The 120,828-nt window shown below is 40.1% G+C and overlaps 3 protein-coding genes and 2 long non-coding RNA genes across 9 annotated transcripts; 3 read left to right on the top strand and 2 right to left on the bottom strand.

Moving 5' to 3' along the window:
* The first annotated feature begins 39,790 nt into the window (after positions 1-39,790).
* Positions 39,791-40,251, top strand: LOC108033588 (uncharacterized). Its single transcript, XR_001768683.3, has 2 exons — positions 39,791-39,904; positions 39,960-40,251. It is a non-coding gene; the product is annotated as an uncharacterized LOC108033588 (long non-coding RNA).
* Positions 40,252-40,298: 47 nt separating this feature from the next.
* Positions 40,299-40,807, top strand: LOC127010702 (uncharacterized). Its single transcript, XR_007763467.1, has 2 exons — positions 40,299-40,393; positions 40,507-40,807. It is a non-coding gene; the product is annotated as an uncharacterized LOC127010702 (long non-coding RNA).
* A 5,446-nt stretch (positions 40,808-46,253) lies between these two features.
* LOC108033669 (fasciclin-3) lies at positions 46,254-120,140 on the bottom strand. 5 transcript variants are annotated; one of them, XM_017108111.3, is made up of 7 exons: positions 119,484-120,138; positions 56,275-56,592; positions 55,634-55,975; positions 54,745-55,179; positions 52,312-52,342; positions 48,297-48,606; positions 46,254-47,413 (listed from the first exon to the last, which is right to left on the bottom strand). In XM_017108111.3, the coding sequence occupies exons 1-7, from the start codon at positions 119,524-119,526 to the stop codon at positions 47,237-47,239; spliced, it is 1,656 nt and encodes a 551-aa protein (XP_016963600.1). In that variant the 5' UTR covers positions 119,527-120,138; the 3' UTR covers positions 46,254-47,236. The 5 variants fall into 5 exon arrangements, with proteins under 5 accessions (XP_016963600.1, XP_016963603.1, XP_016963601.1 ...); XM_017108112.3 differs by lacking the exon at positions 46,254-47,413 and adding an exon at positions 47,532-47,591; XM_017108114.3 differs by lacking the exon at positions 48,297-48,606 and having other exon boundaries at positions 119,484-120,136.
* Positions 59,888-61,226, bottom strand: LOC108033671 (myeloblastin). Its single transcript, XM_017108115.3, has 3 exons — positions 60,940-61,226; positions 60,611-60,884; positions 59,888-60,551 (listed from the first exon to the last, which is right to left on the bottom strand). The coding sequence occupies exons 1-3, from the start codon at positions 61,158-61,160 to the stop codon at positions 60,123-60,125; spliced, it is 924 nt and encodes a 307-aa protein (XP_016963604.1). The 5' UTR covers positions 61,161-61,226; the 3' UTR covers positions 59,888-60,122.
* LOC108033668 (accessory gland protein Acp36DE) lies at positions 80,929-83,294 on the top strand. Its single transcript, XM_017108109.3, has one exon. The coding sequence runs from the start codon at positions 80,957-80,959 to the stop codon at positions 83,096-83,098; it is 2,142 nt and encodes a 713-aa protein (XP_016963598.2). The 5' UTR covers positions 80,929-80,956; the 3' UTR covers positions 83,099-83,294.
* Positions 120,141-120,828: the final 688 nt, after the last annotated feature.

Genomic DNA, 120,828 nt, shown 5'->3' with positions numbered 1-120,828 from the left:
CGCATTTAATGCACGCCTGAAAACCACTTATTTCACTTCAATAGACGCGTTGAATAGTCAGGTGCTCAGTTCCACGTATTTCATAGTTGCGATAACTTTTTTGCACTTGCTCACTTTTCCATTTTCACATTTCCACTCGCAATTGTCTCGCCCTCTCAGTTCTAACCCCCAATCGCTCTTTCTGCCATTCTGACTCCTGCCATATTTTAACTTTAATTTCCGTTTTATTTTTTTTGCCCGCATCGAGCCTCCCATTCGTTTGCGATTCCAATATCCTTTTTTATATTTGCTGTACCTATACATACATATATATTTCCTTTTTTGCGAGTCCCTAATGCCAGGGCCAGAACAAAACACTTTCACTGCCTCCTCCACCGGCGGTCCTACCATCTTTTTTCCTGTTGTGTAGCTGGGCTTTCTGTTGTTGGCGACTCGGTGTATCGTAAATAAAAACGTTAAATGTTTTTTTAACGTGCGCCACTTAACACTCGGTGCAATTTAAAGGCAATTGGGCACACCAGAGAAACAGCAACAGCATCAACAACGCGACCGAGCAACAATGGCCACAAAAAGTCAAGCAGTGCACATACAATATCTCTTTATATAAAATGTGTACGATACATATATGTCTATGTCAGGGGATTCCCTCGAATAATGGGTGTATTTGCTGTCGGGGAAGCCGAGCAACAGGCGGGGAAATACTTGATACGTTGCTAAAATATTGTGTTCCAAGCCGGTTTAAAATTAAAAAGTTAATATTTTAAAAACCTATATGATTTATGTACCTCCACAGGTATACAAAATAGATCAGAATTATTAAAATAATTCATATTTCCACCCCTTTTAAGAGGTCCTTCCAATTCTGTTTACAGGATATCCCCGTTTCCTAACTTCCACAATCTTCCTTTTTTGTCATTTGGCTTTTTATTATTATTATTTTGACATTTTGTTAGCTGGCTCGTAATTTAATATAGATTTTTCCCAGAACCCAAACCACATCCTTCGCCGGCTCAACTGGCACTCGCTCATTTTTTATGTTTCAAACAATAAATTGTCAATTGATTTCTGGTCTCCTATTTATGAGACTGCCATATATTTCTAGACTTTTCGTTTCTTTTCCTTTGGCTTCGGTGGAAATGAAAAATCGTTGTTCGCGCAAAGGAGCTTTCCTCTGGCCTTCTAGCAACATCATGTTTCTTGTGTCGCTTGATTCCTTGTCAAACAAATCGTAAAAAACACGCATTTCGTTTTATTTTCATACAAATAATCAAATGGCGCTGGCTTTTACTTCAATTACGTCGGAGAGCTTGGCGCCGCAATGTGCCGATGTGAAAATTAAAATTTATTTTTTATGTGTTTTTGCTCTTGAAAAATATCAAAGTGAAACGAGAATGGCGCTACAGCTTCCTGCGGGGCACATGCAGAACCTATAAATAAATATGATAATATATAAAAACACACATATTCGCCCCCGCCATTGTTGAGTGTTTATTTTGTGATTGATAAAAAAATTCGAGCAGTCGAAATTATTTGACTGCTGTTGCTTTTGTTACTTTGCGAGCACTCGATGGGTGTTATTATTTTTATTGCCAATGACAGCTGCGGGTTTTTATTATGCCGATGCCATTACCCCTTCCCACCCCTTCAGAGCTCCCTGTACCTCACGTGGCCTTGGGCCCTGTCCGCTTTTCCCTTTGACCATGGGAAATGTAGCATGTGTCCTCCGTTGAGCAAGGCAGAAATGAGAAAAAAGCTGGAAAATCATATTTATATGCATATGAAAATGAAGCCTTTACTTGTAATCGAATGTGCACGGGTGGGAGGAACGAAATTTTAATCATCGCAGCCGGAGTTTAAACTTAAAGTGGTACAGATTATAATATTTTAATATTGCTTACATTCTTCAAAGGGCGCTTAGCAAGCGCGATTTGCCGTTAATTTTAATAATGCTTTAATTAAAACCGTACTATACTGTACTAAGGGTAGTAACATAATTCCATTAAAAAGGCCTCTTAACAAACAGTATCGTATCTTTAGTAATTTCCGCCACTCCTTGTTAATTTTCCCCTGATCAATTGCATTTATCGCTCGCAACTTCCATATTTGCTTTATTCATTCCCGGCTCGGTCAACTGCGAAGGCAAATAAGGAAAGAGAAAGAAATGAACTCATTTGTTGGCCCAATTGCCAAATGGAACCAATTCATTCCCATCGACGAGGGGCGAGAGGACGGGGAAAGCAGTGGGGAACAGGTGAGCCTTTCTCCCTTCGCATCAATACAATTAAATTTCCACGCTGCTTGATTTTGAACGCTTGACGCATTTTAATTATTTTCAATGGGAATGCTTTATGAAATTCGAGAGGGGCGTCGACCCAATTGCTCAACATTGATGGCTCCTGATGCTTTTCCTCCACTTCCCCCCCCCCCCCCCCATTTTTACCATGCATTCTGCCAGGGCCCAAGTTCCATCCTGGCTGGAATCCGAATCCTTTGGCGCTGCCTTCCTGTGTGTGTGGCAACCGGAAGTGCAGCAAAGACAGTGGAAGCGAATCGAAAATGAATGTCATTCATTCGAGTCCTGCATTTCGTGCATGCAATTAAGTCGCCGCCACCCACTCTTACATGCCGGCGGACAGTGGGCGGGGAGCCGGGCAGGTGGGGCTCGGTCGGGTTAATTACAATCTACATTGTTTATCGGTCCTGAAACGCCCAACCACTTCCCCTATCGAGTTCCTTGGCCGCTTCAAAGGACCTTTAAGCATTTAACTCATCGCTTGCTTTCCAGTGCACTGCTTAATTACACGAACGCTTCTTTTTTAATATTTCACTTTTAATTGTTTGCGGTTAATTAATAATTCAGCAAATTCACTGCAGAAGTTTTTTACCCGCTCCTTTATCCCTTGTGTGTGCACTTTTAATGGACCAGACTTGCTAATGGGCCAAGGCTTTTATAGGTTCGCTTCGCATTCTCGCCCCCAACTCGCCGCCCGCCTTTGTATTGAAGTCTAGTCTGAGGTCTGGACCCGGACCTGGACATCATCTGCATAATTCTTCATTAACGCGAACTTAATGCGTTTATGGTTAACGCAGACAGCGAAATGATGTTTCATAATTCAATTATCGTGGGGCATGTTGGTTGGACGCCGCCTGGTTGCTGGATTGCTGCGGGAAAACTGAGCCGAGGGGCGATGGAACCCTGCGGTCACGGTTCTTAAAGGCGAAAGTGTTTGGGATCGGCAGCCGTGGGCTGGTAATTGAAAAAGTTGCAACTGATTGAGTTACAATAAGGTAAGTGGGCTGGAGCCTTTAATTAGATTTTTTGGTACTTTGTTACGATATCAAAAGTATTTTTAGGAAAAAACATAATAAATACTTATAAAATAAGTAATTTCAGCAATCACAGCTTAAAAAACGGGTAATGTTTCAATAATTTCAAGCGTTTTTAATAGAAGATATAATAATAGATATAATAATAAAAAAACTCAATAATAATTGAGTTTACATTTGATACATTTTTGTATGGATTTGTGGTTCATAACCAAGTGCCTCCCTTAATAAATTCAACTTACCATCACTTAAAAACACCCAACCGCCGACTATCTCACTTAGGGGGAAATCCCCAAATGGCCTGATAAGAATTTCATTTCCTGCGCTATTCACACCCGTCCGCCGTTAATACCCTGGCCACTGCCCATAAAAATTGATACGCACAATCAGAAACCCTTTTCCAGAGGCGACCTTTTCCTGGGAGGGCCAGCTTTAAGGCCCAACATAAACAAGTCAGTCAAATAAAACATTTTGTTTTTAATAAAAAGCCAAACAAACAGAAAGAAGAGAACCATAAATGGATCAAAGTAAAAATTGGCCCAAATATATGGTGCACATATGTGCGAGGGGAGTGTGTGCGTGAGCTTAACCCAAATTATCCATAGCCCGAGGCCTGAACACCGACTTTCACTTACGATTGCGTATACGCAGTGTTGCCTTAGAAGAGGGAAACAAAAATAGCAGGAATCATGACATGTTTGGGACTGGCCTCGAAATCATTTATTGCTGTCCACTTGCTTTTTTTTTGATATTTTTTCTGTTGTTATTATCTCATGAATGCTAAATGCCCTGAGCGTCTGTGGGGAAAATTATGATGGAGGCACATGCGAGGAAGCCTTTATGCCTCAAGTTATGATTACGCAGGCAGAAATTTCCACAAAGTTTAAAATAGGAAAATTGTAAAAAGTAAAAGTTTTATACCTTATAGTGTAGTGAACTTAAAAATAAAAAAGTTCTGTATAATTGAATAAAATTTAGTAAATTCTATTAAAGTTTCCTGGTTAAGTACCCTCGATATATAGCTTTATAGATTTTCCTTACCCCATTTTAAGTAACTTTTATTTGTACCTGCTTTCCCTTTTTTTGGCAGTGTCAAATTATAAAGTACAATGTACATATGCAAAAGAGTCTGCCGTGATATCTCCTACAATTTATCATACTGCAAAGTGAGTTGTGCGTGTTCTGCAGGACTCCTTCGGCCCGCTTTCTCTCACTGCGTGCGGGGGGCTTTCCGGTACGAGACATTATCCACCATCATTATCGTCGCCGACATCATCATCGTGATGGCAGCCACTTGGATATCTTGCGGCTTAGCCTGACCCATTATCCCACTTATGCACATTGAAGGCATTCAGTCAGCCAGTCAGTCAGTCAGCCGCCTGGTCCTTGCGATTCCCTCGGCTTCATGCTGGGCTTCCCAGCCAGCGCTCGTTTTTGAGTAGCGCACGAGTTGAGCGCAGATCCTGCGGGGTCCTGCGTACAGAGAGAAAAATAAGAGATGATATTGAGCCGGCCAATTAATGATTGAAGTCATATTCTCTCACAAACAAGCGATTACCTACTGAGCCATATACCCTTGTCTAAAAGCCAGTTTACTATAGAATGGCATTATAAAGAGAGCTAATTTCTAACTTACCATGTGTCATTTAATTTTTTATACTTTTATTGACTATTAAATACTCACCACATTTTTCCGCGTGCGTCTGTGTCTGTGTGGTCTTTCCGTGTCATTGTAATGGCGGCACATCCGTTGCAAGTAAATGCCATTTGTCGAAATAAATTTCCGTTTTATTTAAATCCACGCATAGCTGGACGAGGGGCGCAGGGCGGAAGGGGTGGACATGGGGATGGGGATGGGGATGGGGTTAGTGGTGGCTAGCAGGACCCCACATGTGGCCAAAATACACGCACACAGGCAGGCAGACAAAACGGGGCTTAAGTGTATATTTTATTATTATTTGGACTGCTTGATGACATTTGTCGTTGTACGGCCAAAGACCGGATGTCCTTCTGTGCAGGCGCTACCTCGCTCTAAACTCCCGCCCACACACCTCCCTCCCCACCCCCTGGCTCGGCCCCATCCGCCCCTCTTTTCACCCCCCAGAAAACGTCCTTTGTGCGTGTTGGCTTTTGATTGCCGCATTGCGTATGTTCATTTGTATTTTGTATCGCCCTCTATCTAACTATCTATCTATCCATCTGACTCACTCTGCGTTTTCCCCCACATCCTTTTCCATTTATTCTCTCCAGTCCCCTCTTCTAGGGCCTCTGCACTGGGAAACCCTTTATAACACTACTTTCATTTAATTTTTATTAACTTTCAACTTTCTTTTTGATAGAATCAAGTAAACATATAAAAATTATTTTTAATGCACGAATTAGATTTCGTAAATTATGCTTTAAAAACATTAAATAATTTGATATAATCCATGTATGCCCATTTTAATCGGATTGTAAAATATTATTATTAAAGGTATTTTTATGATAAAAGGAATGATATGATATTTCTCTTATTAATTATTGTTTTAAATAGTTTTTTTCTGTGTACAACAACTTTTGCCTGCGTCCTGTTTGGCTTTTCGTCAGCTACAAACCATTCGGCAGCGTTAAATGTTTGCCCAAAGCCCAAAGACCCTTTCGGTTTAAGCTCCTTCTAGAGCGCCCATAATTTAATATGAATAACCCTTTGTCATCGTTTGGGGTTTCTTCGTTTATTTTGTTTCTTCCATGTAATTTATTGGACATCTACTTAGTAGTTTGCGTGTCATCTCTAATTAAAAAATTAGAGGAAAAAGCTAATTAAAGCGAAAAAATTAATAAGTTGTATATAGCTTAGAGGTATAAAATTGAAAAAAACAGTTTTTAAGATTACAAATCAAATTCTTGTTAAGGAAAAGTAATGAAAATTGTTTAACTGTTGTAGATAGGTTTCAGATTTTCAGTTCCTTTCTAAAAGCCTTTAATGATATTTCAAGGCACTTGTTAAAGCCTTTAATGGTAGTTAAAAGCACCTTTAATGTAGCTTAAACTGTAGATGGTACAGCTGGTGGAGAGGCCAAGCCTGTTTACACACGCAGCGCATTTTCATTACCAAAATCCACGGGACTCGGTGCCTGCTCCTAAACCCGCTCCTTTGAGCGGAATTCGCCACCGTAGCCCCCGCCGCCTGATTTTCCGGTTTTCAACATATTCATTTGCATATATGGAAATGACAAAAACATGGCCGAAAAATTGAATTGAACTTGTGTCCGAGCGTGTCCCATGTCCGGGACAATGTCCATGTCAGTCAGTCGGTCACCCGGCGGGTGTCCTTTTTGGACTGTCCCCTCTTCCCGCCCAGCATTATGTCGGTTTTGTTTTATGGCCCTGCCTGGAGGTCACCCCCGATTCCCTGCATCCGACCAAACACTTTTGCTTTATCGATGCTGCCGCCCGATGACGATGATGATGATGGAAGCCGAGAACTGAAACCTGGAACTCGAGACCCTTCCCCACACTTACATTAAAAGCTTCGTTATTATTGTGATATGATGCATGCCCAGGCGGGGGTGGGCAGAAGCCCTTCCAACCCACTAAGTTGTGTGCGTCAAGCTACATTTGCCTCGAAACTTGTTCGGCCTGTCCCCTTGGAATGTTTCAAATTTTAATGAGCGGCACATTTAGTTTTAATGTCTTGCGAACATGTGTTCATTAATGTCTAACGGTGACCTCAACCCGAAACCCTAATTCGTATCTAAGTTTGCTTAAAGCTTGTGCCAAATCTTTCTACTCATATTTAGCTCTAGCGATTGACATACCAGAACTTAGGCTTAGCTCCCATTTGAAACGTTTCTTAAAGTTCGGTTGCCAAGTATTTCTATTAAATACAATTTTCCTTGCTCCTTTTTTTTGGCACACACTTAAAATAATGAGCGCTTAATTTGGCACAAATTCAGCTGCAGGAATTGAAACTTTTTTCTCGGCTGAGGCCAACGCAATCATTACGCTCGATTAGATCGCCGATTCGTGGGGCTGCCTTTGCTCTGGCTGAGTTTGGTGATTGATTCGAAATTGGTTGGCGCTGATTTCACACAATCTATCTCAACCTTCTATGAACGTTTAACGTTAAATGGCAGGGCCCTTCGCCCACCGACTCACATTGTTGGAAAATAATTACGAAAAAGCATCGGCTTCGGCGGGATTAAAAATAGGCGATGTTTAATTGGGCGTATTTGATTTGCGGCCTTGATTGTCATAAAAGGCAACGCCACAGTCGTGTGTGAAGTGGGGGTTGAAATTCTTGATTAAGTAATGGAAAGGTTATGTGTGTGATAGAAATGAAATCGTTAAAGGTTGAAGATACTGACAAATCAAGCTCATTTGGGGGAGCCATTCCAAGGCTTCAACATATTTGATCCATTTCAATGCAACTCTTGCTCCTCTGAGATCGATTGTAGACTGAACTAAAAAACTGATTGTGAAACTGAACCATTTTTTTTACTTTGCCATATATCTATCCAAGCACTTTAGCTGTTTCTCAGGATGCTAAGAAAATTGCAAAACTCGCAATAGTTCATTTTACAACTTCTTTCAATTGCAGTTTAGGTCTCTGAGCACCGAAAGTTGACAAAGACCATAAAGTGGAAAATAATTGAATAAGTTCAGCGAAATACAATAAAAGCCAGTAGCCTTTGAGGTCGTGCGCAAAACCCGCAAAGCGATTAAACCCATTTGCTCGGAGACTTCTTGCCCTATCGCTGTCATCTGTCATGGCCAACAAAAGACGAAGTAAAAAGCGAGAGTCCTATGTGCAGTCACTCAAATATGCAAATTAGCTTCTTGGAACTTCGGCTCAAACCTGGCCTAGCTTTCATCGCTTTGTGTCCCCCAAAGTATTTGGGTTAATGAATAGACAAACTTTCGACAACCTCAATGTGCCAAAGTTTTGCTCCCAGTCCTCCAGCGACAACTGCACACGGAATCTTAGAGTTGCACTGGAAAAAACTCTTCAATCCTTCAGTTATGTTACCTTTAAAATATAAATGTAAAAACTTGATACACATCATATATAATTTAATTGCATACAAGCAATTGTATGTGATATGTTAAATGAATATAGCATACTCATTGTTTAAGCAAAGATAAATAAATAGGATTTTATATTCTGCAAACAAAATTTAGATCACCATAAACCTTGTTTTAATTGGACTGAAGTCCCCATAAAATGGAAAGGCTTGCACTGTTTTTTTCTCCGTGTGCTCATGTGGAAAGGCAAATGCAATTCGAGAGCAGGAGGATAAGGTTGGGCTAAAAGGATATCTGAAGGTGGACTTGGACTGCTTGTCGTGGCATTATCAAGTGAAATATGTGGAAAGCAGAGGAAACGAGCCAAGGAAAAAGGAAAAAATCTTGGGGCAAACTTGTGTTTGACTTGCAGCTTCCTGGGCTTACCCACCGCCGCACCCGCCTGCCTGCCACGAACTTTTGAATATTTCATCATTTTTCGGTTGCAAGGTAGCGTCTCTAAGCCTATTAAGGACATCAAACAAACATTTTGCAAAATTAAATGGCCATGCAAGCCAAGCACATGTGCGCCCTGCTCCTTTGGCTCGCTCCCCGTCTTTTGTGTAACTTTGCACAAAATATTTTAGATATTATGTCACACTTAAGGGAGGGCGTGTGTAGGTCGTCGCCCATTTATGACCGCACACGAGAGTCCTTGCTAAAAGGATTCCATCGGCCCCACGACTCGGTTCGCAGCGCCAAAGAAAATGCAAAACATTCTCAGATATTTATGAGCTATTAACACTTGGGCAAATCTTCCAAGGAATTTCCCAGCGAGAATGTTTGGCCTACTCGCATGGAAATCTTGCGGTCATTTTAAATTTATTTATTGTGCCTTCTTGGCTTTTCCGGTTATTTCGCTTTTAATGGCAGCTGACTTGTTGTGGTTTGTCAGTTGGCTTGTAAAACACTGAAAGCGGTTTCCGCCCCATCCCCCAGCCCTGTTCATTAATATGCAGTTAAATCATAAGCATATATTTTTCACTGAGCTGAGCGTGGGTTGCCCTGCATTTCATCTAAGCAACTTCGATTGTGGTGAGGTTTGGCAAAACTGGCAAAATATTAATGAGTTGAGAAATATTTGTAAGCCGGCTAGTTAATAGCTCAGGGTTTTATGGTGAACACACAGAGCTATTAAGTTAATAGATTTTGTGGGAATTAAATTGCAAGTTTTAAGACTGTTTGCTTGAAAGATGTAACCTAGAAGCTTGAGGCCTGGCAATATCAAATATATAATATTGCTTAAGCCTTGCCAAACTTGAAATATTAATTTACATCCCAAACTAATTTTTTCAATTTAATTCCACAAATTTTGGCAAGCCCAAAACTTTCACCCATAACAGTTTATCAGGACACTCTCTCTGCTCCCTAGACCAAAAACAGATATCCGTGTGGGCGCAGAAGTGGGCGGAAAACTGAGGCAGCAACTAAAAAGCGTTGGCTGAAAATTGCGGTCAATGAACACATATGTATGTGGCACAAAACCACTGGGCAACAACAGAAAAAAAACAAAAGTCATTGCAGCTATCGCGACAAAAGGCAGCAGGAAAAAAGTCCTGGACAGGACCTTTGCCTAAAATGCTGTTTATCTTGTCGGCCCATGAATGCGACGGCGATGGGGTGTGCGAGGGAGACGGCCGGCACCTACAGCTGGTGCCAAGAATTTTCCCAGCGCTGGGAAAAGCGGGCAAAGCGGGAGAGCGCTTGCAGGTTCCCTGGCGTCGCCCGTGCTAACGATGGAAAATATAAAGCAGAAAATGAAGTAGCCAGCCAACAGGAACCCGGTCCCCCTTTCGCGGCGCATGCAAACATTGTGTGACAGCAGAAGGACAGTGGGCGGGGAAAGTCGGCAGGGGAGGGAGCCGGCGAAAGAATAGACCAAAGCCAAAAAGAAAGTTGAGCGAACATTTTTGTGGTCGAGCAAATTTTTGGGCTTCGATGATGAAATTTGGCTGCCAAATAGGTTACAAGCAATTTCTACTTGGGGGTCGAGTTTATGGAGTTTCGCTCCGCTTCGAATTTGTTGTTCTGGTATTTTTGGCCAGCGATTTGCTCCTTCTCTCCTTTCGGCCTCCTTGGGTTTTATATATTTTTTGTTGGCCAGTAAATGAAACGGAAATATGTTTCGTAGGCCCAGTGCACATGGCAAACAAACAACTTCGCCGAATGGGAATCTTGGGCGGGTGAAATTCTCGTTCTCGCCGCTTGCCAAAATTCTTGGGAAAGTCTTTAAGACTTGGGTGCCTGGAAAATGCCAGGAGCCGTAGCCAAAAACTGTGTCGGTAAGCGGCTTAGCGAAATCATCTCTGAACTGATGAAGGTAAATCAACGGAAATTCCAGGAGAGTATGTTCTGACTTGGGCGAGACTTGAACTTTAAGATGGAGCAGAATTTATGGGATTGAATAGTAGGGGTAACAAATTACGAAGCATTTGTTTTTATAGTATATAAAAAGGGGAAGTTGTATACTAGTTGTATACTAATGGTAATATACGAGTATAAACTAATATTTATATTTTATATATTTTATTTATTATATATTATATTTATATATATTATTTTATTATACATATTATTTTTACTAAAAAAAGATTAAAAAATACCTTATTAATTAATTTAACTAAACAGTCTCAAAGTGCTCCACTTCACTTCAGCATTACAAATTCGAAAATTTTATTATGATATTTCTTTAATGTTTAAGTTAGGGTATCTCAACGCGGAACATACCAAATATTCACAAAATTTGCGTTTTCAGAAATTTATAATTTCTATTAGCAGAAAGTTTTTGCAGCTCGTAAAAATGTCCCCACCGCTGACGTTTGGCTGACTGCACTTAGTCTAATTTAACCACTAAACAAACACAAAAAACAGACACAGGAATGTGTATACAAACACGAAAATAGTTATGGACCAGACAAACACACTCTGTCAGTCATTTGGCAGGCCTGGCCAACCATTGTCACAACATTTGCGCAATGCTCTCTCGCTTTTCCGCTTTCCCACCTTTTTCCCCACCTCTGGTTGTTTGATCAATTCTCCTCCAATGGTGATTCAAAGTCAGGACGGCAAAACCGAAATTACCGCAAAATGTTTACATTCGTATAAAATTTCATTTGATTTCCCCCGAAGGAGGCAGCGGTGGTTATGCAAAATCATTGGCCGATTATTTCTCAGGAAATTAAAAACCACAAATCTAAAATGTTTGAAATTTCCGGTGCAACAATTAATTCATTAATGAACAGGACGAGTAAAAAATACAAAATGTACGTGGGCACGACAGATGAAAACGGAAGTGAAATCGGGCAAAATGTATAAAATGTATATATTAAATGTATCTGGCTTATAAAATGCATCATCCGATAAAGCGGGAGCCGCGGTAAAGGCACTTGAACATTTGCACAAATTTTGTCGTTTTCGATCTGGTGTCGCTGTTGCATTATTAATTGAAACATTGTTGCACATGGAGAATTCATCCGGACACGTATTGATGCAGTCTTAAATGATGTTCCCATGCCGATTAACCTTTTTTTTCGACATTTGATTAAGCCAAAATGTTGTGCAGTTTAGCATTTCAAACGCCAGGTTGATCACGTTTTTGTTGTACAATATTTATTTGGTGCCTGCTTTTTCGTCATATGCCATATTGTTTATCAGGACAATTCCACATGTCCGTTGGACAATGGTCTCCTCTCTGAATATGCATTGAAATGTTTACGCTTCAATTGGCATTGGTTTGACAAATAAAAAATTAATTGCCCATTAATGCACCGTACGATGGCGGAATATAAAAGCAATATGCTGTGAAATGAAAGAATAAATACACAAAAAAGCACACACACGGCGATTGGGAGTGCCACAGTCATACTTATCGGTTTATCTGGATCTCTCGCAATAATCAATAGAATTGTCCCATAATCAAAGCTGTGTTAATTGCTCCATTCATTGTCAATATGTTATTAATTAATTAAATATTATTTCAAGCCGTGTTTTTTATTTGTTTACTTCAATGGATGTAAAATTATTTTCATTGATCAAAATCAATTAAACATTATTAAACAAACTGGGAGGGGCCGAGGTGCGCGTATGGGAAATATAATTGCGGTTTTCAATGCACATTTAATTGACAATGTAATCAAAGTGTTGATACCGCAGCGAAGGTGTGCTTTTAAATGGAAAATAAATAATGGGCTTAAGGGAAGGAGGGGAAAGAAGTTAAAACAAAAGTGTTTAACTGGGCTTTAATTATCTTCTGGAGGATTACATTTGCAGGCAGGGCAATTCAAAAAGAAGCGTAAACAAATAAAACATTTTTTAAGTGTTTGAAAATTTGAGGGCATTATTGAAAAGTCATGGTTTAGTCTCCATCGAACCCGGAAAAATGTTTTCAAAAGAATTCGTGTTGCTACCTCTCCGAATGCCCTATAAAATCGCCACTTCATACCGCACCTACACGAACCCATTCATTCTGCTACCAAATTCAATTCTCCCAAACTCAATTCGGGCCAAGAAAAGCAACAAATTTCTCAACAAAAAGCCCTCATTCGTACCGAATAACCCTGGAAGTGTCCACCGGCCAGAAAGGAGATGCCAGGCATAGTAAGCCCTGAGTTTTATACGCTGACGTTTGATTATCGACACGGTTCTGGGATTGTTGCTTACCAGGAAAAAGCGCTACCATGTGGCCCGGGCGAAACAACAAATGCCCAACTAAAGGAAATCCCAAGATGCCAAACATTCGCTATTGTGCAGGCCAGGCCCGACAAAAAAATCCCAAGGAGGGGAAAAGAAAATATGTTGAGATGCCGGGAACTAGTGATTGTGTAGACCGAGCTGGTGGCCGTTTTGCTTGACAGTCATTTCCAATAACTTCATTTTTCCGACGCTGAGCAGAGATTGTGTTGCAGATTGCAACGCCACAAGAAAACCGAGGGAAAATTCTAATGTTTTATGGAATCCTTTATGAAAAATGTAGAGCATAATTAGGTTTTGCAGAGGAAAAGGAATTTATATTAGTCCGCTAAGAAATTACCCAGTTTGGTAGAAGGGTTATACATATTTTTCAACTAATATATTTTATATAAAACATAAATTTGGTGCAGTGTACAGGCACACTGTCACGAGAATGCCACAAGAGCAGAAAAGAAACCACAACCAACAAAAAGCATTGCATTGATAAGGCCGAAATCAGGTCACAAATGTGAATCGTATACGTAATATGAAAAGTATTTCGCTCCGTTCGTGTATGTTTTCTGTTTTCTGAGTGGGTTGCAAAATGCTCGTTCTTCTGCAGCTTGTTTGTCTCTGTTTGTATCTGAAGCTTGCAGCTCAAACTGTCAAAAAAGGGTTGGCCCCGACGGGGTTTTTGTGTGGAAAAGGAACTTTGTGCCGCCTGCAAAATGGGTTTCCAGTCGCTGCGGTGGCTGCTTTTGATTTTCTAATTAAATGCTGTAAAATTGGGTGAACATTTTAAACACACACTTCACGTGGTTGCCACATGTTTAGGGTCCTTTTAATTGGATTTTTAACCATACTTTAGGTACTTTATTTGTCAGAATAGTATGCCTTTGACCTAGCCCTTTTGTACTTTATTTTTAGCAACTATTCAATGAGGTCTAAAAAGGAAAAAAATTAAATTTAGGCCATTTTCCTTTAATTTACTTTACTATTTTATTTATATAAAAAAAAGTTTGTAGTAATTTGATCAACTTGTCATCCAAAAATGTCAACCACTTTTCCATCTCCGTCTGCTAAGTTATCAAATAGATCGAACTGTTTTTTGTTTTGGTCAAATTGAAAGCCTGAAGAAGTCATGACAAATGCATAAAAATGGCTAAGAGCGAAACGTGAACCGCCCCCCAAAAACTGTGGGGATAATATTGCGAAATATCCTGCCTCCCGGTTTTCCGCCTTCTGTATAGTAAATTCATTTTTGGTTCATGTTTGCATATCTCACGCCAAAAATATTCTTCATTGACATGCATTTTGGCTTACTCACAAAAGCTGCCTGGGATCCTGTTGTCGATTTTCCCCAGCTTGTCCTCCGCCCTGCGCCCCCGAAAGCCAAACAATATTCTGACATTCAATTCGACATTTGTTTTTCGGGCTGTGCAGTTGTTGCAATTCTAAGCGCAGACGCCACCGGATGTTGCATGCCAATTTCATCTGGAGTGTGCACGAGTATTTGTGTTTGTTGTTTATCGCATGCGTCGGCGGGATGTTTGTGGGGCGAATGTGAATGGCTGTGCACCCTCTCCATACGTACAGCTGCTCTGAGGACGTTTCAGATAATTTATTTTGGCATCGGCGGCTGCTTCTTGTATTTATGGGATTTGCGTGTGAAATTTTCGGTGGACTTCCTCGCTGCGCCGGAATATAAAATTCGAAAAAGCGAAAAGAGCAATCAGAAAGAGTAAATAAATATAGAAAAGTTGGCCACAGCAAAATGCAGGATTTTTATAATTTTAACCTAAAGCTAAGAACATATTTTGTAAATAATTTAAGTATTGAAAAAATTGCGTGTACTTGATTTTAATATATTTAATGATGATAATATCTAATGATGTTTTTACCACCAATTTATATTCAAATTATAAAACTTCCTTTTCTGTTTTAGAAAATATATTTTTAAGGTTTTTTTTTTTTTGCGAAAAGTCGTTTACGGCGGCTTTTAAACTAGAATTTGTCCCCATTTTCCTCTTTTTTATCCGTCTGCCTCTCAAGGTTAAGCGAATTCCGTTTTATTTTATTTCGGCAATTTACAGAAGAAGCTGACTGGATTACAAAACATTTCCACGAGGACGAAGCGTACCCCTTGGGGATGGTAAAGGAGTTGAGCCAGGTGTGTTTAGAAGTAATGTGAAGGGTGTGGAAAAAGTGTACAAATTTATATAGGTGTGTATTGGTTGGCTTTGAGTGAAGCGGAAATTGATAGGTCTAAGTGAGTTAAGTTCATCACAAGTGAGAAATTTTGCAATGTATACTAATTTTAAAGAGAAATTCCAAGAAAGCAGATGAATTTAATTCTAGCTCTTTCAGTTCATTTATTTATAAGTATATGAAACACTCCCCTGCTTGGCACTGCAAATCGATGAACCTCTCACCTTTGGGTGACCCAACAGGAATCCATCTTCCAAGGATTTTACCCATTTCATTCCCCCGTTGCACTGACTTTTCCTTCTTTGCTTTTTTCCCGCTTTTCTCATTCAATTGCAAATCACGCAACATTGTAAACATTTGTAAAACTGCTTTAAAAAGGTGGAGAGGAAAAACAAGAAGTTAAAGAAAACATGGGGGGAAGAAAACCTTTTACATATTTTTTCCTTTTTGCCAAAGAAAGGAATTTTCTCTTTTGCCAGTTGAATGATGACACATCAATCACGGAGCTGCGCGTTTGTCATTGGACCAAAATACGCACTGTCAAATTTACTCGGTGCCACGCCCCCTTTAAGTTGGACAATTTTTCGTTTTTTCTTACAATTTTCATTTTGTATATGTTTGTATATTTTCTTTCAAAATGGATCGCAAGTATTCATTTACCTGCAACACTTTTTAATGACAACGACGCCACCAACAACACGTGAATGTGTTGCTTGTTGCTCGGATGCGACATAAAGATTGATTAGTTTTCTTTCCTTGGCAAAAGTTTTTCCCGCGAAGAAAACAGAAAATTATGCTCCCGCATGATGAAAGAGTTCTGTGTGCTTGTGAAAATAATATTTTTCCCTATCGTTTACATAAATTTGTGTCAGTCCGAAGAGCTAAAATAGTCGAATAAATTGTGTTTAATAACACTGCGAAGTAGTTCCTTGAACGAGGGAACTGGAAAAGCGTTTTATCATCATCTAATTGTTTGAGCTCAGCAGGGAAAGTTAATGACTTTCGAGTGTTCCTTTGGCTAAATGAAACATTTGTTGCTCGGGTCTGTTAAATGTGTTACAAGTAATTCCAGTCCACCGTTTGCCGGGATATTTAATAAACCGTCAGCAGTTCTCCGGTAGTAATGGCACTCACATTTGTGCCACACTTATTAAGTTGTCCTTAAGTTTGGTCCATAAAGTAGGTCGTCCTGTTCGGGGTAAGCATTGTGCACCCACTTTTTGAGCAACACAGTTTTGGGTATAGTATACTTGTATATTAAAAATAATTCATTTAATAAGTTTGATTATTCGAGGCCGTTGATAATTTTGGGAAAACCATTTTAAAACCAGTACATAATTTTAATACTACTATATCCTCCTTTACACATGCATTTTATTTAAATGACTTCCTGTTTTTTTAAACTACACAATTAAAAAGCATTCAATTTGTAGTACATTATTTACCCTATTTATATTAATATAATTTCCCAGATGCAGACTTGCTAACTATTCTGCAGTTATGGTAATTGAGCTCATAATAAACCGTGTTTATATGACAAACTCATGTAAAACGGCTTTGTAAATACATTATTTCCACGAACTCTTCGGTGCACTGCGATGGGATAATTAATTTATTTACTCATACAAATGAACTGGCCAAACTCTCCCTAAACCATTCACCTCTCCGCAGTTTTGCCTCACTTTGGTTTAGTTTTGCCAAAGTTGTTCCAAGCTGTGTGTGTGCGGACTAACAAAATTAATTAATAAATCGAATCTAATGCCCGTACAAATTGAATCACATCGATTGCATTTACAAGTGCGCCATGTGCAGCTCTTGAGGGCAAATTTTTAGCAGGGGAAAAAAGCGAAGGAAAAATGGTCGAATGCTTTACGCTCGAATGAGTTACAAACAATGGAAACACCCGGGGAGAAAGGAAATTTATGTTGATAGGGGAACACTTCCTTCATTTCCCCAACCCTCAGTAAAATTAAAACTCGCGCGAAAACATTTTATGGTCAGTCATAAAAAACAGGAGCAAAGCAAGGGAGCGCAGGGAAGTTGCACTATGGAGCTGGCTAATTTGCTCATCGCTTCGGCGTCAAATCAAAGAAACATTTTCGTTGGATTTCTGGCTTGTTTTTATTGCAACATTTCCCAAGAACGCGACTCTGGGGGACCTCGCAGGGGCTGGCCGAATACGTGATGGGTCTTTGGCATACGAAATCAATTTCCTGCTGGTGCTATATAGCTCCAGCCACCGTTCCCAAATCGATTTGAGTTTGGTTAACCTGGCAAAGTTTTTGTTTTGCTGCCACGAAAAAAAGATGGCAAGGCAAAAACTTTTCACGATTTGAAACAAACAAATTTTAACAGGATTATCGTAGGTGTGCCGGGAATAAAACGTGGGGACACGGCCAGCAATTGCGCCCAATGCCATAAAAAAGAGGAGATACAAAAAAAACCGTGCAGAATCAAGTAGCGAAAATAGGACTACCAAATACTGTAGGTCGAGAAAATAAGATCCAAAAATAAGAAACAAAAGCTAATCCAAAAATTAATATGCTTGCTCTGAAATATGTACCTTAACACAACACAGAAACAAAACTAAACCTTAAATTTTCGTAAAAATTCTTCTTTGTAAAGTAATATTTTTCTTACTATTCAAGCTAATGATAATTACTTAAGTGTATACCCAAATCAAATCAAACCTTCAAGAACCCTCTCATACACCCCACCATCAAGTGTGTAAGGGATACTGGGTAATAAAAGAAGCAAACTTTTCGGCGCTTCTGTTGGTTGCCTTCGCTTCCTGTGCCCCTTTACACGCTCAAATAAATCAAAAATATATTTATATGTATTGTGTATCCATTGTTGTTGCATTTGGGGGCAACCACTTGTGCGGCTTATTTGTTACATAATCAAATCGAGAGCTCGAGAGGAGGAGGAGAGACCGCAAGCACAAATAATATTACGCATACGCCACGTTGCTCTTGTTGCTGTTGACCGAACTCATTTGTTTGGCTTTTGCAAAAGGGTTTTACTTTTGTTTGCATTTACTCGGCATTTGTTGCCGCCCCAATTGTTGTCGTTGCTCCTGCCATAGTTGTTGCTTTTGGGGTATCTGTGTCAGGGCTGGTCAACAATTAGGCAGGCTCTACTGTCGGCCGATGGCTGATGGCTGGGAAAATATCAACATGAATACAAAACGAGCAAATTAGTAGCGTTTTCTTGGTCTGTCATCGTCGTCATCATCATTGTTTTCATTTGCCTTTTGGGGTTAGCTTGTACAACTTAATTTTCCGTTCACTGAGTGCTGAAAAGAAAGAAAAGGGAGAAAAAACAAGCCGCAAAAGAAAAGAAACCAAACCAGGACACACTAATAATAGGTGGCGAGGTTTTTCTTAGCATACTTTTTCGGGCTATTTTTATTTTAGCCAATAGTTGGCAATTATTAGAAATTTTAGTGATTTGAGTATTTGCTTCAAAAAATATTTTACAAATATTGAAAACTATTTTAATAATATACTAAAGTCTACCTCTAATGTTTGCTACCAACATTGTTGGTCTCTAGATAGTGTATTTATTGATTCTACTCTCAAAAAACCTAAATTTCCCTTTTATTTTCGTCATTGTTTGTTATTGTGTCAATCATGATGGTGTATGCATTCAACTATAATCGACCTACTTGTTGGATTAAGAATAAACGAAGGAACTAGCTTAGAAAGCTACAAAGGAGAGCAAGGCCAAAGGTTTTTGCTGTGAAGTCATTCAGACAGCTGGGGAAAAAGTCACTTCTTAAATAGCCCAATCAAAGGACTTTTCTGTTTGGCAAACTTTTGAGTTTAAGCCTTATCGCATCGAATGTTTTATGGGGCATAAACAGTTTAATCAAGCCAGGGCCACATGCCCCTTTGTTGGCCATTTATGAATGTCCAGGCCAGATTCCGTTTTGCAGTTTGCCGTTATGGCTCATGAATATTAAAATATGTCTCTGACCTTTTGTCCTCTCAACCGAACAGACGCAGACTACATATTTTGTGTGCATTTGAAGAGTTTGGCAGCAGGAAAATAAACTTGTATTTCAGAATGCAATTAAAATGTTCGCCCCGTTTTTCGGAGGAGCCAATGAACTTCGCACTTTTTTGCCAAAAAAAAAAAAAACGGAAAAGCAGAAACCAAAACTCTTAGGGATGAGGAATGTTGTTTTCCGCCTGTTGTTGATTTATGAGAGTTTTCCCTTGGCTTTGGAAAATTAAGTAATATAGACACACACCCGCACACAGCGCAATATGCAGCGTAAAAATTCCATAAACACATAAAACTGACAGGGCTAAAGGGGATTCGAGTGGTAAATGGTGGGTGGCAACTGCACTTTGCACGTCTTATAAGCTGAAAATTATGAAAAGCCGCTTTTCGGCGAGGGGCGGTAGGCGAGCACTTCTCGGCTGTTTCTGAAAAATTACGGAGCACAGACAGGGACTGCAGAATGTATATACGTACAGCAGCGTTTTCTTCATGAATATCGGATGGTCAGTGGGTGGGGATGGGTCCTGCAAGGGGCGTGAGGCCAAAGGACAGTTGTGGAAGGCTTAAGTTGCCGCGGCAACTGAAATGAGCAGTAGAGGAGATAAAAGGTTGCGCAAAATATACACACAAAAATAATTAATCGCATTTTTTAAAAATGTTCAAAGTTAAAAAAGAATTTATGAAAAAAATTAATGAAATTACTCAGAAGAGCTGAAGGCCACGGCTGCTAGAGCTCTTACTTTAGGGAAGCATACAGTTTTTACTTTAAGCTAGCTTTATATAAATAGATAATAAAATAAGCTCTAAATCTAAATCATTTTTTTTTACTATACAAAAACGAATTTGTAATTTATAATTTGTAATATTTTTATACAAATGTTTGGATAAGCCAAACAACTTACCATTTATTACCCTCTTTTATTTAAATCAACGAATATTTTATAAATTGATTACTAAAAGTGCTATAAATAGCAGTAGTAGTATACATATTTTTCTCCGAGTCACAAGCAGTAAACCTTCGTAATTCCAATTTATAACAACCTTGTATTTATTTTTCCCTGTGCATAATTCCACGATTCAAGTCCGCTGGCTGATGGCTAGGAAATGAGAGGTAGTCTCCTCCAGTCGGAGTCTGGAGGCCATGCGGTCGGCATAATAAATAATGACCGGCATTCCTTTGTTGTAATTGAAAATGTTGGTCATTCCGAGATGGGGCAGCCGTGGAGATGGAGCCATAGACCCGAGTTCGCAGTCCATAGTCCGTAGTCCTGAGCCCAGGAGCTCAGCGCGAGCCTTAAAGCAAAAATGATTGCCATACTTTGGTGCAGTTTGGTCCTGGGCAATGCAGTCTCTGATGGGGCGGGGTGTTTGATAGGGAGGAGCCGGTGGGCGGAGGCAGTCCTTCACGTACTTTTTGAAAATTCAAAACAGGCGCTAGCCGTGTTGGCATTAGCCGGGCAACTGAAGCGACTGGGCGCTGCTGCCAATGACGCTGATTGGTGGCTTAAATGGTTGCGAGGGAGAAAAAAGTTAGAAAAGGGAACTTCACTCGAAAAAAAAAGTGAAAAATTAGGAATGCGCTGGTATTTGGTAATGAAGTATGTTATCCGAAAACATAGTTGAAAAATATTATGTATCTTTTCTACTCTGAAAATGGGTTGGACTTATAATTCTAATAAAATTGCTTCAATAATAAAAACATGTTCGTTAATAACTTTAATTTTCTTTCTATTAAAAGTACTTTTAAATGAAAAAGCATACCATTTCTGTAGCCTATTTAATTATGGGCATTTAAATTTAATTAAGAGTTATTGAAAAGTTATTATTTTGTATGTACAAAATTATAAGTATTTTGTTCTTTTAAAAGTATTTATTTTATTAAAATTTCCTAAAAATTAAATGAAAGTTTTATATTCACAACATTTCTAAAAAGCCTATTAATTTTCTAAGGCTTTTCTAAATTTCTCTCAGTGGACGACAGTAAAGGGGCGTGGCATAGCCTCAGGATCACGCATAATTATGCAAGCGCGCTGTCGTCGCGCATTAAAAATGAGCCTGTCCGGCAACACTTGTTTGCAGCCTGAAATTGATATTGGTTTCGTTGTCCGGCGGGGGAATGGAGTTCCGGATTACTAACTTTGACAGGATGAGGGAACGGGAACTGACGAAGGGAGAGTACTCGCCTTGGGCTCCCCACTTTTGCAGTGATAGACTGGAAAGCTGAAAAGTTATCGGTTACCCATTGCAGTCTGATGAATAGTTTTTGCTTTTATGTGAAATAAAAATTAGAAATAATAAATTGAAAATGAAAAATCTTATTAATATATTTATTCACAGATTTTTCTTAAAAAATCCAAACCTTACATACTAACAAGAGTAATCCAGTCAGTGAAAATTCGCAGCAAATCATTTTATATCATTCCTAACCCATACCTTAAATGCCTACTGAACGAAGGCCGATCAAATACGACTTAGCTTAACATTTTGACTTTCAATTAAATAAATTCCCTAAATTATTAAATATTCATTCGCTAAAGTGGACGATTCTTCTGTTGATTTGCACCTATCACCGGCAAGTGTTTCTCGAAAACGCTGCCGCGATGATTGATCGAAATTTGCTACCTGCCGACGCGTGGATATTTGCACAGCTTCGAGAGTCCTCCTTTGTCCACTCCAGACTTTCGCCTCAACGAGCAATTCAATCTTAGACATTCTTTGCATAGCTCCTTGAAAATCAAATAAACCTTTGGCTAATTGTGTTTGTAATCAACCAAATGACAGACATTTGGCTTTTACGAGCCAAGTGAGCTTGAGATCCAGACTCCAGAGCAAATACCGGTTCGAAGGTACATAACCTTCTTCCCAACTGATGGCTGCCACGCCCCCAGCTTCACCTTGCCTCCCAACCTTGCTCAGCGTGTAATTAATGACGTTGAGAAACAAAAAATAAAAGAAAAAGGAAAATTTACATCCCACAGCAAAGTCAACAAAACAAAGGAAAAATTTTTGGTTTCCCTGTTCGCCACCCAAGCATTTTCCTCCCGATTTTCCTCGGTCGCTTTGTCATCATTTCATTACCGTGCAGAAAGTTGTCGCTGGCCTCTTCCTACTTTTTTGATAATTTGTCTTCCAGGTGCGCCTTGAAATTTGTCAACAATTTGGCCAACGAAACTTGTGATTCTTTTTCCTTTTGACCATCTCCGCCAACAAAGTGGCATCTATTAGTGTAAAAATAGTCAACAGACTTGGGGGAAAGTGGAACTTCTGGCGGACAAATGAGCCACAGCCAGCAGATGTCTGGTGACTCAGCAGCTGTTCTAATGGGGAAATAGTCGAGGCGCGGAGAAACACTATCATTAATTTTGCGATTTTGGGGCGGAAAAAAAATTTAAATTAAAACTGATAGCACCAAGAACTTAATTTAAAGTCAGTTTTTATTTGATCCAACAACGTTGATAGTTTAAACACTGACACAAACACAGTAGTTCCAAACTTCGATTTATTGTTATATTTTATTATTATCTAAATTTCTCACCGCTATTTTAAATAGTAAAATAAGCATTAAAAAACTCATCCCTTACAAGTTTCTCGCTCTGTGTTGCCCAAAAGCTGCTGCCAAAGAAAAAGGCCTGAAAAATTATTGGCATTTTAAATCAGAGTTTTGCAAGGAGTATTGCTTTGAGCTTGATTGCCAAGAGCTTGGGTTTCTCCATCCGCCCCTCTGAGACACTTGACAAAGCTGTTGGCCACCTCTGTAATACCGTCAATTTATGGCTCAGACGTAAAGACAAGGACACAAGGCCGTCGGGCACGTCGCCTTTCCCCCTTGGCCAACATTAAATTATAACTGAAATCATTTTGGTGACCATAAATAGGAATGGTTTTTGTATGGCCAGTAAAGGATTTTCCACTAATAAACCAAGTTGAAAGATGTGACCCCAAGGTATGGAACTAATGGGGGGAGCAATAAAGGCTTTCACAGATGGTTGCTTAGGTTCGATACTTTGTTTGCTTTTTATTAAAGTATTATGTGCGAGGTGCCTTTTCAAGCAAAAGTGCAGTGAATAAAAGGCTGAAAAGTATTTAACACAATTATACAATGCAGATTTGTAATATTTTGCTATTAATTTGCATATGTACATTTGATAACCACAATTTGCATGTGTCATTACACCGAGTTGTGTATCTTTTAATACAGTGGATTTTTTTGTTTTGCCACTAAAAATGCATCTTTTTTGCGGCCTATTGAAATTGCAAATGGTTTTTTGCTTGGTACCATAATGTTGAATAGATTTAATTAAATGCACATTTAAAATGATGCTTATTACTGGACAACGATTTGTTTTAGCCAAGCCCTTCGGTTTGTGTTTAATGCAGCGCGAAATGTATTAGGACACTCACATTTGTGTTTTAAAATAATGAACTCTATAACTTATATTCAGGATCTGCATATTTTTTGTCGTGAATAAGAAACTGCAATTAAATCAATGTTAATGTATTACGTTGCTGGATGGCAAAATGTATAAATAACGACTTTCCAGAGTCTTTTTCTGATTGTGATGGTTTTCATTATCTGAATTCATCATCATTTCACTCATTTCCCCTGCTTTCACTTAAACAATCGATTTTCTCGTCGACAGCCAGAAGGACTTGTTGAATCTGCATCCTTGATTCATCTACGTTTTCCTCTTTTTTGGGAGACAGAAAAAATTGTGTCAATTTCCTGTCTGGGAGATAAACATATTTGGGGAAATTCTCTGCCTTTCCACGGCTCACAATTCGCCTAATTGAAGTCTTTTCACGCAGCCCACACACACGTACGGGAAGGGGGCGGTGGGTGGAAAATGGGCGGATTCTTCATCATTATCTGCAATGAGGAAAGGAAGCGACTGGGGCAAAAAGTAATATTTGCAGCTGATGTAGATAAATGCGTAGACTTCGTGTTTCAATTAAAGTGATTGAAGTGAGCCAACGTGTGTGCCTGTCGCCCTCTCTTTCCAGCCATTTCTTCCAGCCTTCTCGCTCTACCTACCTGTCTGTATCTTTCATCTGCCCCTCAAAATGTTTTAGCTGACAAAAAGTTAGTCCGCCATTTCAATGCCATTTAAACTTTACCCAGCAGCTGCTGCTCCTCCAGCTTTCCTGGCTGATGCAAATTAATAAGCCAAGTTCTTAGCCAGATCAATCTAAATTTGCAGTAGTGGTAGTGCCATGCAAAACTTGTGTCAAGCTAAGCGAACTCGAGCATAACAATCCATCAATGGTCTAAAACCGAATCGTAATATCTTTTCTATGAAGTTTTCGTCGTCTGGGCCATCTGAGTGTGCTTGGAAAGTTTCCTTCTACAGGGCTGGCTCTGTCTTATCGCAATTGTTAAGCGGAACATTTGTGCTTAGCGAAAGTTTGCTTTGTGTCTCATTGATTGTCATTGGGGTCAATGCGGGTTCGGCTAATGGAACGCCAAAAAAAATGTGTTTGCTATACATGGGTTTTCAATTAGGGAACCACAAAAGTGTCAAAGAAATGTCACTTCACCAAATTATTACCGAGCTCGCTTTTAATTTGAGTTAGTCAAATATTGTGTACAATTATTTTATTTGCAAAAAATAATTTATTAGAAACTGATTGTAAGTCCTACAATGTATCATTCCTACTTAAAAAATATTTTGTTAGCAATACATTTTTAGCTTAAAAAACCTTTATTATTTATAACTTATACATTAAATATATATATAAAAAATATGATACTTGTATATAGATTTGTGTAATACTCCCTAATAAAGGCATTGATATATCATAATAATTTATAAATGCAATTTGTATATTATATTTAAGTAATAACTAACTATCCCTTTCTTGACACTGCAAAATATTATAGTATAATATTAGGTTATTGTGGCTAAATGTGTTTACTCTTATATGCAATTAAACTATCTGCTTTGTGCTGTACACATTTTTCCACCTTTTCTATCAGCATTTATATTAAAAGCGAAGTTTTTCCCAGTGAAATAGTTTGCGGAATACCTGCCATTCAGTCGCCCGCCTCGCCAGCTCCGCCCCCGCTCATTTGCGCCGGGAAAGTCATTTTTATCTGGCATTGCAAACATTTGCATGCGAAATGCATCTAAAATTTTCCAGCTACCTGCCGCGCGCACTCCATCTTCGGCCGGCTTTCAACTTTCAACCTTGCGCCCGGGTCCCTGGGTCTTGGAGCGTTGTCTGCTCCATTGCAGTCGTCGTCGTTGTCATTATTACCCTGCTGCTGTCATCATGCATCAAGTGTCGTTGTCACTCTCTGGCTCCCACTATGCCAGCCACCTCCCCGCCCCCGGTTATAAATGAGCCGGCGCTTTTCCTCCAGTATTTTCAGTTTTCACAGAATTTGTGTTTTTATTCTTGTTTTTATTTATTTTTTCACAGTAGCGCTGCGCTCGAGAAACTTTGCACATAATAATAAAATGGATGTTGGCTGTTTCGGAGTCGCTCGCGCCTTGGCTTATGCAATAGAAAGTGTAACAGCAGTGTCCAAGTGTGGCTATATTTTGCCTATGATCTTGTGTCCAATATTTTCTAAAAGCTACTGAAATCTCGACCTCAGTCTGAGAGATGTAGAATTTTTGTATCTAATTTTATTTTGATTTTATTATTATTTTTCACAAACAGTGTAATAACCTCTAACGAATTCGCTTCATTTTTAGTCCCAATTGACCTTCCTCCGAAGTTTTTGTCTTTTGCGAGGATAGTTCTTCATTAGAATTTTTAGGACATAGATATTCGACTGTATCTGTGTTCTGGTCGCAGCTGTTGTTGCTCTGATAAGCAAGCCGCGTGTTTAGGTCGCTGCTGTTACTTTTGCCGCCTCGCTCTGTTTTGTTGCCCTTCCAATGTTGTTGTCGCCTGTCAGTGTTTTAGGGCTTTAAAACTGTTTTTGGCCGAGGCTGTCGGGGGACGGCAAAAGTGGCAGGTGAAGTACGTGAGTTGTGTTGGCAAAAAGCAGCGCCAAAGCTGATGAAATGTTGGCCAAATGGATTATAAATTCAGACGAAAGAGATTGCCTCGTATCTTAATATTTTTTTTGTCGCCAAAAGCAAATACATTTTCCTTGGAAGCTTAAGCAAAATAAAATGTGAAAGCCCGAGCGAGATTTGACACTTGTTTATCAGTTCACGCTTTCTGTTCCTCTTATGTATATATTTCTAGCTATAACATTGTCTATTTTAAAACAAGTACCTTTCCAAAAAAGTAAAAAATTCCCGACGTGAGTACGAATGTTCGCATCTTAAGCTTGCATCTCATTGTGTTGAGTTGCAGCTCCAATTCAAAGCAAACATGCAAATTGCCAACTGGCTAAGGCATCTCAAAGCAGCTAACCGAAGTCTAAAACTGCATCTACGTATCTCGGCTGGGCAAAGTGGAGAGATTCTGCTTTGTCTCGGCTGCTGCGAAAGTTAAATTGGGCAAAGCGTTTTAATTTCTCTAACTGACGGGCAGCTAAACAATTTGCACAGCACTCAAAGGCTGATCCCGATGTCTGTTAATACCCCCTCTTCCCACCCAGCATTTAGCCCCTTTTTTGCGAACCCGCCACCTCCTCTTTTAGCCGGTATTTGCTGAAGGCCTCTGCTTTTCACACAAACATTTGCTTTGTGTCACATTTTTTCCCCTTCTCAACACTTTTACCACTCTTTTTCGACGTCTCCCACCTGCTGCAAAATTGCTGGCAACAATTTTTGTGTTCAAATAGTTTGCCTCGGGGCAATTGCTCGTTGGCTGGCCCCGGCAAGCCAGCAAACCACCCAAGGACCGCCCACTCAACCACCATCCACTCAGCCGACCAGCCATCCATCTCCTATTTTCCAACCTCTTTTCTGTCTGCTGCTTGGCACATTTACCTTTTTAAATTGAAAATAAATTAGAATCTGGCTACGTATTTCGCACCGATTTGTGTTGTTAAGTGATAACAGCTAACACACACAGGCCGATGTGTGCTCGAGTGTGTGCGTCCGTCTACACGTGGCACGCAGCATGGGAGAAAGCAGTGGGAAATGGAGAAATGTGCCTGCGGGACAGCAACATGTGTTGTGTCACATTTCTATTTATGACGAGCGAGGGATGCACCGCGCAGAACTGAAGATTGATCAATTTTAAAATATTTCAACGCAGGCTAGACTGCAAATGGTTTGCCATTATTAATACACCCATTTATTTAACAATTCTTTAATTACAAGTCGGGAAAATCTTTAAAAAGTTGTATGTATTATTTGGTTTACTTTAAAATATTTTACTTATGAAGTGCGAAGGATGCACCTTGCAAAACTGAAGAGATCGATCAATTTTATAATATTTAAACGCAAACTAGACTATGGAAATGGGGTGCTGTCATTAATATGCCCATTTATTTAAAAATTATTTTATCACAAGTAGAGAACATTTTTAAAAACGTATGTGGTGTTCTTTAAAATATATTAAAAAATTTTAGATACGTATATTTTGTACATATTTGTTTACTTTATCAACCCAACCTGGGCTTAAGTAAGTATACCTATTTACTAACTTACACATTTAGTAAAAGTAAAAAAATTCTAAAAAGTTTCTATTAAACTTCCAATAATTTTGTTTTGTTATCCAACCTCAGCTCTATATATTTTTTTACCAATATAAATTGCAACCCCATTTTCCTCGCAGTGCAAACCAGGAGCCTAAGTGAGAAGGGTGGGAACCTTTTCGCTCATTGAGTTCTGGACTCTGAACACAATTTTTGCATGTGAAAAGAAAATGGGCTATGAAAAGCAGGCAGAAAAAACATTGGTGATGGAGTTGCTGAAGAATTCTAAAAGCGAACGACTGAAATGCGAGATGTAGCGAAAGGGGCGAGCAGGGGGCGAAATATGAAATGTTCATTACAGTTGACAAATATTTGCGCTGGCTGTTTGTTGGTTTTTGATTTTTCTGCATTTTATGCCCAGATCGCATTCTATTTTCCTCTTCCATGGCTCGGGGCACTATGTAGGTTGACTTGCGCCCGAAATCCCCTCCCGGCTTTGATTCACTCCCGCTCTATATAGGGGCGCAATTCTTCTGTGCTGTGTTTGAGCTCTTGCATGTTTGATTAAACGCATTTGTTGCTTTTCGACGCGCATTTGTTGGCCGGTTGTTTATGGAGGGACGGCACAGCCCTGCTTTATTTTAATTGAAAGTGCTGAATGGGTCGTGCTCTAGTTGCCAGTTAGTTGCTATAGATTTTGTTGTACAAATATCCAATATTTATTTACCCTAGGTGTAAGAATCCTACGCCTACGTGGCTTTGTGCTAAATTATTTTTACGAATGGTCCCACAAACCGGTGAAAATAGTTTGTTTCTACAGTTGTGGCGGTGAATACATACAATTCCACACTTAAAGGCATTTATTTTCTAGTATAATTTAAAATATTATTTAGATCACTGAAAGCGATAATCCGAAAATCTTCATAAATTAAGGAGTTAGATTTTCCCCCGCCAAGTTTAATCTTTCGAGCTGAAATTAACTCATCAAACTTTTGTGACTGTCAAACTTGGCCTCAAAAAATAATAGCAACTGTTGAACGCAAAACTACTAAATCCAGCCACCCGGAAACGCCTCTAAAACTCCCTGGAAAATGGCTCGAACATTAAATTGCAGAGTGACTTGGGGAAAACTTTGCTGTTTATTCTCGTGCCGTCGAATTGCCGGGACAGCTTTAACCCATGGTGGCGATTGTATATTGTGGAAAATGTACAAGTAATTTTTAATAGACTTGCGACGCTTGGACGCATAATGCAGCCAACTTTTTGGGGCACACGAGAGGTACGAGCTTGAACTTTTTAATACAACTTCAAAGTTGCATTTGCATGACTTAGGCCAAAGTTTTGTTAGACGCCCGAAACCCCCTTAACCCCCTGCTGCCCCCCGCGGCGTTGACGATCTCTGGCAGTTGTTCGACTCGGGCAAATAAACAATTTTTCAATGAAGAAAATTCTCTCTGCCAAAAATGCAAAACTCTTTATAAATATTCAAATTCCTGTGCAGCAGGAGTCATCTCGAACTTCCCTGTTATAAACTTTATTTATGCACAGTGGTGATCAACAAAGTAGTTTTGGGGAGCAGATTGGTGATATTGATTATTATTTATATTTTATTTTATATTTTTATTGTTACTAACACATTATTTATTTATGTGTATATATTTATAATTAGTTTATAAAGGAAATGTGGATGGGCAAATTTAGGATGAACCTATTAAAAAAGTATTTTAGAATATTTTGTGTATAAATTGTATTTTTAAGATGTAAACACTCATTTTGTTGTGACCACCACTGTTTATATGCATTTCGCAGGACTTGCGATGTTTATTTTAATTCTCGCTCCCTTTCTTCGGTCTGCTTGAAGTAGGAATTATTATATAAAAATAACCAACGGAGGGAAAGGAGTGAACTTCTGGCAAAAGTTTTTCTTGGCAATTGAAAAGCCAACTTCAATGGCATTCCCATACGACTGTGTGCGTGTGTTATTTCTGTGCTAGCTGCAAGTGCTGTGCAAATATCTTTTTGTGTCACGTCTGGAAGCCAGTTAAGAGGCTGAGGTCAATGGGAAGTCGAAGGCGATGACAGGTGCAACGAAGGCAGGTGAAATTCCAGGCGAAAATTTCATCTTTGCATTCTGCTGGCAATAATGTTGCACATTATCTCGGAAATTTCTTTCATTTGTGTTAAATTGTTGGCTTTAGTCAGTGATTTATTTTCTATTTGCCACTTCGGGTCAGTTTATTGCAATTCGGGTTATTCTGTGGCTTCTATGTGTGTTTTGTGAAATATTAAAAAGGAATAATAAAGTCAAATCATATTTTGGACGGTGCTAACTTTACCTTATTGAGAATATTACCCCAATGTTAGATTTCTCATTTTTCATTGCTTAAATTCAAATCGGATCGCTTGCCCCTAAGCCCACCTGCTGGAACTGTGCGCCACGCCTCGCTGCGGTTGCCCCGCCAAAATCTGGGCCTCCATTATCAGCCCCACCCCGCCACAGCAGCACTTACAACATGTGGCCATGTGGAGTGAATTGGTGGGGCAACCACCTGTCGCGAGCGGAACCCCAATAAATAAGTCCCAGACAGTTGGCGAGAGTGAATGAGAGGCAGATGGACGGGGGACTCGAGGCTGGCACATTTTAATAACTTTTTGACGCCCTCTTCTAACGCACGAGCAACCCCCTCCCCCACTGCCTGCCACGCCCCCGCCCTCGTCCGTAGGCGCGCTTCTTGTTATTGAAGTCGTAAATAAAAAGGTTGCCGCCCGGGCGAGCTCGAATGTATGCTACATTAAATTGCGGTTGGCGTGTAAATAAGATTTCGTGTTAAGTTGCACGAAAGATGCCGCTCGAATTTAATTAAAAACCGTGTGAAGTCGCAGACATGACGGGTGAATTATACGCCTGTACTCAAAATATAGCCCTCAAAGTATTGCATTTCTATCATCGCAAAATGTGTATTTTTGTCCCTTTAAAAATACATCTTTAGCAATAGTTTTTCAAACACCTTCTTCATTAATAAATTTCTGAGAAATAAATTGAAGAAGTATTTAATTTATTTAAATATAATTGATTGATGCCGCCTAAGGTTCCTGGCACTTTTAAATCAACTTGAGCCTTCAATTCGTTTCATTGATTTCATTTGCCTGGCCAATCCCTTTAAGTTATTTATTTAATTTAGATCTGGGCTACAACTTTTGTTGACTCTCCCCCTGCAAGTTTCTGTGACTGCAGTAAGCCGTTTTCCCAAATTAATTTATAAGGCCTGTGCGCAAGGACACTTTGCGACGACGAGCTGCACAATTGGCTTAAATTGTTCATGAAATGCAATGAAACGAAGTAAGAAAAAGTCATTTTAATGTTGCGGCATTGCGGCGCGGCGCGGTGGCAAGAGGGTGCGAAACGGGTCAAGGATGCGCCGAGAAAGGCCAACGCCGGTTGACAGGGCTCGGCTTTGGTTTTCCACCCATTTTCCATTTGCCACTGCCATTTCCCACCCACCCACTCGCTATGCGGCCTCTGTGGATTTGCAATTAATGTTGCCTTCAACTTTAGCCCTCGCCTCATCGACCTTTGCGCCTCCTTTTGCAGTTGCCACGCCCACATTGTAAATTTGCTTAAATGAAAGTGCGAGCGCGAATTTAATTAGAATCTGCTCCTTGGGTTTTGGCCTGGCTATCTTGCGGATCTGTTTCACTCGGCCCGGCCCGCTGAGACCTTGCTTTTCCCTCTTTTTTCAATTACTTGAATTTTCCACTTTGCCCAGCTACACGTGATGCTAATTTTTGTTGTTGCCGCCGCTGCAAGTGAAGTTAATGTAAACTTAACCAAATTAGTTGAATCAACTAAGCGGAGGGAGCGGGAACGTTTAAGGCGGTTTAAGCTAAGAGGGTTTGCCTTTGCTTTTAAGCTTCTATTAGGGCCAGGAAAGTGGCACGGTTTTCCGAAGACAAGTTATTTAATGGTCGCAATGGCTTACAACTAAAAGGTTTATTCTGTAATTGTTTACTTAATGTTGCTGCACTTTATTTCACTTACGACACAACAGTTTAAATTAAAATATTAACTCGAATGTGAACGTTTTGAAAATAACTTTATACTTTACATGTGCACTTTGTACCCCGAATTTCACAGGATAAGAAATATGTAGACTAAGTTATCTCATTGCATGGAATAACATTTATTATTTATGTTCATCTAAAAAAAGATTTCATCCCAATATGTGTTGTAAATACATTCATATTTTGGCTAATGGTTTGCTTTTATAAGCCGGAAAATCGCTCGTTCTGATTGATAAATGTATCATGTAATCCCTTCCTGTTTTTGATAAACTCTGTCAATGTTCTTTGCTTTTCCTTTTCTGCGGCCGATGTACAACAATATTCGCACAACCAGGGCCAGTGTAGAACTGTTTCAAACGTTCCTGGTCGACAATTGAATAATATATGCTATAATAATAAAAACTAACACTAGCAGGACGACAAACGACAACCGAAGGCAGAAAACACAGAAGACGGAATAACATGAAACATAAATAAAATAGCGAAACGCTGGCAAAAAAACCGGGAAAGAATTTGCAAAAAAATATTTACAATGTTTATTGTTGTGCTTCGTGGAGCGCAAATACATTTCCCATGCAAATATCCAATGCGATTCCGCATGCAGCTCCGTAAATGCGAGAGTGTGTCACATGCGTTGAGAACAGGAGTGAAAGTGGGAATGCAACACGATTTACATGGTCACTGGGAATTTAAGCACACATTCTAGCCGAAATCGAAATGGGGAATTATGGCAGGAGCTCGGGGAATGGTAAGTCCTGGCCTCCAGCTCCTTTGACAATTTTGCGTGTGGCTGGCTTCGGCTGTGGCTAATTGCTGCCATTCAGCTGGCCTGGTTCGACAAACATCCTTGCCAGGATCCCTGCCCGCCTTGACTCATCTCACTTTCCAACTCACTCAGTGTTAGTTCAGTGCACGTGTTGAACCCGTCCCGTGCACTCGAGAAAATTGGGAAGGCCCAGATTTGGCACTTCAAATTAATCTTAAAAATAACAAGCACTAAATATATATTTTTAATTCTGTCTACATTTAATGTATACTTCAAAGAGATAGTAATAACTAGCATATTCATATAAAAAGGCATATCCATTTATGAATTTAAATTCATGAGATGGCTTGAGTCAGCATATAGAAATTAAAGTTTCAAACTAATGATACAAATACAATTTTTTGGCATGGTTTTTCCTCGGAGTGTATCTCGGAAGTGGTACGCATAACCAGAACTAGATCTCGAACCCGAACGAGGCCCTTCACCGCCTTTTTCAACCCAGCACCCCCGCTCGCAGTCACAAGTTGTTAAAAACTAATCAATCTTTCAAACTTGACTAAAGGTTTTGCCTTCGCTTTGACTGACTTTGACACGCCACGCCCACCAGCTATGCCGCCCAGCCCCCAGCCCCCCAGCCGCCCCTTTCACCCTTTACCCTGTGTGCGTATCTGCAAAATGTGGATGTGTGAATTTGTGTTTGAGTTGTTTCAGTTTTTCACGCCAGTCGCTGCCTTCTGGTTTCTATTTTAGTTCTTTTTTCGATCCGGAAAATCCAGTAGTAGTTGGCCTTAAATCAAATTCAGTTGGGGCGCAGAAAAAACTGGGGACTTTCCCCTCTGAGTGTCAGTTGAGCTTTATGGAATGTTGCCATTGACACTTCAGCGATGCCCCCGCACTCGAGCACTTCCCACATCCGTGGACTTGCTTCGATTAGCCATCGATTGCCACAACCAATTTGTGGCTGAGTTTTCTGAAGGTTGCCACTCGATTGTGGTTGGGTTCCCTTTCGCTCCGTGGGTTGATTGATGTGGCGTGGCATGCTCACCTGTCGCTCCCAAGTGGCTGGAAGTAGTCGGGGCTTGGATCTAATTGCCGAAAGAGTTGCAAGGTTCTTTTATTTTTAAATACGTTAATTTATTTTAAGCACATAAAAGGTGTTAGCCGTATATTTTGCTCTATTTTGCAAAATCGTTGAAAATCACTTAAACATTTTTTAGATGCTTTCTTTTCCATTAAAAATACCTACTAAAATCCCAGTGGTGTGCCAAATGTTTATTTCGCAACCTTTTCTTGCGATAATCACTTACCTCCCGGAGTGAAAATGCCAAACTGCACTTTGTTTCCAGCTGCGTTGCATTTCCCAGGAAATAGGATATTATTTCTGCCATAAACATCAAATTTTATGAGCGCAAGATGCACTTGAAAACAATAGATTAGTCAAAAATGAAAAGAAATCAAACGTGCAGCTTAACAAACTTTATCCGTTGAGGGAGCATATTAAACATTTTCCCATAAATACTTAAGTGCCTCCAGTTGATCCCTCGGCTCGGATCAAGCGCATTTTTTTGGCGAGTTTCACATTGCAATTGGCAACTGCCTTGGCTTTGGCCTGGTGCACCAAATTGCTCAGTGAGCTGCTAAACATGCCAAACAATGCTGAGAGTTGCAAATTGAATAGATATGATGCTGCTCGAAGCTGTCTGCAAACACGTGTATCCGTTAAGCTAAGGAAAATTCAATAAAACAAGCTGGTATTTCCTTAAAAGTACTGAATAATATATTATCATTAGTCAAGAAATTGTTCTTCTACTTTAAATATTTTAGCATAAGTAAATCTGAGGAAAAAATCAATAAAACAATCTAATATTTCCTAAAATGTATTGAAAAATACATTCGCTTTTATTTTGAACTTAGCCTTCTCAAAAATTGTTTTGCCATTTGAAAGTACACATTTTTCTGTACGTTTTTAGCTATAGACAGGAATAATAATATTTCAAGAACCATGTTTGTTTGCTAGTTGTTCCACTACTGTTGTGACCTCGTATCGTATGTAGTTCATTCTTATTCGATGCTTATGTGCAGATAAAGAAATCTGGCAACAACACAGCGAAATCGTTGCCAAAGCCGCGATTGTCAGATTTTTTTGGGACTGAGCTGCTGTCTGTTTCTCGGTTTGCAACCAGAGCGCTGTGCATATCCTTGAAATAACAAGTTTAAAGGCATGCGCCATCCCCAATGCCAGGATAACTGGATTCCCACTTTGGCGCCATGAATCGGTTGATCGAGGTGGGGGCAGTGGGGGAATTCGGCCGGGGGTGTGAAGGTGGTCTGCTGATTGAGGGATTGAGCGTAAAAATCGAAAACAGCGGCGGCAATTTTCACGGTTTTCACGCATGCCGCTTTTGCTTTCCCCTCTCAAATACCCTTAAACCTGGCACTAACGCTTTAGTGAAAATGTATCTAACTTTCCAGAATTGGTAGTCGACCAGGATTCAAGTGCTTCAGCGGAAGCCGTCATTTGGCACTTATATGTTAATAGGTTGAAAACTGGTTTAAGGATAGGACTTCAAAGGGAAATGCTTTTTAAATAAATTCAAAAATTAGGTTTTGATCATGCGTTTTATTCAAACTTTCATTTTTTTCAAATCACTGATACTTTAAAATAGCTTCAGGATACTTTCAAAGTTTAAAGCGGTTCGTGAGCTTTAAAGAAAATATCTTTTGCAGATTAAGTGCTGTATGTTTTTCATTATTTTTGTATAATTCAAGTTTCCAATCAATTGATTTGACCAGAGCAAACAGAGTGCGTAGTTTTTTTGCTCGCATCCTGAAACTTTAGTCCTTGTTTTCATTTATTTTGCTTCATCGCTTTGCGGAGGGTGGCTGGGAGGCGGGTGGGAAAACAAAAATTACATTTCGTTACCGTTCGCTCCTCAATGGTTTCTGGGTTGGTTTCGCTCCGTTTTCGGGCCTGGGTGGTGGTGTGGATTGCGATGTGCGGTATTCGAATATTGACAGACAATATTTTTGTGCGACTCGGAAAAAGCGTGGCATATTTTTTTGGGCCCGCCACTATCTGCGCGAGAGAGGATGATGCACGTTGTAAAACTACAGTCAGCGTTGGAGGAGCATGAAATCAATTTGATGCACGCTGCTTGGTTAAGCGTTTTCAATGCAATTTTTATTGGCAACTGTTTCGCCGGTTGGCTCTTCATCTCTTCCTCTGGTGCCTGCATTTTATACTCCGCCCCCCCGGGCCTGCGAGCCCCCACGTTTTCCGACCCCTGACACCCATGGCATACCCTCAGATGTTCCCGGCAAATGAAATAAAATCAAAGTATCGCTGCAATTGCGTCAATTGTGCGAGTGTGTGGCCCTGCACCGAAACTAATAATTTTTTACTGCCACCATTTTATTCAGATATCGAATAAAAATTCTTGTTCATGTTGGTGTAATTAAGAAAACGTATCTTAAAGGAGTGCCAAGGTGGCATACTTGAAAAATTTGATTATCTAAGTAGGAAAACATTCCTATGAAACATTACTTTTCGAGAACGAGAGAACTCGTAGGAGCACGCCTATATATTCAAATATAAAAAAGCAAATTTATATAGCTTTCATCTGCCAACAAACCCATAAGTTAACGAAAAGTGTTTAAACTCATTAAATATAAATTTTAGTATCTTTTCTGGTAATTAAAAGTTTGTTAGACTTTTGGGATTGTTATTTTCAACAGTACACTGTTGTACACTTTTGTTTAAAAACTTCAATGAAACCGAGCACTTTAGCAGTCCGAACCGATGCCAATTTCGGCCTTTTCTTTCCGTGTGGCTTGAGCTTGCTCTCAGCCGCATTTCGTCTTGCCGGGAATGTCCTGTCCCCTGGTCCTGAAATCGTTACCCTTTCCCCCCACCCCTGCCCCGAACTATAGCCGACTTGCAGCGACTTAATTTCAAAAGCTGTTACGGCAATCAACGCAGCTGCCTGGAGTAATAGGAGGGTGGAGGGGCCAGTAGCCCGGGGGTTTGACTGCCAGTAAGAGCCAGATAGATGGGCTTTCAATAAGCGTAAAGCTTTAAGTTGCCAGCGACTGGGTCCTTTATTGATCGCATTCCGTTTAATTGGAACATTTTATTAGTCCTTTTACAGTCCATCGATTTACGGAGTAGAAAGCGCACACAGAACTGAGGAACTTGAGGCTGTCTAATAAATATTCTGGCTTAATGAACTCAATTGCAAGCATTTTTCCCGTACTTTGTAGACTTTAAAGTGCCGATAACCTCTTTTACATCCGTGCAATCCATTTCGAAAGTTGCAACAACTTATAAACGAATTTTCGTAGCCAATAGTTGAGGTCGAAAGGCATCCATCACCGAAAAAGCCAAGACAAGCCACCTTTGACACGTCTCTGTGTGTCTCTCTCACCATGGCTATCACCCTCTCTTTTGCACTTTGTCAGTTGACAATTTTCAAATCAAGCAATTGCGCTTTTGAGTAAAATATGTAACAGGGTATAACACCCAGAAGAGTTCGGATCCGGAGCGCATTCAGCCAACCGCAACCGCAACAAAGATTACCTGGCCACCCACTGGCACTCCCCCTGTCGCACACCACCCACTGGCACTCCCCTTCGACGGCCCACCCACTCTGCAACCCCGATTTACCCTCGGTCCCACGTCTGGTTAAGGTCAAATGACAGTTGTAGTTGGTTGAGGTTGTTGGCTGCTACTGCCGTTCGCCTTTCGCCAGGTGTAAATTATAACGCGCATTGTGAGGCTGCCAGTAGCAGATCCAATTCTCTGCCAATCTGCACTGGAGGAAATAGTATTTATTTATACATCAACCACTTGATTTTAGCAAACTTAAAAACAATAAACTAAAAGGGCTCTTGTTGTTTGTTTTGAGTATTAATTCGAATATATGTAGGAAATTTTTTGAAAAAACAAATCAAAAGAAATAGTTTACTCTTGATTTCTTTCAGTGTAAAGCTCTCCTCAGAGCTGTCTTGCCACGCCCCGTCGCATTGGAACCGCCCCTGTTGTTTGGCCAGGTAAAAAGCCATCCGAACGTCACAAAAAATGACACTTAGCGCGCCATGATGCTGATTTATGGCTTAGGCAATGAGAATTTATTGACTTGGCAGCGGGTCAACGTCGACATTTGCCCTTTCGCCCCCTGAATTTTCCGCCTGGCCTCACCTCACCACCTGCCCATATCCAGGATATGCGTTATAATGCAGACAAATCCTTAAATCATCAGCAGCTTTAAGGGTCTAAGACGTCCCGAAAATTGATTTGGATGCCAGAAAACCAGTTTCGCAGCCAAAAAAAAGAAATAAAGAAAAACCAATTGCCCGACGAAAACTTTCGTTCAAAACTTTCGAAAGTCGCTGCACAAAATGGCAAATTTTGCTATTTATATTTATTCGCCGAGGCAAAAGAAGAGGAAACTGGAATGGAAATGATTTGCGAGAACATTTTACTGGCCTGTCTATCTGCCCTTTTCCCCAGATGTTTTCCATTTCTCCTTTCCCTGGCGGCACTTTCGCCGATCGAAACGTGACAAAATTAAACCAATAAAATGGCTGCAGCCAGGGAACTGAGCGACAGTATATGAACCTGGATGCCGAATTGAATGGCGATGAAAGGAGTTACTCAGAAAGTACTCCTACCTTTTAGTAAGGTAAACTAAAATCCCTTCATGGAAACCAAGCAACAGGTGAATAGTAAATAGTGTACTAGGAGTTCATAAAAAACTCTGACATTTGTAATTTATATATTCCCGCAGGCACTATTGATTATTCACACTACACAGTGCTAAAACTAAAAATCATTTGAAATATTAAATAACCTTAAGTCTTTTTGTGTAGCAACTAAATCCTAAATCATTGGGCATTTCGAATCTATTATGGTCTGCAAAGGAAAACACGTGTAATAAATGTTACACAAAAATAACATAATTTATAGTTAAAAAATTCAATAAACTTCCAAAGGTATAGTTTTTAAAGAACTACATCTTTGAAATGTCCAACTCTTTAATATACTTAATTTGACAGTGTAGTCTAGCAATAGTAAATATTCTCACAGGCACCAAACAAATCACAATTATTTATGGATTTTACGCATATGTGCATTTCCTTCAGAAGACAACCATTCAGTTGTCTTACTTCAGTCGAGAGCGATAAACATGAAATTCATTTGTTCGCCTACATTCTGATTCCTCTTTTTGCTTCGGTCGTGGGGATTGGTAAGTTTAAAATTCAAAACCAAAATTAATGATTTTTAATTTAAAATTTTTAGTGGTGAATATCTGTCGTTATCCATCAAAGACAGGGCCTTGCCTAGCAATTTTGCATAGATTCACTTACAGTCGATTTCTGAGAAGGTGCGTTCCATTTGCATATGGTGGCTGTGGTGGCAACGCAAACAATTTCGTTTCTTTACAAGCCTGTCAAGCCGCATGCGAACTAAAATAAGTCTTTCTGATTAAATTGAAATTTTCGCCAAAATATAGAATATTTGGATTATATTATTCGTTATCAAATTTAAATATAAAAGGAAAAAGAAACATATGTTGCTGCGTTTGAAGTTTATTTTAGTCACTTTGGAAATATATATAATTCACAATTAGACCTCGGCTAGGCAGAGACTCGGTATCAAAATCATTTATATGTACACAAATGATTTATTCACGGGTATTACGAAATTGAGGGACATAAGTTTCCAATCCGAGTCCTTAGCATTCAGTTGTCGCACTTCAGTCGAAAGCGATAAACATGAAGTTCAATTACGTACGTTTTTTAGCGGAGGATATCTGCAGTCTTCCAATAGTTATAGGACATTGCAGAGCGGGGCTTAATAGATTTGCGTAAATTCCTAGTAAAAAAGAGTGCATTCAATTTGTGTATGGTGGCTGTGAGGGCAACGCAAATAAATTCAAGTCCAAAGAAGCGTATAAGCAGCATGCAAAAGAAAATAGGTCTATTTATTTTATGCATTATCAAATTCAAATATAAGGGCAAAGAACTTTTTCATTGCGTTTGGAGTTACTTAAAAACAAACTGAATATAATCAAGTGTATTTAACAACTCTGTACCAGTATAAATTATTCACACATAGGCCGAACCAAAATGAATTAGTTTCGCATATTATGGTACGTGGGTTCCCATTTCGGGTCTGAAGCATTTAGTTATAACACTTTTTTCGAAAGCGAAAAACATGAATTTTATTTTTGCTGCTTACATCCTGATTTCTATTTCTAGTTTGGACGTGGTGAAATGTAAGTACAAAAACTGACGTCAAGTTAAAGGCATTTTCAAATCAAACATTTTCAGCGGAGGGAACCTGCAGTCTTCCAGCGATGACTGGGCCTTGCAAAGCAATGTTCCACAGATTCGCTTTCAGAGTCAGTGCCAAAAGGTGCGTTCCATTTATATATGGTGGCTGTGGTGGCAACGAAAACAATTTCGATTCTATCCAAGCGTGTGAAGCCGCATGTAAAAAAAGAAGTCTACCTGGGTAAACATTTAACTTACAAGTTTTACTTTACATTTGTCAATCTAAATTACCATTTAGCTTTAAGAATTCCATTACCATAACCAATATAATTACGATAATATCTCCAAACAGTTTTTTTTATATTATTGGGTTAGTTATAAGTAGACCGACAAATAGTTGACATTCTGGTTTTAAAAGAAGCTGACTATGAAAATTCTTTTCACTTGCATACTGTTTTTAATACCGGCTTGTTTGGAAGGGCAACGAAATCGTGAGTTTCACAATTTTTTAAAGTGTTGGTGTCCAAGCAAGTGCTTAGCATTTGTATTCGAATTGTTTATTCCATATTTAATGAAAAAAAAATACATTTTCTTTATCTACTAGGAGTCTGCTTAGAGCCGATAGTTAAGGGCTTTTGTGTTGGTCGTGAAACAAGATATGGTTACAACTACAAAGACAACAAGTGCTACCGCTTTAATTACAGTGGATGTGGTCAAAACGGAAATAATTTTAAGCAGTACAAGGAATGCTTGAAGATGTGCAAAAAGTAGTCACTCTAAATATTATTTGAATAAGTTAAGGTCGAAATATAAAGTAAAACTTAACATATTTAAAGAATGTTATAATGGGTTTACTTCCTTAGTACGAAGATGATAATTATAATGAATAATATTAAAATACCTAACCTAAATAGTTTAATTAGACCTACTTCGTAAGACATTGCTAAAATGTGTCATGTCCTCTAGAAAAAACAAGGATACTTTTGGTAATTTTACGATTCCCTTAAGTTTAAACATTGTATATCAAGCCATAACATATGCTCTTAAAAGTGTACGAAATATGTAGGTTGGGGTCTGGTGCTTAGCTTGAAAGATTTCTTCTCGAGAGGCAAACTTAACCTAGAGAAATACCTATCTTTAAGGAATTTGTGCTAGTGTTTTTTGACCAGTGCCCTTCCTCAGCTGAGAGGAATGGACCATCAGCCGTCAGCCTTCGCCTTGGCACACATTTTGGGCTCTCGCCCCTCATTGTTTGCCTGGGCGGCCGTGTGTATGATGTGGAAATTAAATACTTTGCTTGAAATGCCACACTGACGACTGCCGAGCGGTGGGCGGTCGATGGGGGCGTGGCGGGGGAAGGGAGGCGGTGGGCGTGCCGAGTGACAGTGGGACAGAAGGAGGGAGGGCCCATGACAAGGCAGCGAGGCAGCGAGGCAGCGAGGCAGCAACTTGTTAGCGAAGCTCCCTCCGCGCCATTTTGCTTTCCTTTTCGCTTTCACTCTCGCTTAAATTGTGCAACATTTCCGAGATGCCTTTCTTCCTCTCGAGCTGTTGTTGAGTAATTAAAATGCAAAGCAAAGTGCAGCAATTTGAGCCTAATTATAATGGCAGCATAAAAGTTGCGGGCGAACGGGGGCCGCCGGGGCGGAGGAAATCAGCAAACAGAATTGTTTAACCGACATGCCCCGACAATGTCTTGCCGCATTTCAGTTTTGTGTGTGAGACAGCAGAACATTTTCAATTTCCGCGCTCAAAGCCGCAGCGTTGGGAGCCTTTTGAAAATTGAATGTCACTGAAAGCGGCCACAGCAAGGGGGGCAGAAGCATTTGACCCACTCGGAACCCTAGTTTCAGCTGCTCTAGATTTGTGGCCCGCTTTCCTGGAGTTGGCCGAGTTCATTATAAATACTTTTTGTGTCAACCGCAAAAATGTTGAAAATATTCCATGCACTTGACTAGCACTCGACATTTGCATAGATGTAATGAAAAACATGCATAATATTCGCAAAGAATCGCCCAAAAACCACAAATATGCGGTGGCCCTATGAGGGTCAAACATTTTTGGGCATAAATATTTAATGTGCCGTGAAATGAGTAGGCGAAAGCAGGGAAAAGGGTTTTCCGAATGGCCAACCAAGTGTCAGTTGAGTTGAACGACGACCTAGCACTAGGCGCAGTAAAGGGGATCCCTTTTTTATCTATAAGTTTAGAACCTAAAGATATTTGGTCACTTCAATCATAAAATATATTAAAAATATTAATATTAAATATACTTAACAGCAGAAGGTAAAATGATGCCTACTGACGAAAACTAATTTACTTAATAAACAAATTTAAGAAAACTACTTAATACTTTTTAACATTTGATAAAATACCCAACTCTCATCTCTGTCTTGTATTATTTACCTTTCCATCGCTCTCAGCAAATTGACAGCCTCCCTGAGGCTGATAAAAAATTCAAGGGTGTATGTGTACAAATAAAAAAGTACTTTCTCCCCCTAAAATATTAATATGCAATAAAAATATTCCCAGGAATCGGCAAGCACTCAAATTCGCACCTTCGGCAGGCGGCGAGTTCTTCAATCAAATTCGTCTCTCGCAGTCTCACCTGGCCGCGTCGAGGGCCAAAAAGCCAGAGTTTATTTGATACTTTCCCAACAACTCTGTTGTTTCCCTTTTTATTCGCAAATATTTACGTGTATATTTGGGTAATACATTCGCACTGACCGAACTTGCCTGAAAAGTTCAACTTGTTGCGCAGTTGGTGGGTGACTTTTCTTCGGGATTTTTTTTGGCTGCCAAGCAGTAATTAATTGTGTCCGGCTGCCAGGCACTTTTTCTTTTATTTTGCTTTTATTGAAGCCACAATTTTCCAGAGACGGGGGGCGGGCGGAAAATAAACAGCTCGAATTATAATTAAGTATGCGCCCTGCTGGCCTGCTGCCCCGCTGCCCTTTCGGAGGCAGCAGAACAGAAGTTTGTTGATTTTCCGCATTTTTTACGATATCCATTTTCTGTTCGCCTTTCATTTCAAGTTGGTTAATTTACGCATTTTTATGGCAATCAAGCGTGGCTGCAGGAGGACGGCCAGCAATGGGACCTAAAAGTTTTGATAATTTGCATGGGCTTGTGGCGAAGGGTTAAACATAAAGGTTAAATATACTCGGTTGTATCTCATATCTGCATCTGGGGGAAGGGACTGCCAAGTCAGACCTGTTGCTGGCGGATAAATGGCCGCCAGTGCAAGTTGTGAAGGACGCGGCCGAAAGCTCGCCGACGTCTCAGGTGAGCGACTCCTTGGAATTGCACTTCCCCAGCTCGAAATCTCTTTGACTCGAAGCCCAAATGTGGGAGTTGCTCTTAGCAAAGCTGCACGGCACCTAAGAGACTGTCCGACTTCGTGTGCCTGCCACAGTAATTGTCACAATTGTCCAAGGGGCTTGGTTTTTTTATTTCTATTTACCCACAACCTCGGCACCTACTTTGGCTCTCTTAAAAGCTCGGCTGCTAAGAGAACTTATCCGGGGAGCTTAGCCTCCACAATTTCTCTTAGAGCTGCTCTTAAGCTCTCTCTTTATTCAGCGAAGAGAAAGCTGTTGTGGACTCCAAGCTGCTGATAAGGATTTACGGGAACAGCTGTTTCGCGAAAGCTTTGCACGTTAACTGCACCTTTTCTGTGTGTTGGTTGAATCGCATTGAACGGACGAAAAGTGGCACAAAAGATTGAACTACAAAATGAGATAATGACGAATTGGGTCAACTTTCGCTTAGAATTGGTTTTCCTGTTTGGTGACATTCAACATTTTTAAGAAAAATAGTTTATTAATAGTTTATTCAATATTCTAAAAAAATATGTTACAAAAAATATTTTATTAAAAATTATAATTAAAAAAGTTGAGTCAAGTTTTATTAAGGATGGGGCTTAGTTTGATTAGATGTTGTTATTACAAATTGTGCAAAATTAAAGGAAATAATTATGTGATTTTTAAACGTTTATTAAAAAAATCGTTTTTTTTTAATGTTAAAGTTTTATTAGGAATGAGGGTTAGTTAGGTTTGTTAATAATAATAACAATAAAATATAATCTTGTAAATATTTATTTACCTATATATATTTTTTCTGGCTTAAAGTCGAATTACCAATTACCTGTAAGCAACTTTATCAGTTTTATATACTGCCGCAACTTTATCATACCATGTTTTTAGTTGCTTTTTTTTCTTATTATTCTTTTAAAATGGTAACTAAAGTATTAATTTTGTAATACCTTACAATTTCCTAAATATAAGTGCCCTTGATGATTTCCCCACCGTTTACAACTGACTGGCAGAACAAAAGTATAATCCAAGAAAAACTGCGAGTGTTGGATTAACCACTTTTATGTTGTGTATTTCAGGGATTGTGTTGGTTCCTCTGCTGTCCTCAGTGCCCCGGCTTCGCAGGACTCTTGATTTTGGATTTTTGCTTGGCTTCTGTTTGACTTTGGCCGCCTTCTGTACTTTCTTCCGCCTCCCGGGTTCTGTGTACTTGTCTAACGACTGTTGTTGTTGGCTCTATTGTTTCCGAGTGCAAAAACTTTTCACCAGTTGTGGAGCCGAAATCGTATGCAGATTGAGGGGAACTGCAATTTGAAGCGCCCGAGTCCTCGGCTGAAGGAGTTATCCGCATTTGATTAGTTAGTGGACATAAACTGGCGTTGCATGCATATTTATGGGCGGTCGTAGGTTCGCTGGTAATTGAATCAATGCCTGCAACATTGTTTATTAATATGCAATTAGAGCTGGGGCACGTGGAACGCAATTCGATCCTGGTTTCTAGTCAGCCGATTCAAAATGGCAAACTAATTAGGCGAAATTAATGCGTCGCGGATTCCTGAGCCTGATTACATAATTAACAATATGCCTTGTGGCGGGGATGCAGATTATAGGGTTTCGGGTAGCCAAGAGGGAGGGATCGGGAATTGAATTAAAAAGGAAACTGGAGCATCGATTGTAAGGAAGCGAACGGGTCATTTCAATTAAAGGTTTCAAATCACAGTGGTTAAATAGAAAATTTAAAAAAAACTGAAAAACGAAAAAGATATTCGTATTAGTAGTATTTTTCCTTGGACAAGGTCCATTTCGTATCCCGATTTGGCCGAAAAAAAATTATTTTCTTAGTCATAGTATTTAAAAACTAAAAAAGAAGAGAGAAGAAAATCGTAGTCTCTAGCTGTATCCTTTAAACTTTTTTTGAACACCTAAAAAATAACATTTTTTAAAATGTGTGAAAACGGCATTTTTGGGAATCATGACATAAAAAACGAGCCAAGGTCATTTAGGTCATTTTTTACCTCTTAATTATTTATTTTTTATAGCTACTTTGCATATTTTTTCTGGGCGTAGCTTACTGCTTGCTCACGCCCTTATGAAATATTTAGAATTGTAATTCCAAGCCTAGCTTTTTCCGGTAAAATCAAATTATGCACGCCCAAAGGGAGATTCAGTCTACTCTTCTCCTTGCCCGCCCCAATTTATTTTACAGTGCCCCATTTCACATTTCACTGAGAGTGCATTGTACTAGCCTTGAAAGTTCCATTTTATTCGCTCCCCCTGAAGTCAATTTCAATGTACTGCCTGCGGCATGGAACAAAGGAGGAAAACTGCAAAATTGTATTTTACTTTTAAGCTGTCGCGTGGACCCTGCAAAAAAGAGGAAGGAACGGCCCCCAGAATGGCGAAATAAAATATACGAGATCCGCTCTGTTTTTGTCTAATGTAAAATGCGACGCTTCGGGTAACGCGCAGATTTTGAGCTTTATAAATTGAAATGTCAGAAAAAGTTGAGGGAGCCGCAGTACCGAGCAGTTGACTGACTGAGTGACTGACTGACAGGCAGCCACAGCCAGATACCGAAATCTGCCAGCAGACAGAGCCAAGTCAACTGCAAGACTCTGCCATATTTTACTATTATTATTTCTCCTTTTTTCGGCATTAGCCGAAATAAATAAATGGCAATGCGGCTGTGAATAATGCGACATGATTAGCCCTCCTGCTGTTGCAGATCGGATCAGAAGTGCGCTATTATTTAGTGTAATCGGCGTTGTTGTGTTGGGCTCTTCGGTGCCTGAAAGGCCAAACAAAGATGCCGACAGCCTCAACTGCAATTTCAAGTTCCCTGCCGCAAATTTGACATCCCATTTGACAAGGTATATGTTAACACAGCCCTTTGCATTTGGCTGGCGGCTAGACATTACGGGGCAGCTAATTAGACAATTCATTCAAAATTAATTTCTATTGAGGAAATACTCACCTAAATACTTACCTATTGTATCCAGGTTTTTGACTAATTATTGAAATGCTGATAATACACCCACTTTATATGGTAAAGAATTTTATTCAAAAATGTTTCTGGTTCAGCTTACCTTTATACAAATTATATAACTTACAAAGTATAAGAATCAATCATCATCATGAAAGTACATCGTAATTAATTTATGCACTTAACTTAGTCAATTATCAATTAATTCGTAATGGTGTAAATAGTTTAAATAATAACATTAATTGTCAGTTGTGTGGAAAATGGATGGATATCGTTGAGAGACAAAACGAAATTAATTATGATAAAATACTTTCAGTTGCAAGAGATGTTCGATGAGTTTTTTCATATTTAACTTTTGAATATTGCTGTTTAAATGCTTTTTCTGGCTGCCTAAATCGTTACAGTCCCTAATTTTGCTTATCCAAAACGGCGGTGAGTACAAAAATTGCGTTAAAATAATTTAAGGTTCGTCTAAAAAGGTTTACGTAAATTTTGCATAATGTTTCATATTTCTTGTGTGGCTTCTTGTCTTAAATTTACATTTAGCTTAAATGCGAGACATTTATGTAAATAATTGAGATTTTCAAATGCTTTTTTCTCTTGCCTATGTTTATGTAAATTTTATTTATATATATCGTTTTGTTTTGCAAATATTATTTTAGCTTTTTTAGGTTTTTTCTTTTTATCTTGTTGTAAATTTGATTTAATGTGTGGACTGGGGCAGGAGGGGTACATATTGAGGGGGCGTGTCTTGCGTCAAGATTTCTGTGCGGAGATTTAAGTTTATTTTGTAAAAGTTATGTTTTCGCTTTTATGTTCTTAGTTTCACATTTCATTAGATTTTAGTACACACATTCAAGAAGTTTTTGAAAAACCACTCAAGACATTTTATTCTGTTTTGCATTCTTAATATCATTGTAAAGTTTATGTTTATGCTGCACTGGGTCTCCTGCTTACATAGCTGCTTCCTAATTTTGTGCAATCGTTTTTATGTTTCGTTTGTGTCAGCCTCCCAGGGTTTTATTTTGATGGGCTAGATTATTTCTTGTCCTTCTGCACGTAGACTATTTCGGCGTACTCCGTCGTTCGATTAGCCCCAACTCCAGAGCCTTCGGGTGTTGCTGCTGTTGTTTTGGTTGCCGCTGGTGTTGCTGCTGCTGTTGTCTCATTGGCTGGTTTTAGTACAAGTTCAGCATAGACGAGTTGTTTGTCTTGCTGTGTTTGTGGGAAAGTAGATAGCAAACGTTTTTATAAGTAATTTTCTAATTCAGCAAATTAAGCATAGAGAAATTTAATAGGTAGGTTTTTTAGGGGAATATTAATACCTTTTTTAAGCACTTAGCTTTCTTTACTTAAATGTCCACACTGGTGAGGTGCTCTGCCAAACTATAGCCTTTATTTGCGTATATATACAAAAGTTATACAACAACGGATTTTATTTTGCATGCGGTTTGGTTTTTAACGGAAAGAGCAGAAAATGGCAAAGAAAATATGTAGAAAATTTGTGATAACAGCAAAAGGGAAATTATAAAAGAAATAATTTAATTGTATGCTGGAAGCTTGCGTCTAAGTACATAGTAACTATGCTAAGCTTAAAGGAAAATACAGCTCGCACTCAAACACACGCACACAGTTTATATTCAGGATGAAAAAAATGTGTCAACTATATGAAACCCATATTATTATTTTAATCAGTTTTTTTAAGTTCCTATTAATTTATTATTTCATTTATTTTTATTATTTTTATTAATTTATTACTTGAACACGTTTAAAAAATCTAAATTTTTTTTAATGAAATATTGCATGAAAAATTAACACTATCCAATTCAAATGGAAAACAAATTCAGTATGAAACTGCCCTTGTAAGTATGCAATGGTAATTTTCTTAGCTTTTTCTTTAAAGACTTGAATACTTTGCTTAACATTTGTATCTTAAATAAAAATGTTTTATCAATTTTTAATGCATGGAAATAAACATTTTTTTAGTAAAAAAAATATCGATTGTCTGAATATTTTAGAGATATATTTTCTGTGTGCTCAGACGAAAACAGAGAAGATGGAAAGAGAATGGGACGAGGTGTGGGACATTGTTCTATACCTTTGGCTCATTGTCATTGCCATCGATGGCATTCACGGCTGCTGGACTCTCTGGTTCACCCTCCTCCACAATATTCAATGACTCCTGGTTGTCCTTGTGCTTCTTCGCATCCTTTTCGTTGAAGCGCTTTAAAATGGCCACGGCAAAGGCTGGCAGTCTCTTGGCCTTCTTCTGCTGCTGCTGCTGTTGCTGGGGATTCTCCTGTTCGTTAACGGCTGCCTCCTCCTCGGCCGACACGCCCACTCCGCCCATCGTGGTCGTGGCCGTGGCCGTTGAAGTGGCTTTTATATCGGCGCTTTCCGTGTCGCTGCTGCTTGTCGGTTGGGAAATTGTTGGGAGGTTTTGGATGGGTTCATGATTTTGATTTTGTATGAAAGTTGCTGCTGTTTGCTATTTTTTGGTCTATTTTTCTACTTATTACTGTGTCAAAATAATTGCTGCTGTGCGAATTTTCTCCCCCAAAAACAGGGTAACAAAAGACGGCCATAATGGTGTTCGGGGTTAGTCGTGTGGTTAGAAGTCCTTTCTTGGCATCTATTGCTCTCTTTGGGAAGTCCTATCTGGCAGTTGTTAGTGGGCTTACGCATTTGTGTTTTGGTAATTGCATAATTGTTATTATTGTTCGTGTGCGGCACCATTTAAACCATTAAAACGAATAGTGTTAGGTAAAGCAAATATTCAAGAGGGCCCTCATGTAATCTCTTTATATTTAAGTTCTTTTATTTAATATTTGGCCTCTTTAAGATTATTTTGATTATTTATTCTATAAATGTATTAGTTAAAAACTTACATAAATTAAAAAATTATACATTAACTGAAAATTAACAGGAGCTGTCCTGTAAATGTTATAGCTTCTTTTGCAATTCCTTTTTAATCAACCGAATTGATGGAAAAGGTGTTATTTCATTTAAATTCATATGCCCTGTGCCCCACCTAATGTCCAATAGTCTATGCCATATGGAATATTTAATTCGCTTTTGACCTTAATGGACTCTTTACCCAGTTCCACCCCCATTTTAACCTTCGTTTGACGTGGGCTGACCGAGTAAATTGCTTTCGCTCGGCTGAAATGAGTTTCATCTATATTCTATAAATATTTTTGGCTCATTTGAATGTCTGCCTGCTGTCTGGGCTAGCTCAACAAGTATCCGTTGGATACATTTTCCTAACAGTTTGTGCCGTGTCTATATGTTCGTGCTTGTATTTGTATTAGTTTCTGGAGTGGCGTGTTAGTCTCTCGTATATATGAAATGTTTTTTGCATGAAACGTTGATTTCGTATTTTAATGATATTGCTTTCAGGCTTCCATTCTATTCAAAACTCGGCTTTCACACACGCACACATGTTCAGGCACTCGCAAAATAAATAAATCCATAAAAGGAAACTCAACTCTGTTTTAACAATATTTATTGTTGTTAATTAATCATTAAACATAGGTATTGTAAAAAATATTGAAGGAAAAAACATGTATCAAAAGTTCCTATCGTTTCGGTTTTAATTACTAGGTTTTAATTTTAATCATCGAAATAAGAGTAAGTTTCTTTTCGCTCTTAAAGTACAGTGTGTGCGGCTTAAGTTGAACACTTTGATGATGACCTTGTTCTACAGTGACTACAATAATTATTTTTGTATATCAAAGAATGGTTGCTTCATGCTTGCCATGCAAACTCTTTCGATTTATGTATTCGATAAAAACTTAATTTCATGCCAGCTTTAAATTCTATGAAATAAATAAGTTTGTGTATTTATTTATAGGTTTTGATGTTTTTGTTTCTGTTTTGTAGAAGAAGCAACGTTTATGAGTTAATACAAGCTTAGAGCCTAGTTTGGAGTCAGTTTTGCAACGGGTTCACCTAGTTTTTAAGAGTCCCTATCTTGAGAATTATCTGGCGACTTAAAATCTTCTCAGAATCATTTAAGTTAAGAAAGTGAGCTCACTGCTTTTAGTTATTAAATTTATAAATATTCTGACATATATTTAAAGTTTTGTAGTTATAAATCCCACAAGGAATTATCTCAAGTTCAGGACTCGAAGCCAACATTTTCAAAGCATACTTTTGGGTGCTTTTCAAGTAAAAGTGCAGTGAAATTTTAAATATGCTTCTACCGGTATTTAGTCTATGTTTATCAGGGTTCTCAAGAGAAAGGCACTCTAATATATATAAAAAACGAAGGTGCAGCAAACAGAGTTCACTTAGGGCCCCTAAAACTGCTCCATCCCTAATCCTGCTGCGCGTTTCCTGTACCCAAAAAGAAGAAATAAATAAATATGAATGCCACACGCGCACACACACACGTGCACACTCTCAGATTTCCGTTTCCTGTGGCAACTTTGGCGTCGTCGGAGTTGTCGTCGTCGTATTTGCGGTGGCAATGGGACTCGTGGTATTTGCCTCTCCGTTTTGGGGCCTCTGGGGCTTGGGGGGAGTGGCCGGGCCCGGGGCCGTGGACTTGCCCCTTCCCGAGAGTAGCATCGCCTGCTTTTCGATCAGCTCGCGCTGATCCTTGGGCAGCCAGCGCGAGAAGCGCGACTCGGGAATGCCCAGCTGATTGCCCTTCTGCAGGAGGTCAGCATGCTCACTGCCGTCTTCCTTGTCGCTCGCCGAGCTGCGGGAATTGCGGCCTGCCGCCTGACTCATCAGAATGCTCTTCAGGGGTCTTGTGGTGGGGTTATAGACACTGCTCTCGCGGTCCGTGCCATATTCGAAGCTGTCGTCCTCGTCGTGATGGCGTCTTTCGACCGACATGCGATCCTGGCCGTTTCCATTGGCCTCGCGCACCTTGCTGGCGCCCAACAAGGTAATGCCATTGGGGGTCTCCAAGAGGGCCACGTTCTGACCGTGGCTTTGCTGGGCTCCCAACTCCAGCTGCTTGTCGATCTGACTGTTTACGGGTTTTTGTTATATGTAGTTTTAGGTGATTTCAAATATTTTAGGTATTTGAAAATGTTACAACAAGGTTTTCGAAATGGAAATTGGTTTTTAAATTTGGTAAGGAATTTTTTGGTTCGAATGAGAGATTTGTTGCAGAATTTGTTACATTTTTTGGTTTCATGGCACGTTTTATTCAGTGGTTTCGTTGGTTTGTTGGCGTGGGAGGTTGTCCATATGAAAGTAGCAGAAGAAGAAGACAAAACATAGCAAGAAGATTGTTTTCGTTTCTTTTTGTGGTTGAGGTTGTTTTTTCGCTATTTTTGTATTATTTTTGTGATGCATTAGCAAAGTGGCTCTAACACTATGGACTTTTTTCTATGCATTTGTTTGCTGATAGTTCTTGGTTTTTGTTGGATGACTGGGACAGCGACATTTTGACATTTTTAGTAAATGCGTGAGACAGAGCAAGAGAGCTGTATGATGTTCAGAGGGTAGGAGAGAGACAGAGCTAGACAGACACTGCTTCTATTGGCTTTCTGGTGGGCGGGCGAGCGGGCAAGTGGGCGTGACAGAGCGACTAGCGAGCGTTTTAGTGGGAAAGTTCAAGAGTGTGTTTAAAATGTGTGTGTGTACAGAGTGTGTGTGACAGCGTGACAACTATTCTGAACTGATTTTGCTTTTATGGAATTAAATTTAGAATTTCACTTTTCAGACTTTTCAAATACAAGGCGAAACACGAGACTTTAGCAATGTTTGGCGTGGCTTGTGTATGCGTGTGCTTAAGTTAGGGTTTTTCTATAAATGAGCTATGAACTAACCTAGGATGACAATGAGCTGCTTCTATAGCTAGAGATGGTGGCTTTTGTGGCATACGGTTAGTGTAAGTACGAATATTAGGGCCACTCAAGAGACACATGCAAGTAGACAAACAAACACACATCCGAACTACGCAACAATTAATGAATGGATACAGATAAATGGCTTTGAAAGTTAAACAAGTAAGCAAACCAGATACCGTCGACGGGTTAGTTGTGGATCCACGGAAGCAATTTATGTGTGTATGGCCTGGCCCCGTATTTTTTGCACTTTTCTGATCTTATTTTGACATTTGTTAGGCTGATGAGAGAGTTCACTGTACTTACGTTTCGTTTGTGGGCGTCTTGATGGATTTGCCTGTGTGGAGAAAATTAAAAAATCATTTTTAACATATTTACAATATTCGCCGAATAGGTTGCATACTGAATAATAATGGTTTTCATGATTAATGATATACGATAAGGGTTCCCCTCCTAGCATCATCAGCTACATTTCTGCCACATCAAACACAACCAGCTTGTAACTATACAAATTTGTATTTTCATGTTTCGTTTATTTTTTCGTTTTACTAAAATTACAAAAGAACAGAAAAACACAAGAAGCGGATAACTAATTAAAATAAATCATAGGCATGTTTAATTTCCTAATTTGTTATGCTTGCCAAGTTGAACTGATTGATTGGCCAATCGACGCAAAATAATAATTAGAAAATGCAAAATGCTGGCAGCTCTTATAGCTTAAATAAATACATGGATGAAAATCAATATTGTGGACAAAGTATAATACAATAAATTGGACATGGTTGATTTATTACTTTAATTTTGTATAGGTATACATATACTTATGTTTTGTTTTGGGTGAGTTCGAGAGCATAAGAGGAAATTTAAGGCTGGCGAGATTCGCGATTTACGAAAATTGGTCACTTAAAAATACTTGGCCTAAGGTAAGGTGTTGCTTTTCGTTCGTTTATAGTAAAATATATTTAATTATTTTTTTGTGCGCATTTTGAGACTTTTCCATTGAATTACTTTTATGAGAGAGCAAATATTTGAGAGCAAACGTATGGTAAGGAGATATGTTATGTTATTCGTTTGTTTCTTTTCCCTCCTGCTTTCAGCAGAAGGGGGCACACAGCTAACTGGCCAAGAGCCACGCCCACTTGCCGGGCATCGCGGTGGGCGAAGGGGCTCAAACGGAGGTGTTCGGCGGCTTGGGAGCCTCGAGGCCATTTAAACTGTGCTGGCTGCCATTGCCAGCGGCTATGACCGCTGCCGCCGTGGCCGCCGCACTCCTCTTCAGGTCCGCCTTCTTTTGCGCCTCCAGCTTATCGGTGACGGGGGGCGTGGCCTCCTCCGACTGCTGGGTGGTATCGATATGCTCATCGCCATTATCGCGACCATCCAGCTCCTCGTCGTCGTTGAACTCGGGGTGGATCTGGGCCTCCGAATCGGGACCGATGTCCGTGTTTAGAGTGGCGCCTGTAAAAACGACAACAACAAGACTAACATTTAGCTTCGTGGGCAGAGACAGAGGGAGAGAGAGAAGAGCAGACAGAGAGAGAAGATTTCGTTCTTGAAGATACCAAAATTCCATATTAAAGTTGAGGTTAGTCCATTTACCAAAAAGCTTATAAGGCAGAAGTACAGAAAGCATAGAGAAACAGAGAAATACAATTGTTCTTGAATTTTGGAATATTTTACATTTAAAGCAAATAACAGGCTTATAAATATATTTTGGAATTTTGTTTTTAAATTTTTAGTGACCAATTTTTGTTTTCAATGTTAGCTCATCTTGTTGTTGTCATTTGTAGACAATTTTACTCAGAGAGTTTTACAGAGTTGTTAATCTTAGGTAGCTAGAAAGTAATTAATTCAGTTGGGCTGGATTTACTTAACTATTAATTTGAAAAACGTATGTTTTTTATATTTTATTTATTTTGAATTCACCTACAGCTAACAATTTTTTAAACCCAATTTTGATTTTTTTATACAATTCTTTTGGCCACTCTTTAGTGGCCTACAAATTATGGTTAGAAATATTACATTTTTAAGCAAAATATAATTTTCCACAACTACTCTTTTCCATATAACAACTAAAAATACAAATACTTGTTATGCTCTCATTATAGGAGAAATTATTTTTTTAACCTGAGTTAACTTTAACATTTTCAATTTTAAATTTCACACTCTCACAATTGTACATTTTTCATGTCTTCTTTCACACATGTGCTCCATATTTTCATTTTTCGCCCATGCCCACATACTTTTGAAGAATATTTTTTCCACAAGAACTCTGCCTGGCAAAGTCAAGTGAATTTTTTTTAATTAGATGAGTTTGCTAGGGCTGCGTTCATCCGCCCGTCTGGATGCTCCTTCTGCTAGGTTAACGCTAATTAAAATTTAAAAGCCGCACAATGTGTCGAAAGTTAGCAACGGCTTGTGGCAACACGGCCAGCCCCACCCACAGGACTCCCGAAAAACCGGAGTACATACATGTATGCATATGAATCGCAGGATGAGTGGTGGAGCTTGGGAAAATGGGTGCTGAAGGTGAGGAGTTTGGGTGGTGGGGGAACCTAGAGCCAGAATTTATTGTTAGCTTAGCTGATGATGAGACAATAGTGGCAGTGGATGATCATAATGATGCTGATGCTGTTGTTGTTGATGTGGCTGAGAGGCTAATGACGATGTTTCACCCACAAAATAAGCAAAAATGTGTGTGTGGAAAATCAAAAAGGAAAAAAAGGCTTTCCAACTTACCGCCAAAACACCACCGGCCAGTGGCTCGTGCAAACACAATTAGCAGAACGACCAGGACCAGAACGGCAACGGCCACCACAATGCCAACAATTGCGGCCACATCCAGGCTGCTGCTGGGCGGTTTGCTCGACGAGCTGATGCGCACCTGGTAGTCCGTCAAGCCCAGCTCGTTGCTGGCCCTCAGATTGTAGGTTTTCGTGGTGTCCTCCAGAGTCAGACCGGCGATGGCCAGAGTCACGTTGTACTCGTCGTTGCCCATGTACTGGGGCTCGTAGGCCGAGTAGCGTCCGTCGGTGCGGCCCTGGCCCACAATTGCTCCATCGATGGTCCACTCGATCTTGGGCTGCGGACTGGCGCGGATGGTGATGTTCACGATGGCAGTGTGCTCCAGGTAAAGTCCGTACACAGCGGCATCCGGCTGGTGGACGGGGGCGTCTGAGGGGATATGTATAAGGTTTTAGTCTAATTTTTGGTTATGACACAATTAATAAATAAGTATATTTAAAAAAAAGAAAGTATAATAAGCTAGTCATTGAACCGCCGAAAATGAAATCTTCGAGCTTCCTGCTTTAAGTATATGTAAGTATCTTTAACTTTAAAAGGTCGTTTGTTAAATCATGAACAAGACTTATACAAGACCATAAAAAATACATTAAAAATTATTTTAGACAAATGTATTTTGAGCAAGTTCTTAAAGGTTAATCTTGAACTTGTGTCATAAATAAATTAAACTTTCATTAAAATTAATAAATATAACATAACATATAATTCAACTTTGTTTTCCCCTTTTTCTAGCTGAGCTTGTTTTAGCCCCCTACTTCATGACCTATTTAAGTTCCACTTTCGTGGAACTACCCGGAAAAGACTGTAGTTAGTGTGCAGCACTCACATCGGACGTTGATGATGTAGGCAGCTTCCTGGGGGGGAATGCTCTCGCGATCAGTTTGGTGGTGCGAGCGGCAGACCAGCTTCCGGTTGCTGTCCTCTGCCGACAGGTGCCATTGGATTTCCTGCACCGAGGTCGAGAGTTCCACGTTGTCGCTGGTCGAGGACATGATCTCCAGGGGAGTGGTGCGCTTGTTGGCCGGCATGCTGTCGATGTACCACGAGATGTTCGCCGGCGGACGACCATCGCGAACGCTGCAGCGGGCCCTGAACTCGGTTCCCTCGTTGAAGTAGCCCTCGCGGTTTGGCTTCGACAACAGCTCGATGATGGGCTGCTGGGGACGCACTGAAAAGTTCGGCAAATAAATCATTAAATTTGGTAAATAAGGTGGGCAGTGAGGGTAATTTTTGGTATTTTGAGAAGAGATTATAGATCGATAAAAAAATAAATGCACTAAATAATTGGATTATTTTTTTTTATATTATTAAAATAATACTACTATATTACAATAAATTTTTTCTCTTTAACCAGACAAGCTAAAAAAAATTGTTATTAAATATTTTAAAATATCTTTGTTTAATTTCAGCTTGCAAGAAACGAGTAATCTTAGAGTAGTGAGTGATTTGTAGTCTTTGGATACTTACTTGCCACCACCAGGTCGATGGTGCCCGTGAGCTCCTCCCCCTCGACGCCCAGACTGCACTTGACCTGGCCGTTGTTGCTGGCCTTGACCCTCTCGATGCTGACGCCGCACTGTCCGGCCGTGAGACCCGCTCCGTGGTACGTGAAGCCGGGGGTCTTGTTCCACTCCGGTGACAGGTTGAGGACCTTCTGCTCCCCGGGGATCTCAATGCGGCAGTAGTTGATGGCCTTTCCGTAGCGGCAGAGCAGTTCGGTGCGATCATTCTGGTTGAGGAGCGCTGTGTTGGGTTCCACATTCACCTGGGCCCAGGCGAGCGCATCTGAAAGATAAATGCAAACAAAAAAGGCGATTATGTTGGGGCTGTTGTGCAATTCGCTTAAGTATCTGGTATCTAGTTTCTGGTATCGCATAACCCGAGGCATTGTCTTTAGCCAGAGAAACAAGCAAAAATAATAAACGGCACGTTCCATGCAACAGCACTCGACACGCTGTCCTAATGTCTTGGCAATCAGGCAAATGACTGTTGCATTTAGCGACAGACACCTGCAACTTTGCATCTTTAAGATACGCATCGCATGCCCAGAGATCCCAGCTTGTTTTTTTCCATTTGCCATTGCAAACAATGCGGCTGCATTTTCTCATTAAGTTTCAATTAAGTTATTCGTTCGTTTTTTCTCGGTTTTGTGTGGAAATGTTTTCCCACTCCCATCGCCACAGTTGAAAAAGTTTTTGCGAAAAGTTCTCTCAACTGCAGTTGCTTGCTATTCTGTTTTTTTTTTTAGCATTTTCTATTTGCCAATTAAGACATTTGAGTAATTTTCTAAGTTGTGCATTAAACGTTTGAGCAAAAGAGGAGCTTCCACTTGCTTGTATGTTTGTTTGCCTGACTTCGGTTTTGTCGGTTAGACGGGGCAAATATGCCGGAGAAGACCAATTTCTAATGAAATTCTGACTGTGGATTATTTGAATTCTGGCAAATAATTAGGATTAAATTTCGGTTAAATTGTGTGCTGGTACTACAACTTCAAGGTTACATTTAAAGTAGGTATCGCAGCATTTCGATAAATGTTTAAATGTAAAAAAGATACGACTTTTTCAAATAAAAATCTATTTTAAAATGGCAATTTACGCAATAAATATGTTAGAAATAGCAATGTATTTTTAGACATTAAACTGCAATATTAAATCGTGAAATTTGATATAGGGGAATGTTTAGACTCTTTTGAGGTTTGATATCCTGATCTGAATTTTCCCGTCTAATGCCAGATAGCGATTTCGAAAATTGCCGACTAATTTCTGTAAATGAAAACCGCAAAATGGCCCATTTTGGCCAAAATATGAGAGGCGGCAGCACAGAAAACAGCTGCAATCCTAAAACCGATGGGAACACGAGGTGAAAATGGGGGAAGCTGCAGGGGAACCTCAATATGCAGCTGGCCAGAAGTGAATTGATTTCTCCGCTCGACTCCGTTGCGCCTTTTGGCTTTCGGATGACTGACGACTGGCTGGGTAAAGTTTTGTTTGGTCAGCCGGAAACGTGCGGAAAATCAACAGCATTTGCATTCGACTTTAAAAATCGGGTCAGCCAGCTGGCCGGGTAATGTGAAACTTTTCGACCGCCCCACGAGATGTCGTTTAACTTTTGACAATTGAATTGTGAGTGATTTCTTTTTTTTGCGCTGTAAGCAGACTCCTTTTTCTGCTTGTGATATTTTTATGTGACGCCCCCGCAGTCTTTTTGTTTCAGTTTTTTATTCACACTGGAATTTGTAGACCCTATAAAACCACTTAGGGTTCTGAAAGGGCCGCCTGAAATCCCTCCGAGAACTTTTGCTGCAACTTGGATTTTCAGAGTCCAGAGTCAGCAAAAATCGTTTCACACTTTCGCCCGCAAATAAAAACGGGGATTGCAACAAACTGTGGCTCGAGTTCCGAAAAAATGGAGCAAAAAGAGTGGGGAAAACGTGGAAGTTGAAGTTGGACAATGTCACATTCACAGCTATGAAAACAAACGCCGGAATTCGAGACGTTGCATCGACTAGAGATGAGTTCGTGATTTAACACGGATAGGAAATTGTATTAAAGACTTAGAAAATTACATTTTATACAAATTTTAATGTTTTTTAATGAGCTTGTATTTACGAAAACATATTTGTCATAATTCCACAAAAAAATATTATTATATTTGTAAGAGTTTTGCTGGTTAAAGTTTATGAAATGCTTTTTGTGCGACCTTACGCGCTCACCTCTACCCTCGACATACGCTCCATATCCATGAGCTTATTCACAGCACAAATCTATTTTTTATCCATTCCCCCTGCTGCTGGTGATATTTATTTATTTAGCCTTTTTTCGCCGGCAACATTTTCGGTGGACCATTGGCGTCCTCTGGGTTGGATTCACAGATCCCAACTGGAAGCTCCTTCTCCGTTGTGCCCCATGTTTTATTTGATGCCATGTCTGCAGTTTTCAGAGCAACGTTTGTCCAGTTCAGTGGTCTTGCCTCAACGGAAACGTTGCCCCAACTTTAAGTGATTTTGTGTTGTTGCTGGTCCATGTGTGTGGCCATAGAAATCATTTCACTTCACTTTTCCCCTCTATAAATTGTACAAATAGATTTAATTTAATGCCCTCACTCCTCCCAATAAAAATCAACTTTGGTCTGGCAGTCCATATCGATGCATCGCCCCAGCCCCCTGTTGTGGCTATTGTTTCCTATATTTTGGCCACGTTAGCGTCTTTTGGTTGGAACGTGATTTAACTTGAATTTGAGGCTCGGATGCTCTAATTTTTCAACCACAGTTTTAGTTGGGTATAGTGTAAAGTTAAGGAAGGCACAGTGGAATACAAGATCTTTAAATAAATTTTATAAATCCAATAATAACAGTTTTTTAAAAGCTAAAAAAGGTAGAAGTGTGTTTGCTTATAATCTAATACCAAATTAAAAATCAAGGTAGATTTTTATAGATTTCATTTTATTTTCCCTAAGAAATTTCCCACTCTATCCCATTATTTCAATCAACATTTTGTTGATTTCAAAAGAGAGAACAGAGGCAAATCCAGCACAGATGTCTGGGCTGCTGTCTACCACAAATTGGTATGCATTTTCAGCACTAAAAAGGAAAATCAAATGCTGTGCGCTCGATTACACGAACGATTGTGTATGCATTCGGCGAGCTTATCATCCAGGCCATTATATATCGCTTGGCTGGTAATTTTCAATTTATCAGCATCGATTTATCAGCTTTTGTGATACGAGTACCAGCTACCTGCACTGGGGCAATTGCAGAGCAACAAAAAAGATAATTACTACTGATTTATGGCTGGCTTTCCATCCGACGACTGACAGCGAGTCTTGAACCCGAAGTCAATGGGAGTTGGGCAACAAGAGTTCAGCGCCAAACTTGTTATTGCTAACTTCTGGCTTTTCTTTTTCGGCCAGCATTATCGCGTGTGTGTGCAATTTCTTTTTACCTTTACGGGTTGGTTTTTATCCGACGTTTCGTGGCCATTAATAATGATTGGTTGTTACATCAAATTGCCGTGTCGCGGCCTTTTACTTTTTCTTGACCAATTTTCTATTTATTATTGAGATTATTTACGGCCTTTATCAATCATGTTTTATGTTCAAAATTTATTAAGTTTTTTCGGCAGTTTGTTTTCTCTGTGATTAATGCATAAGTGCAAAAGTGTTAGGCAGCAACCGAAAATGTTATTGTTGAGTTGAATGGAAAGTGTGGTTTTTTTTCAGGGGGAAAAGTGAACGTGACATTTGCCACACGTGGCACACAGGTGCATAGCAGGCGAAAGTTTCCAAGGGTTTTCCTCAATTTTTCATTAATCGCAGGCTTAGAGGCTGGTAATTTTTCCTTTTTCGAGAGACTTTGATATCCACTGGCTGCCGCAGGTGAAAGTTGCCCAAAAACAGATGAGAAAAGCGGAGGAAAATATCCATTTATAATGTGGCCGCAGCTCCACTCCCTGAGATATCATTTTCCGCATCCAGCTGGTGTAGAAAGACACGTCGCTGAAGAAAACCGGATCCGGACTCGAGCAATTAACGGCGCCCAGGGCAATCCCATAGAGCTGGCCATCGCAGAATAGTGGACCACCGAAATCGGTGGTGCAAACAAGGTGTTCCAAAGACTTGACACAAATCAGATCTGCATTGTCCTCCACAGTCTCCCTCAGATCTTTCTTGGCATTCAGACACTCCGCAAATGGTCGCAGTTCCACATTAACAAATAACATATTATGAAATGATCCAAATCTCTGTCTCTAAGGAGGTATTTTCGTTTCATAGTTCATAAGTCCCCGGCTATTTGATAGATACCCACTCGTATGCCAAAGTTTCCTCCAACGGTCTTGCAGTCATTGCCCACCTCCAGAGATGCATTTCCAATGACAGCTCTTGCCAGATGATAGCCATCAAATTTGATAGTCCTCTTCAGCTTGATAACTGCTATGTCATCTTGCTTGTTTCTACTATAATAAGGATGGATAGCCATGCTCTGAATCTCAACCAGAAACTCCTCTGGCTCTGGGCTTTTGAAGACAGCCGCGCAGAGGGCCACCACAATCCGCTTTGGGTTCATCATCATACCTTTTTTACTAGTTAAGGGCACCGAAATAAGGTTATACTGTAGGTATTTATTGGTGTACCCACTCTGTGATGCAATGTGCTGAGGTAAGCACATGACGACTGGTTAGGATCACTCCAGTACAGAAGTGATTGTCTCCAGGAATGTGAATATACTTGCGGGTCCGCAACGAAACTAGATACGAACTAAGATGGCTATAAGCTGGTTCCGGATACTGATCACTTGTGGTTATATTTTCAAGCAAAACCAGTGGAACTTGCAACAGCAAAAAGGAGAAGAGCCACATTTATGAAATTAGTTTTTGTTAAAACAGAAATGACAGACAACTCGGAGATTCTTAGTCAAACATGATACTTAGTTTATTTTCCAAATAACTTACTCACAAGCTCGTTAAAAGCGAGTTGTGACTTATTAATTCGAATATGCATAAAATAATACTTGTTAATGCTTAGGAAATTACATTGCAAATCATATCCAATTCCGGATTTCTGCTCCCACTCAATCAATAAAATAGATGCGTACATTTAGTTCGTTGGGAGCTGCTAAGTTTTCACTTTCCAATCGTCAGCATGGAATTTGCATTATTTATGCCCCAATTTAAGTTTCCCTTTACAAGGCAAACATTCCACATTTGTTTTCTCAATTACAGACGCTCGGGCATTTAAACGGCAGAGATTTATTTGAGTCCTGCCACAGAGGACAACAAAGTGAGACAACTTCCACATCCCCAGCAGACATTCCCATCTGTCAGTTAATTAATGCGAACGAGACAATGAGGTTCCCTGGTCCAAGCCATTTGCAACTTGCATTTGGCACTCCACTTTTCGATGAGCTTATGTGCGTCTTATTGTAATTACCCGACAATGAAGTCAAGTGGCGTTGGCAAGACGGGGCAGAATGCTAGCATATTTGAGGGGACCCCCTGAATGCCGAATGCTTATTAAAGTCCGAGAAATATTATCATAATTAATGCCCCGACCAGAAGTGCAAAACGGACCGCAAAACTTTGTCCACGTCTCCAGCTGGAAATTTATGCTAAGTTCTGGATTATTATACAATGGCATGGACCACAGATTGTGTACATGCGATTGTATCGAACACTAAGGTGGAGAGCGTTAAAGTTGGCACTGGACATGTGATAAATATTGCGGTCCATACTTCTCATAAATTCAACAGCACCATTACAAAACTGCAGCCAGCAATTTATATAATTCGCCAGCGTTGTGCAACATGTTACTGGCCAAATTAATATGCGGCCGTCTGCTTGTGCAACTCGCTTTCTGGCCTTAACCCTTTAAGGAGCTTATACAAATTGTGACGATGACAGCGTCTGCCAAACTGGCGAGGACAGGAATAACATATTCCAGACCAGACGAAGGTTGCCTAATTTAATGCATAAAACGCACACGCAAGCAACAGACGTGGCTGAAAAGCTCATGAGGGGTGGGAAAGGAGTACTACCCTGTAAGATAAGTTCAAATATATTTTTGGAAATTTATAAATCAAAGTTTAAAGTAAAAAATCAACTCCACGGCGACCATTTCTTAGGATAATTAATACTACCCCACGAAGGTTATTTTAGGTTTTTTATTTGTATAACTTAATTTTGTTAACCGACGCTGCAAATGGGTTTAAAAAAATATTAAAAAAAATGTTGTCAAGCGTTTTAAAATTTATATATATTTTTTTTGACAAGAATAGGTTGTTTAAAATAATTCTTGGGCGAAGTGAACCGAAATTCGAGCGCACCTCGTAAGCACCTCCTAGAACATTAAGTTAACCCACACAGACGCCCCACAGCGAAGCCGCCTTTAAACCATCTAGAGACGAGGGAAACAGCAGGATCCCCAGCCAAGCGGAGTATAAATTAACATAATTTTCATATACACGCGCCAAAAGCTGCAACCACACCTAAACCTAGCCGAAGGATCCAGGATCCACGCCCAACGCCCCGTTGAATTATACAAAAAGTGATGGGGAAAAAATAAAGAAAAGGAAAACCTTAAGACATATGAATTTCATAAGTAAAGTGAAAAAATATCAAAGAAAGTGTGTGAGTGTGTTTTGGGGAGGATGAGACAATGACAGGGTCCCACCCAAATGACAGTTATTAATATAAACGCAAAAAACTGTCTCGAAATTGTTGCTGCCTACTTTTTACAAGGATAAATACTGGAAGGCCGCCAAGTGTCGCCAGTGATTTGCGAGACATTTATCAAACCGCCGAGAAATTATGCAGACAGCCTGAAATTTCGCCCAGCCAAAGGTAGATAAAGTCAACTGAAATGCCATAAACATAGAGCTAGACGTCGCCGGTGCTCATAAAAAGTGTCTGCGAGTGGGTTTTAATTGTTTTTCCTTTCGCTGACATTTTCACAGGATGTTAGGGCAGGGCGAACCTGTCTCGAGCCACAAAATAAATTGATTTGTGGTCTTGGCCTCATAATTTATGGGCTTTCCTGGGGGGAAAGCGAGTAGAATGGTGAATGCGAAATTTGACAAATGGCGGGAAATCAGAAAATGGCAGCCCTCGCCCCCAAAAAACAGAAAAGTTCTCCTTGTAAATGCTAACGAAACTGACATTAATTTTATGTTGCTGGCAAGCAAAATCAATTAATTATTCCTGTTGTCAATTGTGCTGAGAAGGAATACCTACAGATATATACTATTGATTTGTATTGGTGTTGACATATCCTTGGGGGAATGTCTGACTGTTTTGGTCTGTTCTTAACGGGCGACTTGAATTTGTGGGTAATTAAAGGCACGACTTTGCGATTGGGAGAATAAAATAGAATAGAGAACAAATATTTTTCAAAGTAAGTAAATCCAAATGTTGCTATAAAAATTTTTATTTACTTTCTCCTTTTTTGAAAAGGTTTATTTATTTGCTTTAAATCTGTTTTAAATGCTTACAAAATTCTATTCAGTTCTTTAATGCGGAAAAAGTACAAATCCATCAACCTGCTTGATCATATTTTGCCACATCCATCACCTAACGCTTGATTGCCCATACAATTAACGCGGTCAAATTTTATGTGGCATTTTTTCTGTTTAAAGTTGAACTTTTTATCTTGACGTAAAGCTCCATATGCGCGTCACAGTTTAATTGCATAATTAATATGCAAAACTAATTTGTATGCTAAGTACGTTATTATTTATATTTGCAATTTCTTTTTCATTTATTTGCGCAAGAGCACATAAAAGAAATTGCTTGGCCATGAGTAAGAGCTTAACGGTTATGTTTTAACGGTTGGCTGGCCCATATGTGTCTTTGAACCCTCGTCGGGCTTTAAGTTTTCAAAGTTTATGTGCAAAACAAATGTGTTTCTCTTTGGGTTTACTTTTCGCACTGATCTGCTGACGGATGTGGCGATACAGAATGAGTCAGTCTTTTTCGACTGACCCAAAATTCTGGAAAGAGAGGGGCTTTTCTTTTTTTGCTAATTGCTTGTCAACGTTTTTGGCACGTTTGAAATGGTTTGCTAATTAAAGCATAAAATATTATGCTGACAATGGCAGAGTGCTGAACTTTGCGGCTAAAATAAAAGTTTGCCTAAACTTTGACAAGATCAACTTTTTGCCCCGCCTTCTGTTTGCCTTTCGTCTTTAATTTAATTGCCCTGTGTGCATTTCTTGGCCACTTGAAGAGACTTTGAAAACAGTTTGGCAACTAAGCGCTTTCCACAAAATACAAAATCAACAACGCCAGCTGAATGCAACATTTGTCGGCGTCCCTGACTCGGTTTTCATTCACATGCAAATGTGTGAGAGATAAGTGGGAAACATGTTTTTCCCAGACCAACAAAACCCAAGCCCCAAGGCTGAGAGTTGTCCAATGCATCGGCAGTGCAGTATTAGAAGACGTGGCTTGTCTTCATCCAAGGTTAGCCACTTCAGCTCCCAGACTTTTCAATCGCCTTTAACTGCCGATTAACTTGGCTTTAAATATTCACACACCTACAAACGGCTGGGGAAACCTCATTTATTAAATACTTTTTATCTGCCGCTTAACGGATACATTTTAAATGACAGACGCACAAAAAATGGCACCTTCTGGTAATTCAAGTTTATTAATAATATTTTCATATTAACTCTGCAAATATTGTAACAAAAAATAATATATATTTAATGCAGGCCTGCTGTATTATTAATATGCATTGGCAGACTGGCCGGACCTACGGTATGAATTATATGCCACTTGCATTTATAATTCATAAGCTGTGTTGACATAATCTAACCAAATAAAATGGCCAGACATATCTTTCGCTGAGCATGGATAACGCTCTGAGTTAGAAGAATACAACATTTTAAAATTAATAAATATAGGTTATTACTTTACAGTTTTCAAAAACTTCAACAAAAAAAAAAAACTAATTTAAGCTCCTCAAATATTTATTCATCCTCCGAAATATTTATTATTTATAGAAAACTTTGGAATTAAAATTTTAAAGATTAATTTCGGGAGAAGCTTTGTCTAAAAATTCTAAATACTTTTTTTGGAAAACCTCCAAGTTATTTTACCTGGATTATTTATCACAGAAATATTCAAGGAGGTGGAACCTTTCGCTGGGTCGGTAATTAAAATCTTATCTCTCTGCCGGTCTCCAGAGGGGTCACTCATTCGCCAGAAAGCTGAGGTGACGACAAATGTGTGCGATGCCCTGGGGCTGACAGGGGTTAAAGTGCGATACCTTGGGCCGGGGTTAAGTTTTGCCTCGCTGCGCCCATTTAACCTCTGGGTTTGTGTGTGGCCACGGGCAAACATAATTGAAATCATAAATAACGAATTATGTTGTGAAAGTTGAGCCGGGGATATCAGCAGCAGAAGCAGCAAGAGCAGCCACAGAATGAGGCAAGGTTTGTTTAGTCAACTTTTTCTCCTACAGCTTCAGTTTCACACTTTTTGCATAATTATGACATGCCCGGGAAGCGTCTACAGAGGTGGGAGTTTAAGTTGTCCGAGTTGCTGGCTAATTATGCAAGCCCAGCGCAAGCCGAAAGATTTATTATGATGGAATAACTTTTTAATGCAACCGGGAAGGGGCGAAGATGGGCGCTCAGGATTTGCCAGGTGGATCTCTAATTAAAAGCTCCGGTGTTTTAAAAAATTTTATGATTTTGTTTGACATGCCTCAAGGCCAATTTCCCGCTGTCTGCCTGTATACGTGGGTGCTCGTCCTGTTTTAGTTAAGAGGCTGAGTGATAAATGCGAGGGGAATAAAGTTTATTTTTTAACACCGCCGGCAAGGCAAAGTGTTTTTAATTAATGACGTTGGTGCTTCCTGCGTTTGCAGCCCATTGAATGTCAATAAAAGTGCATTAAATTGCAATTATGCTGCTGCTTTTGCTGACAACACACCCGAGAAGTATTGAAAATTGAGCATTCAACAGTCTGATAAATGGCTGTGGTTATTTCGTCAGCCGGCCTACTGGGCGTATGCTTGCTGTTTGCTCTTACAAAACCTTTTTGCTCGCCTCCTTTTCTGTTTACAATTTTTTTTTTAATTAAAGCAAAGTCAACTTTCAGTTGTCCGAGGGAGGGACAACCACAAAGTGCAAAAGTGCATTAAAAATGCGTGTTATATTGGCTTCATGTGTTGTCCAAGTGGTTAATATGGCAGCTTGACTTAAACACTTTTTTCGTCTTTTTGTCTCTTTTGTCTTCCAGTTAAATGCAGTTCTGTAAACTTTACTGAATGTTTTCTCTTCTCAATTGGTAGAAAAAATGATTGTTTACCGAAATTTTCAAAGGGAGGCTATTATACTGGATCTTAAAAAATATATTTACAAATTTTAGTCCCTTGATTAACTGGAAAATCAGGTCTTCCAATCATGACTTCCATTTGCCAGCTTCTGCCCATTAAATATTCCTCTCGTCTTGGCCCACGTTTAGAAGATAATTAATTGCAGAACATTTGTTGATGTTCGCTCTGCCAAAAACTTGTTTCATGTCTTTCAGCCCGTTTCCGTTTCCGATTCCCAGAACTTACTGCAGATTTCCTTTGGCAACACGCTGAACACGTCTGCGCTGGGAAAATGAAAAGTGGCTGGCAGTTGTGAAGTAAACCGAATTACTAAATATCTCCACCGGCTATAAGGGATTGCCGGGAATGCATACCTGAGAGAGCCCGCAGATTGCCGAGCCCGAAATTGCTATGAAGTCCTGCTTATTTACGTTGATTTCGAGCGGAAAACGTTTGTCGCCAAATTTCATTTCAGCTCGCTTCAATTCGATTCGATTGACATTAATTAATGATTGTTTCCAGTCGCCTTCGCTTACAGCTAGAGCATTGATTTACGTTGTCATCGATTCCCCTGGTCGCCTTATTATTATGCTGGCACAGCGACAATTCTCCGACCGCCGACCAGCAGAATGAGTGGAGACCGCCATCCCATCGCCATGGACGACGGGAATTGCTGGGACGGGTGTTAATGATGATGAGCTACTCCAGGTCCCTGTCGATTTAACACTCAAAAAAAAAATGCTGCTAGCTTTGTGTACGTTTTTGTGAAAAAATATACTACAAAAATATACCTCAGAGCTCCAGATATAAAATCTATGAACACTTTTTTAAATCATTTTAGAATTGTTACAACATTTGTTTACCTATCTTTTGTAAATATCTACTTCAACGCCTGGTTCAAAAATATAGCAACTAGCATATACTACTAATATTTAAGAAATTCTGAAAAAATAGTAATTTTTCCGAGTGCATATCTCTGCTCTTGTTGCCTTAATACCCCATTCTGGCAAATCTCAATTGTGGTACGGCTTCGTGCCAAGTTTCGGTAATTATAGTGCAAGCCAGTACCAGTTTGGACTTAGCATCCCGACAGGGAAGCAATATTTAATTATGGTTTGGGTCCGGAGTTGAGGTCGAGGCTATGGAAACGCTTCCGATTCCGATTCCGATTCCGATTCGGTCTTTTGTGGCCTCTGCCACCGGCTGTGAGTGGGTGTCTGGCAGTTTATCAATCAAATGGCAATTTGGTGATTAGCATTTAACCATAGCTACTTCCATTAGCCAAAACACCAGACAATTGAAAAGTCAGCACTGGCAATTCGACTAAAAGCCTGCGAACTATTAATCTCCTAATAGCCAGGGACCTGCGAGGGCATTAAGAATTGAAAGCAGGTCGCCCGAGATTTTTATATAGAGTTTATCGCTTCGATTAGCTAATCGGATCGGGTGGGAAACAAACAATGTGCTGGTATATTGTTTGCATATTTCATGACCTTTGACAACAATCAACCAGGAGTGGAAAATCCCCGAAAGGGGGATTTGCTTACCCATTTGGGGGAGGGGGAAAAGCTTTCAGCTATCACCGAGCAAATCCTTGTGGATTTTCCAGGACTTTACTGACTTGCATTTCTATGCAGGGCATGCCACTCTTCGAAAGGGAAATGGAGCCGTAATAAATGTCAGTTCTTCCCAGGGAATACCCCGACTTTATGGCGGTTGAGGTGAGGGTAAATCTTGGCGAATAATGCGATACCTTACTCAAGAATTAACGCTAAAGCTCTGCAGTGTCTCTATACACCTCATATTATATTCAAGTTATAAAATAAGAAATTTATACATTAAATTTTAAATACATTTCAATTTGATTAAACAAAAGTCCTTCCATCCCTTCCCACACCCAGACTAAGATATAAACACTTCACACTGCGTTGAATTTTCCCTGCATTGCTCTTTCCCCCTGATCGGATGCAAGACGCCCTAGAAAATTTGCATAATTTTAAATTAAACAGTTCACGAAAAAAATGAAGTTTTCATTTAGCAATTGCAGCGCAAGGCATTTGATTTTTAAATGAAGACAGCCAGCTGCGCACACAAGTGTTCAGGGGTGTGTCCATTCAATTTTAAGGGGGTTCCCGGATAGGGGATTGAAAAGGGCCAGTGGCCGGGGGTAGTTCACCCTAATTATGCCAGAGTGTGTAAAGTCAGGCGGCAGAAATTCGAGCGCTCCGAATTATGTCATCAGGGAAAGCGGAAAATGAACAAAGCAAAAAAAAAGGAGCAGAAATCCATTCTCTCAGTCTTTTGTGATTAGCTTGGTCATTTGGAAATTGAGACGTCAAGAGGGCCTCGGGCTTCTTGCCCGGATTGTATCGGGGGTTTTCGGCTACTTACGGGTTGGATTTAACAGCCACAACAATGGCAGGGAAAAGTTTTCCTCTTCTCCACGTTACCTGGGGCGAAATAGCTGGAAAAGTGTCAGCTGTTGTGGCGGGCGAAGGAAAAAACAGAGAAAATGCAAACAGGTGCTGTCTGCATCCAACTTTGAAACAATCTGCCAGCTTTCCCACTCCGCTCCGTTGAAATTGCATTTTAGCTAATGTTTGTCTGGGCCTGCACTTTGCGCTCGGTTTCAATTACATTTCCACAATGACAGCTAATGACTTTAAATAGTTTGCTAGTGGGGCAGTACAAAATTTGAACATTTGCGCGGCCTCTTTTGGCTTTTGTTGAAAATTTGGAAATTCGATTAAAGGCTTGGGCCGGAAAGTGGGCGGCATTAGAATAAGCCCACAATAGGGGATAAATTTAGTGAAGTGTTAATGAGATTAGTTTCTTGTGAATGCGAATTGCGACTAAATTTTCTGGGTCTTTGTTTATAGCTTAATTATGTAGGTACATTATGCAATAATTGTTTTGATGCATGACTGAGCGATCAAATAACGTAATTTAAATGAATTGGGGGAAAGGAGTAATGTGGCTGATAGCCAGAAATTTGTATTAGCGCTTTTAAATTGAACAGAACAGAAATAGTATGCGCTACAACCTCCAATACGAACTAATTAGTGATTTTGGTTGCTATTATTAGCAACGAAACAAATGTATATTTTTATTAGATCCGGTATTTGTGAAATTGAAAAAGATAAGGGTGCTCTACTTTTTGCAATACTATAGACAGCGCTAAGCCCTCAAGTGACCCTTAAGTGACCTCATAAGCCCGGGCCCACCCTGCCAATTGAGCTGTCAATTATCGCCTCGAACAACCCAATTCCGATTCATTGAACAGCGAATACAAAAAATAACAATAATAACAGTCAAGCTGAGTTTGCTAATCCCACCTAACGAGAGGATCGGAGGGTAGAAAATCCCACTTGGAAGCCAGCCGAAAAAGAGGATTATACGGGGACTTGCTACCTGAATTACGAAACTGACCGAAAAAACCATCGCATACCGAATTCGAGATCATTGTCTGGGGTTTTCCGGAGATCCCGACTTTCTATGAATGAAATGCGTAGAGCACCACAATGGGACATATGTAACTGCCAGTTTCGAAAGCATTGTGCAATACGCATGATAAATGTCCCTAAAGCGAGTGTGAGGAATAATTCCGGCTAATGGTCATTGTTATATGCAGGCTACTGCTCCGGCGTTCATTTGTCTATTTGAAATGCGGATTTAGAATGTGCCATGCGTCCCTCCATTCGCTTCCTGTTCCATATAAACTCCTCACTCTCGCCCTGCCGTCCTTGATTTATTATTAAATCCGTACATGGTTATTAGTTTTTCTTTTCCTTCTTGCAGAGGTAATAATTTTCCAAACTCTACGTATGCACCCCTGCGGTCCTTTTGGCATAGGAAATAAAAAGGAACCCCCTGTTCTCAACGCCGTTTCGGCGCTAAATTTGATTTATATACATTTGATTGTATATATTTGTTGCCGCCTCCTGGCTACCCTTAGCGTCCTTCCTATCCCTCCCTGTTTTCCCCCTTTCGGGTGTTTTTCGCTAATGAATTCAAATGTGTGCGTAATTGAGTTATTAAAATTTCAGTGAGCACGCAGTAAGACCCACTGGGTTGGCATTTGAAAAAAATACACATACGCGCATTCAAGGAATTTCAATTTGGAAATACTTTAGAGGCGTTCAAGTAAGGATTTTCGCTAGATTTACAATAGCAAATGTTGTAGCTTAATTTATGACCGAGTCCAATGCAATTTATCTTTTTGAAATGGTTTCGGTACCGCATGGAAATAAAGGGTGGATTGGTGCATAGGAATAGAACAGGTAGAGAAATATTTTAATCTCAAATGTATGGTTCCGGGAGACATTTAAAATAAATAAAGTATGTTATTACACAACGTGTTAATAGTTAATAACTTGAATCAGACGATGTCAATTTAAACCAACCTTTGCAACAAAAGAGTATTTTAACGAAATCTAGACCCTCAACTATTTTAGCCACTACTCGTTGCAATATATCAAGTACAATTTTATTGAATTTACGTAGAAGTGCAATTTGGCCGTTTTCAAACCAAAAGCACGCCAATTGTCACAGCAATCATTCACCTTTTTACCTCTTGCTGCCCCACTGAATAATTCGCAGCCAATAATTCCCCTTAAATACGGTCGCTTAAATTATAGATCAGTCGATGAGCTCTTCAGGAAAAAATAAGCCTGTGCCGAACAAAACCAAACCGAACTAGCCGAATGTGAAAAATGTTTCGTTAGCTCCACAAATATGTGAAAATGACTTTTCATTTTTTTGCGCGCCCACATTTTCGCATTGGTAGTATATTTGGGGTAAATTGTTCGGGTTTTTCCTTTATGACTCCTGTTGTTGTGCATCAATTGGCGCCACAAATTTTGTGCTGTTTTTTCCCCTCCGTTCCGTTTTTTGTCGTTGTTTTTTTTTGAAAATTTTTTATGGGCCATTTAAAGAGCGCCATGGGAATTCTCGGGGGCTTTGAGATCCAGTCGGATTATTCACTGTGCGAACGTGGGCTGGCAAACAAATATTAACCTCTTTTTTGCACACATGCACATGTATTATTCAGTCCCACTCCCAGAGATCGGCAAATATTATATTTGGGAATTGAGCGGGGTTAAATCTATATAATAATTTGGCGCGCTCTTGATTTTCACGGCACTTCTAATTCTCGAGTGCGGAATAAAAAGGGGTTGCCGCCGGCGTAGAGTAAAACCCATAATTTGGCTTAATAGTTTTTGCAATTACCCGAAAGGGTTCCGGAAAATAACCCTCCCAGGGCCGGCCGGAAGTGCCGCTGGAGAGCCGTGGAAGTGGAGTGGCTAAACAGGATGAGGAAGTGAAGGAAGTGGCAGTGGAAACAGCCTGTTTATGCGTGAAATTCGCCAGGCGTCAGGACATTTGTCAAGCAGGGGGTTCCGAGGGGGGTAACTACTTCGAAGGGCAGGAATCCGTCGAGCCCCTGTCAATTATGAATTTATTATGGTCCACGATTGCCTCTGTCTGTGTTGTTTGGGTAATTACCGTCAGGAGTGTAATTTCAGCGTTTGACAGTAAAGGAGAGTCAGCCAGCAGCTGGCAAAATAAAATGATTGAATGGTTCACGAAATAGGGAATGTGGAAATTGATCAAGGTAAATACAAACAAATCGGAGTCGACAGATAATAAGGGAAGCTATACAAGACTCTTTAGTAGGTTTGGAAAGTGTGTATACATGGTAAGACTCACTCAGCTTATCATTTGATACCTTAATGGATTGCACTACCAAAGGTGTAAGACCCAGCAAAAAATATTTAAGAAACATGACAACCACTTCTTTTCTAGGCTTCCACCGAGTGTCTTATTCTTGTGGCACTGCCTCTCTGCTAGTTTCATATTTTTCAACTGCCTTTTACCCACACAGTTTTTCACCGAGTTGAAGTGATTTTCCAGCCGCTCCAGCCACACCTTCGTTGTGCACAAAAACCAAAAATGGTACTCATATTTAGTAAACGTTTATCTTGTTCATTGATTTTCCTTTCCACATAGAACACCCTTGAAACTGGAGTTTTTCCCCACTCTTTGCTCTGGTTTATTGTGGACTGTTTGAAGAGCCTCTCCAGCGCCTCTTCTGGCCTCCCTTTTCTACCCTTTCCACACTTCAATTTATGTAGATTTAAAGTGGCAAACTGTATTTGCATTTTAACTTTTTTGTATGGAAGAGCATAAACCACAAGAGTCCCTTTGTGAATGTGTGTGCTGCCGTCGCTACGGCTTCAGAGGGTTAAGGGGCCAGGGCACTTGCTGATTGCTTATTAATTGAACAAATTCATTAATGCCTGCCCTTCTGCGGCACTCATGGTTGGACCTTTTGAGTGGTTTTTTAGTGTTTGAAATGCAACATTGTACTCACGAAACTTCTTAGAAGTTTTGCCCCGACCAAAGAGTTTGACTGGCGTGTAACATTACCTGAAAGTAAACAAGAAGAAAGGGAAATTAGTTTAGTACTAGGTATACATTAGGGGAAAAGTGAATTACAATGAGTAGAGATAAATACAAAGCTGGCAAAAACGTGGCTAGACTCGGACCAAAGACGTAAGGATAAACTCGCAAAACCCACATAGCCGCATATGCACAAGCGCACCGATGGGTCATACATCTCGGCTTATTACATTAATTACTGTGGGGCCGAAACATTTTTGCCCACCTCCCTCCAACGAAAACTTTTGCGGCTTAAGGGAGATATAGAGATACTGCCGCCATATCTCCACTTTTTTCGGGTTTGTTTTGGGTTAATGGCTGCCAGGGGAATCGCGTGCAGCAATACAATTTCATGGAGTTACAGAGTCAGAAACAGGAAAAGAGATCTGCCTGCTAGTGCATAAACAGTCGCGTAAATAGTGCAAAAAATATTCTATGCTTTTAATTTTATTTTATGGCAAAACAAACTAAATAAAATAAAGGCAATGCGCGACACTTTTGGCGGCTGTATGCAAAGCCAACGCCACTGCGGAATTTTTATAGCCCTTCCCTCGCCACAGCGAGCACACCTTATATACACAGGGCTTTAAAGTGCCATCATGAAATATTTCATATGCAAAAAGTAAGGAAAACAGAAAGAGGTGTATGCAACAAAGGCAGGTGCTGGGAAGTGGGAATGCCAACAATGCCACAAACCGTGGCCCAAATGCAGCACCACAGTCAAACTACTCATGTCTGCTTTTCCTGCCGCCGTTTTCGGGTTGATTTTCATTACAAATTACGTTTATTTACAATTGAAGCCAAAAACTGGGCAAACGAAGACCGCAAATATTTTCACAAAATATGAGAGTATTTTCCACGAATTTATTTTACACATTTTGCACTACCAAATTAATGAAGTCACAGTTAGATGATATTTTTGCGCCCGGCCACAGGCTTTCAGCTCTAAAATTTAAGCTCACACAGGTGAGTATTTGGAATTGTTGCGGCCGGAACATTCAAATCAGTTCGGATAGTTTGATTGCCAGCTAAAGCGAATGGAATTTTAAACTGCTATTGGGCGGCGGTTGACAGCATGCCCAGCGGGGGTGGCCGGGCGTGAGATAGAATTTGGAGACCCGGCGTGCTTTTGTTTTTGATTGAAGAGTTGGGCTCGGGCAATTGGTTCGCAAATTTTAACAAGCTCCCAACCGCATTAAGTGATTTAAGCCAATTCAGTATGCTTTTAAAATATTTGTATAAGTAATTTGCCATTATTAACATGTTTTTTTACATTTCAACAAACGGTTTTATTTGTCAATGTCAATGAAATACAAAATACATTTGCCAGATTCTGAGAAAATAATATGCCCCACCAAGCCAGCATCGGTATCTGAGCGATTCATTGTCCTCAGCTTATGTGTTTCTAACCCACATCACTGGTGCTCTGAGCCACCCCGTCTAAGCCACCATTTTTAAAATCCACAAAGTAAAGCTAGGTTTTTGTTTGGTTCTGGTTTACCTTTTTTTGCGGAAAATGGTGCTGTGCAGCCAATAAATTTCCATTTTGTGTTTGTGTGTCGGGGCGCGTCGAATAAATCAAAAATGGTCGCCGCCCCGCCGTGTGAGAGAAATGTGTGACCTATGACCTCAATGCAAATGGAACGCAAAAATATGCCAAGCATTTACCCGAAACATGCTGTAGCACGAACAATTTTAGAGATATGTATTTTATATCCCCCTTTTGAGAGCGACTATTTCAACCCCTATGCAGGAAAAATTTAATTTCCACTGCTGAACGTTTTTCCCTCCATTTGCCCTTTTTTATTTGATAAGGTGGAGATACGGCAAGTTTCTAACCCCGGGGTTGATGTTCACCTCAAGCTGATGTTTACTGTGCTGCCATTTTTTGCCGCCATCGCACGATGTCGCTATGGGTTTATTAAATTTCGCTAGCTCTAATGAAATTTTCGCTTACCAAATTGCGTTTACTTTTACCGTCGAGGGCCGCAGAAACCTGTGATGGTTATTGGGTTTCCTGCGGCTTTTCGGGGTGAACAATCTGCCGCTATCTACCCCACTTCCTCATCACATCCATCAACATCATCATCGCAGAAAGCAAACATCATCGGGCTTAGAGATCCCAATAGCTTCGGTTGCCATTGGCTGCAGTTCGCAAAAAGTTGTCAACATTTTCAGGGGTGGTTTCCACCCCGGCAAGTGTTTCTAAGCCGAATGTTGCAGCGACATCAATGTTGCAGCAACTTTGGTGCAATCGTTTCAGTTGGGGGAAGGGATTTATCTAACGAAGGGTTGCGCTCAACCAAAGCCTTTAAGATTTTATGAAAAATTAAATTTGGTTTTTTAAATTACAAATTACCTTCAGGCTTTGTTTATAGATCAATTAGATCAGAATCTTAAAGTCTGATTATGGCATATTCAAGTTTTAGTCAAAAATAAAGAGGGGAAATAAAGCTAAAATGACAGTTCAGTAAAGTTCGTTAGTTTTCTGCACTAGAGGCGCATAAATCTCTTATTTCGCCCAAGCTAACTTTAGTAATTTTTCAAGTAAAACAAGTGCCCAGAACCTGAGACAGGTGATGAAAGTGTCCTTAAGTGTCACCTGAATTTTCATGGGGTTCTACTGAAGGGAGTGGGGTCGGGGTCAGAAGGGGCTGCCACAGGTGTTGCGAAACTTTTCTAGTTGGCCTCTTGCTTAATTTAATTAGAGACGCAGAACTTTAAAATCTTCTGTCACCTCGAAATTGGCCGCTCAGATGCGTGTGTGTGCACTTTGCACATGCAGAATTCACCCTTTCTCCAGCCCCTTTCCCTGCTCCGGATTTTGTCACTCAACTAAAATTAGTTTACATTTTGTTGCTGTCTTGGCATTTTCATGGGGAAATATTTTTACAAGTTTCTTGGTCTAAGTGAATTAAGGTGGCAACAACTTAGACTGAATTGTCTTTCAAAAGTCTTAAGCTTAAGCTGTGTTTTCACCTAGTTGCTCTCTTTATTTATGATAAAACTGGAAACAAAATTAGTTAAAATTACAAAAGAAATTTGAAATTGGTAGCATAAACATTTTACCTAGACTATGTTGCCAGAGAAAATATAGGTTTTAGTTGGTTTTGCATGTAAGTTTAAATATATACATTTATTTACTATCGGTTTGTTAACCAAATCAACGTTAATAGCTTGTGCAAATATAGTTTACTGCAAAATGTGGCCCACAAAAGTCTCCGGCAATTAACAATCATTCAAGAAAATTACTTCTCTCTTTATTAAGTTACCTAATGGCTTATCAAAATGACAACAAACACGCAGCGACAGTTATTAAAATTAAATTTTCAATTGTCTGCGTTTAATGGGAACTCATTTGTAAGAACAACACGTGCATATCTCTCCTAACACAAAGCCCGAGCCAACTCATTTTCCTCGAGGCCATCATACTTGCCCCCGACCACACTTTAAGATTTGGCAATTTATGCTTTGATTTAATTAAATCGCAAATTTAAATTCACATGCTACATTTGGCGAATGTTGATTACATTTTTGGGGCCTCTCTATAAGTCATAAAGGGTTGTAGTTTGTCGTTGTGGGTATGCAAATTTTATGGCCAACATGTGTGACGAAAGTTTTGTGTGTAGGCATTTTGCATTTGAATTAGTCCCATAAACCAGTAAACTAATTTCATTTACTTTTGCCCACAATTTGCTTTATAATTGTCATTTTCTGTTATTGTCAGAAAACTTTGTGGTGATATTTGTCAAAATTTGTTTTGACTATTTTGCGGAATGCGAAAACAGACAAAGGGATTTTGCGTTAAATAATTTAAATGATTTTCAGGAAGTGAGTTAGCCTACTATAAAATATAACGAAAATAAGCCTAAGCTGATTTAGATTTGAGAATTTATTGTGTTTATTTATTTGCTTCATCATGTGGTAACGTATGCCTAAAAAACACTACAAATTAAATCAACTTTATTTTATTTACTTGTTACACCTGCGGTTAAAATATAAACAAGATGGGTTCTCAATTTCTTAAATCAAAAAACAATTAAAAAAGCTTTTCCATATTAAGGGGCCGCAAACAACAATTTTAAGAGGACAAAGTGAAGAATTATTTTCGCCTTCGCTTAATGCTGCCGTGTAATTTTCACAAGCAGCACACATTTTCGTTTTTCATTTATTTTTCGGTGCTCGATGGCGAATGCATTTAATAAAATATTTTCCATGCTGTCCAGGGCCTTGTAGTCCTCGTGTCATTCAGAGCTTTTCCCCCGGTAGGGGAAAGCCCTTTTCCCGCCGCCTTTTGTTGTGCGTAAATTTATCGATATGAGTACGCAGTGTGTGAGGGCGGGCCATTCGTTTTGGTAGTAAATATTAAGCCTCGCTGAATGCAGTTGAAATGGGGAGACGGGGCTCCGAAATCCCCAATAAAAAGCGAATTTTCTACTCGTTTGCATTACGAGTGGGTCCCTGCATGTGTAAGACCGAAGTTAACATTATTTTTACCCAGTAATTCTTAAATAACAAGGCCGTCGAACGGCTTAAAGCCGCTTGCCAAGTTGCCAAGTGCGTGCGCGGGTACCCCGAATAAAAAATAGCAAAAGAGTTGATTCGCATCGAGTGGAAATTTGCATATTTGCGAAGGAGCATTGAACCCGTGTCGGAGTCGCTGGATGGGTGGGTGGTTGGTCCGCTTTTTAGTTTCAGTACTCCGAGTAGTTTCTCCGCACTGGGCCCGCCATGTAATCGTCATCGCTGTCGTTTTGGGTGGAGCGAACACGTCTCAAATGACGCCCCCGCCCGCTTTGTTTGCCCAACTGATGGACAAGTGTCATGAACATCGAGAATGAGGGATTGGCCATCGCCATCGCTCCACCGTCCTACACATGATTACTTTTTCTACTTTTCCCTTTAGGTGCGTCGTCGTGGCTCTAAATTTGATTAATTCAAGAGGCATTCGACTGGGTTGTTCGAACTTGTAACGTGAGACCTTAGAAATTTTCTAAGTACGGTCAGGAACAACATTCTTGCGGAGTTGTCTATTTCTGTATTATTGCCCATACCTATGCTTAGAAATAGAACATTATATTTAGTTATTTATGTTACTATCCAATGAATTAATTACCCATATTAAAGGCTTACTGCATTTTGACCCATTGCCTTTTGCTTTTCCACGTAATGCTAAACCTTGTAAATGTTTTAAATGCCAAAGGCGGTAGAGGGAATTTTTGAAAAATTCTGCCAGCTAATGAAAACCTCAAGCTGTGCGCTCGGACCGTAGAAAATCAGACATTGGCGCAACGGGAGATGAATTGATTTTAAATCAATATTGACAGATGACACTGGCAACAGCAAAAGCAGCAGCAGCAGCATTTAAGGCACAAAATGGTTAGCAAAATCCGACGGTCGAGAGGGTGGTGCAGGAAAATGGGGAGGGAAAATGCCAAGGGGAGAGTGTGTGCAATGTTGCAACATGTTATATCGCTTCAGCTCAAGTGGAAGCACCGTCAGGAAAAAATTTAGCTGCTGGCTCAGCTGGAGACCTGCGATTAGGGAGAGGCGGCAGTCCTGCAGATAAGCTGTCAACATGACTATTTAGCAGAACTATCTATATATTTATGCCTACATATACGAAGTTGGATCCGAGATGGGGAATTCGAGATGACTTTGTGTGGGAAACAGCACTAATGGCCATATATGTACCTAAAGTGGCAACAACAGTGCGCCAGAAGGTAGTTGCATCTTGACATGTGACCTTTCTGAGCTTTTTAGATAATTTGAAACATGATAATCTGGTGAAATAGAGCAGACTTATTTTGTTATTTATTTGTTTCTGTTAACTTTAGCTTTGGAAATGCAACGTAAAGATGTAAGAAAAAACATCATTTATTAAGCCAAACAATCTAAATCACAGATATTAGTGCATTTTCCGAATTATATCATAAGTTACCTAATCATTTCATTTTCAATAGCATTGGATTAGGCCTTTGAGTGCTTATCTGTACAATTATAATTGCAAATGGGAGATAGCTGTCTCTAGTCAGTAATCTCATTAGGAAATTCGGTCCACATGCCCCGCAGTAGTCCAGCTTCCCCTTTCTTTGCCAGCGCACCATTCCAAAATTTCCCGTGTCACCCCCGGAGACCTTCCAACCGCAATTTCCACTCATTTTCCGAGCAGAGCCGACAACAATCAGCTGCTTAACCGCAAGACCCGCATGACAACGTAACCCATAACCATAAACCTTGGGCCCGGCTACCTACAAAGGACACACATAGAAATAGAAGTCAAATGCAATGGTCCTCTGTAAAGGAACTGTCACCAACAATTGCAAGTTAATAAATGTCAGAAGTGACAGTCTCTTGAATGTCTTAATTGAATGCTCTACCGCAATCTAGATCTGGCAGCAACTAACTCCCTATTATTATCCCACCCTGTCAACAGTATTTTGTTTTAGATGGGACCGTTGATAGGGGCTGATTAGCAGCTGGTGGAGGGCTTGCTCCATTATATGGGTTCTTCTGTCCAATTAAATGAAACTATGTCAAGGCTCACAGACGGGAAAAGAAAGAGTGAGAGTCCGCAATAGGTGTGAAAATTGCATAATGTTGCGGGAAACCCAGAGAGTTTTCCACACTTAAGCTTTGCTGAAAACTGTTGCATAATTTCAATTGCCACCTGCCGAGCTTCATGCCGAAAACAGTCGTCTTTTTTCCCCCACTGTTTTGCTTTTCCTTTACCGTGAGAGAGTATCTCAGCAATTTGGAAAATTGTATCTGCCCGATAAGATGAAGGCGAAGCCAAAAGTAAAGAGACTTTTGCTATTTGCACTTTTTCTTTCTCCTACTGTCTCCCAAGCTGGCTTTTCATTTTGCTGTGGTCTCTTTTGGGAAACGCCTCCTTCCTGGCCAGACTTTTGTAATGAAGCGTTGAAGTTGCTGTTGACTATGGTGTTGCCGCTGCCGTTGTTGCTGTTGCTGTTGCGAGTTGTAAGCTGCTGCTGTAGTTGTTGCCAGTGCTTCCGTGTGGCTGAGTTGACTGCAGATGGCCCCTTGGGTTCGCTGTCAGTACGAAATGCCATCGCATAATCACAATAGACTAACGCCCCGCAGGCAATCTCTTTAAGTCTCGGCAAAAAACTGACTTTTGTCAGCGCCAAAATAGTTTTCCCCCACCCCACGCAGGCTAAAAACAATCAAGCTGAAAACTTTGCTTCTCTCACATTACACAAACAGGTTCGGAAAATATATATTGAGTCAGCCGTTTGAAGAGACTGCGTTTCATTTTCAGCCGCGAGTCCATATATTTCATGTTTCACGTTTATTTCTTTCATCCCTTTTATTAATCAATATATGTTTTTTCATGCAGTTTTCCCCATTCAAGTTGCAAAATGTTGTAAAGTTGTTGCATCGTTGAATGCTTTCAATTTAATTAAGTTTTTTCAACAAGTTCTGAACCGTTTTACATTTTATTTCATTTTATCCTTTTTTCAAGATGTACTCTGGGCACGATGGTTAATGGGCTTGGTGGTATGTAAAATGTGAATTAAGTTACTTGCAACTTTATCAAATTGGCTGAAATGAAACTGTTATGTAAGCGAACCCATTTAACCACTTTAGCTGAATAAATTAAGCCGTATAAGGCAAGTAATAGTTCTGGTTTCGCTTGGCGAAATACCATGCAATCCATTTAATGTATTTTTTCCAGAACATTCCAATCAAAAATCAAGGTTTTTCGGACTACTTATAACCTTTTGTGATGTAAGTCAAAATAATCTATTTATCTTCGGTTAGAAAATCCACTTCAAGTATGGATTATTTCATTTCACGCTGTTGCAGTGAGAGGCTCTATAAAAGCGAAAATTTTGGTATGGCATTCGCTTTCTTGAAAGAACCCAGCTTCAAGATGTGGATCTTGGCGTATCAACAGGTGGCTGCACTATTCCTCCTTGGATCCCTGGTGCCCAGCGAATCCTTTTTCTGCCCGAATTGCCTCCAGCAAAAATATTTGAGCTTACGCCAACGGCTCAAGGACGCTGGACAGCCAAGTCAAATAGTTCAGCCTGTGTTGGTCCAAAATACCCAACCCCTTTTTGTCCTTAAGCCAATGGTTTCGGACCAAATCTCAACTTCACAATTGGACCATCAAATTAACTCACAGGTTAATTTAGATTTATCCCGACTGAGCGAATCACTCAAAAATAATGGTCGTATAGTCCTTCTACCTCCTGGTTTAAAACACTTGCCGAAAGTGACAACGACACAAACGCAGGAGAAACTGCAACTGCTGCAGCAACGGCAACAAATAGATCTTCAGCTGAAACTCATTCGAAAGATGCAAAAGAATTTGTTAAAAGTCGAAGACGCGTCCCAGTCACAGACTCAATCGCAGAATCAGACAGGATCAGGATCACAATCTCAGACGCAGACGCAGACCCAGAAGCAGGCCCAATCTAGGCAACAAATAAGGGTGCTGCAATGGCAACTGAAAAAAGTAGAGTCCCAGTTAAGGGTCCTGCGAAAGTTGCTGCAGCAAAAGTTGGAGACAACAACTGACTCCACGTCGACTTCGCATTCAGAGTCACAAACTAAGCAACTACTGCTGCAGTGGCAAATTCTTCGAAACTTGCAAATTATTCGACGCTTGCAGGAGAAACTGTCAGCGGATCAGAAAGGAAACCTGGTGATTTTACCTATATTTCCTTTTCCACCATCACCGGGTCCTGTCCAGCCGCCTTCAGCACCTCCTGATCAGAATACAATTGAGCGAATACAATTGGAGAAGGAGCTAAAGATATTGCGAGAGTTGAGGGATAAACAGAAGAGGGAAGAAGAGGAAGCGGCGATTATACGGAAAAACCAAATACATATTAGAAACAAGCAGATTGAAGAACTGTGGCAATTGCACCTGCGGAAGCAACAAGAGGAACATGAGGAGATCAAAAAACAACTTCTTGAGCAACATTTCCGAGTACAACAACTGTTGTTTAATGGTATAAAATTGCAGGAAATTCAAAAGTTGTCGGAAGAGCAAGCCAAGCAGCGTTTGATCGATCTTAAAAATTGGCAGTTGAAGTTAGAATCTGATAGCTCAAGCTTGGAAAAGAATTCAAGCTCAACTGTGACTACAAACACAACGCAAACCCATGTCTCCTCAAAAAATAGTTCAAGCATACTTATTGAGGGCACTGAATCTACGCGTCATGAAGTTACGAAAGAGTCCGAATCGAAGACAAGCGAATTGGGGCAGCTTGGTAGCTCATCCTCAAACAATGTTGAGGGTTTGGAATCTGTAAATTCGAATCTTCAAGAAGGGCAGAGGCAAAGCCAATTGGAGCAGTTCCAGGGTCAAATCATACAAGGTTCTGGATCTCAGAATGCCAATCTTCAAAAGCAGTTGCAGCTTATAAACTCACAGGGTTCTGGATCTCAAAGTGCCATTCTTCAAAAGCAGTTGCAGCTTATAAACTCACAAGGTTCTGGATCTCAGAATGCCAATCTTCAAAAGCAGTTGCAGCTTATAAACTCTCAAGGTTCTGGATCTCAAAGTACCAATCTTCAAAAGCAGTTGCAGCTTATAAAGTCTCAAGGTTCTGGGTCAAACAGTGTCAATCTTCAAAAGCAGTTGCAGCTCATAAACTCTCAAGGTTCTGGATCTCAAAGTACCAATCTTCAAAAGCAGTTGCAGCTTATAAACGCACAAGGTTCTGGATCACAAAGTGCCAATCTTCAGCAGCTTCAGTTACAAAAAATTAACTTAGGCTCACAGTCCAGTTCAAACCAAATCGCCCAAAGTCAGTTGCAGAATCTACAGAATGGGGCCGCACTGGATGGATCTCAGCAGCTGCAGGCGCAGGACGTGCTACTAGGTAATGGCCAGAGCTCTGGCTTAGTGGAGCATTCCAAGGTATCGCAGGCACAGTCCCAGTCCCACTCATCGTCTTCTTCATCATCGTCGCATTTGGAGTCCCAGGGCCAATTGCAATCGGTCAAACATGACGAGCACTTCGTTCCATCCGACCACGATCTATTGACGGTTTTATTATAAAGTGACCACAGAACTACAACATTGTAATCACACATTCACTTCAACTCTTCCCAAGCGTTGACCAAAATGTCAAAATTAGATTTTTATCAATTAGCAATTAAAACAAAAGTGTTCTAAATTTCACATTATTTTAGTTGTAATTCATAAAGATGTTTATTTTAACAGAAACTGTGAATAAAAGTGAATATTGTAAAAACATTGTGCTTTCGGTGGGCGGCAATTGCATACTATTATTTTTGCAACAATAACCCACTCTTTAGTTTCTTGGAAAATTATTGAGAGATGAAAAATAGCCCCCTATATTAAATTTCTAATTATATTGGGAAAATACTTTAGATTATATTTGTTCTTCAATTAACCGGCAATAGGAATGAATCTGGTACTTCCACTGTCTCAGGTCAGTCAAAGAAACAAATTACAGGGTTGTCTTTTCGATAATTTTATTAACTTGTAGCCTAATCCTAACCCTCTTCTGGTATCCAACCCTTGCAGATCAACTTATAACTTCATCCCCATACAACCCTCGACAAAGGGCAGCTGGCGATACTTGTTAACTCGCAAATGCCCATCAAATGTTGATTTAGCCACGGTCTTCTCACTCAGGCGTAGATAATGCTGCGAGCAAACATCTATAGGTAATTTAACAAGCCACGAGAGATGGCTATATCCAGTCGAAGGGGGAGGTACAAAGTATCATCCTGTCCCGAGTGCAGGCAGAAATTAACATATGTCTGAGCTGGGACACGCGATTCCGGAGAGCTGCAAAAACTGGTTTCCCACATTCGCTTCGCTTCACTTTTGTGAAATGTTTGTGCAAAGTATTTAGTGCAGCAATTGAGATGGAAATAAAAAGTACAAAAGGAAAACACAAGACAGCTTGTGCCTTAATTTTACGCCAGAGTGGGCAGGAATAAATTTCCCTACCCGAACTTTAGACTTCGAACAGATCTGGTCCAGGGCCAATTAAAATTGGGTGCGGAAAGTAATGCGTATTTGATATTGTCTCTTTTAAGCAGTTGTTTTGTATTTGGGGGATTGCGAGTCAATTAAAATTGGTTGACAGTTTCCCCAAGTTGCCGGCGGGGTAAGTCTCCAGAGCTTTGTGAGAAAAGGGTTCTCTAAATTAAACTTTTCTCCATCACTTCTTTTTCTCCTCCGTTTTTTTTTTTAGATTTTGTTATTTGGCAAATAAATAAAATGTTGTGAAAGTTTGGCTATTTGAGTTGTGTTGTCATGGGAGAGCTGGCCAGGGGGCCAGGGGCCAGGGGGTTACTGACCGTGGCAAAAGTTTTTCAGCATTAAGCCGGGCATAATTAAAATTTTCGTACTGTAAGCCCCCGGGCGGATTATGGCCAAGTTTTTCCTGGGCCAGAACTTGCTATTGGCTTTGTTTGCCCCGCTGATTGATGGTAAATAAGTCGGCCTTCCGCCAACCCCTTTTGGGGAAGTGAATTTGAAATTCAATTGAAGGAGCAGCTTTAAAGATTACATTGTTGCTAAGTAAAATCCAACCGGCGACTAATCGAATTTACGAGTCGCCCTTCTCCGACTTTTATTAGCCCATTGAGTATTTTCTTTTTTTCACGATTTTCCTTTTGTTTCGCCTTTTTAGCTTCGTTTTACGGCAAATTTCATTTCAATAAAAGTCGCATTAATTTCATTTATTTGCTGTAATTTTTTTGCCATCGCCCTCACCATTTTTATGCAATCTGCTTCGCTTCGCCCTTTTTGTGCACCTGGCTCACCTGATCGAGCTGTCCATCAAATGGCCCGCCCGCTTGTCCCCGCTTTATCACTCTGCCGCATCGTCCATTTCAATTAACTCTCAAGGATTATTTTATTATGTCAATCAATTTCCGTAACTAAAAAGTCACCAATAAACGAGTGACTGAGCCACCGATTCCCTTGGCCAGGGCTCATCCACGTTTAGTGTTTAATTTCCAACACACCACTTTTTTATTATTTTTATCCAGGGCGCTCTGCTTTTTCCCTGTTCTTTGCCAGTCACCTTTTAATTATGGGATCCTGCAGTTGAAGTGGTATTTAATTAAAACTTGAGTTTAATCGATGCAACTTTATTGAATCATGTTCAGCAGTGAAAGGAAGTCTGACCCTAACTTCGTTGATTATTCGCTTCATTAGGATGGCTTTTATGCAGTTGAAATTTGTTTAAAGAAAGGATAAACTTCGGTAGAAAGTATTTTAGGGGTAGGTAAATGATTTATGAAACAAGAAAAAGCAAGTCTCATAACAAAAATAATTAAACCAAAGAAAACATATGCTTCATAAGCTGTAAAGTCAGACGAATATTGTGCCTCTCGGTTTATTAATATTTAACCCCGATCTCAGCTCAGCTTTTACTTTGAAAGCGTTTCCCAGCAAGTTGTCTCGAAAATGCACATAATATTTTTAGTTCTTGTAAGCCAGAGAAAGTAATTGCCAGCTTAGCCTTCCCCTCTCGGCGTTTCCCGCAATGGCAAATCAAAACATTTTCCAGTTTGGAAAACAAAATCAAATCTTCGGTCATGAATCATTGAACAGACTAAACGAGAAGAGGGGATAGCACTCAACCAATTATACACTTGTGGGCGGTTGTGTAGGCGTATTTTCCTGTCGATTTGATTGTGCACATGGTTGTTGAGTCTGAATGTTTGTAGCTTGATCTATAGCTATGGGCATATGTTAAGCGCACAGGGAAGACGACAGCCACAAGAAATTGTTACGACCAACAATGAAATGACTCAAAAGCCAATTAAAGATAACAAGGGGCAACAAAAACTTTGCCCACAAAAAATGCATTAGCATAACCAAACAAAGTTGGGAAAAGAGAAAAGCTCGGAAAACGCGGCACAGGGATTTAGTCTAAGACCTGTGACTAACCGCATAACGGGAAATAAATGTTGCATAAAGAACAAACAATTGCTGACTGCAATCAATCAACGGAGTTAAACGTTTCCGAGAACAGCCCAACTTGGTTCTTGAGTGACGAATAAACTGCACAAAACTCTGGCCTCACTTCCCGCTCCTCGGGGCCCGGAATCAACCCGGAAGGAAGTACTACGAGCTGCAGGAGTTAAAACCTACAAGGCCTACATGGCTACCATAGCTCGCAAGACATGAAACGGGTTGAGCCAGCACTGAGCTTATAGGATGTGTTCTCTAATTTAATGAAATTCAAATATGATTGAAAAACTAAATATGGAAAAAATACCCTCTTTTCAACAGTAGAGATATTAAGAATATAAAAGAATATATAAATAAAATTTTGGTTTTAATATTTTCTATGCCACATTTACTTGGGTCAAATATTTAAATTCTTTTTTAAACAATAAGAAACCCTCATAAAAAGAGATACAAATTTTGCATAGCCACACAAATCACTGGATTATTAATATTTTTCGTTTTTAATTTAAGGTGTCCAAAACTATGCAACAATATTCTTAAAATTTGAAAGTTTATTTAGAAAATCGAATTCTAAATGCTTAACATTTGTGTGGCGCTATACATATGAGCGCAGAGTATTGTTGAACAATTCAAAACATTGGAGAGGGACTGTAGTATATTTTTCCAGTGTAAGAAGTGAGGGCGTGCACATAAGAAGGCAGCAAAAGCATTCGCAATGAAGAGCATGTTTGCGGCCATTGTGAGGAGTGGAATGGAATGAATTGGAGTGGGCTGAGCCGCACCAGAGGGCCAGAGGGGTGAACCATGGTTGTTCCTTGGGTGTGCAAATAAGGGGGGCTGGCTAAAAGAGTGCGGCCTAAGCCGACAAGTCTGACCGCAGGCATTCGAAACTTGCCGGAATGCAAAGGAGGCAGCTTTGGCATTGAAAGAGCATTTGAATGCGGTCGACAAAAAATAGGGTTTGGGCTCGGAAGCGGGAAGCAAACAAAGCAGGGCGATGGTGGAGAAAAAAGAAATGCCAAGTGCATGAAAATGAAAATGAAAGATGAATAGAAAGGGGGCGAGCTGGAGATATACATATATTTTCAGCTTTAATCGAGCGTATTGGTAGATGTGGGTGCCCAAAGGAAGCTACGATTTCTTTCAAGAATTATTGACTCTCGGCCAACACTAGCCATCACGAGTGTTGTAAAAATCAACCAGCATCGATGGAAAAAAAGAAAGAAGAGAAAAATCTAAAAAACCCTGCATCGGCTTGGAAAGAAATTCATGTCTGTCAGAACAGAGATAGAAGATCACCGGATAACCTGAGAATGTTTGAACGACAAAGGCAATAGTAGGTAGGCTGCAAGGGGAAAAACTTTGTACTATTGTAGGGGCCAACTATTGTTAGAAATCTCTTGGAAATCTTTCGACATATGCCATGCCTCCAGCTGGAGTGCTTCATTTGAATGTATGCGGCTTGAGTTATTCAAAGCTGGCCACTTGAAAATCAAATAAAAAACCGGGGGACCAGGGAAAACAGAACTGAAAACATAAGATTTCCAGAAGCTGATTGCCAGCAAAGGGTGGAATGAACATAAAGGGTTCCTTAAAGAGGTTCGCCATAGGAGTTGGAACCCTACGAGCGGCCCCATAAACAGATCGTTAAACGTTCGGGGCAAATTGCTGGCACACGCAAACTGGCACGCCCAAACCGGTTGCGAGGAGGCAGATACATCAAGATGACAACCATGGCGGGGAGAAGCTAATGCTGCAACTTGCAACAGCGACAACGAATGCCTCACAAAACAATGCGAAGGGCCCCCGTCCGCCCAACCTCTTCTGACCACGCCCCCTAATGGACTGGCCATAAAAAGCTCATCAACGTCATCTTCTCCATTGTCCCCAGCTCCATCCCTGAAAAACCCACAAATGTTGCACAATGTGCAGCAGCAGCAACAACAGCATCTGAAATTTGATAAAAATTACACAGCAAAAGGTAAAGAAAGAAAAAGTAAAGTACAAGCGAGACACAAAACAATTTTGAAGAGCCAACGATTATTTAAAGTGAAGCCAGGCAACAAATGATAATGGTAGCCACCCAACAACGTCCAACAAATAGCCGTAAGATACGCCCGGCAAAAGTCATGCAGCCAAAGGAGAATTTAATAATAGTAGGTAGAGGTACAAGCGCACAAATGCCACTTTGTAAATATATTTTCTATACAAAAACCTTGAACAATCGCCTGGTGTTGTTGCTGTGGCAGTCGATGTTGCATGCTGCTCGTGGCAAATGCTTCCTGCAACAGCAGCGGTGCAATAGACGCATGGAATGTGCGGTTACTCTATTTCATTAAAGGCATTTTGGTTGCGATTGTACGCATACGGGTTGTACTTCCTATTAAAGTCATAAGGCTTCAAAATAGAATACTCCTTTAACATTGAATTCGAGTCTTGGCTTGAATAAATACATCAATTTATAGTTTTTTGATAGTTGAAAAATATTTTGGTATGGTATAATTAAATAAATCAGTTCAATAATAATTTCATTTTATCACGCACATTTTTGTCTCGAAAAACTGACCCCTTTGTAGAGTATATTTGTTTTTAATTCACCAACATCGTAAAAAATTCCATTAAGTTTTATAACAACACCTTGAAATGTGTTCCGTTTCCATGACATTTTCGAGTGCTCCAATCTTTTTTACTACTTGCTTAACTATCACTTGTAGTGTTATCGTTTTTATCGCTGGCTATTTCAACTTCATGCAATCAACACCATTTTTTGGTGCTATTAAAATCAACATTTTGTGAAAATAGCTAAAGTCTAACATTTAAGAGAAAGGCGCCTCAACATGTGTTCCATAAATCAAATAAAGTCCAGAACCAGGATCGGGGATTGCATGTTGCGGAGCCACAAAACAAAACGGGAAAAATATTTAACTAATTAGAGCCATAAATCTGGACGAAATATGGCCTACCCAAAAATGAGCATTAATAACTCAATCGTAGGGCCGAACCGCTGTTGTGAATAGGCCAAATCAAAGCTACGAACTTGCATTGTCCAAGTGTCAATTTTTGGCAGCAGGGGGGAGGAGTCAGGAGGCAGTGGCAGACAAAAAGAAGGCGCGTCCCGAACGTCCGATGGATATATGTTTGTATGGGGAGACTGTGACCCAAATTGCACAAACTGATGGACAAGACATTTATGACACTGCGCCTGCCTTTGGGGTTATCGTTATGGTTATGGTTATGGCCCCGGTACACGGAACCCCCTTGGAAAATCCGACAGACAAATGGCAAACTCATGGCAGACACTCTGGGCGAAACATTTGCATGTTTAACTTGGCACACAATGGCGACTCCGATTGCAAACCCAAAGCCAAACCCGAATCCAAACCGGGCTGAACCTCTGCTCTCCGTTGAAAGTCATGGTCTGCATTCGAAAAAGAAAACCAGAAAGCCGGCCAAGTAAACAAAAGGGGCACAGAAAACTGCAGTCGATGCACGTGCATAACATATATTTAAATTTGAAAGTTTTTCTCTTTCGGGCGAAAAAATATAAATAAATTATTACAGACAGTCAATGCATTTCTCGTTGTTACCCTTTCCCCTCTTATACCATTTTACTTTTCATATTAATTTACGAGTTTATTGCTAAAGACATCATTAAAGTGAAAGTCAATTTGCCAGCGATTGTTGTTTTCAGCTTCTAATATTTCCGAAGCTGAGTTTAATTTATGACCCCATATTTTTCTTTCTGATTTTTTCCTTTCATTATTTGCTTGCCGTTTTATTAAAGTGCGTGTCTAGCCGAAAGTAAGCAACGCTAATTAATGACTTGGGCGCCGCTTCTTCATAAATGTGAGGGAGTTAAATTAAATAATTTTTCTTCGGGTTTTTATGGTGCACTTTTTCGGTACTTTACTTGGCTGCGGTAATTTATCATTGCATAACTGACAGTTTGGATGGGTTTGCTTTAATAAAAAAAATCTCCAAAAACTCCTTTTTCGTTGCCCAAAAGGTGGCTATCTTTTTACGACACTTAAATATTGAGTTAAATGATTTTGGTGACATATAAAATAGAAATTTAATACTTTGCATCTCCACCACTCACTGCCTTTCTAAGGTTTTCAAAATGGGGCAATTCACATTTCATTAATTCCCCTAACAAACACCAAACTAGAAAAGGAAAATGTTCATTTGCTTTCGCCCGGGAAACCCCCGAAACTTTAATTACGCTAAGCGAGTGTTTGCTGTGGGGGAAAACTGTCTGTCGGTGAGTTTGGGAAAAAAGGAAAATGCAAACAAAGAGTGTTTGACCGCGAATCGTCGGGCTGAGCACTTCCACTAAACTTGTTTCAAACAAAGAGCGTTAAACGCTTTAGCGCGGATATTGGGACAGATACGGGGAAATGGAATGTAAAAATGTTTAGAAAATACAAAATTGAACCAACGACAGGCGACAGTTGGAAAACGCGCTCTGGAATCCAATAAACTGCAATTGTGTGTGGGTGGATGGGGCTAAAAGAGTTAGGAGGTTGGGCAAAAGACGAGGAAGGTTGCCGGGAAAGTGGCTGAGTGCCAACGCAGGCTCAGTTTAAGTGGTCGGGCCAGGACAGAGGTTGCAGTTAAAAAAAATACTAAAATTATTGCAAAAATATACAAAACAGAAAAAACCAGGGTTAAGTTATTTAAGCTCATCTTGAAATATTGTAGGTACTTTAATAATTAAAAAAAATCATTTCTTTTAATTAGGTTTTTCATTTTGGACCGCTTGAGTTGTATTTGTAACATATTTAAATTATCCCCGAAATAATGAAATTTCAACTAGTTGAAAGATAAGCAGGTCAAACCAAAATATACAATAATTTTCTTTGCAGTGGACTGGCTCGGTGAGGAAAATTCTGTCAGCGGATGGCAGTTAACTTGGTCAAGTGAGGAGCATCGCAGCCGCTGGAATGTGAAAGCCATCGCCGTCATCATTGCCACAATCATAGTCACAGTCGCTGGGGTTTTGAGTTTGGAGTGTGGAGTGTGCAGCTTGGAGTGCGGAATCGGAGTTCGGGGCTCGTGAAGAGTCGAGAATGCGTGTTGGACCAGTTGGCACGTTTCTGTGTCAGGAACGCTATTTTTACGGTCAAGCATGACCGAAGAAAGAGACAGCACCGGAGACACTCTAATTTCATTTGGACCTGAAAACTTACTTTCTGGTTACCATTTTTATGGCTCCCATTCTTGGCCTCATTTTAATTGCAAACACCAGACAGAGGTGGAGGGAGAAGCGAGGAAAATTGGTTTGCCGGGGAGGGGGCGATGGAAATCCATGCACAGAGACTGCACTTTGTATGCAATCCGGCGTCTGAGAATGGTTTTCTATTTTTGGCTCGGCGCCTCCTCTTGCTTTGCTTGTAATTCGCTTAACGCCGCTAGGTGGCGCTGCTGATGGCCCCTGTTGACCCAATTGTCCAGAAATGGCCTGCAGCTGACTGGGGATCCCCTCGATTTTTTCCACTTTATCCCGCACTTTTCCTCTGCTCGCCGCTTTAATTGTCGGCGCGAAGATTTTTCTTTGTTTTTCGCTTTTCACTTTTACGCTGCCCGGCAGCAAAGTGCCGCCGCACCTCACTATCCCCCCACATTTCTTCTTTTGCATTTTTGATTTCTGCTTCCGCAGATTCTACACTTTTCCGTCTCGGCTCACCGGAGTTGGAGTTGAAGTTGCAATCGAGCAAATGTTTGACTTAAATGTGTAGATTGGATCGCTTTTAACCCACTCGAAAGGAATCGTTTAGCTGGTGCTGGTGGAGCAAATTTACCTGCAACGAAAGAAAATTGATATTGGATATTAATATAATGGTTTTCATTATTATCAATGTATTTATTAAATTATAAAATTAAGCATTAAATAGCTATGAGAGGGCCTGTAATTGTTAAAAAACCTAAAATATCTTGATGCTTTTTTGTACGATAAGCATTAAGCTGAATATTCCTCTAAAGGCTGCGTCATGCGCTGTCCGTACACTTAAAGTAATTCCTTTAGTTCATGCGTTATTCACTTCTTGTCAGACACACACACCCATACTGCAAATAAGATGAAGAAGCCATAGCTCCTTGGGCCAGAAGCAAAAACAAAAGAAACTTCCCATGTCAAAGCAAGTTATTTTTCTATGCAGAGATGCCGCAGGCTCCTCCGAGAACATTTATTTACTTAATATTGTGTGCATTACACATACGCCCCATTAGACAGCTCGCAAGAGACAAGAGCAACAACGTAAACGGCAGACACATAATAAACAGAGTTTGTTATTGTTTTCCTGTAGTTACATTTTTTTGTTTTATTATTTTGCTTCGCCGGGGGAAGGGCGAGAGAGCAGCCACAGGTGGTTAATATGGTAACTTTCACACTTAGCGCTTTCCAGCGTTTTCCAACCCATTACACCCCACAATTTCAGCTTCGCGCTGCTGTTTGTTATGCTATAATTTACATACATTATGCATGTTCTGGCTGCTCGCATCTGTATCTCAGGTACATTGAACCTGCAATGATTGCAGGCCGAAAAAAGGGAGCCAAATGGTGAGTGCCAGCAACCAGGTGCTGCAAGAGGCGCCCGGGGAAGTGTTGGTTCTGGGGTTTTACAAGCAAAAATAATCAAAAGTTCTTCGGCAGCAGCAGATACAGCAACTGTTGCTAGTTTCCGGCTTCCCGTACCGATGACAAATTTTTGCCAGCCATTCAAACATTTTTTTGCCACCCGTTTTTTTGTTTCTGTTTATTTTTGCCATTTTTGCGCACTGAGTGTGCGGGATTTTAGATTGGCGGTTGAACTTTGGCTTCGACTGTTTGCAAAGTTTGTTTTTTTGCAACGAAAAAGTTTTGCATTCTCTGGGGGAAATGCTGGTCTTTTTTAAGGTCTATGAAGGGTTTTCTTTTGCCAGATATTTATTAATTATTAATTTTTTTAGGTTGCGGCATGAAAAGAATTCGATAAATATTTAAAGTTTTTTTTTTGATCATGACTAAAAATACTGGATAATCATAATTAAAAATACTGGATTCGCTAGGAATGTGAGATATAATTTAATAAATTGTGTTTAAAGGCATCATCAATTTAAATTATGCCTACTTCAAATTTCAAAGCTATACCAACTGTTTCCCATCAATTTCGAACTACGAACAGTTGCCCACTTTTGCATGGCACAGTGATATCTTCACTGCCAACTTAGCCACTCACTTAACCCGTCTTTCCTTCCTCTCAGCACTTTGCCAACTCCCACGCACATGCTCACAGTCCCCAAAAGCATACAAATTATTTAGGCAATTTGCAGGGCCCCACACAGTCCGTCCCCGAAGCACAGCTCAATTGCGAAGTTATTCACATCTCCGGCAGTCAGCACTGGGGATCTACTTTAAATAATGAAGCTATTTTCGCGTTCAATTCCCATACGCAGCCAATCACTTCGCTGGGCGAACAAAAGGGCCGGAGCCGAACAATGCCAATGGCACAAGTGCAGAAAACTTTAGACTAAATCAATAAAAAATGTGAATGGAAGGGCGGCCAAGAGTCCTGGGAAGGTTAAGAAATCCCCAGTGCAGCAGCAGTATCTTTATCCCTATCTTCATCGCCAGTCCTCTATCTCCATCTTCATAATCGCCATCATCGTTGCCATGGACATTCCTTGGCACTCCACCCCTCCCATAACGCGTCCCGAACACGTTTCGCTTATCACCAGCAGGGAATGGGGTGGCGGGAAAAATAAAGGGGGAAATCTTATCGGCATGCTCGGCATTCATAAGATCTCTGAATCGAAGGCTACAGCCGCCAAATCGCAGAGCTACTTACGTGAGGCCGTTTGCATGGCGGGTGTACGTAGGTACTTGTGTTGTTTGTACGTTTGTATGCTGGAGTGGCAACAATGGACCCCCAGCCCAATATGCTCGACATGGGTATTACCTGTCTTTTGTATAACACCGCGATTGGCCGGGGAGTTGTACGGGGGCAGGAAATGCTTTTGGCACGACAGACTTTTCAATAAACTCCCTCAAGCGTGTGCATTAAATGCAGCGAGAGAAGCAGAAGCCAGCCAAGTCAATGTTGCACAGTGGTGCACAGCACCACAATAAACAAATAATTGAAAAAATAATTATTATGCAAACCAGTCAGCTTTATCCAATGTAAGGTAAACTCACAAAATGTAAGAGTTTTTTAGATGTTCAACAGGGTTTCTAGAAAGCTAAATATTTAAATATTAAAAAATAATATTAAAAAAAAACAATACATTTTTATAATTTAATTATGATTAATTTATCATTAAATTGATTTATTATTAAGTTTTTCGACTCAGAAAATTTTTCAAAAAGTTGAATCTAACTAACATTTCTCTTAACATTTTTGTGACGAAATCAAAGAGCTCTATTAATTGGTTCCTCCCTTTTCTTACGCTCTCACCCCACTGTGCCTGCATCATTGGCCGCATTGTGGCAGCCACAAATTCTTATTTGTGTCTTTCATTTCTAGCCCAACTTGCCTTTCTCCTCCCTGCCTTTCTCCAGGTCCCCTACTTTGCCCCGTCTATTTCTCCAAGGGTTTTCCCCAACGCCGCTCGGCAATTTGCATGGCTTGAAATTCGAATTTGAAATGGAAAAGTAAATCGTGTAATGTGCCTGCAAGAAATTGCCTAATGCGCCAACTCTCGGCGTGATATAGAAAGAGATGGCTAGCGGTGCACGGAAAGAGACGGGAATAACTGAGGAGCAGAGGTGGAAGGAGGTAGAACGGTTGACTGCCTGACAGGCAATTCCAGGCCGCAAAAGTGCGGAGAGTGGCTCCGTGCTAAAAACCTTTAACCAGAAGCAACGACTTTGAGGCATATGGGACCACTAGTAAAGGGAAAACCAAGCTTGGAAAAACCAAAGGAAAAAAGAACGCACAAAACGAAAGAAAACCGAGGAAAACTGAGAAGCAAAATGCAGACCAGCGTAACGAGGAGAACGTGAGCTTTGTGCATCGGCCATTTATGATGACGGCGATGAAGGCACTCCCACTTGTTGTTGTTGTTGATGCACAGGAAAAAAATGGCATTTCCAAACTGTGGAATTTTTACTTTTAGAAAATACCGGAGTGATGTATACATTTCTTTTTTAACGTTAAATAACATTTAGAGAAATCCTTAAAATCCTCCGCATTGTAGGACTCACAATATCAAAGCGGACCAATTTTTTCTGAGTGCAGTTGGTATTGCTGTCGTGCATGCAACACTAAAACCAGCAACATCGGCGGCAGCAGCAGCAGCAGGTGGTGCATGATTGCATGTTGCACAAGGGGAAGGCAAACCGGGTGGACTTTCTCAAGGGGTTGCCTTCGTGTTGATCTTAAACTTAGATAAATAAACTTCAACTTCAGCGCAGGCAACAATAACGACACAAATAAGAAAGTTTAAAAAACAGTGGAAAAATATTTAAAGCTTTTCCAATGGACATTTTTGTGCAGCAGCATTAACACGTTGTTGCCCGAACAAAAGACCGGCGAAAAACTCCAGGAAAAAAGTGGAAAACTGATTCTTCAGCGCAGCCATTGTCCACTCACGGACGAGAAAAGCGAAGCCGCCAGAAAAATGGGGCATTGAAGCGTGGAAAAGCTGCCCCCACCATTCTGGAAAACTCCCACACTTCCTCGGCTTCCTAGGTGCCGTGCCCAGCCATGTGACAATTGTCAATGTGAGACCATAATTTAAGCTTTAAATCGCCGAGGGAATTCCCCTGCATTTTTCTGCAAAATATAAACGGAAAAATAAAAACCAAAGCAGAGTTCGATTTTTGCATGAAAGTAAGAGAAAAAGAAGAGCACCACACTGCCTGGAATGCCTTTACACTTTTGCAATTTCGGTTCGATATTTTTTGGCATTTCCTCCTCTGCTTGTGGTTGCTGCTGTTGTTCTGTCACATTGCGCATACGTCACGTCGGCTCCCAGTTTTTGGCTTTACTTCAGACATTCGACTTTTTCCACTGATAGAGTGCAGCAAGGCAGAGGGAGTGGGCTTGTGGGGGGAACTGGCCTTATTGTTTCGAGCTCGGCGACAGCCTCAAGCAAAATTATACGCATGAGCGCCACGGAAATGGCAAACTCGACTACAACAACCGATGCCAAAAAAGGAAACTACAGGGGCCAAAACACGAAACAAAAAAAGAATAATACAAACGGCAACAAAGCAAACAGAATTGAAAGCAACACCGAAAAGTGTTGCCGGAGAGAAGGAGACAAAAAGTGCAGCATTGCATGTTTAAATGGAAAAACAAAGGCTGCCATTTCCACCTGATGCCACGCCCCACAACCCAGCACTTTCTAAGGCGGAAAAAACGGGGGAGGGCGGCGAAAAGCTGAGGAAAATCGGTGTATGAGTGAGTTCCGTTGTAAAAGTTGGTAGGAAATCAAAAGAGTTTTTGTCATCATGATCACAGCATGGTAGAGCTGAGTGAGTGGCAAGCGACTACGGGGTATGAAAGGGAGGCTTCCTTGAGGAAAGGTTTGATAGTACTTGTAAAGTGAGAAAGTTTTAAAAAAAAATTAGGGAAAAAAGATGTATTTTACCAAGTAATATAATCTACAAATCTTTAAGCTTATTTTTTTAGTGAATAATTTTATGATTTTAACTCTTTAAGGAGAATGAATAACTATACTATTATTATCAAAAGAATTACAAAATACATTCTTAGACTGTCAGTCAGTTATTTAGTTTCATCTTCACATAAAAACCAAATCAATCAAGAGAAAGAAATAGGAATAGGAATAGAATTTAAATTTTTAAGGTATTCTAATAATTTTGAAACGATTTCGAGCAAGGAGACAATCAAGAGATATAGGAAAATACCATCTAAGTTCCATCTCCAGAACCGTAAATAATTGGATCTAGTTAGGTTTTTGTCCAAGTTGGCCAAAAAGCGTCAGGGGATTAGTTAGCAACGGACTAACGAAGGTCGGAAGGGGGATGGACAATGTTGGGAAACTGCAGTATTATAGGAAAAGCAAACACTCGAATGCAAAGTGACCCCGAAAATGGCAACACAAGCTAGTGTTCCATTTCGCTTCGAACGGTTTGTTTGCCTGTGCGGCCGATGGCCAACTGCGGTTCGGCTCGGCCTGGGCCAAAACCCTTTCACTTTGAAACGGCAGCTCTCGGGTCACTGCTGCCAAACTGCTGGACAGGATTAGAGCCACTTACAGCCGGAGTGGCTGTTGCCAGCAAATATCCAGCTGTGGCGGTGGCAATATCATAAAAAGCAACAGCTAAATGCCATAAAGCTGACGCGGGATCCAAGTGTAGGCCAGGCCATGGATTATACCGACTTTTTGGCCGGGCTCTTATCTATTTGCCCCGAGTGATGTGAAAGCTAAGCCAATGCTCACTGAGCTCGTAAATTAATTGCCCCGGCTCCAGAGTCCCAGAGTGGAAAACTGGACAGACCAGCCAGAGTCGCCTGCATAATGGATGTTGGCTTTCCATTTTCAGCTGACAGCATTTTCCAGTTTAATTCGGTGCGTTGCACTTTGAGTGCCGCCAAACAGAAAATGGCTAATTGAAGTGCGAATGTCGCTGGATTTCTCGCAGTGTGTCGCTGCAAAATAGACAGTAATTAGATTGATTGCTTTGGGCTTTATGCAAATAGCACTCTCATACTTTGGCAGTGATTAATTCACCGCAGCGAAAGTAATTTTCCCTCTTAGTTGTCGTTTTTGCAAATTATTTAATTCATATTTTATTTAACCTTTTTCGGAGGCGTCAAGTGGGCGTGGCTTTCGGGTGAAAGTTTGCGACAAGTGGCTGTCGTCGCTGCCTTTGCTGGCTGCTTTTAATTGGCATTTAATTATTTATTAATACTTATTTCACTCGCGGCCATGAAAACGTTTGCTATTTGCGGCATTTGCAGTTATAATTTGAAACTCAATTAATTACAAAGACATGTTGATGGTCTTGAACTATTTTCTGCTACAGGCGTAAATGTGCGCAGAAAAATGTAAACTATGTCATGGAAAAAAGTGTTGAGTAGTTTTCAATGGGCTGAAAAAGTATTCTTTGTTATTAATACAATAATACTTGATGAAAACATTCAATAAAATAAAAAAAGGTTTTGTTTTTACATTTTACATTACATTACATTAAGATAAGAATACTTTTATAGATAAAGTATGCCTATTTCCTTTATCTACCATGCTACTTTTTAACTTCCCACATTACTTTCACTTCAAGCTCAGCCTCTATTCACACTAATTTCAACGACTTCCCATTGTTTAACAGTCCCAATTACATTGAATTGCCCACAATTTTTATTCCGAATTCACGACCGGATATTGCTTAAAATTCATAAATTCGACCCAAAGCCATTATCTGCCAAATAAATCAGCCGGAGACCAGCAATAAGCCGCAGATCGGACCAAGAAGTTGGGGGTTGGCCACATCAAAAGCGGGGAGGGCACTAATTACATAGATTCCAAGTTAGCCAAAGTCCGAGCCATTCTTGGCCCGTTTCCAGTTAGCTCGCCAATTTGGCCACAAACAAAAAATTAATTGTGCTGCCAAAGGGGGTGGGTGAATGAAGGGGCTAGGGGGCGTGGATCGGACTCGGTTAAATTTGTGTGGTAAATTTTCATGTAAATCGCAGCTCAGCAAATAAATCGACCGAAGTCAACATCAAGTCATCAACGTTCAGCCAACAGCAAACAGCATTCCAAGTCGGCTTTAACTGCCAAATGTGGAGCAGGCGCCGTCTGCACTGCAACTCGTGCCCCTGAAGCACCAAGAAAAAATGAGGCTTAAAATTCAATAATCTCAGTATCCAAAGAATACATTTTAGATTAGATCTTTAAGGTTTTGGAATAACACATGCCCAGTTGATAGTTTTCAAAGGCTTTTAGGAAGGAAAAAATAAGATAATCCTTACAAGTATTGATGATTTTTATTATAGCAACTCCAAGTTTTTGGTTTGTTGTTACTTAAAGATAAAGAAAGTTATAAGTACATACTTTTAAAATATTTAGCTAGTTTTTCTCAGTGCCTAGTGAGCCGAAGTCGAAGCCAACATGCATAAGCATAAGATAGTCATCATCATGGCGGGCGCATTAATGACTGCCTAAAGGGGTGAGCCCGGGGCTTTTGGGTTCCTCGGGATGGTGGGCTGGCGGGGGGTAATGGAGCGGGGGTGGGGCAGCAATTGTTGTGGCTTTGCATTTGCGGCGCAATTTATATGCAAGCGATTGCAATGCGTGCACCAAACGCATACAAATGTAATTTGCAACGCGCGCGCTCTTGCCCCAAATGCAAACGGCTCGGATAAGACGGGCCCAGGGAGGGTGAGAGGGGGTGGGGAGGGGCGCATTCTAGGGTTAAGGGGCGGGCGGTGGGTGGCTTCGGTGGCAAGCAAATTCAGCAGACAAGGCGCATATGAAATCAGTAGCAAACACACAAATGCAGCTGGATGGCGGCTCATTTTGGTGAATAATTGAGACAATTACGCATACGGCATATAGTATGCGGCGTATGGTGCATGGGGTCGAGGGGTCGCGGGGTCGCGGGGTCGCGGGGGTCAGAGCCCTCCACAGACACGCAGCCCTACAGCCCCGAACGTGTGCCATTCAGACAGAGATCTAGGCAATTTGTATTTTAAGTGGCATTAAAAAATATATGCATTAACATATACGAGTATGGAAGAGCAGCTCGCATGGAAATGTGGCGCACATAGGAAATAGGCATAATTATATCCACGCAGGCAAGGCAGCCATAATATGTTATGCAAGACGCGTGGCAAGAAGCCAGTGTAGAAGTCGGCCAAAGAACCCACGAATTAACTTTAATAACACGGTGGTGCAAAGAAGTTAAAATGGGAAACCCAGCTTAAGTATTTTTCAAAAGTGCAAATGTTTTTATAACTTGTGATTTTAAATTAACACCGAAATACACAAGCACAAAAAGAAAAGATAAATTATTGTTCAGATTGATTTTTGCAAAAAGATAGGGCGGCTGTCCGAATACATTTTCCTTTTTAATAAATCGTGCCTGATTTATACTTCAACGTTTTTAAGCTGGGATTATTTGCAGTTTTGGCAACAAATCTTTGCCATGTTATTTGCTTTCAATTGCACCCAGCTGTTTGACACATTTCAAAAGCATTTAAGACCTCAATAAATATATTTGACTTGGAGTTTGCTCGCAACGTTTGCCTGTGGACTTCCAATCAACATTTTGACTTGTCCTAATTTATGTGTATATTTCCAACTTCGGACAACAAGTTCTGCCCAAAGCCCTGCATAAGTGAATCAGCATAATCCCCAACTGAGTCACTTGAAAGTATATATTTTTTTGTTGTTTGCCCTCTGGCATATTCATTTAAATTGTGCTCTCCCACTCCCCTGGAAAAAGTTCAAGTGGCAAGTTCCCTTCTGAGGCAGACGTTTTTTCCTCTCGGGGGCACGAACTTTATCAATTGAGCATGGAAATAGTTTTCATTTTTACGATGGGCCTCAATTCGTACGGGGCGGCGGCCAATAATTAACTTTGATGGGCCGTTCCATATTAATTTTATTAATTCCTGTTTTGGCAATCAAAGCAAAGCCAGCAGTCAATTGGTTCTTGTTGCCATACTTCTGTGCTGCAAACGCAGTAAAAAATGCAAAATTAATCATTAAATGCAACTCTAGGGCAAAAGTATTTTAAGTGAGTTAATTGTCGAGGCAGCCGTTGCGAAGGAGAATAAAAAGCGAGCACAGTACGCAAACGAGGCCATAAGTTATGCCATTTTGCGCTGGCAGTCCCCCAACAGATTTTTCCCACTCCAGCGAATTGAAAAGTTGAAAAAAATTACCGTAAAATGTTGTTAATTACGTTTTCATACACAACAACATCAATTCGCAGCCCTTTACACAGTCGGTGCAAAAAGCTTGCGCACACCCGGCCAGTGAAAATGCGAAAAATGCTACAGGAAAATAAAAATAGTTGACTAAAACAGTGAACCGTGTTGCATTTATGGTGGCCGTTGTGCCGCTGCCCCTGTGCAAAACACAAAACACGAATTTCCATTTAACTGGTATTTTTTATTTACGACCCCGAGTATCTCTATATATAGAGTAGTTAGCGTATCCAAGCCCGCGGGCCTCTAGAGAGTGAAAGATACAAATGCACAGGCTTGTTTTTCCGGCCATGTAAGTCCAGCATATGCGGCCCACTAAATATGTAACTAATTAAGGATTATCTGTCGGACGCCGGGAGGGCAGATGGGCAAATGGTCCAGACAGGGCAACATAATATTTCCAATTTTAACTCCACTTAACATCCGATTTTTTCTGACTTTAAGCGGTGGTTTTACTTTTAGCCGGAAAGCATAAAAGTCATATTTTTTGTGTATACTTTTTATGGTGTTAATTTTATTTTGTTTTGATTTATCTACGGCTTAAATATAAAATAAATTGTCACGGTTTTTATAGCTCTCTTTGTTACTCGATTATTCATTTGGGTTAAACAATTCATAAGCAGTTTATTAAGTGTGTGATACTAACTCTGTTTATATTAATACTTTTTTCATAGGTTTTGTTTATTAATTAGTATCTTTTTTTGTGTTTTCATCACTCTTGAATATAGCTCTACTAAACACTTGATTTCCTGTTGCTCGTACCCCATTTGCGAATATTCTTATTTTTTCTTAAGCAATTCGTTTCTAATTGGTGGTAATTGTCTCTTCTTTCCCGTCTACCCTGGTTTTCTCCTTCTCTATGGGCAATTCGCAACAGCTGCGAGACCCAGAGACCCACAAAACTGAGGCAGCAACAAAAAGTAGCATGTAATAGCAAATTATGTTGCAATTATAAAAGCAACGCAGAAGCAAAGCGAAAACAACATGAACACAACGGGTAAACTGAGAAAAAGTTTAACAACAGCACATGTAGAGGATCCCCGGAACCCCCATTGTACCCCCTAAAACCGAGTTCTCTATGTGTTTTCGCAACAACCTAATTGTTTTTATATTTTTTTCTTTGTTTCGGTTGCTTTGCACAAAACTTCATTCAGGCTAGAGATACGTAAACTCGAAAACGAAAAATTACAAACTAAAAGAGGTAGAGAAAAACCAACAGCTAAATTGCAGGAAATTGTCAAGAGAATACGGCTTTAATCGATTTGAAGCTGAAAGAAATAAACGCCTACACAGCAACAAACTATGGCAAACAATTTAATTAAAGGCAATTAAAAGAGACAGCTACGAGAGCTTATAATCGACCTTCTTGGGCAAAAAGCACTCGTCAACTTGAGCAATGACATTGACAGCAATAACCGCGACATTAAAAAACATAAACTTCACGAAGAACAAGTACAACTTTCGCCACAAAACGAAAAAAACTCAGGCGGAAACAATTCATAATTGTAAGTTTAGAGTTTTCCGCAGGGGAACCTTCTTTTTGCTCCCATCTCCTCACGTTTTTGTGTGTTTTCCTGATAATTAATTCACCTTTTTTGTGTTTTCTCATATTTATTATGCAGAAATTTTTATGAGTTTCAGCCAAACAATTAACTTTTGTTTTGCCTGTGCTCCGCAAAAGTTGAGTTAAAAGAAAACACCCATTTACATGAAAACTTGTTAGGGTTAAAGAAAATATTTAAATCATTGACCAAGAGCGAAGGTAGATGAAATCATGGTGTTGGGCTTGAGAAAGCAGCCGAGATTTTGGGCTTGTCTGTTTATTTTTCATGTTTGTGGTGATGAGAAAGCTAAATTTTGTATTATATAGGGCATTGACTTCGTTTCACACAAGTAGCCCACAAATTGGCGTAGTCATGCTTTTTTTCTTTAAGGGGATTACTCCATACATCCTAACGGTCAGTAAGAACCACATATCACCATTATTAATAAACCCGTTTCCGTGAATTTTCGGGATTTTCTCATTTCCTTGGGAATTTTTCCAGGCTGCAGTGTATTTAAGGTATTACTTTTTCTTTCAGTGCTCCAAACTTTTTTACTTTTACCTTCGAGAATCACTCAACTACGCATTTAATAGCTTTTCCTCAATGCGCAATCAAATTGTTCGTCGATTGAACCACACAAAAATCAATTGCTTTAAAATCGAATTCTCAAGATGGCTAATGAATGCTTTAACCCATTTCAATCAACGCCTTGTCAAATCAGAACGGAAATATTTTATAAACATTTTCATAAAAAGCCAGTGGAGAATAAATCGAATAAACAATGACAGCCGCTGAAGGAGACAACCGCAGATGCCATTGGAATTAAAGGAAATTAAATTGAGCAGGCAACAAAAACATAAATCGACAGAGGAGTTGCCATTGTTTATACCTATTCGTTGTAGTTTTTACTGCTGTCGATGGTGGTGTTGCATGTTTCTTGTCAGTCGTCATTGATGGATAAACAAAGCGAAATGCAAAACTAAGCCACAGAAAAAGGGACACAGAACGACAAAGATGCATAAACAAAAGAACAAACAATCTGCAGCCCACTTGAGAGAACGGCACTTGTGTGTATGCCACACATGCCAAATGAAACATGCCACTGGATGACTGAGATACAGATACAGATACAATGCCACGTAGGTACACATAGACCGATGCAGATACAGCTGGAGGAAGGGGAGCGAAGTGGAGAGCGATTGGGGAATGTCGAACTGCATCCGAGGAGTGATTCCGGCTGCCTGCCAAGCGGAACTTCTGGCGATGTCGAGAATGATAAGGGAATGTGGTATGGGGCGTGGATATGCAAGATTCAATTGTCACTACTCCCATTTAGCCTCCCCATTATTCAGAGATTTATGCTACGCCCCCTGAAACTAGAAAAGTACCAAGTGGAGAGGAACCAACAAGTCGACTCTCTAGATCATGACTAATTAGGGGGTAATAAATTTGGATTGCCAATCCACACACAGTCAGCCCTTGGTAAAGTAAGAAACGGGTTCTCATAATTAATATTTTCAAAAGCAAATGAATATTTGAAAGCCCTTAAAACTGATAAATTACCAGCTTAATTCACCATTATGTAGAATTTTATTGTGCAGAAATAAATCATTATTCGAAACTTCCGAGCTGCAAAAGTTCCACTGTATCAGCGAATCTGACAGTTGCAAAACCCCACTTGGCATGCAAAGCTCGGCACTTGTCTGGCACTCAAGTGGTATCTCTCCAAACTCCCCTTTTTTCCGGTCTTCCCCATTCCCATCACAATTGGCATTCTTCAAAAATTCCACAACCTCCCGCGCCGAAGCTCTCCTTTCACATTTGTGTGTTCCATTTCCTGGGAGTGCAATCAATAAATATTTTTCCTCGAAATTAAACAGGGTTTACATTGTGGGCGAGAGGCGGGCGCATCAGAGAAACAATCAAAATACAAATAATGAAGAATAATGAGCATGAAAGGGCTGCACGGCAAACAGAAGTCAGAAAGACCTGAAAGATGCAAGATGGGTGCTGCCTGTGTGAAGTGTTTACAGAACGGAGAGCTTGAGATCTTTCGATTGCATCGGTTTTCAGTAGGAAAAAGGGGAGGCCCCTTAGAATTCATCAATGTGTTTTCGCGTCTATTTATAGTTACGAAAATGTGTTCAGAGATTAGCAGAAGAAAGTGTTGGATCAATCACGACATAGGATTAGAAATGAAGGGCGGGGTATATATTCCACAGATATTGGAGGCTTTTACCCCTTAGGGTGTAAAATAAATTTAAAAATAATAATATTGGGTGTTTTTTACAAAATACTTATAGAAATGAATATTACGTAAAATAATTGCCTTCCATTGACTTGTATTTCAAACCAATATTCACCAGCCACACTCCATTTAAAGCTCTCACTCAACTGAAAGCCAACACCAGCCGAATCCAATTTGAAAATAATAAACCTTTATGCAAAACCCGCTACGTAACCCCGACTAACCGCTAACCCAATAAAAAATTAAAGGGATCAACCTCAGACTCTCTGCCACGCCACAAATCCCAGACCAATTTCGCTACTCTGGAATTTATATATGGCAAATAAATATTTTTTAGACATTCTACTATTTATTTCTGTGTTTGCCCGCGCGGGCCATTGTTATTTGCGTTTGATTTTTATGTGTTTTTAATGGGAAATAAAAATGAAATCATGTGTGCAACAGATTGCGGCTCAACCCACTGTTCAACCCACAGTTCTAAATCTCTCCTATACATGGAGAGTATTTTGTGGATTCGTTGCCCCGCTTGCATTTTGTGTCACATTCGAAGCGAGAGATTGAAAAAAAATACCCGCACAACATTGAAAACAGTTGCGGATTTTGGTTTTTGGGCCACAAAACATTTGATTTCATTCGGTTGCAAGTCAATTGATTTGTCATGAGCCACCCGAAACCCCCAATTTCTATAACCGCAATTGTTTGAAATTCAATTAGAGTTGACTTCAGTTTGTTACGATATTTTTTGGGGGCGAAAAACTTTAATTGAATTGGCTTGATTTATTTTGGTTTCTTTTGGATTTTTCCGAAATGAAGTTGCATAAAATTCACGTTAAAGTTTTTTGGGTTGTGCCACGCCCGCCGACCAGAAATGTGCTTAAACGATATCACAAGGCAGAAATCACGAAAAACCGCAAAATCGCTGGAAAATTGGCCAAGGGAGCGAACGAAAACAAAAGCCGGAAAACAATTTGATGAAAGCGTACCGGGAAACTCTCGCTGCATAAGGAGGGGAGCTGGAAAATCGGAGGGGAAATAGAAAGGTAACACTCACCGCGGGCCGAGTGAAGTTCAAACGGGGCCAATGACATTTGCAGTTGCCGCACTTGATTGCAGCTGATTCGTAATCGTAATCGGATTGCAATTGCCTGCACTTGTTACAAACACGTGCTGAAACTAATTGAGGCCTGCACTGAGAAAAATTAGAGAACCTAAAACTTTCTTGGAAGGCATTCATTCATTTTAAAGTACTTAAATATTTAACTTAAAAATTTCCTTATTTTTGTTTTGCAATTGTTTCGGTTGCCTACTTCTATTGATCCATGACAGAAAGTTTTTAACAGTTAAACATTTAATTTAATATAAAAGGGCCTTTCTTGTTTCAGTGTAAGCAGGCCATCATTAACAGTTACCAATTCCATTTGCTATTTGTGGATTCGGATTTGAAGTTCTTGAGAACTCCCCGCGGGACTTGTTAATGGCCGCAACCTTCCTGTTAATGAAAATCCCATGAGTGAACAGAAAGATTTTCCGACCTCTGTTAAAAGATATTTATGACCTGCCCCCATGTGCGTGTGCCTCACGCCTTTTGTTTTGCTTTAATTATGGGCGTGTTCGTTTGTTTTCCCTCCCAGTTTGTTTACATTTCTCGCTCTTGGGTCGAACTTCTCCTTAGCGAAAACGTAAACAATTGGGCATTTCCAACCCGAACCCAAGAGCCTTCCACTTTCACGCGTTTCGGCCCAGTGCAACAGCTGTCAGCAGCCGAACATTTAAAAATTTAGCTCCAAAATTTCTAAAACAAAAAAGCATAAAATAGTATTGAAGAAGCAAACGTTTTGTCGGCTTTTGTTTACAATTCGCTTCCGCTTTGGAGGTGGTTTTCTGTTTACCAATTGTGACAGCAACTTTCTTTTTCTCCCCGTCTATTTTCCCATTTTCCCGGTTCGGGTCTCGTGTTGATGACATTTTCGAGAAGGTGATAATTCTTTTTTAATAGTTTTTCCGGCAGCCAGCCGCCAGCAAGTGACATTTATTGTGAACGTGTCTGGCTTCCGAAATTTCATCTCAGAAATTTCGCTTTAGATACATAAATTTGGGATCGACTTACGTGAGATCACTGAGGTTGGGTGAAATAAATAAGAGCTCTGTGCTTACCTGGAAAAGAATGGAAATTAGAGGAATTATTTAAAGAATATGAGAAAAACTGAGTGGTAAATGAAGGGTATAAAATTAAATTAATATGATCTTGAACCTAAATATTTTAAGCTCTCTATAATTTACTTTCTGAATTTTTTTTTTAGACAGGAACTAGATTTCTTTCGCATGCCGTTTACTTAAATTGGAAGCTTGCATTTAAAAATCCATCAGCTGGTGCAAGTGAAAGAAAAACATTTTCCAATCCAAGCACTGGGTTTTCTATTCGATTGATTTTTTTTTGCAAATTGTTCTGCTTCCCGAAATTCACTAAAAATATCTGTCACTCATCTATCAGTTGGTCGGCATTTGGTAAACTCCATTGCATTTCCTTTGCGTTCCTGGCACCAACAAAATTTCATTTCGCTTCGCCCAACACGGCCGCATGCCCAATTTATAGACATTTCCCCCGAAAATGCAATACAGAAATTTTCTGGGCGAAATCCATCGTCACACACAGAAAAAGGCCCGGCCCGGTCCGGATTTCGCCCGATGGCTAAGAACACGTTTCATAGCCCACAATTGCCGGCCTGGTCGGGGCTGAAATCTCGGCTAAAACCAGACCGATGCAGGCTGCAGCTGCGATTTTCCGCAAGGGGAAAATTGCGAAAACCGAAAAGGGGGTAGCAGCAGTTTGATTAGAGCGACTCGCACTCGCACTCACGAGCACTACGTGAATCATTTTCAATTAGTGCGAATGAGGCGGCGGCGGCTGGTGAGTCACTCGTTCTCCATTCATAAAAATGTTCAATGTCAGCGAAATGAAAGGAAAAAATTATACGAACACTGCGCTTCGCAGAATGGCAATTATTTCTCACTTAGGAACGTCACAGGGTCTTATGTCATTCAGCATTTCCCTTTTGTTTTGCTGTGGGTTTTTGCATAACACTCAAAACAGTCGCAATAATTACAACAAAACCGCTAATTTGGAGGGAGCCCAAAAAGTGTTTCATTGCTAACGACCGCATTTACTTATGGATTTTTTATGGGAGGCGCAGAAATAGGCAAAAATAGCCCAAAACTAGAACCATTTGGCCAGAAGTTGCGGCTTTTGTTGGGCTGCTGTCAAGCCAGTCGCTCACTTTATGGCCGGCCGTTAAATTGGTCTTGGTTGCAGCCGCCGTGTATCGCTGACAAAAAGGTTTTACTTGACCCAGTCAAGTGCTGCGGCTTGGGCCCACCAATCTGGGTCGATTTGCTTTGGCTCTGGGTTTGGCTTTGGCCGGGGCAAGTTGCCGGAGCAGTAGCTCTAGAGCGGAGAGCGGAGATTTGTTTGTGCCCGGCTATGGCTTATTGTGCTGTTGCACAGAGAGAAATCTTAGTTATCAGCCAGGAAAGAGGGTAATGTACAGGTGAATCAACCATTTTGGGGTCAAACATATTTTTAAAATTATTTGAATAAATAATGAGGACATTAAGCGTTAATATAAATTTGTTTAAAAGGATATATTCTTGAATACTTAGACTTAAACATTAAAAATATTATTTTTGAAGATAATACTTTTATATGTACTAATTTGTTAATGCATCATACATTTTACAATTTGTAATCTTTAATAAAAAGTGTAACAAATAATCATGAATAAGTGTCCCATGAAGATTTTTCCCGGTGTGCCCTTGTTAGCACTGCGGCCCATGGTGTTGCTGCTGTTTTGTAGTCGATGTTGCTGCTGTTGGCAGCCATGTTGCTGGTGCTTTAACAACCGATGTTGCTGCTGTTCCATAAGCAATTTTTTATAGCCATACTTGCAAGTGTTGCTGCCGTTGCTTTTGCAGTTTTTCAAGTTGCTGCTTAAAGGTTCAGCTGTTGTTGGCCTTGATTTGGCCGTTGCCTGCCACTGGTCTTACTCTAATGCTCTCCGGTTTTGTCCCAACTTCTAGGGCTTCCTCTGCAGGGCCTCTACTGCAATCGCTTAAGTGCAAGCAAATTGAATTTGGGCACTTAATGACGTTTTACTGCCGGGTCAGCTGCAATCCCTTGGCCTTTCACTCTAGCCTCAGCTTCCAGTTAGTTGGGCGACAAAGTTGTAAACCATTTACGAGCAATCCGTTGTCTGGCAAAAAGAAAAATCAGGCAACTTGTGGAGTGCGGCGATTGGAGGGCTAGTTGGGGCAAACTAGATTTCAAGAGATGCAAAAACTAGTTCTAAATGCTGCTGATCAGCCTTGAAACTTCCCCGAACAAGTTGGTTCAATCTAGTCGAGTGATTTCAACTGTTTTTCCGCTCAAGTGGTATAACTTTGATGAAATGTATCTGCTGATTAAACAAAAATATTTGAAATTAAGCTTTCACCCCGCGGCACTTCAAAATAAAGTGGTATTTTTCCATCACCATGCAGTTATGATTTTATTGATATTTAAATTAAGCGAAAAATCTCAATTTTTCATAATCATATTGCCATGATTTGGCCAACAAAAGCAAAATAAAAACAAACGAATTATCGAGGTAAATTAGAAATGATTTTAGTGAAATTTTCACCGCACAATGCACAGAGGCTGCGGCATAAAATAATTGCCATAATTCGATTATGAAAATAATTTTCCACTTAAACACACTTATGTGTACATTGAACATATGCGCAAAATGGTTTTCATGGGAATTTGTATTTTTATCATATTACAAGCGTAATTACAGCAATCAAATTTAACCAGACATTACCATTTAATAGAACAAATAAAATCTATAATCAATGCAGCTTAAGTACGTGAAAATATTTAATTTTTTTCCTCATGTTCCACTCACATTCCCATCACATTTATTTAGTTTGAAAACATTTTAATTACTCTTAGCCGGTGGGAGTTAAATGCGATGTTTGGCCTGTTGAATAGCTCTCAATTCCAAAAGTTTGGTTATGGCTTTAATTCCGTGTTTTTCTCGCACTAAGCGTTATGATTGGTACAAACTTTTCGACGGCACTGTAAGCGCCAGTGACTATTCCTACTGTCTGCGGTGAAAGTTGTTTCTGCTTCTTGGTTGTAAAAGAGTTTTAATTACTGAATTAAATACAGGAATTAGAAAAATGGAGAGCCAAATGTTTGTCTTTGTTGAATATGAGAACATTTCGCTTTGGGTGATTTTTAACTGCTGTTGGAGAAAGTTTCCGGTTGGTTTTTGAAGGGCGTTGAAAATGAAATTGGAAACGTTGGAAGTATGTTATGGGAACTTGAAAAAGAACTATCTTATCGTAGGAGTAAGACATTTATCTAAAAATTAATTAGCTCCTTTGCCGGTTATCATATTTTCTTTGCACCACTGAAATAATCCTTTTTCCACCTTTTGTTCGAGAACATTTCATTAATATTTAATTGGCAGGGTTTGCCCTCAAGACGTTTCCCCCATCCATTCTAGCTCATCCATCATATAAACTTTTTCATAGTTTCCAACATAATCCACCACGACAAACTTGAACTTTTTCCTGCCATTCTGCTCTTTGTTTATCAAGAAGTTTTCATTTAGTCGGTTGCCGGGGCCAAAAGGGGCACTTAAAAAATAGAATTTATATAAAGCCAAGTCGCTGACTGATAAACACCGCAAATACTATGCGTACACACACCAAGTAAACACTATCAACGTTGGCTAGGCTCAAACGGGAAAAAGAAGAATAAATGGGAATATTCATTCCGAGCGATAAGTTAACAGGCGTGACTAAGCCCAAAGATAGTTAAGAAAAAAGACAGAGAAACTTTTAGCTGGCAGCTTGCTCTCCCCGCCATGCATTTCTTTTCTTCATAGTTATTCTGTCTTGGCAAGCCCTTTCCGCAAGTTTTATAAATTAAATGCCATAAAGTGAAAAACTTTCCTGCCTTGATGCCTGACTCACGCACTCACACGCTCACTTAGAAAGTAATTACCTAAAAAATATGGCAAAAAAACATAGTTAAGGTAGAGGGGGTGATTCCCTGGAGAAGTGCGTGAGTTGTGAAATTTATTTAAATTTAATTTAATTCTATGTGCTTTTCGGCTGAAATGGCGACCGCTTTTATGGTCAAAAGCTTTTCACTTTTTTTACGGCCCAGTCACGCACGCCATTAGGCCGTAATGAAAACCTAGCACGGACATGAAAGAAAGTGCGGAAACCCTTTACCAGCTCATCAAACAAAATCGAATGCATAGCTTGAAGAGCTAAATTCCACCAGCAGTAATTTCCCCAACCGTCTGAACTGACATGTTAATATGCTAACATCAATCCTAATCTCGGCCGAGTCAGTCTGTCAATCTTTGTGTACAGTGGAGGCTATTGTCTGGCCAATAAATGAGTAAATGACAGGCACACTCCCCCACGCTTGTTTACGGCAGTAAAGACACCAGTTAATCTGGATATCCAGTAGCAGTACACTGGCGGAAACTCAAAGGACATGGTTTCAAAAGTGTAAATCCTTTAAACATATCATTTTCATAATTTCTCCCAGTGTACCAGTTACAGTGGCCAAGCGGCCAGTGACAACTGTTTTGTTGCACGAACGTCGGACATTTATCAAATTAAACAGAGTTTTGAGGGAGATGGCTGAGATTGCCGGCACACAGGATCGAGCACAGGGAACACTTGTTAGTGTGGCCAAGGTGTGGATTCCACCCCTTAACCCAAACCCCCTGTGGAACGAGAGTTAGGGCAAACAATGGACGGATAACGAGCCTTTGGCATGTCATCTCATCTCCGCTCTTCAAATTGGCACTGCCCAACCGCTTTAATTGCTAGCCATACAAATTTAGACATTTATGGTTAGTTCCATACGCACCAGGAATTATCAGTAGCACAAGAAAAGTCGGAAGATACAAATTGTTTATAATTACGTGTGATGTGTGTAAATATTACTTATAGCCTGCTTAATAGCAGACATAAATAAGGGGTAAAAACAATAAATAAATGAATTTTTATGAAATAAATTTATTAAACGACAAATAATGGGAAATATTAAAGTCAAAATGCTCTTAAATGGGGTTTGTTCAGCTAAAATAGACGTAAATAAATTCACAAAAACTGTAAAGTTTAAGGCAGTATCTATTTAAATAAAAACATGTACATAATATGTTTATGTTCTATATTTGTTCCTCTTCACAATTACTTCTCATTGTTCAAGATCTCGTCTTTGGATATAGGCTCTCAGCCGATAATTGCCAAATAATACCCACTTCCTCTTACATTTTTTCTCTGTGCACAATAAGCTCGACTTGTTTGAGACCTGGGTTCAGGAACCACGCCCAAGCCGGCCCCGAAAAAAGGTAAATAAACTGAAATGGGTCAAAACTGAAACCTGAAACGAAACTGTCAAACTGGCGGCTCCCATGGAGGGGCCTTGGCGAGGGGGAGGTGCCAACGAAGGGGTGCACTCAGACCTTTTACGAAGCTACTCCGTATTTTGGTATTTTCTTTTACTTTTTTCGAAAAGTCAAACAGCAAGAAGCGAACAAAAAGTTGGGCAAATACAACGTGCAGGCAATACAAATATAAAATAATTAACTTTAACAATTCTCTCACACACGCCCTCTCTTTTTACTCTCTGCGACTGCCAACACCCATTGAACAAACAACAAAAATAAAGTACAAGCCAGAAGTGAGCAACAACAGAACCAAATAAAAGGCAATAATGTAGAACGAAAAAAGCCAGCAATAATAACAGTTAAAAATATTAACACACTCGCACACAGATACGGCACTCATTGCGCATGTGTGCGTGCTTTGGTTTTTACGCTTGGCGGAGAAAAGTCTGTGGCAAATTGAAAATACAAGAGGAAAAAAGCGCTGGAAATACTTGTAGAAAAGGTTGGGAAATAAAAACACCAAGTAATAATGAACGAAAATGGAAACTAGTTGGAACAGCCAGCCAACAACATGAGAAGTCGAATAAAATAAAGTAAAATAAAATAAAGCTGAACAACAGCACTAAAACCGGTTCGTGAGCCACTGGAGCTGTGTATCCGTGAGATACTGAAATACGAAATTAAAAATCCAAACGCAAAGAGCGGGAGAGGAGACACAAAAACTTTAGCATTTTCTGAGATGTATGGTAAAAGATTGCGTTTTGTTCGAAGCTTTTGTTCCGAGCCAACTGATGGACAAGGAGGGGATTGCGGGGAGCTAATACCAAGAAGCGGTTATAAGGCCAATGAATGGCTATGGCTCCGTTGAGGCAAGTCTCTGAACTTTGAGATGAAAATTTCGGGGCACAGAGTCCCGACCTGTTGCTAGGCTCTAGAATTAAGAGTGGCGAATGATGGTAAAGTCAGGTTATACCGCATACGGGGGTTATAGTGGATTACATCACTTAGCCATTCTATAAATCTAGTTAAGCCTTTGTTTAACATAAAAATAAATTTGTACTAAACACATTTTGTTTTATTTATTAAAACCTATCTCCATTTAATTTTTCTCTTATTACAATCGCCTTTAAAACAGGTATTACACTTAAAACCAATTAATGCTCATTGTGAATCTTAAATGAATCCAATTATCGCATTCATCGAGACGTGTTTTTACTCACAACAGTCTGTTCCATTACTTCTTTTAAATGGTTTTGTATCGCTTATTATTTCTGTTGTTTTCCCACAATTTTCTTTGTTTAATTTCCATGCAAATCTGCAAAAACTTTTCATTTCTTTTCGCCGAGCTCCCATTTTATATGATTGACTGCTTATCCATGTGTGAATGCAGCTTGATTACTGTATTTAAGGTGTGGGTTTCGTATAATTCAACCCGTTTTTTCATCAAGCCTAAATGTGTTTAATTAACGACAGTCATTTTCCGCTGACAGTAGTTTTTTCCGTACGTCTGTTTTTGGTCGTTTATTTGCCCATCTGTGCTGGGATGTTCGGTCCACAAATGTATTATGATTTGATATAATAAATAATTACAATGCCCAGCGCAACATTATTTTCAATTATTTTGCACTATTGGGGTCAGCTGGAATCTGAATCCAATGAATGCCCGAAGCCCGTAGAACCGAGGCAATAAGTCAGTCGGTCTGACGCATCAGTTGATTCGATTTAGACCGTCATGTAAATTTAATGAGACCTGCACATTTAATTTGGAAATACAAATCCCTTAGCCACACCCATTTCCCCTTATTACAGATTATAATTTAATACAGCAATTATATAGCGTTTCGGTTGCTCCTTGTATCGGTCGCTTGATGGCGAGACATAAAAGAATCGAAAAATCATGTTCAGATATTGATTTAATTTTCCAGTGAACTGAATGGAAAGCGATATAAGTGCATCTGCTTATAAATTTTGTTTGTTGATGAAATTTTAATTGAATTTATGGCCAAAAATGTGGATATACAAATATATGTATGGCCGTAAGCCGAAATTGTGGGCCAGAATGTGTGTGGCCTAATAGTTTAAAGTTTCCAATTAGTAAATGCTCTTCGAGGAAATACACCACGAATGATTGTGTGAAGATTGTCAAATCATTTATATTATGAATAAAAACATAATAATTATAAGCTATTTAGTTGTGCAGATACATGTGCGATTCGAATACATTCGCCACATTTCAGATTTAGTTTACTAAACTTTAGTGACCAAAAAAGAACCTCTGTTAAATAATCAACATTCAGCAGAGCCCTTGTGAGTGTGTTTGTCAGCTGATAAGGGACACCTTATACGTATACTTCCCCGAGTACCTGTAGTTCTACTCAACCCACATAAGCCTTATCTAATCGTTCACATTTTCCCCATGCGACCCAAACAAAACAGAACCAGAATACAGAGCAACTTCTGGATGTATATCATGCAACTGAAATTGCAGGTGGAGCTGTTTCAGGTGGTCTGCACTGAAACAAATTATTATTAGTGATTAGTAAAGCGAATTTTACTACAAAATAGGTATTTTTACATTTTTTTAAAGTGTAAATGGGGGTTTATTTCGCTAAATAGTTTAAATGGGACTCTTCATTAATATAAGCAAATAAAGAAATATTTGCTTTGCCAATTTGGTGCATGCATGTCTCAATCTCCCTTGCACTTTCTTAAGCTGAGCAACAGGTAACGATAATTTTTAGTTTTCAAAAATCCCCATATTACCCTAAATATTTCTTTGTGTACATCTTATCAGTTGCCCGAATCGTGACCCAAATCAAAGCCAACTGCATTGAGCACAAATAAAGGGAAGCAATGAAATGTGTAATAGCCACACAAACCTGACACAATTCTCCGGACTGACAAACATCGAGAGATATAGAAGGAGCGAGCGGGGATATAGGCCAGTTGAGTCAATCAAGCGAGGTTCTATTCACGTCAAATTAGTCGATTTCTGTTTTTGTACGCCAGCTGCATGAGTAACCTGTGACGCTTATGAATCACCGATGGACACAGAATAAATAATAATCGTTTGGGAGTAAAGATACATAGTAATTGCAATTATCATCGCAGTTGTACACTTGCATGTAATGAGCTTTAATGTTAAAAATAAATCGTGTGTGAGCTGTGAACCACAGTGGGACGTGCTGATAACTATAAAAATGATATTCTAAAAAAAGCAAAGCTTGGAAGTCCCTGGCAAAAATTTTTGAGGGGACTGAGTCAACAGCACACACTTGTTTTTGTCTGTGTACTGAGAAGAATGTAATACAATTTCTATGACGGATTATTAATAAATATTTTCTTACACAATTCATATTGTTGCGCATAGGGTACTAGTGAAAGAATACCCTTTAAGCCCTTACGCAAGTGTCTTTGTGGTAACAAAGCACCTTAAAACTGACCTTTTTACAAACCCTTTCGTTGGCCTTTTCAAAAAATTCTTGGCTTCCCCTTTTTTGGCCACGTTTTCACGCTCCTGGAACGTGCCCATAAAGACAATTCAGTGCCTCCAAGTCGATCAAAAGTTCGCTTCATTGTGCTCGAGCCCCACACACTTGCTTGCAGTTGCAGCCCGAAAAACAGCGGAGGAAACCGGGAAACTTTTCCATAAGCTGTGCGACTTTTTCCCGGCTTTCCCGCTTTCTTTATTGTCTTTTCAACTGTTTTGTCGTGCGGCAGAGGAGCAGAATAAATAGGGTGGATCCCCATTATATTTAATTTGCCTGGCATACGCTTTGTCAATATCGCACTTCTGCCATCTCTTTTTGGCCCCGAATTTCCAGCGTGGCCCAAAGCGTTGCCAACTTCCTGGGCACGCACACTCGCTCACAAAAAGAGAGGCAAACACAGAGATACAAGCACAGACACATACACAAAGGATGCATGCAAAGAGTTGTTGTTGACATTGTTCAGTCATTTTTCAGCAAATTAGTCATGAAATTGTGCATTTCTATTTGTCTCTCGCCCTCAATTGCCAAATTTGTAAATAAAAATGGCTCGCCAGCGATTATTCAGCCATATATAAGTGTGAGTGCGGAAAGTGGCGAAAATCGAATGGAAAATTGATACAGTGCATTCCAGGAAACAAATCAATTCATTTGCCAAGGGATAAATTCTGACAATTTCGAAGGGACTATTGGGTTTCAAGCTGGGGTAAAGCATTAAGGTTTTAATAATAGTGGGTATTAAATCTAGCTTAACATGTGTAAGATAATTTTCGTTATTTGCAAGCACAGGCCAAAAGGCAATTAAATGCATATTTGTTGGCCAAGAGTAAATATCACAATGAAAACAATCCAACAAAAAGGATATTGTTCGGGGTAACAATAGATCAATAGAACGTCCCAAATTAGGCAACATAATTTTTTAAAATGCTCATCATAAATCATACATTGATTAGAGACTTACGATCAAAGCAAACAATTAAAAAGCGGAAGACGAGCATTTGAAAGAAGCCCGTTAGGAATTCACCGCCTTTTCCGGGCTCGCCTTGAAACGGAGGAAAACTCCCGCTTTTCATTAAGGGAATACCGTTCGAGAAACTAAGGCCCCCAGCGCGATAAAGCTTTTGTGTCCTTTGGCCAGCTATATTTTTTTTTTGCAACGTTTCAGTTACTGCAAAATTTTCAGTTGGTCGCTCGGACGCTTTTTTGTTGACCAGGTAGCAAAGCAAAAAGCCAAAATGAAACGATGTTATGAATATGAATGAGAGACCGAGGAGCTTGCCCTTCTCTGCGATTCCCATTGCAATTACCATAGGTAGAAAAAGAGTTGAAAATTATGTATGTCATGGGTGGGGTGGGCTGGATTGGATAGCCGAAAAAAGGAGATGCGAGTATAGATGCAGTCACAGTTTGCAGTAACAGTCACCGGCCGAATCGCATTTAGAACAAGCAAGCTGGGCAAACTGGGCAAACGCTGCACGTATTTAATTCAATGCCGGGTTCTTTTTTGCTACCATACCAGCTGGCATATATATACACAAATATAGCATAGAACATGCCTCAATTGGTGACCATTAAAATGCATAAATGCTGAACCGCTTTTTGTTCGCCCCTAGATGAGGCAGTCATAACTAAATACGTCACGACTGGAGTTCCTTTTGGCCATTTGAATTACTGTGAATGGTTTTGGGATGCAATGCCTTATTTACATGCTGCACATGTTGCAGCTCGTGTCGCCTTCGTCCTTTTTATATTCCTGCACAAAGAGTATCCATAAAACTGAATAGGAAGTTTGCAGCGGAAATGGGTGATTTTTATGTGCATTTTGTTCGAAGAAAATATGGCAAAAGTGTGGCGAAAGTATAGAGCGCAAAATAAAGTTTATTTGTAGTTAAATAAGGTAGAAATAGGTTTTTTATAGAATTACTAAGTCAAATGATTGATAAAATTACTGTTTTAGAGACAGAAATTTGTGTAAGTACTTAGGTACGATTATAATACGTATTTATTATATGCCCCCAAAATAATATTTCCCCTAGGGTTACTTTTATGATACAAGTTTTCCCATTAGGCACTAACCAAAGTTAGGCACAAATTTGTATGCTCTGCTTCTGTTTCCCGACCTTTTTCGTACATTTTTAAGCGTATCCCTTGGATCGCCTAGTTGAATTTCCGGCCCATTCCCATTTAAAAAAAGGGTCCAGGATCCCATGACCGGGGCTGCATTAAACATTTATAATTGCAAGACAACAGCCAGCCGACAGTCAACTGATGCGATGTCTGCGATGCGTCAGTCCTATAAAAATGTAAAAGTATTCAGTGTGAAGTGCCAAAGCCCTGGTAGAAAAAGACGGCAACTGGTCGCCGGAGAGAGATGGGGAGAAAAGCTGAATCTGCAGTGGGTTCCCTGCTTTATTTTTGGTTTTTTGTGTGCAGTTTTTGCATTTACATTTTCGTAAACCTTTGAAAGGTTGCAGCAGGGCGGGCTTAGCGACTGAATAAAATGCTGCTGTCTTAAAGTCACGTCATGTGGGTGGTGCCGAGGGGGCCGGGACCGGGTTCCCTATGGGTTCTATGGGGGAGGTTCCAGCAGGAGGGTCTGTGGAAGCCGCCGAGGGGCTGTGGCGGTAATGAGACAGCTGCAAAAGCAACAGCTTCATGTGCCGTGTGTTGTGTTAATGTTGTTAGGCTTCAGCATAAACCAGCATCTTCTTTTCAGCTAATGAGAAATCTGTCTCAGTTTCCCCACCCAGCTCGGCATATATCGTTCTCCCTCTTCACGGACGTAATAAGAGGGCACAAAATAATAAGAGCGGGCTGAAACATTGAAGGATTTTAATTAAATAGAACCGACAGCGTTTTTTGGGCCTGGATGATGATAGCATAGAATTTATATCCGCATTCGTACGTGGCACAAAGAGATGAAAGTAAGGCTCAAGTGGATGTTGATGTTGTCTCTTAATTTCAAGGATGCATGCCAAGTACTTTGTTCAAAATATATATTAAAAGGGGGCTGTCTGACGACCAATTACTGTCAAGGGAACTGTGAATTTTAAGGCATCCACATTGTAATTCCACACAATATTTTAAAATAAACTGAGAATTAGCTGGAAATGCGAAACTGTTTTTCGATAAAACTTTTTATTAACAAAGGCTGGCCATAAAACGGTATAATAAAATCATAAAATCAATCAAATTCTTAATGGCACACAGTGCTGTTAAGTTCCCTCTTGTTAAGGCACTGATTCCAATAAAAATTCCATTAAAACAGCTAGCAAAACTAGTAAGGCCTGTGAATCATCTTCTGACCAAGATCTTTGATATAAGCCCAACTCCGCTGGAATGACTCGAGTAGATGCTAGGTTACAGAAGTGCGGTTGACCTTTTCGACCGATGTTCGCGCATGGCAAATGCCAGCCGGGTCTTAAACGAGAAAGGTCACACTCGACGCGGACACAGAGTCAACACAGCTTCGGTCACACTGTGAGCATGCGCAGTGGAAGTTATGGACCAAACGGGGTCAACCGCCAAAAAGACGAACCACTATCAATTTCATGGTTATCGGGGCTTAAAACTTTTCACTCAATCATCACTTTCTTATAGCCAACACTTTCCACCGCCCCGCGGGTGAACGTCGTGTCTCATCAATCAAGTTTACCGCTCAACTATTATATTATCATCCCCGCTCGGAGGTGAGAACACGTTTAGGGGGAATCTTTTTATTTATATAGATATATATTTGCGCCTTTGTATCTGAGAGTAAGCTAAACTTTTTCGCACATTTGAGCGGGTCTAAACGAGCGCGTGATATCATCTCATGAGCGGGTCTTTGGCTTGGCTTCTTCTCCTAGGCGTTGTTTGTTCTTACCTGTTAAGATGGCTGCGAGACATATAAAAACGATCCGTGACATGATTCCGCTGCTGACTTCCTTTGGCTTCCTTGGTATTTGGTTCTTTATCTGTGCCTCTGTATGTGTGCGGTAATCCCGGGCTTATTTTTTTGGAGTTTCCTTATTCGTGTATCTTTTTTGTTGATGTCACTGGGGCGTAAGGTTGCACTTGCCTTAGCTTTTCATGCATAAAATATACAGCCAAGTACTTTTCGGTGGCACTTTACAGCCGCTGGGGCTCTGGTTTATTTTTTTTATGAGACGTGTGTGTGGGTGTGTGTTTGTTTGGGGTGTGCAGTGTGTTTTGTTTTTCTTTTCCCGATGGTATTGTGAATTGGTTTAGTGGATGTATTCGATCGGCAGGTTTGTGCTAATCGAAGATGATGCCACAGTAATGAACACACACGGTCGCGTTGTGGGGCAAATGCCTTTGGCTGTGATAGTGCCTCAATGGCCGGCTGACGCACCCGATTCCGACCCGATTCGAATCGAATCACGAAATACGAAATACCGAAATGCCGAACTGAAAAAAGCCGAAAGACCGATATGCCCACGCAATCCAAGAGCGACAGAGAGCGACTGATAGGAGCAACAGTTACCAAACGACTGAACACTGAATCCACGCGGGCAGAAAACGAACTGAAAGATACAGATACATTTACAGGCAAGCGGCTGCAAACGAACGAATACGAATACGTTGATGTTGCCAACCGACGGTGGAGCATGGGCAACATGCAGCAGCAACATCAGCCGGCAGCAGCAACACCACGAGCAGCAGCAACATGTGACGCCTGGGTAGCGCAGCGACGGCGATTGCATGTGTAAAAACGCATACGTCGGGTGTTTGCATGAGTCGCTGCCGCAGCCGCCGTCGCTGCGCTGCCCGGGCGTTGCATGTTGCCGCTGTGTGTTGCTGCTGCTCGTCGTACTGCTGTTGCCGGCTCATGTTGCTGCTGCATGTTGCTGCCGTCGCTGGCTTCATGCGCGACAAGCTAGCCGCATTGCATGTTGCTGGCGGAAGATTGGTGTTGCTCGTTCCATTTTTCCCCTCTGCAATGAATTTTCTTGCGGGGTAATCGGAAGGCGCAGGGTATATTCGCTGGCCAAAGTGTCCAGTGCACTGCAAAAAACTGTGTGCAGATTTAGATTTCACTTTATTTGTGCCATTTTATTGCAGTTCTGATCTCGGTTATGAGTTTTATATTTTTTAATTAAATGCAGTTTTATTCTAAAGTACTTGTGTATGCTGAGACCTCGGAAACTGTAAAAGCTAGAAATTCGAGGTGCAGATTTTTGGGCTTCATACTCAGCGTAAGTTTGTTT

Source organism: Drosophila biarmipes, chromosome 2L (assembly GCF_025231255.1).
Source record: "Drosophila biarmipes strain raj3 chromosome 2L, RU_DBia_V1.1, whole genome shotgun sequence".
NCBI lineage: Eukaryota > Metazoa > Arthropoda > Insecta > Diptera > Drosophilidae > Drosophila > Drosophila biarmipes.
Note: the sequence above shows the minus strand (reverse complement) of the source record. Positions and strands in the feature narration are given on the sequence as shown.

Coding starts and splice junctions, on each gene's coding strand:
- LOC108033671 (XM_017108115.3), bottom strand. CDS start 61,160: ATGTGGCTCTTCTCCTTTTTGCTGTTGCAAGTTCCACTGGTTTTGCTT. Junction 60,885..60,939: donor TCAGCACATTGCATCACAGA/GTGGGTACACCA, acceptor GCCCTTAACTAG/TAAAAAAGGTATGATGATGA. Junction 60,552..60,610: donor GAGGAAACTTTGGCATACGA/GTGGGTATCTAT, acceptor ATACCTCCTTAG/AGACAGAGATTTGGATCATT.
- LOC108033668 (XM_017108109.3), top strand. CDS start 80,957: ATGTGGATCTTGGCGTATCAACAGGTGGCTGCACTATTCCTCCTTGGA.
- LOC108033669 (XM_017108110.3), bottom strand. CDS start 119,526: ATGTCACGGATCGTTTTTATATGTCTCGCAGCCATCTTAACAG. Junction 56,593..119,483: donor TCTCGCAGCCATCTTAACAG/GTAAGAACAAAC, acceptor TTTATCTTTCAG/ATGCGCTCGCCTGGGCCCAG. Junction 55,180..55,633: donor CTACATCATCAACGTCCGAT/GTGAGTGCTGCA, acceptor ATATCCCCTCAG/ACGCCCCCGTCCACCAGCCG.